Raw genomic sequence first — 133672 nt, 5'->3', positions numbered from 1 at the left:
CAGATCCAATGCTAATCTCTTGTTTAGCAACACATCAATTCGATCCATAAGTAAAATTGGATCTTAGGGATGTTTGCATTAACAACAACATTTATTCCTATCTCAACCACCGTACTTCTTTCATTCAAAATTTCATGAGTTAATAGGATGTTTTGCATACGTGGAAGCAACATTGTGCTCTCTCTCTCTCTCTTAAATTATCCATTCTGCTATATGTACAAGTCAATAAAGGCGAAAGGCATTATTCATAGTTTTCTTTATTTTTGTTGATTAGCATCTTTGGACTTTTTTTTTGTGTGTGACACACCTCTAACCTTTACTCAACATGTATCGTGAATTTTGAGCTAACCCTCATTTCTTCTCCATATTTAATAACCACGCGGTTTTTGTGTCAATTCTTATTTTGATTAACCTTTCCACAAATCAACTTGACAATTATAAATAAATAAATAACTGAAAAGTATAAAAGAGAAAGAACAGTTAAAAAAAAAAAAAATTCACGTTAACACTTAATAGATGCGTTCAGAGTAATTGTTAATAAACTATTAGAGGAAAATTTTAAAACCACTTTCATAAGAAATATAAAAAACTGTCACGGCTGAACAGTGGAGCAAGAAATACGGTCGCCTAAGTCCCCAAGTAAAAAAAAATGGTCCCCAAATTTTAACCAATAAGGTTATTTATAATCAATAAATAAAATAATATTTTTTTTACCAAATGAAAAACAAATAAAAAATAAAGAAAAATGCAACGTTCACAATATTTTTTACAACACTTTTACAATTATGCTAAGTTGTAAGTTGTTACAACCTGTTATTGATGGCAAAAAAAATAATTATAGTGATATTTTCAAAGAGAGAGAGGGAGGAAAAAAAAAAAAAAAAAAAACAACAACAACAACAATAACTTAAAACCTAGGATTTGTTGTAAAAAAAATATTGTGAATGTTGTACTTCTAAAAAAAATAAGAATAATAACAAGAGTTTAATTAGCAAACTTTTACTAGTTCTCATCTAAATCCACCACTAATACCACTTTTTACTTACTATTATCAATCTATCATATCAACAAGTATGAAAAATTTTGTCAAATTTTTTCTATTTATAAAATTTCTAAAAAAAAAAAAATTCTACGTAGTTTTTGTTAATTAGTAGTAATTTTGCATCTAAAATAAGATAATCAATTTTCACCTTAGGCCCCCAAATACATTAAGCTGCCCCTATCAACAACATTTATTATTTCATTATTTTTTCAATAAAATGTTTCTAAAAATAGCTCTGAACTAATGTTCTTAGGTTATTGATTAATATTTTCCAAAAAATAAAAAAATGCTAAAACTATATGCAGCCTGCATTGAAAGAGAAGGGAGTTGAAGATGACTTTTGGTGATTTGGAGCTTAAGTAAGCTCTTTAATAAATCTATAGAGAAATAATATTGCTTCTCTGGCTTCACTTTCATCAATGATCAAACAAAGAATAGGTGACTCTGTTCATCAAAAAACAAAAGAATAGGCGACTCCTGTCTCCCTCATCCAACCATCCATAATTGTTAATAGTAACAGGTAGGACGATAGATAATTATTACGTAGATTATTTATTTAGCATAATTAATATTCGTACACTCCGCGTTTGGGGTTGGAATTTCTTTTCTTTTTTCCTTTCTTTTTCTCCAATTTGTAAAAAAAGATTCTTATTTTGAAAAGGTCTTTGGCCTCCTTGGGAGATCGTGCTGACAGAGTATAAGTGGGACCCATGTCTTTCTGGCAACATTGGAGCAATAAAATATTTAAAAAAAAAAAAAAAACACTTTCTTTCTCTATTTGTACAAGTTTTTAAAATTTTAATTGCATGGGATCAGAAAGTTACTACACGTTAAAACTTAAACAAGGTCCCATGTATCAGATCTCAGGCCCACAGTCTCATCCAACTGTTATAATATATATATTTCTTACCTATCCTTCACCGACTATACCTTCTTCTTAATTATTAACTTCTTTCTTTTGAACCCATGATTAACTTCTAATTCTACCTATGATGTCTATCTTCTTTTTGCTAACAATTCTATGTTTATTATGATGTTGAAAATATACAAATTGTGTAGCTGATTTCATTCTTAAATCTTAATCCTATTAGCAATGTGATTGTGACAGTCTTTGGGTTCCACTTTATTTGTCTATCACATCATTTTATTTTGTTGTTTATCAAATAAAAAAGGTAGAAATTTTCAGAGATTTAAAAATTGTCGGTTGTATATCCAAAGCTTCTAATTAAAATAAAAAAAAAGATATTAAAATTGTGGACATTGATTTAAGAAGTACATTGTTGAACTTTGTTTTTGCTTGTAAATAGTGTCTATGGAGCATGAGTAATAAACTTTCTTTGGTAAAGTTATAATCCACTAGCTACATGGTTTGATGTAAAGGACATTTTGCATAAGGAAACCTATTACTTCCATTCAAAAAAATTTCCCCCTTTGTCAAGTTTTGAAATATATTATCTCTTAAACCATATGAGATACAATCTCATAATTTTTTTTAGACTAAACTATAAATTGCATCCTCTAAATTTATCGTATTCATTTTCTTTTTTGTTGTTTCAATTTTTTTTAATTAAGTTTCTCGAGTTTCATCATTTTTTAATATACACACACAACTTCATATGGTACAACTTGCCTTACCAGTGTGATGATAGTGATATAGAATCACCAACACCATCACGTACCAAGTTGTGTCATATCTCAAATTTATAGTATATTGGATCAAAGTTGTTTTAACCAATAAGGTTTATAGCTTATTGAAGGATTGTAATGGCAAAGATGGGGGTTTTCTGATTGGACTCGGTGGGCATCGATTAGATGAACTTGATTGATTGGGTTTCATATCCATAGCTATCTATGGTGGGCTCTGTGGTGGTTCACAAATTTTGGTTGCTTGATTGGTTCTTGATGGGTTTCATTTTTGCTATAATTTTTTTTTCTAAAATAAGTTATATATATAGGAATTACTTGAAGTAAATTTCATTTAAAATTGAAAAAAATAAAAACAAACTACATTGCTTTGTAAGATCTAACGGCAGCCCACTTGAGAAGAGTAAATGGAAGGACCAAAATTAGAAATAAATTTAAGTTAAAAGGATTGAAATGAAAAAAATCGAAACTATATGGATCAAAATAAAAACTTACCGCACTTAAAACAATGTAATTTATAATTTGACCAAAATTTTAATGTGATATATATATATATATTCACCCTTATAACAAGTAGATGGGAGGACGTTCTCCCCATGTAGAGAAGAGTCATACTAAGGTTCTAATATTTTATATACCTTGTTAAATTTACTTTGTCGGCATATCTTTTTATTTTTAATATCTATCTCTTATGTACTTAAACTCATGAAAGTATAATTATTAATTATAGCTAAAATATTGAAAATTTTAAAAAGTATGCATGAAAAATAAATGAGTAAAATAAAATTTTAAAAAAAGGAAAAAAAAAAAAAAAACCCGTGACCAATTATGCATGATCTACGCGTTACTTCAAAAAAAAATTTGTCTTGGCTTTTTGTGAAGAGAACCTATTAGCTTACCAAAAGTGAAAAGCGATTGTTGTAGATGAAGCCAGCTGAACTTTTGCTGTCCGAGTTGAATGCTGTCTGGCATCGTGCAGAATATACAGGACCAAAATATTTTGCGAGAAATGTTAGGTAATTTTATTTTGTGGTAAGATGTGGGTGATGAAGATAAAATAGTAAATTTATGTGGGTTTATAGGCTGAGTTGGTGTTAAAGTTTTGAATTATTTTGTGGTACTAATATTATTTATAGTCTATTATATTAGAAATGTAGTAAAAATTATATCACAAAAATTGTGTATTGAATTACTCTGCAGTGTGATAAAGACATGTACCCAAAGTCAAAAGACAAGTCCATTCATCTACAATATGCCTATGCCTTCACTTTTTCACTTTGGTATTGAATTGTCCAAGTCTCCCACCTAATTTCATCTGTTTCAAAAATCTCTAAGACGTGCCAGCATGTCATGATTCATTTTCTCATGCATCCACGACAGGGATCAATTGTTTTGCCTCCTAAATCATATCCTATTGACATTACATTTCCTTCATTTTTTTTTTTATTTGTGTTTATAAGAATAAAATTGTTCATATTGCAAAGACCAACAAACAACTGTAATATACACCAAGGTGAAGTTAAGAACTCTACACTAGTAAAGGAAAAAAAGGCAATAGAAAAAGGCCAATTGACCTTTTTATATAAAGAAAAGCTTGGGAAGGTGGGGAGGGCAGGGCACACTATCCAAACAAACTCTCTTAGCATATCTCTCATGACACAAAGGCTTTTCTCCATGTGATTTTCTGCCAGTTGTGCCACACCACCAACACCAATGTCTCATCCTAGCTCCTTGAGCTTCTTCTTGCTTCTTTTCTTACTTGCTTCAACCTTTCTTTGCCAGATCTGTTCAGCTACAGATGAAGATGATGAACAAGGCTTGGCTGTAGCTGTAGATCCAAACCTAAGGTTTGAGAATCCAAGTCTCCGTCAAGCCTACATTGCTCTCCAAGCTTGGAAATCAGCCATCTATTCAGACCCATTAAACTTCACAGCCAACTGGGTAGGCCCAAAAGTTTGTTCCTACAAAGGTGTGTATTGTGCTCCATCTCCCACCAATGATTCACACAGAGTTGTAGCTGGCATTGACCTCAACCATGCTGACATTGCTGGCTATCTGCCTCCTGAGCTTGGCCTCCTCACAGATCTAGCTCTCTTTCACCTCAACTCAAATCGTTTTTGTGGGGTTGTACCCAAGACTTTCAACCGCTTGAAACTCCTCTATGAGCTTGACATCAGTAACAATCGCTTTGTGGGAAAGTTTCCAAATGTTGTCTTGTCTTTGCCAACACTCAAATACCTGGACCTTCGTTTCAATGAGTTTGAAGGTTCTGTCCCTTCCCAACTCTTTGACAAAGATCTTGATGCTATCTTTATCAATGACAACAGGTTCAGATTTGGCATCCCAGAGAATCTTGGTAACTCACCAGTTTCAGTGTTGGTCTTTGCCAACAACAACCTTGGTGGGTGTATACCAGGCAGCATTGGAAAGATGGGAAAAACACTCAATGAGATTATTCTCTTGAATGACAATCTCACTGGGTGTTTGCCTCCAGAGATTGGGCTTCTTAGGAAGCTTACTGTGTTTGATGTGAGCTTCAATCATTTACAAGGCTCATTGCCTTCAAGTATTGGAAACATGAAGAGCTTGGAGCAACTTGATGTAGCTCACAACAGCTTCACTGGTGTTATACCAAAGAGTGTGTGCGAGTTGCCGAAGTTGCAAAACTTCACCTATTCTTTCAATTATTTCACTGGAGAAGCTCCAGCTTGTGCTGCTATATCAGGAAGAGGTATAGCCAATGGTAAAAAGAATTGCATTCCTGGCAAGATTGATCAACGTTCTTCACGAGAATGTTCTTCAGAACCTGCTCACCCTGTTGATTGTAGAAAGCTCAAATGCAGTGGCAGCAGTGGCGGCGGCGGTGGTGGAGGCCATTCACCAAGGCCAGGTGTTAGTCCTAGTCATACACCTCCACCACCAACATCAGAGTCTTCACCTACCTTTAGATCACACCCTCCACCTCCACCATCACACATTTCACCAACACCATCTCCTCCCAAAAAGCCATACCACTCACCACCTTCACCACCACCTCCTACTCATAGGGAATCACCAAGGACATACCTCCCACCACCACCACCACATTCATCAAATGTACCATCATACCCACCAACTGTTCCTGTCTTACCTCCAACCTATCCACCTTTGACACCACCGTCACCTCCACCAACTGTGCCTGCACAACCACCAGCTATTGGTGTCAAACCACCTACCTATCAACCTGTCTCACCACCACCACCACCACCAGTTGCATATGGGCCTAAACATTCGCCTCCACCTCCACCTCCCCAGCATTCAGCTGAAGCTCCACCACCAAGTCATTACTACGGTCACACTTCACCACCACCGCCACCACCAAGTCATTACTACGGTCAAACTTCACCTCCACCACCACCACCAAGCCATGGCTACGGTCAAACTCCACCACCACCACCACCAAGTCATGGCTATGGTCAAACTCCACCACCACCGCCACCGCCACCGCCACCATCACCAAGTCATCACTACCATTACACATCACCGCCGCCACCACCACCACCAAGTCATCAACCTTACACTCCACCACCACCATTGCATCAATATGGAACCCCTCTACCTCCACCAAATGAGCCAATATGGCATAATCCCCCACCACCTCCAACCGGCGGTTGTCCCACTCCAGTGTCAGCACCACCACCACCAACCCATTCAGTGCCAAGTCCTCACCCTTCAAAACCACACCCACCTCCTCACCAAACACCATCATCACCTCCACCGGATAACACGCCACTTCCACCTATTAGAGGAGTATCATATGCATCACCTCCTCCCCCTGTAATTCCTTATTATTAGAATCTTCAATCCAACTATCGCTTTCTATTTTCATTTTCTTTCATCATCAACCAAGAAGAAAAAAAAAAAAAAAAAAAAAACCCAGAGTATTATTCTTTTTGCTGCAAGCCCAACAACCCGGATAGCAGACCAAGCACGATTGGTTCTATTGTATTGTGTGCACCTTTTTTTTTTTTTTTTTTTAAACTCTCTCGAAGCAGTGTAATTTTCTATTAGAGGTTGCTTCCATAGCAATAGTAGTTTCTTCATTGCTGTTTAATTATTTATCTTCCATTTTATTCATATAATTCTTTATGTTATGACATAAAACATATAGAGGGAATTGGGACTCGATCCTATGAAATAATTTGTGATACAAAAAGTGTTGTTGTGTATAATTTGGATTAGGTCAGAACCCAGAGAGACAAATACTTTTATTGGTCTCTTCATTTTCTTGAAGTTGTATTTTAATTTGTAAAACATTTTGTGATATTATTCATGTTCTCTCTTTTAAACTAATGGTAATGGTATATACTCCTGTCTCCTATCACCCGTCAGTATTGTGAAATTCTTGGCTTACAAATACTTTTTTTTTTGAAAAGCAGGCTTACAAATACTTAGGGTAATTAAATTATAAGTTTACGTTACGTAAAATATACGTATATTGTACACTTTTGTAAATATTTATAACATTGTGCATATTTGTTTAGTCTACATGCAAGATTTACATTGATAAGACCAAAAGTAAGAATTTTCCATACTTTAAATACAAGGATAAGCATGCTGCAAGTCCGTTTACCTGCATGGCCGTTTGCCTACTGCAACTTGGTAGCATTGCTGCCTATGATTACCTCTATGGGAAGGGGAATAACAAATACTCACGATTATATTTTAACCAAAAAATAAAGAAAAAAAGATGTTCTTTAACATTTTAAACATATGTTTTTACACAATTACAAAATTTTATTTGCTTAGCATTTTCCAATAGTTGAAAACTAAATAATTAGCAAATGAATTAAGTATTTAATTATATGTTAAATATGTATTTATTTAATTCTTGGGTTTGCTTCAAGTAAAGTAATAAAAAACTATATTATTAATTTTGTTATGTTATTATAACTTAATATAATATAATTTTTAACTTAATAAATCTAATACATAAACTATATCAATACACATCCCCCCCCCCCTCCCCCCACGCACATATGAAATGTGTCAATGTTTGATGTAAATAGTAAAATATTTTTAAAAAAAATATTGTAAATTTTCATAAGATTAATGTTAAGGACATAATTTTTTTATTTTATTTTATTTTCACAATTTGATAAGCTGATGAAATGTGATTTGAGTAAGGTTTGGTTTCACATTTGATTGGCCCACTGATAAGCTATATTTATTATACATTAATCGCAATAAACTGCGGGTAAGCAATTATAAAAGAATTATGAGAAATGTTGTCTCCTTAGATTATAATTTTTATGACAAATGCTCTTGTCAAGCCCATAACTGTTAGGCATGTGTCCCTTCCAAAAAAGAAAAGAGTTAGGCAAGTGGCTTAATAATGGTTTTGGTCTTTGGGACCTTCAAGTTCATGTTATTATTTGCTGCTGGTCCAAAGCAAATACGCATTAGTGCCATTACTTTGCTTTGAATGTGTCTACTGAAAGACAGCATAGCATTAATGGAGATAGTTGATTTTTTCCTGTAAAGAGTAAAGATTAACATGTCACGCTGCCTGACATGATAATAAAGAACAGAGGACAGGAAATACAAATGGCCCATGTGAAGTGGGCCACTTGAAAGTCCCCAATCTATTTATCAAAAAACCAGAAAGTCCCAATCTATTTACCAAGTTTGGCAGTTGCCAACTTCATGACATTACTCACAAGGTATATGCAGGGATCATTAACTCTTGAACCATACCCTTTCTTATACCTGTCCTCACGACTCTCTTATGTTACCGACTGTAAGTGGTGAATAAAAAGTTTTGGATTTATGTGAAAACCAATTAATCACAATCTGTCACTTATAATGTAAACACAGAAATTAATAATTTTAGGAATTAGAATTATGTACTTTCACATACCGGCTCATACAACTATCTTTGACTATAAGTAGTGAATAAAAAATGATTGGTCCATGTGAAAGCCAACCAATTACAGTCTGCCACCCATAAGGTAGACACAAGCATCAATAATTCTAGAATCACACTTTTCTACAACTCTCTTATGTAATTGACAATGAGTGGTGGCTGTATGTCAAATAAAATAGTTATAAGACACCTGTTCTCACAAGTTGGTGATACATGTCGGCATTTCAATGAGATGTTTATGCAAAAATATCTCACTTCAAATAGAAACCGACTTGAGTCCAGTGCTCCTGTGCATTGGACCCATTGAGATGCTGACACGTGTCAACATTCCAACAGGTCCAGTGTAGAGGAGTACTAGGCCCAATCTTTGCCCTAATAGGAATTGGCTTAAGTTTAGTGCTCCTGCAGATTGAATCTTTGAGATGTTGTCACTTGTTAACATTCCAATGGGTCCAGTGCACAAGAGCTTTGAACCCAATCCTTAGCCATGATAATATGACAAATTTATTAATATTTCTTTTTACATAATTGATTTAGATATGGTTTTATTAATTTTAATTTGAAAAACTTCTTTTGAAAGAAGCAACTTTAACCGGTGTTGTCAATAGAATATTAAAGTGATACAATGCTTGAACAAAAATGAAAATTCTAGTCTTTTATATAATTTTTTGTCAATTGAATTTTTCTTTTTCAACTTGTAAGACTTCTTTTAAAATTTTAGTTCCTAAAAATAAATCTAAACCATCATCAGTATCAAATTAAAATACATTTAAAGCGTGTAACTATAGAATTTGCTTTATCAAATACGCTATTGTAATTTCATTCAACAATAGAATCATTAAATAATCCCAACCTTTATAGGCAAAGACTATAGATTCACTTAATATAAAATTTATAATATAATTAGTCGCATCAATCATTTATAATGCATAATATAAAAAACTAATAATAATTTATAGTAAATATGACTCAAGAGAACAATATAAAAGTACGAGAACAAATGAGTTGTTTGATGATGATTGGTTATCAATAAATTCTTTTAGATAAAAGAGAAAGTATATGTGATTTAATGGTCATAATAGAGAAGACTTCCGATGGGAAGATGGAAATAATTTGTTTTGAGAGAGTTTCAATTTATGGTGTCCGCTCCTAATGATAATTTTTTATCATCAGACTATGACACCAATCAGTTTTTGGTGTAGGTGGGGATTGAATTCCAGATATTTTATATAACCATTGGAGACTTTACCAATTGAGCTAACTGGAACTCACAAATAATTTGTTTTGATAAGCAATGAAAGACTTTTTAATTGAGATAGAGAGAAATAATGTATATGGGTTTCTTCAATTTTAGCTTGACATATTCACATAAATACCATTTTCAAAATACAAGTAAATGGGTACAAAATATATTTTTATTTTATTTTGCTATGTAAGTATAATATTATATAGCATTATACTTTTGGATCAAGATTGTGAGGCATTTTTCCATTTAGAGACCCTAGGCAATTGTCTAGGGTTTGAACTTTGAACTGGCCGTGGTTGAGTACCAGGCTACTTAGGGATTACCACTATACCATAAGCTTAATACTGAGTGCATTTAATACCTAAATACCTTATTGAGTGCTTGATACATTGCCATTGAACACCCTAGTGCTATTGGGTGTTTGGGGTTACACCTGGTTTTGCTTAAATAACTTAAGTTACTATAAATTATAAAATGTCATAAATTTCCGACTTATTGTTACCATGCCCTAAGTTCTTCTAACAAATTTGTTGGGGGACTATAATTCGACTCCCTATAACTGCTCTAAAAATAGGCATGCGAGATGTGATGTTAAATGCCATAAAAGATTTGAGTGAGTCTTCCTTATCACCAATTGGTTTTGAGATGGAATGGCACAGCTCATGGTCTCATAAATAGTATCAGAGCCAAGGTCATGGGTTATAGTCATGGGAGTGTCATTGTGAGGAGGGATTGTGGGGGGGACCACAATTCTACTTCCTACAACCACTCTAAAAACAAGCCTGCAAGGCGTAATGTTGAATGCCATAAAACATTTGAATGTGTCTTCCTCATCACTAATTGGTTTTAAGATTGAATGGCATAGTTGACGGTCCAACAAAATTAAATTCCTTTATATATATATATATATATATTTTGGCTTACTTCTAGTACTTTTTTAATTGGAGATTTCTTTTTGTTTTAAATACACAATATAGCAAGTGGTAGTAAGTTTTAATCTCCACATTTTATTTAGTTAGTGGATGATGTAGTAGTTTTTCATTAAAATAAAAGGAGATTCCATTTAAAAAATTACTAGAAGTAAGCCAAACTTTTTTATTATTATTATTTTTTACATACTTTTCACTTAATTATATGCTTTACGTCTAGGAACACACAATGGTAGCTTCCTCGGACAACCTATCATAATGGTAGAAACACATGGTATTTTTTACATGCTTATTCTATACAATTTGTAAACTTAGATTACTCAAAATCCTTCTCCCAAAAAAAAAAAAAAAAAAAAAAAACCCTCAAAATAATGAATTATTTGTCGATTCAGTAAAGTGATATGACTATATTCCTAATTAAATTAATTTTGACATTTTAAATTTACTCATATTAATAACATTTTTTTTAATCTCTTTTGAATGACATTATTATCATTGAAATTAATTTTTCAAATATTATACCATATATGTTAATTTCTTTAAAAAATTAAAAAATAAATCTAAAGCATGTATCGCAGGACATTGCATAAAATGTCAATGGTGGTAAAATCATGACTCTGATTCAATCTCTAAAAGATTAAAAACATTCTATCTTTTAATCCAAAAAAAAAAAATAATAATAAAAAATCAACTATTCATATTAAAAAATAAGTAATAAAATTCTTCTAAAATTAATAATAACTAGTCGCTAATCCGTGCAATGCACGGGATAGTTAAATAAATATTTAATTAATCTACCTCAGATTAAAAGAAAAAGCTAGTTAAATAAATATTTAGTTAATCAACCTCACATTAAAAGAAAAAGCTAAAAGAATCAAGGAAAGGCTGATTTGCCCACCAAGCAAAAGCTAAAAAGGAAAGGGAAAAAAAAAAAAAAAAAGACATTGAAGAATAAAGAAAGGAAAAAAAAAAAATATATATATATATATATATATTTTTTTTTTCAAAATAATGTTGAAAACTAAAGCCCTGTTCACGTGGGTCCCAATGTTGTCCAATTGCTCGCCTTGAGCTTGGACCAACACAGCCATGTCCAAGAACACCTGGTGTAACTCTTTGAGATTTTTCTCTATATCTTTCACAGCATCATGTCTCTCTTGAATCTCTTGTATTGTGTCCAACGCCCTACCCCGACCTTGCTCTTGAATGGCTTTTTGCAAAAATGTCTCACTCTCACCTGTATTCATAAGGTATTTCTCTTAATATTACTATCTAAAGATCTGAAAATAACATGTATACATATAAAATATAAGAGGTTAATACTCACTGATATTTGTCCACAAACCCACATATATATATATATATATATGTATAACAACAACAGCAACAACAACAACAACAACAAAAATACACTTTACAAATTAATGCCAAGTGCATGTTCTTCCCAAATGATCTCTTAGGCAACCCCTTTTATGTTGACCATAGACTAACCCAATTTCCTAAATCAAAACCAATCCACCACAATATCAAAACCTAAGTCATATTTAAAATCCAAATTTTAAAAAGGAAAAACAAAAACCTTACCAGTGGATGTATATAGTGGGTTGTATATAGAAATGGACCCAAATTAGGGTTTCAACCACTATAAAAAACAATTCTAATTCAAAACCAAATCTACCACAATTACATGCAATGCATTTAGTGAGTCATTGTGGTGGAATGTGTGGACTGGTTTGATAAAATATGTCAAAGTATTTGTGTGGGATTGGGGGAAGGAGAAATAAATTGAAAGCAATGGGATAATGTTGCTATATTATTTTCTTGGACACCTGCCATGCTTGGTTAGTTAACAGTCAATAGCATTTTTTTTTTTTTTTGTTTTAATGTAGGATGAGAGCACGGGTGGTGTTTCAATGTGTTGGCAATTCCTATGACAACCAAAACCAAGAGACACAAACCATGAAGTTGACTTAACGCAACGTGTGGCTTTTTGAAAGGCCACACATTTATTAACAACTGTTACTTATCAATACAAAAGGCAGGGAAAGAAACAATTTTATGGTATAAAAATACAAGTCCTCAAGCAAAGCCTAAAGCCTCTTGGCTGGTAATTTCTAACAAAATGGAACAACCTTAACATGCATAAAAAAATTCAACACCTAAAATAATAGAGCAACCATTAGTCAACTCAACAAATCAACCAAGCCTTAATTGTAATTGCAAGCTGACTTCATAGATGTAAAGATTACAAACAAAAAAATAAAATAATTTATGCTAGTACAATTTATGCAATACTAATGTATAATAAATTATGAAAAGGCAACAAACAACAAAATTAAAACTTCCAATGTTCAAAACCTTACATGACATAGAAGCATTAACTCGATTTCTTTTCACTTTGCTGCAAAATATGAAACAGCAAATACCAAACCACATAACTATTTATACCAAAAAAATCACAAACTTGGTCATCCATAAAAATTAAAAATAAATTTGGGCATCCCAAATTCATCAACAACACGAAATTTAAACTCTAATCAACCATCAATCTATCCAAACCTACTGTATCTGAAATTTCAACTGCTACATACAATCCAGAAGAAACCAATACCCAAAAAACTCATTCTTTGCTTCATCTCTATGTAGGGTTGTAGGTGTCTTCAATTGTGCAATTCTTTTCATTTTTCTTCATCATTCAACCTTAATCAAAACCAATAATCCAAATACCTAAATCAAAGAAATCAATCTAAAAAAAAAAAAAAAAAATACTAAAATACTCTTGGTGGTAGACTAAAATAAAAATTTCAGCTTACAGAGATTTACAAACGATGTGAATTTTACATTAGAATCTCTGTTTTCCCCAAAAGAAAATACATCTTTTCTAAGCACAACTCATTTTGGCATAAAAGTAAACCACAATCAAGTGAACAAATCAAAAGTTCTCAAAGCTTTAAATCAAGGGAGTTAAAAACTAAAAACAGAGTTCAGAAAATATCATGTCCCAAATCATTTCATTAAGCAAAACATTGAAGCCAACCACACAAACACAAAAACCTAGTTACAGAATACAAAACTGATAGAACAATATGAAACACATAGCATTAATTTCAGCAAAGCTTAAATACATACATAGTATGTACACATATACACACAAACAGAACACAAATATACATACAGATCAAACGAACTCAAAAGCAAAATCTATTCAACAGATCAAATGAGTAGTGAAGACCAAACGGTTCATCGAAAAAATCCAACAACAAAAAAAAATTATCAAATCAGAATCAAGCTGAATAGTAACCGAACAAAATTTACAAAACCCAATTTAAATTTCTAGTCCACTGAAAATCCATAGAGATTTTACTCAAATCAACAAATAGTTTTACAAATTCGAACACACACACACAAAAAAGTCGAAGTACTCAGCATTAATCGATTGCTAATTAATTGAATCAAACCCTAGGTTTGATAAAGAAAAAAAAAATCAACTTTATGCAATTTTGATCGAAAATCTCAAAAATAAGAAGAAGAAAATGAACCCTAATTTTCTGAAACAAAGTTCTAATTCAACCATCTGATGCAATCTGTATATTTTTTTAATAAAAAAAAGCAGAAAATTTTAGATCCGATGTGAAATCGTATAGATTACTTGAAAATACACCGAAATCGGCGAAGAGCGAGCAAAGCAAGCTGAGAAAAAGCTTTAAATAGAGCAAATGAGCGATTGGGGATGGCTTCTAAGGGAGAGGTTTAAGGAATAAAGAGACAAGCGGAGAGAGAGGAGAAATTATAGAGTCCTCTGGTGGACCATGTCACTTGTCCACCATTCAACTAAAAAATTTCCACTTGTTTAAAATTGCTAAGTCAGTAATTAATTTCTTTTTTAAAAAAATTTCTAACTAACAATTTTAAACAGGTGGAAGTTTTTTAATGGAATTGTGGACCACGTCACTTGTCCACCATGTGGACTTTATAATTTCGAGAGAGAGAGCTCGAAGGTTAGGGTTTTGGGTTTTAAGAATGCGTCAATGCGTATAGGTTAAAGGGAGTGAGTCGCATAAAAGATCGCGGAGAAAAATAAATAAATAAATTCTGACGTGGAAAACTGTGGGAGTTTCAGAGGCTTCGGTATATATATATATATATATATTGATAAAAAAATCAATCCATCTCCTTCTATACTCTTCTGATAAAGTTTAAAATTTGAAATTTAAGAAAATAAGAGTATCCACATCAGTCTCAACAAACTAGTCTGAGATTAAAAATGTAACTAAAAACCCACAAAAAGACTAGACATCAATCTAAAAAGCTACCAAAAAAAATTTAAAATTTAATTTTACATTGCTACAACTAGTGGGACACCATTCTTCACTACGCTACTACTAATGAAATCATTTTTTTTTTAATAATCTTCTCTCTCTCTCTCTCTCTCTCTCTCTCTCTCTCTCTCATATGAACCTATCAACATCAATTGGTAATTGGCGATGATGGATGGGTCCGATTTGGGTTTTGGTTGGGTTTGATAGTGGCTGGGTTTTGGCTAGGTGGTTGGTTGGATCGGTTGCATGAGGTTTTAGGTTTTTGTGTGGTGGTTGCTAGGTTTAGATAAGTATGGATGGGTCAGTTTCATAAGGTTTTTGGGTTTTTGTGGGAGGGGTGCTGGGTTTTGTGGATTGATGCAGCAGTGGTGGTGTTGTGGTGGTTAGGATGGGCAATTGCATGGTGCTTTTGGGTTTTTGTGGAAGTGGTTGCTAGCTGTGGTGTAGTGGTGGTTGGTTGTGGTACAGTGGTGGCTAACTAATTGGTTTGGTGGTGGCTGGTGGTGGTGTGGTGGTGGCTAACTGATTGGTTCGTTGGTGGCTAGTTGTGGTGTGGTGGTGGCTATATATGCTAAGATGAGAGAAATTAGTCAGGAGAGAGGAAAAATAAATATTTAAATGAAGTAAGAGATACTGTATTAAGTCTAATGTGTGTGCCTAGGAAGCACATACACTTCATTTGGGGTGTCAGACCTATGTCGTAACAGTGTCTTATCTACCGTATTATGTTATATTTTTTAATAATTGCTTGTGTCATCATATCGTACCCGTAATTGTATTTGTGTATCTTAGGCGTGTACATAAAAAAGATGGATAGTAAACTAGAAGAATTAGAATTTTTTTTGGTTAATTTAGCTAAAAAATTGAGAAGGCTGATGTGAATACACTGATAAAACTAAACCCAAAGATCAGGACACGTATATCCTTTATTAGAAGATTTTACAATCGGATACAAGTTGTCTCTAGTCCCTATATGATACATCCTTATAATGTCATGGGCAAAGTAAATTTTGAGAACCAAAAATTAAAATAACAAAAGCGATAGTTGATGATCTTTGAATCAAAACAGCGTCGGGCTTAAAAGGGAATCTATAGATTGAGATCCATGCAATAGGCAACAGCGCTTTTGCACTGTGTAATTGTCTTTCAAATGCTGAAATTGAAAATTATATATATATATATATATATTATGTTTAATCTCAAGTGTTAGATCAGTTTTTTTTACTTCTTATTATTTTATTTTATATTCATATCTTTTTAACTTTTCCCTCATACAAATATTCCATTAATCCAATCCAGGCTATAACATAAAGTTATTCTAAGACCACAACCAATTTCACACCCATTTCATAACTATCCTTTGTGACTAATTATGTGTCACTTTCACATGAAACTATCACTCATTGTCAACATCAGATAAATGTGAAAATGGGTGTTAAATTAGTTGTGGTCCTAAAATTTTTCACCTAGGAAATTGAGACTAAACTGATCAGGAGAATAAATAAAGAGAAGTGATATATCCACAAAATTTCGCAATATTTTTACAATAAATCATGGTGCTAAGTTGTTACTGGTTCTAATTGAAAGAATTCACCACTTCAATTATTTTTTTGCCCACCTATGACAACCAATAACAACCTATTACTTAAAATTTGTTGTAAGTATCGTGAAGATGTTGTTTATGTTACATTTCCCATAAGTATAGAATAATAAGAATATAAAATAATAGAAACAACCACCGCATGTAAGAGTTCTCAAACTATCATATTTATGTCCACCAACTATATACACAATCTTCATTTTTTTCTCCTTTTTTTTTCTTCTCCTTCCCACCCCCATTTGACCAAAATAGAGTATTATACCAACCCCAGCAAGCTTACAAACTTCTGTACGTGGTTCATGGATTAAGGAAAACTCTTTCCCAGGTAATATAAAAAATATGCACGACACACCATGTCCACTAGCTCTAACATGAATATCCATACAAAGAAGCCATTGCATGCATAACATAAGATAAATCAAACAGTGCTTCTATTTCAATCTTCCTACTGGAACCAGGACAATACTAACAAAAGAGCTGACTTTGTAGTGGAAAGCAATTTTTTTCTCAGCAGCATCATCCAAAACGGATCACAATGCAAGATATATCATCTTTACTATTTTTCGCCAATGCTTCAGTTGTCAATCGCTTTGCTGCTGCTTGAGGATCTTTTATGTGTTTCACCAAATCAACTGCCTCTTGATTTTTAATAACCTGCCAGCCAGAGCGCTTCAACTATCAAGAGAAAACATTAAGGGACAAACATGGTAACTGAAAAAACAGAATAGTCTCTTTTGTATTATTTATATACATTCTCCCAAATAGATTCAGTATTGATACCACAGTGAAAGTAAAAGCAGTTTAAACATTCAGTGAAACGGATGGGAAATGAAGACATACACTTAAAAGAGAAAGAAAAGGAAATCAAGTTCTACCCTTAAGCTGTTAGTCCTTCTATACTATACGTGCAATATGAAGAAATAGATATAGTAGATACATGGAACATTAGTATAGGCCATTTATTACATCTGGTTGTGAGATAATCCTCAGTGCTACATAATTTAACAATGGCAAGTAAACAGCCATTATTTGCTTAGTCTGCCACAGGTGGGAGGTAAAAAAGAGGAAGCCTCTTTCCCCAACGATTCATGAACTAATACTGTGATCAAGGTATTGCACTAGCCCATGACTCAGTAAGCAGGCTCCTTTGACTACCTGCCTTAGGCTGTAGAGGAATGCAGAAATTTCACAAGTCCTAAAGAAACTTAGTTCCATGTGTTACACTTTCAAGGTGGTGATCGCCTTACAAAGAAGATAAAAAATTACTAGATGAACTAACATCATCCAACTTTTAAAGGTTGCCAATGTCTTGTTTATATACAATCAGAACCCTTCAATGCAATTGAGAGCCTGTGAATAAACTCTTCTTCGAACCATGGTATAAGAATATTGTTCAGGAGGTCATACCATTTCCAAATTTTGATTTTTTACCATCTAGTCTATAGTTTTACATGATGCAGATTGGGGAGTAATCACTTTACAACACCATAGAGGGCACTTCTTCCCACCATGACATTTGCTCTGGACAGATCCTAACAGTAGAATAAGAACTAGGGAGTTCTTGAGGTGGCTAGGAGCCTGTCTAATTGTGCGTTAGCTCTTTTTGAAAGAAGTAAAAAAAGAAGGGTGGGGGGGGGGGGGGGGTTGTTCCTGGAAAACCCACTAGAGAAGCTCTTTAGGGGGTCCTTGAAGCTGAAAAGGTTTAAGGCTAAAAGCAGAAATATGGAGCTTTTAGGGGAAAAAAACCTCTGCAATTCAGTGTTCATGTTTTATAAATCCAGAACTTTAAAGCACTATTCACTATAATTTGCCAAAAACTCAATATACTAAAGAGCTTTTCAATTAAAAAGCTCTACGTCCTACAACAATGCCAAACAGGCACTAGGTCAGCCAATGAGGACGACAACTTTCAAGCCTAAAGAAACACTGTTATTTACAGCTTTGCAGAGTATGCTTTTAACTTGGGGTCTGGAAATGATATATGGGAAGTCCTCTGTATTTGGTTCTATACCTTTAATTTCTTTCAATCCTGGGTCTCAGAAATGATACATGAGGAAGTTTCAATTTTTGATAAGTAAAACTAAGAGAGAAAATGTGCTCCAAAATATTTTCATTTTCTTCATTTAGATGGCCTTAGTAAGGAAACTCTTAAAAAAAAAAAAAGACAAGTGGATTGCATGTCAATAAAGGATTTCTGCGAATTCTATTTGAATAAGTTTACTACAAAATAAATTTATTTGAAAGTGAACACTTTTTCATCATCATTTATTTGAATGTATGAATTCATTATTTACAATACAGTCAATATAAAATCAGTCACCAAAACTTGATATAATATCTTGATATCTTGTTTGGCACAATGTAAATCAAAATCATATTATAGACATTGCAAAAACACACAATTTGGTTTATGTGATGTTAACAAAAGAAAATCATTTCAAATACTATTAAAAATTGAAATTATTTTTTTATGTGTAAAATTGAAAATTGAAATATTAGAAGTGCACACCATTTGGTAAGATTAAACATTTAAACCTAAGCATACCAATGTTTTGACAGATTATGGGATATGATGAGGAAGACGAAGAAAGAGAATACAAAAAATAGAGAATGGCAGAACAATTTGTCATCCATAAACTACCATAATAACTGACCTTCCATAATCCATCGCTTGCCAATATAACAAACTCAATGGTTGAGTTTACGGGCACATGTCTTACATCAGGCTCTGAACTTAAATGAGCTTTGAGGCTTTGATCCCCAAAAGCACGTGCAACTGCAAGTTGGCCATTAACCCTGGGTACATCTCCTGGAAAAAGTTGTAGTTTTTCAGTATTGCAGAATCCTCATAATAAACAACCCTATAATCAAAGCCAAGATCCCCAAAGAAGAAAAGCCTATAATAAAGAGTAATAAGGTTATATTGATTTTATATTGTAGGACAAAATATATCACCAGGCAGAGTAGTCACAAAGCCACCCTGCTTCTCGATCCTTCTTCGTTCACTATGAGGTTCATGATCTACTGTAATTTGATTAGCGGCGCCCCTCTCACACACAACAGCTCTTGAGTCACCAATGTTTGCCACCCATAAGTCTTTGCCATCAATGACTATTGCAGTTACTGCAGTCGAGCCACCGGGCCCTAATTGCAAGGAGTTATCCAATATTAACTTATCTGTGGAGCGGTAAGCATTCCTTATTGCCGCCTCAGGATTGTTCCAGAAAGTTGGCTGCATTATACAGTCAAAGCAGTAACTAAAACAGTTAATTGTATATGTATTGCTTCTACAAAGAATGAGAGCCTAAGTATACAACATACTGAAGTTTTTTAAGTAGTAGTTGAGTGCCATTATTGAATAAATAAGGACACACAAACATCTAAGTTATGCTTTGGTTTAACTTTTAGGATCACACTTGGAACATAAAGACCTCATGATTATCTATCTAGGTTGATGTTTGATGATCAGTCAACTATAAATAACAGGCAAAATTCTAATCTTCCAAACAAATGAAGAATACATAACAAAATGCTTCCGGCAAGAAAAACAAAATTGGAATGGTCAGGAAGGGATACCTCATCAAGTATTCTGTTGAAAAGGTTATCTCTCAAATAACTTGGCACACGATCGCCTAGGTGGCCGTCAAATATGGCAAATAATCCAAGCACGTGATTCTTCTTTTTTCTGTATTCAGCAACATGGTAGTCCTCCATATCATGACCAGATTTACCTTCAACTAAGTGGAATCCATGAGACACTTTATTAGTCGATGACTTGCTTTTCCCCTTCCCAGAATCAGCCGATGAAGATTTAAGGCAAGTAGCATTCTGCAATGCTAATATTAGTTAAAAGAGCCAATTTGCCTAGCTCAACTGGCACCTCTCCCTTGTAAAAGCAAGGTGAAGGTGAGGCCGTAGGTTCAAGACTCACTAGGCCATGTGTGCAAGTACCAATAAAAAATATAAGTTTAAAAAAAAAAAATTCATGAAGACCATCATCATCTCAGAATCCTAAATGATCTCAGATTGATAACTAAGAAGAATTCCAGTCCTCTATTAGCTTTCTACTATTTGGAGTCCAGCATATGAAAATTTAAAAATCCCAAAACGGATTTTTATTTTTATTTTGTTTTAAATTTAACATAATTTGAAATCCAATGGTTCATAAGGATCACAAACAAGGTATTTATAATTGGGGTTTAATCCCAGCCTACACAAAAAAACCACTTAGTGTCTTGATCTGGTAATAAAAAACAGTCATCATGAGGGAACACCTGAAATTATCTCCAAAATAAAAATTAATTGGGGACCCGTTTAAACTTGTAATCCTGCAATTGAAATTAAGCTAAATTACTTTTTTCTTGAGAATCAATTAAGCCAATTACTAGTAATTCATTTGGTTCAAATTTAACAGCCACCAAAAAAAAAAGTCAATACACAACACATCAGAAGAAAATTCAAAGCACGTGTTTTAATTTTTAATCAAAGAAACTGAATTTCCAAAACCAAAAATAGAGTTGAATCCAAGAAATATGAAAAGGAAGAGACAAACCTTGATTTTTTCAAAGAAGCTGGGGGATTTTGCTGTGTTAGAAGCACTTGCAACTGCCTGATTACTCATATCTCAAATTCCTGAATCATGTATCCACTATTACCCACCTTCACAACTTAACCAAAATCCAAACCAACTTCTGTCTATCTATCTATCTGCCTCTTCTTCTTTCTTCTGTATCTGATATATCCAAAAGGGTATATGTATCACCAAAAAAAATCAGTGCTTTTTTTGGTTGCTTACCATATGGGTCTGGCCGTCACCAGAAGATAGACTGGTTGGGGTTGTTGGTCTGAACAAGAACCTATATAATAATAGTCAAAATAAAAACTTTGGGCTGATCTTTTTATTGGTTTGGTACTGTATATTGAAAAATATTACGGGGTAGAATAAATTTGGTATAACAGTGATCACCTGCACTGCATATAGTTTATCAAAGATATTGAATGATAAGAGATGATGGTGGATGTGGATGGAATTTTCTGGTTTTTGACCATCAAAATGACGACCGTACGCGTTTTTGGAATTTTCTATATGGCTTCTCTTGTGGGGTTCATTCATTCATTGAGCTGGAAAGAAAGTAAGAACTAAAGTTTGCTCTTATATTCAATATTAGTACTATCTGTCAGAACTGTACAGCAGTAACAACACCACAATATACTGTGTTTGTGGGTGTGTCTTTGTGGAAGAAAAAAAATATACATATGTATCAGAGAGAAAGTCTTGAGTTTGAAACGTTGAATATCAATAGTGGTCGAAAATGTACTAATGAAGATTTTGGACCAATTTCCGTGTGGGGTCCACCAAAAACAAAAACAAAACCAACACCGGCACAACTCAGACACCCAAACCCAATGTGCTTCTTCTTCCTCGAAGGTTCCGAGGTTCTTGTGGACTTTTGTGGGACCCACCCATTCACGAAATAGTATAAAAACACAGAAACACTGTTCGAAAGTCTAAAAACTAGTACAACAAAAAAAACCCGTAACCAATAACCATTAACCACACGCGTAGGATAGGAATAGGACATGAATATATGAATATGAGAATATCTCTCACCTTCTTTTCTTGTTTCTTTTAAAGTCAATTTTATAAAAAGACAAAGAATTGGACCAAGTCAAATCCATATATACAGCTCTTTCGTTTTTCATATTCTATTATTTGTAGATCCGTGCAATCTAGGTAAGAGTTTAATAAAGCAATATAAGTATAGGACGCATCTAATTGCACACCCCCCATTAATGTGCGAAGTTTTTGATTGGTGTATAATAAGCTGATTGCACGTAATAGATTATATGAAAGCGTTGTTATTCACATCATAGTGTGAAATTGGATGTACCTGTTTGTAGGAGAGTATTGTTAATAAAAATATTGTACATGTGTTACCTGCGTGGTAGATTTTTCTTTTTCCTCTTTTTGCCTAATCCATCATTTTATTTAAAATTACTAACGGTTTAGATGTGTAAAATGTTTTGAAAGTTTTAGTACTTATAAAATATGCAATATGAAGCTAGGTATGTTTAAGATATTTCATTTGACAACATTACCACTTATCTTTTTATTTTATTTCAAAATTGTAGTTTGCAAAATTCTATTTTTTTTCCTTAATTTATATTTTTGGGAAAAATAAATTTCAATTAAATGATAAGGATAATTGAGAAAATAGTGAAAAGTAAACAGTAAAAAATTTTATTCTAATTTTGGGGTCAAAAATACAAACTGAAAGAAGCAAGGCTAGAGCTCTTGATCAACACAATTAATTTCTAAGAAATGGTAAAAGAAATTCACAATGAAAAGATTAAACAAACAATTGAAGGCAAAGATGGAAGATTAAGATAGTTTGATTGAGAAAAACTAATTCCCGAGGTACAATATATAAATCAAAGATGAATACAAATTCTTGCTCTCTAAACGTAAGTTCTTGCACTTTCTTTCTCTTTCTAGCTCCTCTTTTCCAATTTTTTAGGATTCTTCATCTTGTTGGCTATCTCCTCCTTTTATCCTCCCCACATTCTTCCTTTCTAGCTATGTATCTCTTAGTTGAATTTATGGAGATACTTGTCCCATAAGGTAGATGTTTGTGGTGTCTCTACTATTTAGGCAAGTCATTTATCACTTAGTGAGGCTAACATTAGGTAGGAACACCTAATTAATGTGGAGGTGACCATTACATTGGGCTTTGCGTAGTCTTCTTCGCGCTCCTCGAGAATGGAGACTGAAGTTGTGTCCTTGGTGAATCCGTTGATTTCTTCTCGGTTAGGCTATCATATCTCGGGATAAATCTGTTCCTCGACAGCCAGTCCAAATGGTCTATATTTTCTTGGGCTTGAGCTTTTCTATGTTGAGATCTGGGTTGAGTTCTTATTTCAGGAGTGTCTCTTCGGTCTTTCTTCTCCAGCCCTAAGTTGACGAGGCAGCTATATTCCAAAACCCACACTAATTATATATATTTAATTAATAAAACTAAAATCTTTTGCTGAGGTGGTTGGTAATGTGGTTAAAAAACATTGCACCATTTCGACTAAAAGTAAGGCATTTTACTGTTTTAGTATAATTTTGGATTTTAATAAGAACCATATTGGATTAAGGTCTAATTCAAGTTAAAACGATCGAACCAGAATGTCTGATTTGATTTTTATGGCTCGGCCTTACACATAAAAATAAATAATAATAATAATAATAATAAGAAACCATTGTCACTACTCACTGCCACTACTCACTACCCAATAGTGATGATCTTGAACACTCAAGGTCACAGTTTGATTATGTTCAATTTTAATATTTAAACTCAATATGTGTATGCATGTACTATCTTATCCACTCATGGTCCAATTTTGAATTTAAGTTGGTCCATAAATTCATATTTTGTTCAATTCGCCTTTATCCGAACTAGAAACAACTCTTTTAAAGGTTAAAAAGTTAACAACGGTGCACAGAAACATGATGTAAATTGTCACTCTCTTTTGCAAAAGATATAACCAATTCATGTATGAGTGCAGCTACGAAATTGATACCAAATTTTGTAAATGGACCTTGCACAACGATCTCAACGAGTACATTTATAATGGTGTATATAACCATGTTAATAGAGCTAAGGAGAAGAAATATAAGAAAAACAATAGTTTTTGAGCTCCAAACATTATCAGCAAAATACCGACTGCCATACTCTGTTGTCCAACATGCAACAAATACCGCCTGACAGATAAGAGAAATGATGATCCAATAATTTCGTCTCATTATACGTTCTTGTTCTTGAGCTGCTGTGGTATCCTAAAAAAGAATAGAAAAAAAAAAATCATATAATCTTAGATATGTAGTTAGGGAATACATACATATATATATATATATATATATATATCCTAAAATCTTTAACATTCAAAGCATTACTCTTCTTAGGAATTAAAGTAAGAAAAGAAGTATTCATAGACCATTCAAACACAGAGTGACAATGAAAGTGTTCAAAAAAGTTCATAACATCCTTTTCCACAACACTCCAACATTTATGGAAAAAAGCCATAATGAATCAGTTGGGACCAGGGGTTTTATCCCCTTCCATTTCCTTTAAAACCTGGATGACTTCCTCTTTAGAGAACTCCCTCTCTAATGACAGCCTCTCTTCCAAAGAAGGGCACCTCGTTTCAGTCTCCTAATACAAAGCCTAATAGAACTGAACCACTTGAGAACGCACATCCATCTCATCCTCATAAACAACCTCATCCACCTCAATACTATTAACTTGATTAGCTCTTCTATGGGAATTTTCTAATCTATGAAAGAAATGAGTATTATTGTCTCTCTCCTTCACAAACAAGGCACGAGATTTTTGTCTCTAAAAAATCTCCTCCAAAGAAGCTAAATATTCAATATCCCCTCTAATCTGTATATGGTGGGACTGTTCCACATTTGAGAGACCCCGCACCTTTTTGATAGCATCAAGCCCCAACAATTCAAACAGCAAACTTTTTTTTCTAAAGGCCAAGTCTCCAAATTCCTCCCTATTCCACTTCTTGAGATCAACTTTAAGAGCCTTTAGTTTTTGGGCTAAAATAAAACTACGAGAACCCACAAAGCAGTACCCATTCCACCATTGTTGAACTCTCTCAACAAAACCCTTAGCTTTCAACCACGTTTTCTCAGATTTAAAGGCACACCGGCCCTTACAAAAACCACATGCTTCCAACAAGAGTGGACAATGATCAGAAATAACCCAAGGAAGCATCCTTTGAGATACATTCTCAAAATGATCTTCCCAATCCAAAGATACCAAAACCTTGTCAATTCTAAACATAGAAGGTGTCACAGATTCCTTAAACTAGATAAAGGAAGCCTCCTCTAACAGTAAATCAACATGATAATTATTCTTAATAAAATCAAGAAAAAGCAAACATAGATGGGCTAAAAGAATTACAATTAAGTCCCTTGCTCAGATAACTAATGATGTTAAAATCACCTATTAAGCACCATGCCATGGTCCACAAAGCACGCACACGTGCCAGCTCCTCCTATAAGTAGTTCACTGTCTATTGTCATTAGGGCCATAAATCCTTGTACAGGTTCGTACAAAACCATCCACAACCCCCTTCAATAAAACATTAACAAATCCAAATCCATAGCATCCAAATAGACCATAAAGAAACCCAAAATCCCACTTTCCCCTAAACTTTCTCATAATAAACATACTATATAATTTATTACCCTTTTCTTTTTTCCCAAAACCGCTCATTCCAAATGTGAAAGGTCAGAATTTCATCTGGGTTCGAGTCCTACTGAGAGGTCCACTAGAGATCAGAAATTGTTGAATTTCTCCCGCTGTCTTGCATTTCACTGGCTTGAGGTAGAAGATGGGAAAGAGAATGAAATTGGGTAGTTAAAAGAACAACAATCATATTACGAACAAAATATCACAACTTATGGGTGTCAAGTTACAACTAAGACAACATCACTTTCACACGATCCTACTAAAATATATGATTTTGATTTATGCATCAATAACAATAGGTTAGGTAGACTATAATGAAAAACATTATTCATATCATTAATGTATTGATTTTTTACAAAGTAAAATTGTATTGATAATATTAGTTTGTGGCCACTGGATTTTATATGAATATATTTTCTTTTGCTTTCAAGGAATATTTTAATATAGATATAGCTTCATTTTTCTTTTGAATATATTGGTTTTAATTAACTCTTTTTTTTTTCTTTTAAAATATATTTGTTTATTTAAAAAAAAAAAGAGATTGTGTTTTTATATTACTTATATATATTTTAGAATAATTTTAGTAATTCTTTAACATACATTATTAATATTGATGATTTTTCATCTTATTATTTATGGAAAGTAGAATGTTACGATTTCTAATGTGATCCAGTGATAATTTATAGGATTTTAATCTTAAAAACATTAAAAAAAAGGATGGCAGAAGAATAAGATGAAAATAAATATTGGAGAGGTTATTTATTATTAGAAAAAAGAAAAAAAGAAAAAAAGGAAGACATTTAAAAACAATAATAATTCTATGAACAAGGGGGGAAAGAGGATTTCAATCTTGGATCTTCTATTAAGAAGAGTAGGCTATGCTAAATTGCTAATGAACTACAAGAAACTTGCAAATGGAGACTCATTTGAATTCCATTATTCTGGTTAAAAGTTTAACATTTGATTAGCATATATAATTTTTAAATGAGGTAGTAAGGTCAAAACCCTTGATCTTTTTGTAGCCAACAAATGAGAATTTTCTATTTTAATTTGACTAAGGGTTGTCAATGGACTGTGTCGGCTTGGCTCGGCCCATTTTTACTTGGCCCATAGGCACAATGGGTTGGGCATATAGGGCTATTAACTATTTAATGGGCCTAGTCGGGCTGGGCTAAAAAAGAAAATCCCAGCCCATGACTCTGCCCATGGACATTCGCATTTTGTCTTTAGCGGGCTGGGCTACTAGATTGGGCCTAATTAGCTACCTATGGGCTTGCCTTAGGATCTTATTTTATTATTTTTTACATGGAAATAATCAATTTTTAATAAGGGAATAATCAACCTTTTTTTAATGGAAAGGATCAAAAAATTTAATGCTTAATTAAAATTTTTTACTGTCAAATCTATTTAATTATTTTTTTGGTTGATGGAAACCTATTTAATTTATTTTATTTAGTCTTTAAATGGTTTTTTTTTATTTTTATATTTTAATTTAAAAAATGTCAAATGGTTAATTCAGGTTGCTATACTTCTAGAAAACTATATATTTAGTTAACTAAATTTAACACAAATCACTTAATGTATTTTACTGATTGGAAGAGTTTTCTTAAAATATTCATGTATAATGTATTAAGATCAATCATTCGTACTCATCCTATATAACACCAACTCTCGGAGTTGCAGGAGTTGGAAGCTATAGAGTAAATAATAATACGCATAACAAAAGAAAGATAAGAAATAACTTTAATTAATGTACGTACCCAAAAGCAATCATCCCTAGATAGACTCATATGCACGACAAAAAATGTCTCCCTCTCTTACACTCATAATGATGGAATTTTGGAGAATTTACAACACGTCTTTAAAATTCATCGAACACACCATAATGATCAACAAAGGAGTAAGTGGGCTATGGAAAATTGAGATGAAGACTTGATAGCGATCAGGTAGGAAGCCTGATGATGAAGAAACCGATTGGCAAAAATGGCATTTCCAACGGAGGAGAGAGAGAGAGAGAGAGATGGAGACAACCACACAATCAATGTGGACTCCTCTGAAGTTGTCAAAAAACTCATAACTTGTTTTTCTTCCACTAATAGACTAACCTAGACTTTGGTGGCTGAATGCAAGGTCATGCTTCAAGCTTTCCATCAGGTCCGTCTCTAGCACTGCTTTGGGGAGGCCGACAAAGCTGCTGATTCTTTGGTAAAATTTGGTAGCTTGCAACAGGAGGTTTTTGCTTATTATGTAACCCCTCCTCTATCTATTTTGGTTGTTTTAGCTTTTACCTATAATTGACTCTGTATCTGACCTCCATTAATTTTCTCACTCATAAATTAAAAAGAATCTCATGCTTGTATGGTGTCGTATAAAAATCTTATCCATACTCATTTTTATAATCCAAATTAAGAAGTGTTTTGACATAAAAAATTTCACTGATTTTTTCACATCCCATCCTGTCTTAATATGTTGCGATGGACCAAATCAAGACGAGTTTTCTGTCCGAAGCAAAACTGTCCAAGTTAATAGTCGGGCTCAATTTTGTCAAAGTCAAGTGTGTGTATAACTGTATATATATATACACACATTATTAAATAAATAAATAACCGCTCCTATTTGTTCTTTAATTTACTGAGTCATGTTATTTCTTTACTGGAATTATGAAAACGTTAACTTTCTGGCCAATTTTTTTTTTTTTTTAAATAATTACTTCAAGAAGAAATAGAAATGCCATAGCTCGCGCAAAACTTCCACAAATGCTTTGCATTACTTCCAAATTAACACGCAGGGAACAAATCCAGAACCAATTTCTAAGTCAATCATTTTTCCTATTAATTATTTATATATATTAAAAAAAAAAAAGGAATGAATTAAAGATCAGCAACAAAGTACAACTTTGTTAAAACTATATTAAAGATAAAGACAACCACAGACTAATACTAGAGCCGCCATTGAGAGGTCAAATATCGTTTCTTTTCCCTTACTCTCCCACCAAAACAGTACAACAAATTTCTCGCACATCATATTTTCCGCATAGGAAAAAAAAAATCAGCAGAACAATGAGATTATCTGCTTTGGGATGTACCATGAGCCAATGAATTCAAAGAAGAAACTTTGATAAAATGGCTAATAGAAAAACCTATGGCAAGAGAGCTTTTAATTGCGCCTTGAAAAGATCACCAAGAGCTCCTCGAACATCCATCTGAAATGCAAAATAATGGAGATCATCAGTCTATTCAAAATACAACCGATTATCTAATTAGAAATTGACACCAGGTGAGTTGCAAGTTCGTTTAGTAGCAGTAAGAGCATTATTGATTCTGAACTAAATGGAATACAGAAGTCAATTAAATATGGTAATAGAGATGGTGATAATACTTTCTTCAATTTATCCATACAAAAATGATTGCAGCGTAATGGGGGAAACCCAAAAAAAGTTCTGCAATCCTGTGGATTAAGGATGTTTTGGTAGTTTAGCTGAGTCGATAATTTTTTAGAATATCCTAAGCATCTTAGGTTTAATTTTCTCTAACGCTCCTTTTGTTTCAACGATAATTTTTTTTTTTTTTTTTTTTTGGAAAATAACCCATTTTTAAAAATATTTTCTAGAAAACTGTCTCATTTTTCTATATTTGGTAGCAATTTGGAAATAAGCTAGAAAACGTTTTGTGATGAGATAGGGCTGTTTTATGAAAAAATTTAACAAAAAACCTCGTAAAAACAAGTCATATTTTTAATAGGGTTTTTCATTTATTAAAGATAGTTTTTCTTTGACCTATTTTTTCCAATGCTACCAAACACCAAAAAACAAGGAAAACTATCTTCACATAAGATATTCTAATTAAACAAACAAAGCTAAATTAGTCTTTTATTAGGCTTTTTGTTTAGTAGTCAAAGTACTAGTTCTAATACAAGAAGTACAGGAAAAGATATTTATATTCAATATACACCAATAATAGATTGAGTTCATTGGCCTTATTGTTCTTTTTCCTCCACTTCTCCCCTCTTTTCTTTTTCTCTTTCTTGTTCTACTGTTCACAGAATGTGGACAATTTTAATTTCCCTTTTTTCACCTTTGTTCAATCCTAAATCAAATCCTATCTCTTTCCTACAAAACCTTTCTTTAAAAAAGATCTAAACTCTAGATCCACAAATCCTTCAAAACCATAACCCACCACAGCACACATAGTCAAACTGGACATTCTCCAACTTGTCCTACAGTAACTTTGATATTAGGCCAAAATACGACCACAAGTTGTTCGTTTAAATTTTCTCCTCCAATCACTTGACAAAATTTATCATTCAAGATGGTAGCCACCAACACAGAACTAGATTCAAGTTTTCAAAAAATTTCTCAAAATTTTGATGAGACCAAGAAAACCTTTCAACAATTGAATGAGAGTGTGTGTTCAATAGAAGTAAAGCTAGAACATTAGTCTACTATGTGTGGAACTTCGGATACACCGGGAGCAATGGGCAAAATATCTTGCCAGAACAGCAGCTCATCAAGAACTTAGATACCCAAAGTTAGACCCAAGTTTATCCTCACCCTTGTTGGCAGACATTGCATCCGTTACCCCTTCAAAATCTGATGGATGCAACCCTGCCAGTTTGCTGCCACAACAACCTTAAGTGGGTGCTAGTTCAATGCATCAAGCCTTGTTAAAGAGAGAAATCTAGCCTTACAATTTACCAAATGTCCAATTTCAACAAAAGCCAAAAGAAAGCATTATAAGGATAATGGAGACCACAAAGGAGCAAGGTGAACACAAGTCTGATAGCGTAAGGTAAAGGCCAAGGAAGATATTGATGTTCTGCTATGGATCAATTCAAGACTGGATTTTTTAAGATAAATAGCCTTCCAAGCATTGATTTTATCTTCCCAAAAAAATTTAAAGATATGATGGGAAAGATAAATTTGTTATCCTTAATGCTTCCAAAGATGATTGAAGAGTTGGAGTAGGTTTCAAATTCAAAGGTTCTTAGGGGAGAATGATGCCAACCATACAAGATTATTTAAACAATACTTTGGCAATTCATCTATTCAAGAGATATATATATATATATTTTTTTTTTTTTAATATTTGAAAATTGAGGGAGGATTTGAACTTTTGACATCTCCATTGGAAACAGTTGGTGCCAGTTGAGCTACATGGCTCTTGGCGTCTATTCAAGATTTAGTTTATGGGTTCCATTCGTCCATGCGTTAAGTTCAATTAAAATAAAAGTCAAGACTCAGGAGTGGCTTTAAAGGTCTCATTCTAGTTACTTGTGTCCTAAGTTTGAAAGGGATTTTAATGTGGGTTTTTATTTAAAAAATTATAGTCAATTTTGTACTCAAGGAGCAAATTGTAATTTTTGCAATCCCTGCAAATTAACGTTATTTTGGTAATTCAAAATTTTCTATGAGATCCCATGTATCTTAGTTTTATTTTCTTGAGCACAAGTTACTCCATTATTGAGTTTTTAGTTTATAGGTCAAATTAAAAGTCCTAATACTAGTACAAAGAAAATTCTTATATGCTTAATGTACTTGGAAGAACAGATAGATGAACAATAAAATAGAGTATTTTGAATATTAAAACACGTTGACCATATTGTTCCCTTTCCTCCCTTTCTCTTAGTATTGTTCATATAATGTTCAATAGCATTGTTCACAAATTGTGGAGAAATTCAATTTTCATTCCTTCTTCCCTCTTTTCAATCCTAAATCAAATCTTTTCTCTTCTCTATGAAGTCCTTCCTTAAAAAGATTTTCAAACCCTGGAATCACAAATCCTCCTAAATCATAACCCATTACAAGCACAACCAATTCTCCAATTTCCTAAATCTGCTGAGATGTGAAAATACCCCTTTTTTAAGAAAAAGGTTTACTTACTTCCCTAGCATAATAAAATGGCTTGCATTAATAAAGGCTAAGAAATCAACTTTGAACATAGGTTGCAAGATGCTGTTGCAGTGATACCAACCATCTACATTAAAAACCAAGACTAAGTTGCACAATCCTATTCTAGTATTCCAGGTTTCATCAATATAACTTATATAAGGATCCAGCTCTTCTTGTGGCCAACAGAGATCCAAAACAGAGTAATCAGAAATAATATGGCATGATGGCATAATTTCATACCTGTAATCTAGAAATAGATAAAATAATTTATTATATAGAACTTTTTTTTGTAGCTAATGAGGGTGTCATTACAGGGCGAAATCCCATGGAGGTGGCCCCAAAATGCTAGTGAGAGGTTTCAAACCCAAGTCCTCAACGATCTCATGAGACCCTAGGAAGCACCAGGCCAACCCATAGGGGTTTATGTAGACTACAGTAGATATAATTCTGGGAAAGAACTATTGCAACGGCCGGGAAATTAGCATTAAATCACTAGCTGTTTTTATAAAAGAAGAGGTTTCACCCAAAAAAGAAAAGAAAAAAGATCCGTGGAAGATTTACCTGGTCGCAGCATACAAGTTTCGTAAGTAAAGGATAGAAGTCTCGCAGGTTTCTTTTGAATATCTGATTGTTCATAAAGCACATGCTTTTTAGCACCTGAAAGACCGAGTAGAAGAAGAAGATATCTTAGTTATTACAGCAAATTATAAAAGTGATTATGAAAAAGAATCAAGTAAACAGTCCTGTCTGTTCATACAAGAAGAAAAGTATTATGAAGGTATGGCTGCATTAATTATGATCAAATGAGAAAACAAAGCCTGTACATACAATCATAATAATCTAACAAATTAAGCACAGTTGGGTGAATCCACGAATCCAGTCAAATTATAATGGAGAAAGACCACTGGTTAGAGAAAATAAAAGAATTTTCATTATTGCTTGATTAGTCCCAGATACAGAAAGAGGAGTTTTCTAACTATCAAAGCAGGCAGGTGATAAAAGAAGAGAACGGAGCAAAGTAGCATTTCGGCAAGCAAACGACTTGTGATGAGATGCCATAGAAACTGAATAACACATGTTTCTCAAAAAATATGGATGCGCAGAATATTTGAATCCTGGACCATCTAGTGACCCAGAAATGCAACTGGATCACCAAATGGACTGCTGAATCGAACCAGGTTAACTGCTGAGATCAGCATGAAGTAATAAATTTTTAATCATTAATAAATCTAAGGCTATATGCACCCTCTAAGTTGAGGTAGCTTCTAAATTGGTCCCTCGACTTTCAAAAATTGCAATTTACACCCTCGACTATTTCAATGGTACCCATGTGCCCTTTCTGCTGTGGTCCGACACATTTTTTATGTTAACCTGGATAAAAAAAATGTTTTTTTTTTTTCTAGCTCTTCCCTTTGATTTATTTGTATTCATTTCAAGTGCAGTGAGTTTACTATCATAAACACATTGTATTTTTTTTTTATCAATAAAACTTCTATTACCTATCAAATTTTTTTTTCTTTCTATTTTCTGTCTAAATCGTCATTTTGGGATAAAAAAAATGTTTTTTTTTTTCTAGCTCTTCCCTTTGATTTATTTGTATTCACTTCAAGTGCAGTGAGTTTACTATCATAAACACATTGTATTTTTTTTTTATCAATAAAACTTCTATTACCTATCAATTTTTTTTTTCTATTTTCTGTCTAAATCGTCATTTTGGGATAAAAAAAATGTTTTTTTTTTCCTAGCTCTTCCCTTTGATTTATTTGTATTCACTTCAAGTGCAGTGAGTTTACTATCATAAACACATTGTATTTTTTTTTTTATCAATAAAACTTCTATTACCTATCAATTTTTTTTTTCTATTTTCTGTCTAAATCGTCATTTTGGGGGAGGTTAATGGAAAGATTCTAATGGATGTATACAGATGGGACACATTGTATATTGTTGTAATAGTCGAGGGTATATATTGCTAATTTGATAATCAAGGGACTGATTTAGAAGCAAACTAGAGGGTGTAAATAGTATTTCTTGCCTAAATCTAAAAGACATAACAAAAATATCATATAACTGATTACTCATGCAGTCATGCGTGCATATTTGAATAATAAGTGTATCAGTAATCAAGTGGTTAGGGCTCATCCTTATGACTTGAAAATCAAAAGTCTGAATCTCCACTAGTGCATCAATTGATTTTTTAAGAGGAAAACAACCCACCTATAGCATATGCTGCTTTGAGAAAATTTTCAACTAGAGCTATCTATAACACTAAGACGGAAGTAGTGTAGTGGTTGGAGGCACTTTTTATTAGATCATGAGTTCAAGGCCAGCTAAATTTGCAATTTCATTGCCAAGTCAATAACCTAGACTGGGTCACGTGACCTGTGAATTGCATTAAGTTGGCTGGCAGACAACATGGGCCAACCAAATTTTTGCAGTGAAATGGTCTAACAGCTGTAAGCAGACTAGAATGATGTCATGGATGGTTCAACTAGTCCAACTGGCTGACCTGGTTCTGATTTTAGAATGTTGCATATGTAAAGAATAGAACACAGAGTTGTACTCCCTTAAAAGTGAACATAAAGATGTCGCATATCTTATTATAAGAGGACCAAAGAGGCAAAATAGCTTTATAAATCAGGAATGTGGTTTGCATACTTGCAACAAAATTATATATTAATATATAAAGAACAATTCCCTAAATCAGCATCTGCAAAGCAATGTGCACTGAAATATCAGAGAAATTTGAATCACTCCCAACAGGCCTTTCAGTTTTTATATAAATAACAAATTATATACCTTAACAATAATTGGAGAACGTAACTCCAACACTCGATGAATATCCATATTAGTAGTTTCCCCAACACTGGTCTGCAGATCAGATGCCTCCTTAAGTACCTGTTCACATAAAGATACCAATTTCTCCTCAGCTGTTCTTTCAAGTTTCTTTTCTGGTGTAGAATTGTTGCCTGGAGTAGTATCAACATCCTGAGAACTATTGAGATCTCTCTCTTTGTTGGCATCGTATCCTGAAGTTGCCTTCAGTAAGATGTCCAAATATATGCATAATGCTGCTAATTCCTGGCGCAGAAGATTCAAAGGTGGCCTGTCCAGAAATGAGATAATATTGAGCCTCTTCCAGTTCCATAATAAGAAAATTTTAGGCAATGGAGAAGGAGAAGAAAATGAATGCGAGTACAATTTTGTTGCAAACCTTTCATCAGTATTTTGGTGCATGCGCAATCTCAGGTTGGCGTATGAATTATAAGAAGCAGCAAACTCCAACAAAGAAAACAAAATGTCCATTACAGCAATCTTTTGTGGTGCTTTCAACTTGCTCCAGTATTTCTTCTGCAAATTGTCATGGAAAAGAGTTTTCAGACACCTCCCACACAACTAGATGATGCATAAGAAAATCTCTCTCTCTCTCTCTTAGGAAGACTATTTATTTCTAACATCCCCATAGTCCCCCAAAATTCGTGCGGGATAAGAAAAAAAAGGGTATAACCTAGTGCACAAATCTGATTTTTGCAAGATAAAGATGTGGTTTAAACTTAATCCAGAAATCACTCGACCTCCATATCTCCTTTTCGTGTGCAGACCAGAGATATGGAAGAGCTCACCATGTGAGATATTTATTAGTCACATCTGAATTTTCAGATTTTATTTCAAAGGAGACTTTAATTGATTTGTCCTTAGTAGGTGGTAATTACACTTTGGTCAAATAACGAAGATCCATTATCTGTCATGCTAGATTTCTGCTTTCAGCAAAATGAGAAGAATTATGCAATGATACCGTGCAACACCAACTTTCTGGAATGGTTTCAGATCATTATCCTTGGTGTTAGATTGTGGAGGTCTGCATAGGGGGGGAGTGCTTGATGCAGAGAGTGCTAAGGCAATTTTATTTTAATTTAGGTTTGTTTAATTTTGGAAGTCAATTATATTTTTATTGTACTCCTAAGAAGACAAATTTATGATGATTAAAATTTCAATTGGAAAATTTTTCAATGATGTGGTGCAAATTCCAGCTAAACCTAAGTGTTGATTCCTAGATTTTGTTCTCTCTTGCTTGGTGTTGATTTCAAGCAAGCCTAGGTATAATTTCCTATGTTTATCTTATCTTTCTGTTTTATTTTTCCAGCAAATTTTGCACAGCATTGGTTTTGGAATCATGCTTGTTTTGCATCAGTGTTAGTAAAAGTGAGAGGCGCACTTAAGCGCAAAGGCCTCTTAGAGCCTAGGTGCAAAGCACAAGAGCAAGCCTGATTGAAGTGAAGCTCACAATTTTTAAAATAATTTAATTATTAATGAGAAATGCAACAATAAATTGAAATAATTTTTTTTTTTATATAATTCATATAACATTTAGATAAGCCCAACTTTAGCAATTTTAACACAAAAATTGCAAGTCAAACCATTTTATTTTTTGGGTTAGCTCGATATGAGTAATTCCATGTAATATCCATAATGTCCTATGACTAATTAGTAATATTAGTTAATAATTTAATCACTTAATAAGTCTATAAGAACTAGTTTGCTATGTTCAACATCAACCACTAAAGGAACTAAATAATTACCACAAATATATTATATCATACTTCTTTTTTTCATGAATGAGCTAAGAATATGAGGACATAGCAATATGGTAATTGCTACCAAGCAAATATCCAAAAGGGAAAAAATAGAATAAGGAGAAGAAGCTATCCTTATCTTATCCATCTTTCTATCCTTCCTAACAAACACATAGGATGGAAAATTAGTATCTTCTCTGTCCTTATCTTATCCATCTTTCCATATTTCCATCCTTAAGGAGGAAGTGACATTTGAGCTAGAGCTCATTAGCAATTGTCATTGAGAGTGTTGCTTTAATATTTATATTGAGATCTTTTTCTAATTGTGGTGATGATAAGGATCCATCCATTAGTTCTTACTTGGACTCTACTGGAGACAAAAGGTATCCGTGGAATCTTAAGCTCAGTCATACTTTACATGATTGGAAATCAAGCTCCAAAGACTCTCTTGAGTCTACTATATTCTAACTTCCCTACAAGAGATGGCAAGGATAGATTGATATGGAAAATTAATTGAAGTGAAAAGTTCAGTGTTTGTCTTATTTTAAGAGGCATTGAGAGGGTCTAATGAGATTTCGCCCTTGAAGAAAGCACATTGGCATAGAAAAGTCCCTAGAAGAGCTGCTCGTCATTACTTAACTGTGGATAGTCAAATCAAAAGTAATATGATATTTGTAAATTGTTGTTATATGTGCAACTCTAGTGAAGAGTCAGTTGACCATCTATTGAAGTTCCTAGAGAAATAAGATCTTTTTCCTTTTCCTTCTTCGGGGTTTAAAGGGTGATGCCTAAGGAAATGGCAATAGGCCCAATAAAGGTATTTAGAGAACTAGCAAATCTTTCCAAATGTGTCTGCCTTCTGGCTGAAGATAATTGCCTAAGAGATCAATTCAAAAGTTCATTATGTTGAATTATCAAGTAGATCTACACCAATTAAGAGAAAACAATCATGTATTTAAGGTAGTGTGTATGGCAATATGAAAATATACAATAATCACAAACAAACCTGGATACTATCGATGGCACCCAGCAGCAGTAATTGAGTGATGCATTTGCCCCTAACAGTTCCCAATAGTGGACTTTCTACCTCATCTTTGTCATCAGGCTCCACAGCATCAGGAAGCTAGAGTAGCATTGGATCAAGAAAAGAAAAAAGGTATGTGATTTTAGATATATCACCCCAAAAAAAGGGGAAAGATATTATGCATTGACATTTCCCTCAATTATCCGTTAGGAGGAAAACCTTTAAAGAAGGATGCCACAAGAACACCATAGAAAAGTCAGTATCACCGGAAAATGCTTTAAAACCAAGAATAGCTGCTATATGAATGCAAATTGTATAATTAACAGTGTACTTGCGTTGTTGAGATTGCTTCTGATAGCAAGTCCATCTACAAGGTTCAACCTCCACAGAATAAGGTTAAGCTTGTATTACTAAGATTGTTTTCGATATGGTGTCCTTATAAAATTTTATGCTCTCTGCTCCTTCAAAGTTATAAACGACTTAGCTTTAAGAAGTTAGCTTCCCCTTCTTTCTCAGAAGTTAAATTTTCTATTTCCCACTCTCATGTGCTTCAATCTTCTTTTCTTTTTCAAAAAAGAAGAGGAAAAGTATACTGTTATTCCATATGTCTACATGTAGCCATCAAAATTACATAACCAATCATACATTCGCAATACAAGTGCCCAGCAAACTACAAGCACCATATGCATCAAATTATAGGATATTTGAATAGACAAATCATAACTTATAGAACGTAAGCAACCGGGAATTATATATGAGGCGGTGGTTATTTCTAAATTGGCAAGTAATGAAAGAATTGTTAGGCTTTGTAATATCTTTAAAATATATATATTTTTTATGTCATTAGTCAAGAAGGAGAATGAAATTTCCATGCACAAAACAACTGAAAACATGCACTCTTTGCCCTTTGTTTGTTGTACCATGATTATAAGAGAGTTTAAGAGCCTTGGCCATTAATATGCATATAAAAATGATTTAGGCTCCATAAAAACAATATACAACAAAAGAACAGCCTCATCCTCTTACCCCAAAGCTTATAACTAACACAAAATTCATGGATACCCATTCATATGTGCCTAAGACAAATAAATTGCCTAACAAACACAAATCTGCTTCCAGCCTGATATGAAGTTCCACCAAAAACACACCTTAACTTCAAGGAAACTTTTAAACAAAAACTGGCAATCCCAGCATATCCAAAAAGCAGCAATGCTTTAAGTAAAATTATGTTTAGAAGGGGTTTTCCTGTCTCACAAAAGAGTCTCTCTCTTACTTCTTTTTTTCTTTTTCTTTTTTCCTTTTTCTTTTTTCGGGGGTGTGGGCCGGCAGCAACTGTACAGCAGACAATTCCTTAAATCTAAAATTGGTCCCAAAGAAAACATGGAAATTTTGTAATTCAATTGACATATGATGATCACAACATTAGAATTGAAAGTGACAAAAATAGCCATGAACATTGTAAATCTAAAGTAGATATCACATAGACATTACTACATGATTATTTTCAAGCAAGATACCTGGACTGGAGAAGATGGCACATAATCGTCAGACACACGGTTTTTAGATTTAGAAGTAAGATTCCTGAGAAAGAGATTGTCCATAATCCTTTGGCCTATTGTTTGATTCCGTTGGAGGCCTCCAGCATCAGCAGGTTTGTCAGCTCTTCCTGAGGGTGATGGAATCCCTTCAAGAATAAACATTCAATTATACTGAGTTTCCATTAAACACTTTTTGTTTTTTCATTTGTATTCACCCACCCAGTGGGTTTTAATCCACAACCCCACCCTCCACCTTGCTATTACAAGGGGAGGAGAAGCCATTTGAGATAGATCTCATTGGCTTTCCATTAATTACTTTCTTTTTCACTATTTTTACATTTACTTGCATTGTCCCAAAATAGATTAACATCTATTCTTTTCGGGTTTTTGAGTTGCATCAAACTGTGTGAAGCTTTCCTCAATTATGCTCATCTTTAAAAAATAAATATAAATAATAAAAAATAATTTTTTTAAAAAAAAAACCTCTTCTTATTAAAAAATACATATAAAGTGAAAAAAAAAAAAAAAAAAAAGTTTAGGAAGATGGCCACTATAGTTTGACCTTTTTCATTAATAATCATCCCATTTTAAAATTTTGTATATTATGAAGGAGTATTTTTTAAGTTTCACGTTGGCCACTTCAAAGGTAGCAGAATTAACCATTCACTCATAATATGGGAAGGAAATGGAAGAAGTGATTATTAGATTCTTGTTTCAATCTGTTGGAATCCAGATTCTTATTTACCTGAATGTCATTCATGAGCAATGCTATAAACATGTATTTCAATAAATAAAATATTTATAGCTAACCTTCAGATCCTTCCAGATTAATCTGTGAACCTGATTCTCGACTGTGATCCATTGGGACTGCTGAATTAGGGTTCCCTGCAGTACCATCAGGACCAGTATTTGAGAATGGAAATGGAGATACCTTTCCATTGTCCCTGATTTCAAACTGGCCATCCACTTCATCATAATTAAAAGCACTATCAAAACCTAAATCATTGAGCAGCTCAAGTGGTTGTGTTGTATATGAAGCATCTCTGGTGGTCAAAATAAAAGAATGATTAGTTAAAAGAATAATTGCAAACAATTTTCTGGAAATAAGAGATTTGTACCTTATGCTTTTTAACAGCATATCCCAGTCACTCTCACTAAATTGGTGTCCTCCAACTTCTATAAGATGCACCAGTGCACCCAGAGATAAAGAAACCACTGATTGATCTGTCTGTTTGGCGCAATCCAACAGCAAGCTCAGTAATGGTGGAAGCATAAAACACACCTCCTGCACAAAAATAAGTAAAAGAAATTTACTGTCAAAGAAAAGTTTTTGGAAATAATTCAAGTCAGATAATCACATGGCAGAATTTAAATACCAACTGCCCAACACAAAAACAACTTTACTCGATAACATGGTCAGATGTGTCAAATAAGATATCAATAAAATTGATAAGCTCACCAACATTTTGATATAATTATTTATGTAAATGGGAATCCAAGTAATACCACATATGCCCGAAAACAATTCTTAACAAGCAACAAGAAAAACTTCAAATAGAAGTTGAGGCTAGCATTAACAATAAAGATTGTCATTATATCCATTGATAATGTAAATGAGATTAGTGCATCCCTGTCAAACACTCTAGATTACAAATTGTGTTTGTGGTGCATCATAACAATATTCAGCATTTGCTTCAAACAAAACATGAACTTTAGCCAGACTTCATCACATCATTTCGGTTTTAAAATGTTTGCATGAATAGTGCTCTAAAACATAATGCTACAGGACACATATTTTCTTGTCTCTTCAACATCATGTGTTAAATATGCAGAAAACAATATCAAGAGTTAAGACTAATAGAACATTTTTTCTTGACAACCAACACATGAATTTTGGCATGCATCTTTACTAAACAATAGCAACAATAATTTATTTCTCAACAAATTGGAAGTAAAAGGGATAAATTTTAAACAAAAAACATTAAATACCTTGTAAAAAGTGTTGAAAAGGTTGCACAGCAATTGAAGGGAGTGAATGTTTGTTTCACGAAGCAACTCATCATCAGAAGAAATGCCTTCACTTCCAGCATGCCTTACATGATCAAAAATGGGAAACAAGACCCGATGGAAGATGCTTTCCCAAAATGATGATGAGAACTTGCTACCTCTCTCATTCAGTAAATCAAACAAAACTTCCAGTGCACAGCTTCTGACCTCTGGCCTTGGATCTGATGTTAGATCAGATAATCCAGCAAGCATTGGGAACCAATAATGCTCAGTCACATCAAAAGTTGCATCACCATTGGCATCAATTGGTTTCAATGCACCTCCAGGGATGAGGCCCTACAATTAACACACACCAAGACACACAATAACTTGTGATCAAAAAGCCAAGTGACAACCTCTCTGCGGGAGATAAATAAACAAACTTCTACCAAACTAGTTGAAGAAAACAACGAGACCAAATGAGTCTTGCAGGCTACCTTAATATCCGATACAACAACATGCTTTTTTGTGAGACAGGAACACCACAGTAATTAGTGAAATTTCTAGTATATACAGAATATGCACAGAGATACACCCACATAATTTATTAAAAGGTAACATTGAATAAAAATTTGCAATTTGAGGGTCTTTTCCTAATCCTAAAGGTCCCAAGGAATTCCTAATTGGAATTAGACAATCTATTAACACTCTGTTTGTTTAGAAGTAATTTATTTTCAAATGTAAAATATTTTACTTGTAAAACATTTTCAGTAAAACATTTTCAGTAAAACATTTCATTTTATAGTGTTTGAATGCGTACTTGAAAATGCCATGGAAATCATTTTTCAGTGTTTGTTTCTCTGTAAAATTTAAAAAATATATAAATAAATAAAATCCTAGTTCTCAAAACCCACCAAATGCAAGCACAGTTGCACAAACCACCATCCACCACCCAAAATTCCAGATTGGGAAGAAAAAAACAACCACCAAAACCACCACCACCAACCATTCAAAAAACAGCCACCAAAACCATTACCAACCACCCAAAAATCCAGATCAGAAAGCCAAAAATAACCACAAACCCAAATCAAAAATCCAAAAAGAAAACCCACAAACACAGAACCTAATCAGAAAATCTATAGCAAATCCAGCAGTGGCAAGATCAAAGCAGCCACCAAAAACCCAAGACCCGCCACTCATCAGTCAGATTCCAATGGACTTTGCAGGAGAGAAGAGAAGAGGGAGGAGAGGGGTTTGTGCAAGGAAGAAGGTAGGTAGCGCCGATGATGGTGGGTGGCATCGCTGGGTTGTGGGAGAGAAGGATCAGTAGGTGAGGCAGTGGGCTGGGTTGGAGGAGAGAAGAACCGAAAATGAGAGAGGGGGAGAGTGACGAGAGTGAGAAAGTGTAAAATGGTTTGCCCTTATTTCAAGCATAAAATGTTTTCCAAATTTTTTCCCTGTTTCTTTCTTTGACCAAAAATATTTATTATTTGATATGTGAAAATATTTTCCTACAAAACAAACATGATAAAATGTGAAAATATTTTCTTGAAAATATTTTACTTCAAAACAAAAAAAGCATAAATGTCAAAACAAAGCTTCGCATATGTAATAGAATTCAGAAGATACCTATTGATCAAGCATTTTTCATTTCTGACATGCTGCTACTGTATACTAGGAAAAGTAGATACATACAAGTATACATTTTTTTAATCTACAAATATTGTGCATTCAAATATTTGATGCAGTTAAAAGTAATATGACGGACATAGAACAATCTCCTGACAACCTTTCATGTTACACAATTCTTTCATGCTTTTCTTTGACATATATGCTTTACCTTCTCTAGATGTACTCCTTTCCGGTATAAAAAAAAAGGTTATTGCGAAAGAAAATAGCAAGTAAATATAGAAAATCAAGTGAGAAAGGACATAATGATTTTGTTTTTAAAACAAAATGAAAAATATAGCATCCAATGCCTTTAACACTGTATTTACATCAAATAGGTAACACTAAATGCATTCACCAACAAAAAAAAAAAGGTAACATTAAATGCAACTTTAGTCCCATATACTTGGGGTAGGCAACAATAATCCTTTTCACTGTTTCTACCCTTTGTTCCCAAAAATAGCCCTTTTCCTTTAGCTACATTTTCAGAACAAGTGAAATACTAACAGCATAAAGTCTTAATACACCACCGAAAACACCTTCCAACTCTACATTCAACAAAAAAGTTTGATTCTGGCAATAGAATCTCTGTTCTATGAGCATATCCTGAATGTCCCCAATACCCAAACTGAACATCTTATGTTGAAATGGATGATCAAGGATAAAGTGACAAGGTCATGTAACACAACTCAGTAAAATTGCTTTTGTATAACTCAGTAAAAATAAATTAACTTATTTATTTTGAGAAGAAAGATAGAAGTTAATGGTTAAATTTCACCAAGTTCAGCTGTTTGTTAATGGAGTTAATTCTCCAATCATTGGTGGCTGTTATCCAAAAAAAGGTATGAATCATTAAGTACATATCAGTTTCAAGAAATTTATTTCTTTTCCCAGACACTGCCAAAGTTAGACATTATATCAGTTTCATCTCTGTCTCCAATGGATTTACCATCAAACAAATCCATCAAACTCATCTTGTCAACAATTTAAAAGTATAACACCAAGATGGATTTTTGTACTCTATCGAAACATAAGTGATTTGCTCAATGAAACTGAAGGGTAGCTAACAAACCTCTGCCAGGCGATCCTCGCATATACGCAGGAGTGCAATGGCCTTCAAACTTATACGGTGCGAACTTTTATTATTGGCAAACCTTATAAGACAGTTGACGCAATCCATAAAACAGTCACCAACTACTTGATCAAAGTGTTCCAAGATAACTGTAGATGTGCATGTTTGGCGTTAAGTTCAGTAAATACCTAGTATTACTTTCCAACAGAAACATCCAAGGATTGAATCCCCTCTCCCCCATTATAACTAATGAATTATCAAGAAAAGAAAAAAAACCAGTATTACTGCAAGAAGAATGGTTCTTACCCTGCTCAACATTTTCGAATGCACTTTCAACAATTGATTCCAATTCATCATCTGCAGCAGCTGTGAAAATCATAAAAACACTTCGCCATCCAGACTTTATGTTGCCAACTTTAGACTTTATCATCTGCAATACACACCAAGAATTAATGTTTAATAATATTACCCCCTACTGTGTAATATAGACAGTTAAGCTTTCAATTTATAACAGAGTTACAGAAAGCTAATCAAGAAGACATACTTGAACAATGCAGTCAACAATTAAGCCTCTTATTGATTCACTTCGAGTATTTCGCATAAGAACAACAAATGGTTTTAGAATGTCATTCTGGAAAGTGAAATTGGCAAGTTCAGCACGTTCCAAATACTTCATACCAAGCTGCCTTAAAGAATCTATGGCATACATTGCAATTTTCTCATCTTGATGGCTCCCAGCTGAAATAAAGTGATTTGCTAAAACAGACCATATTCTAGCCCAGACCTGGAAGAGAAATCAGCAGAAAATTTTAGGTTGTAATTCAATAATTCACAGTAGTATGCAACATGTTATCACTTCATGGAATGGAATTAAAGATGTTCATATCATTTGAATGTGACTGTTGAAAAGTTGTAAATATGCAGACACTTGAAGGTATGCTTGTCTAGAGCATTCACGCGAAAAGATATATTAACAAGTGACAGAAATCAGGCACAACTAGCTTTCCTATGGACACTAAAGCAGTAAAGCTTGCACAAAATGTAAGCAATTTAGCTAGATTCAATTAATAGAAACCTGTATATCAGAATTTAAAAAGCAAAAGAAAGGGAGGGGAAGAAGAAGATTAAAATAAGAGGAAATACTAGATATAGAGCCAATCAAGATAAATGAGAAAACAGTCAATCAAAATCCTAGAGAATAATCAGCATCCCAACCAGCTGCCATCACAGGGCACAAACTCTCTTCCAGCCAAGGTTTTCCAAAAAGAAAAACTTAAATCGCAACAGTAGAATTTTATACCACAACTAGCCAAAATAAAGCATATCCAAAACAATGTTACAACGAGGGAAAATATGAAAACTGGGAGCTTTTAAAAGAGCATTGAAAAAAAAAACACATTGGGACAAAGACCAAATGGTTGAAAGCATAGAGCATAAGAAAAAACTATGGTAAAAAAAAAATATATATATATATATATTTATGGAAAGGTTGATCTTGATACAGTCCCAACTTTCAGCATTTCAAAAACCTCCTCTCAAATTTGTTCTAGGAATTGAAAGTCGGGCTCTTCAACCAAACCCATCTGACATTCCGAAATGGTCAGCTCCAAAAGCTAGTTTTGTCAGTAGAGGGTTGTGAGAAACCTGGCATGATCAGATCAAGTATTGGGTTTCCATTTCCCCAATACCCAACCGTCCGAAGTATTTATGCCCAGTACCTTGCCTGACCTATCACTGTCATGTCATTCCTCTCCTCATCCCCACTTTGCCTGCCGTCATCCCTCATTCTCCCCACTCCAGCACCATGGCTCTCAATCTTCTTTATGTTCCCTATTCCTGTCAATCTATTGGTGCATTTGTGGGTTTATTAGGTGTGAAAAGCAATGGCTTAGCAAAAAACCTACTAAAGGGCGTAGGTTAATTACTGTATCGTAGCACCATCAAGAATACTCTCAATCAGTTAAGCACTTTTTTTTTTGGTAAGTAATAAAAAATTATATTATGAAAAGAAAAAAGGTGTCACCTGAGTATACAGGAAGTATACATCAGGGACTAAGATACAAATCAAGATCGTAAAGTACAAAGGTCCATAAACCCATGAACTGAAAAAAATTCATGAATAGAAGAGAAAGAATGACAGCCTAACACTGTAACCCAGTCCAGTAGAGTGTTGAAAAAGAAAAGTTTGAGATCTGGAAAAGCAAATTTAGCTGGTTTTTCATTAGATTGAAGATATACCATGCGTATACGAGCCATGTTGTAGTAGCTGATCTCAACAAGTTTTTGCAAGCTGAAAACACGAGCTGGAGTTTGTTTTAGTTCTTCAGCTGATACACCACAGAGAGCAGTAAAGAACTCCACAACAGAATCACTAGGCAGTTTAACACTATTCACAAATACTTGTTCAGCAGGTTTCCCAGCCAATTCTCTCAGGGATTGAAGAAGAGAATCTCTCGAGATCTGATTTGATCCAAGCATGACAGTAGCAGCAATAGAAGGAGTTGATGTGATAAATTCAAGTCGAGAAACACATTCCAAAACTGCATTCCATGTGTCTTGAAGGGAGTCAGTCTCCGAGTTACAAAGAGACAGCAATGTCCTCAATGCTTCCATATTTTTACTGCGCATTTCCTTTGGGGCATGCAAGAAAGTAAATCTGAGATGCAAACCAAAAGGCTCAATTAGCATGTTCAAGAATTTTTGCTCGCGAGATTAATAATTCCATATTGTGCTTCCATTAAAAAAAAGTTTGTCACACTTGCCTAACAGATTACCAATAAGAATATAAAGGGGAAAAAACACATTTATTATGATTGAACAAGCCAAATAAATCAATAAGAGAGAGCGGGAGGGAGTGCAAGAAAAGATTATGTTACCTGACCAGAGATGTTAAAAAAGCATAGCGCATGGTATCCATCCCAAGAACATGAGTAATGTGTATTCCTGCTTTAAATCCCTCCATACAGAGAACAACCCTTGGCTTATTCTCTCCTTCCTCCATGGTAACCGAGAAAGTAGCAAGCAAAGGCCATCCTACAGCTTCAACCATGGGCCTTACAAGTTCAATTTGCTGTGGAGTATAGAAAACTCCTCTTTTTGCACCTTGACTCCGGAAAATAGCCTGTGTTTGCTTTATAATAGCTTCACTCTCAGACTTGGTATCTGTCAATGACTTGCTTCTTGGGAGAGCCAGATTAAGAATACCAACAAGCCGGCCTCTCTCTTCCCCCTCTGGCTTCTGTCTGCTGCTTTTTTCAATACCAACTGAGTCATCTTTCATTTTTATCTCCTCTTTAACAATAGAATCATAAATCTCTTCCAAGAGTTCTGTAGGGGCACATTCTTCAGCATCATTCACGGCATTCATACGAATGAAATCTGACTTTGACATTTTAGGCCACACCATTGGGTTATGTGCATCAGTATTTAGCAATATGACCGCATAAGCAAGAACATATGCAGTGTCTGCATTTTTGAAAAGATCCGGATTATCTGCACAATATCTGCCAGACACGACACATGCAAGACTAGATCGTTAGTTAGCAATAAAAAAGGGCAAATGATATCCGTAAAAGGCGGATACCTAGATGATACTTAGTTCTATGTTTTTCTTTTCATTTTACAAACTAGATGGAACACTTCATTGAAAGAAATTCCAATCTACAATGCCAATCCTACAAAAGAAACAATAACTGCAGCTTCTAGCTCAGATCAAAAGTACCAAACATCATTTTAATAATAACTAACAAGAACCAGAGACTATTGGATATTGTAACTTATGAAACATTACAAACAACATTAGGATGTATATAAAACAAGAGGTCAAAGTCAAACTTTACATGGATGACATACTCATGTACCATGTGTCCACATAGACTTCTTGTAGTTCTTTTCACTTTGACATTAAAACAATTTTGATATAACAAAATCTTCTGAAGAAAACTTACAAAAATAAATGCTAAGATCCATATCATGCACATGAAGTTATTATGCATAGTTTAAAATAACAGAATATCCCATTACATTAACAGCATAGACAAATATTCTCTCTGCACCATTTTATTGGTCATTCTTCAAAAGGCCAACTTCTTTAAAGGACAAAGCATTAAATGCTTTCACATGCAAGATCAGGTTACCACCTTTCCAAATTGCACTTTGCTTTTTATTCTATTTAGTGTATTTATCTTTTTAAATTCGAAGTGTAAGGGTAATCTAGGATAGCAATAAAATGGTACACACTGTTTTTAGGATGTAGACACACAATTTGGGAAATCCAGAAAAGGAATGAGGAAGTACATTTTAACACAGAAATGATTGCATACATGCACACAAACCCACATATGCCTTTACCTTCATGCGCATACATCATGCACATACATAAGCACATACACATAAACAACATGGAGACAACCCCACTACCTTTCTGCAAACTTTTCCATGATGCGATCTATCTTTTGAGCTTCTCCTGGAAGTCGGAATCCTTTAAGAAATTCACGGATTGCAACATCAAACTTCATTCCTGAAAACTTCATTGAATCTACATAAGCATGCATCACAGCAAGGGGGAAATCTTCATGCTGACCCAAATAATCACCAATCATAGCCTGAAAGATCAAAAAGGGATTCAAAATCCTACATCAATGTTGAAATAGAAGGGCTTGGCTTGAAAAGAAAATGAAATACGAACAATCATGTTGTTCATAAGAGATACACTTTCATGCTAGCTCTTGCCACAGCATGAAAATTCCTCGTGTTAGATTAAAGAATCCACCTTGTTCAAGCTGTGAGTGTTTCTCAGAAATTGCGCAACCGAAGCAGGCGTATTCTCCACCAACTTATTTGATATCAGATACTCTATAGCCTTTACTGGTTTCCTGTTAAACTGAAAGATTATTAAAACTATAGGTCATTCCCTGACTGCAGCCCATAGCAAATAAGGACAGGTAAAAAAAATTCAAAAAGTTATAGCATTGTTTTTTTTATTGGTTAGTTATACTGAACCCAGTGACTTGACCTCAACCTCCATTTATTTCCTTACAGAGGGAGGAAATGCTATTTGAGCCAAACCACATAGGCCAAAGTTGCATCATAAAAAGCTTCCAAGCTCCGACCACACATGCTAAGTTTTTATCTAAATATGAACAATTACCTCAGAGATGGCAGCTTCCATTGTAGATTTGTGGGCCTTTGCCTTCTCAAAGTTACTGGTGATGTCTTCCCTACTTTTTATCTCAAGGCCTTCTTTAACAGAAACCTTTTCTTCTGGAGACTGACTGCCTTTGGTCTGCTTTTCTGATTCTCTATGTGACTTCTCCCAATCAACCAGTGACTTAAGTACATTCACAAGGCACTAGAAAGGTCAAGGGAAAAGGGGTCAACCAGAAACACTGTTAATACTTAATAATATGACTAGATAACTAATTTCTAGGAAGCAAGCAATAGATAAACCAACCTGAAGCGATGACCCTTTGATGGAAGTTGTCTGTGATACAGCAACTGAATTTGGATCTGCGTTTTGTGCTCCTTGAGATATTCTAGATAGAGTAGTGACCTATATGATATGTCAGAAGATAACATGGTGTTAAATGAATAACAATGCTTCTTATGTGGAACCAAAGCATTACTAAACATCACAATAGGAATTATATGTAAAATTATACCATGCGTTCAAATAAGTTTGGTGCCTCAAGATCACAGTCATAGTTCACAAAAATGTCAACAAGCATCTGAGGATCCTTACATACTTTCTCAAGCATCCTGCAAAACCACACTTGATTGTAAGACTACAAAGGATAAGAACCAAAATAACATCATGACAACCCAATATAAGCTGAAAACAAACTAATATAGCTAAATGTTTATGTTCATGGTATCATAATATCCAACCAATCAGAAAGAACAATGTACCGAAGAACACTTAGTTTTTGGTTAACTGGACATTCCAAGCCATCCAATGATCTTAGAACTATCAAGGGAAAGAAGACGCCAATTTCACCCTGAAAAGAAAATTTGGTAAGGATTAAAAACAAAGGGAATATGACAAAGCAAATAGTTTCACCATTGCAAGACGTTGCTGTAATAATCTGTCAAGATAATATGCATACTTTAAGACTCTCCCTGAATCGCAATAGAAGCACTGAGAAAATTCCTGTTGCATACTGCCAGGAAAGAATTCCATGATCAGAAACAAATTTCTCATAGCAGATTCAGATAAGATCAAAGGAAAGAAAAAGTTAGATGCAAGTAAACCTGAAATATGACAGGGGATTGTGAAACAGAAGCACGCAGCAAGGCATATGAAAGATATGCTTTTACTGAGTCAATAAAATGGAAGTTCTTCGTAAAAGAATGGCTAACTCCTTCCAACAAACCCTGAAAAACCATATTGCATATTAAAGTAATTAAATAAACACTCAAACCATATTCATCTTTCTATTTTTCTCTTTTGATAAGTACTCAAACTAGATTAAAAAAAGTCCTTAAGGAGGTCAAATGTGTATCAGCTCAATGATTTACATATGACATGTTCTCCTTTCCTCACTGTATTTTAGAAGGATAAAGGCTAGTTAATTGTATTGTATTGAAATACAACCAATATAACAGATATTCAAAAAGAAATACAAATCTAATCGGCTCTGCAATCTAATTTGATGGCCCAAGCAGCCCTGAAAGCTCAAGCCTGCTTATAGCCCATCAATCCCAAATAACCTTAAACTCTAGCTTTACGCGGAAAAGTACAAGCCCAGAATAATGTATGGACTTAACATCACCTGTATAATGTTTTAGCAGGTTTATTTCTTGCAATTTTCCTCCAAAATAAATGTCCTTAATGCTTGGGAGCAAATTTTATATCTTCGACCTATCTGTTTAGTCATACCAACCATTAAAATTTATTCATAAATGCAAAAAAGGAGTAGTAGGCGCATTCCCTTTTAACATGTTTATAGATTAATTAATCTCCATTACATCTATTTTTGCTAGGACTTCCCCTTTGCAATCAAGAATAAGGCTAGGACAAATTGACAAGTTCCCTGCTCAGTGATCCTGAATGATTCCACCTCCCTTGGTAAAAAATCTGAGGGTTAATTTCTGTCAATATTTTAGTAGATATTACCTCTTTTTCTAAACCAACTGTAAAATTGTCACTATGCTGCTTAATTTACAATTCAGCAGGTCCTTAGCCACCCAGATTGCAATTTTTCATTTATAAAATAATATTTACATAGCACCCCAAGTAAAATAACAATCCAATGCATTAGCCCTATCAACCAATCAAAGTATGCGAAGAAAAGCACAGATAAATTCATAAAAATTAACCTGCAGAAGCTCAAGAGACAAGATTCTTGTCTTAGTTGTAACCTCATCATTATCTTCCTTCATGCCCATCTGCAGACATCATACCTCAAGAAATTATAATAAAACCCCAGAAATGTTAAGAACAATTTGCAGAGTATAAACCAGAAAACCAACCTTGCAGAGGGTGCGGAATACCAGTAAAGCATCACGTTGTCCTATGCTCATGCTCTCAAGGTCAATCCCTCTTAAGAAGAGTTTAGAGTAACAATTTTGAGCAACCAAATATATATATATATATATTTTTTTATTAGTAATAATGATATATATTCAAGAACACTACCTTATGCAAAAAATACATAAGGCAGAGAGAAAAATACAAAGGGAAAAGAAAGAGAAGAAAGAGAAAGAGAAAGAAAAAAAAGATACTAATGACACAAAAGAGAGCTAAGAAAACTAGGGAGAGAATCACTAGAGGTGAGTCCCCAAGCCCTAGACCAATCAAACAGAGAGCCACTAAAGGAAGCCAATAGTTGGTCATCCAAACTATCCATGTCCTCAAATGTCCTCCTATTTCCCTCCCTCCAAAGACACCACATTAAGCATAGAGGAGCTAAATTCCAAATGCTAGACGAATGCTTTCCAAGCCAATTCCACCAACCAAAAAGATTACCCGCAACCGATCTTGGCAAGACCCAAGAGATCCCAAAAGATCTAAACACTAAACTCCACAACCGATTAGCCTTACCACAATGAAGAAACAAATGATCCACCATCTCCCCATTACTCTGGCACATGATGCACCAGTCAACAAAATCCATCCTTCTACCCCTCAAATTGTCAACGGTAAGGATCCTATCCCATACAGCAATTCACACAAAGAAGGAAACACACCTAGGAACCTTAACCATCCAAACGCCTTTCCAAGGAAAAACAATGGGCAATGGACTTCTCAACTTATTGTAAAATGATCGGATATCAAAATCCCCATTCTTTGTCAACTTCCATCGCATAGGATCTCCATTCTCAGAGGGAGGTAGATTTGAGTACAAAGTACGGAGAAATTCATCCACCCCATCCATTTCCCAATCATTAGGTCTCTGAATAAAATGAACATCCCAGCTTCTCCGTTCCTCTATCCCCAACCGTTCAAGAGAAGAGGCCACCGATGCCTCTTTATTGGATGCAATCCCATACACACTCGGGAAAGTCAATTGAAGTGGAGAATTCCCACACCAATGATCTGTCCAAAGCTTAACTCTATCTCCCACCCCCACCTCAAAGCGAGTATTTTTGCTAAAGTCCTCCCAATCCATGCGGATACTTCTCCACAAGCCACACCCATGTACCCCTCTACCTAGCTTGGATGACCATTCCCCCATTCTTCCCCAAACTTTAGAGCTACAACCCTTCTCCAAAGCCTTTTCTCCTCAATCCCAAACCACCATAGCCACTTCCCTAATAAGGCTTTATTAAAAGTAGTTAATTTCCTTACTCCTAACCCACCATTGTTCAAAGGTGCACACACCTTGTCCCAACCCACCAAATGAGTCTTGGAGTCCCCCCACAAGAAATCCCTTTGCAACCTCTCAATTTTATTGGCCACATGCGTAGGGATGGTAAAAAGAGATAAATAATAAGTGGGAAGACTAGATAAAGTGCTTTTAAGCAACGTTAGTCTTCCGCCTTTAGACAAATACATCTTCTTCCAACCAGCCAACTTACGCTCAAATTTCTCCAAGATAGGATTTCAAATAGTGGGAGACTTATGGGACACCCCCAATGGTATACCAAGATAGATCATAGGCAAAGACCCAACCCAGCATCCCAAAATCTCTACTAGGACAAAGACATTAGGGACCTCTCCAATGGGAACCATCTCACTCTTCAATGCATTAACCTTTAAACCTGTCACTGCCTGGAAACAAAGAAGCATCCGAACATGTAGAATCTGCTCCACATTTGCATCGCAAAACAGAATCATATCATCCGCAAACAAAAGATGCGACCCCTAGCCCTCCACCCTATCTACTAGCAGCCCTAAACCCATGAAGCAAACCAGCCCCTTCAGCTCTTTTCATCATCTTACTGAAGACCTCTATCATAACCAGAAACAACATGGGAGATAGCGGGTCCCCTTGTCTCAAATCTGAGAATTGGCCACCTTGTGGAAAAATTTGGTATTGTTGTCTCTTCCTTAATGCAAAGCATCCTCGATTTCTGTCTCCACGAGACTTCTTCCAATGAGATAAGGTTCTATATTTGAGATCTCAACAAAACCCTCTCACCTAACTCCACTTCAGAAAGGCCAAACTCCCCGTCCTTAACATCCAATAATTTCAAAGCCTCCAACAATTCTTTTCTCTGACGCTCTACATTTCCAAACTCATTTCGGTTCCACTAAATTAGATCTTCCTTCACTGCCTTCAGCTTCTTGGTAAGAACAAAACTAGGAGTACCTGAGAAGGAATATCAATTCCACCAAGAGTGAACCCTATTCTTGAACCCATCCGTCTTAAGCCACATGTTCTCAAATCTAAAAGGACTTTTCCCCCTTAAAATCCCTCCTGCCTCCACTAAAATGGGGAAGTGGTCTGAAATAGGGTGAGGTAAAACCCGTTGGGTCACATCCGAAAAGTGATCCTCCCAATCATAACAAACCAGAGCCCTATCTATCCTAGACATCGAAAGCTGATCCGAACCACTCAACCATGTATAACTTCCTCCTTCCAATAGCAAATCTATCAAGCTAAGCTTCTCGATGAACTCAAAAAAATTCTCCATAGCCGAGGTAAGACGTGATCCCCCCAACCATTCGCTTGGGAAAGGAACAATGTTGAAATCCCCTATGTAACACCAAGGAACTTCCCAAAGTTGCTGAATTCCAATCAGCTCATCCCACATCTACCCCCTCAAGTTATTATCATTCAGGCCATAAATCCCAGAACATGCCCAAATAAAACCATCCCCCAAACCCTACCACCGAATTGATACAGAAAATTGACCTACCATAACCTCCAACTTTTCTAAAGCCCTCCTATCCCACATCATCAAAACCCCGCCAACTGTCTGATCTGCATCCAAGCTACCCAATCTATATAGGGACAACTCCACAAGCTGCCAATCAACTGTCTATCCATGCCCACAAGCTTAGTTTCTTAAAGGCAAACTACATCACAATTCCATTCCCGTAATAAATTTCTAACTATCAAACATTTCCGTAGATCATTTAATCCTCGAACATTCCATGACACCATTTTTAACTTCATTGAAACTGTAAACTCCCTACTACAACGTCAGAAATGCAGTTAAAGAAAACTATCTTCCATCATAATTAACCGAGGAAATCAAATTCCTCAACTCCCTTTTCCCTTTATCCTTGGAGACAGCTTTTTGGTGGGCAGCATCTTTCCTATGCACCAGATTGGCCGCCTTAAACTTTGTCTCAAGTCTTTGTAATAGCATAGTACACCTCTTCTTATGCCGACACAAAGGGAGCCCCATCATCTTACTGAAACTGGGAAGTCTCTGTTTCACCCAATTAGAGACATTCGATGTGTTATCAAACCTTATCACCTCAAAATTACTATTCAATTCAGCCGTCACAACCAACCCCAGAGGATTAATAGTCATCAAGGGGGAAGAACTAACCACATCACCCAGGCCCTCAGTCAGTGCCAACTCCAACTGGTTAGCCTACTGGGAGGTGTCTAACCCCTAAATATCACTAGCACCCTCAACCCGACCACCTTCATCTCCACCCAACACACCCAAATCCTCAATCCCAACTCTCAGTGAACTCAGAACATAATTGGATAACACGAGACCTTTTAAGGCCCTTTCACCCTTTGTATCTGCCTTACCCATTGTGATCAGAGGCTCATCGGCGCGAGACCCATCAGAAACAATCTCCATTGAAGTCTCCGCAGGGCAACCCAAAGGCTCGATTAGAGGAATAGACATCAAAACTATCCTCGTGGTGTTGAAAAGATCAATATTGGCCCTACCCAGTGTCACCGATGAGTCCCCGCCATGAAACCCATCGGACATAGGACATCGGAACTCCACCGATGTCTTCACAGGACACCAGTTCATCTCGGTTTGACCCACCAAGTTCATCACCATCATCGATGCTAGTTGTCGCGCAGTACCGGCCTTCTCCGATGGTGCCGGTGACACCTCAACATGATATCCAACAGCACCTATGTCATCCTGAGCAACCAAAGCTTTATGAGATGCTTTGAACCTCGCTGGCATGTGGGCTTCCTGAATTAAAGGTCTCTTGACACCCACATTTGGGCTAACACCCACTACCAACCTACTTGGGCTGGTGGGTTCTGGAAAAGGGATCACTAGAAGGCCCACTTGTTAGTTTGAGCCCACCACATGAAGTGTGTGAACCCATGACCCACTAGGACCCACCACGTGCTCCCTCTGACCCCTAGAGACCCATATAGAACTCCTCAAACCTCCTTTCTTCCATGCCACACGCATTTTTCCTTCTCCATTCACCTCTACAATCAAGCCTATTCCTGTCCAATCAGAATTTCTCAGTTCTCCTTTATTACCAGAAACATGATCAAACCAATTTGATTTGAAAATCAACGGGGATCACCTTTTATTTTCTACTGGATTTGTCTTTTCAAAATTAAATTCCTCTGTACTGCACCGAGAGCCCATCAAAACCGGAAAGCTCACCGGCGTTTTGCACGGCAATCTTTGTTTAAGTATTGGGTTCTGCTTCTCTCCCTTATTATCCCCTAAATGCAAGTTCCTTTTACCATGGGCACTTAACAAATATGGCTGAATTCTGTCCCTGACCTGCACCTGATGCCCACGCACCATATCGGTATAAAATTTAAAAGGTTGAACCCCTGAGTTATCCTTACGAAACTAAGCCACAAATTTCAAATGCCTAGACCCACCGTTCACGTAGTTATCAGGTTTCAACAACTTCCTTAGCTCTAACCCAAAAACCCTCCATCCATTCTTTTCTATGCCTACTGGAATGATAATGGACCTCCTAGACCCTCCAACTTTAAGTTCAGTCAAAAGTAGGAACAACCTAAAAGAGTTGGAGCACCGTTGGAGGGTGTATGCTACATCACCATCCCTAAATATATAAAAATACTTCGGACTAAACCCCACGACAATCTGTTCTATACTCTTCATTAGCCAATGTGCCACATTCTTTCCCATGAAGACCGACTTCATGAAGTACCTACTCCGCTCAAAAATTCTTAAGGAAAAATACCGTCCCCCCCCCTCTACTAACAGTTGAAAAAATTTGGGTTCAAACAAAAACAGCGAGAACCACCCATGTCTTGCAGTGTTTTGCATTAAACAACTAAACTGGATGTTCTTTATAGTATATAGAATCAAGTGTTTGCTGTTTTGTTTGGTGTGGTTATATAAACTAGTAGAGAGAGTTACTGATCACCATCAGGATACTTGAGACTAAAATGAAGTAGTAATCACGTTAGCAGTGCCCCAACCAAATATATGCAAATACGTTATCATTCAAAAGAAAGAATGTGGAACCTAAAATACAAATGATATTCATACCGTGTTATCTTTTTACCATCTTCAAGATGCACAGCTTTGTCAAGGACTGCCTCTAAACCCTACACAACACATTATAGTACAATGTTAGGGTCAGTATGAACCACAAAAGAAAACTTGGTCAATCCCAGCATGAGCTACATCCAAAATATTGGGAACTTGTTAAGTGGTGGCAGAACTAATACTTAACTAACTATGTGGAAGATAGAAGAAAATATACTAATTAAGAAACAGAAGCACCTTGATATCAGCACCGCCTGCAAGATTATGAAGTTCCTCAACAGACGCAAGAGAGGAGTCTTTAGCCTGGTTCAGTGCCTCTCCTAAAGTCACTCCTTTCTCATCTGGGTCCCCTGAAGAAGTTTCCTCAACTTCTGTATTTGAATTCTGTGTTGAAGCAGCATCTGATTCTCCAGCAGTATCAGCTATCTGACTTCCCTATTATACGTTAGTAACTTTCTACTATACATTTGAAGTAACTTTTGCTCTCTTCTTTTATAAGAGAATAAATATAAAATTTAGAACTGAGGGACTAATTTCACACCGGATCAGTCTCCATTCTCCTGAATATAATGCTAATCATCTGTGTCAACATTGCCTTTGATGTTGCTTGGTTTACAGGGCTCTTGCTACACATTCAAAGTTTTCAAATTACAAACATGAGCACTGCATCATGTTGATATCAGATACCAATGAAACAAACCCAAAAATTACCTGTTAAGAGCAATATTGTAGCATACTCTGATAACCCCCAGCAGGGGCTCCCCATGTACTGCATTTGAGACAAATTTTACAAAATGGAATTATTTGCCAATTATAAACATAACAAATAAAAGTAAACAATAAAACAGAGGCAAGAAAAAACACAAATATTTACACATGTAATGAACAAAAAACTATGTATTTGCATGCAAGTAAGCAATAGAATCCTAGTCAACTAAACCTTAAACAGAATTCTTTGAGGTAGCCTTAGTAGGACCCAAAGCAGAAGACCCTTTTTTTTGGACAGGTAAAGCAGAAGACCCATGATAAGGGAATAATGAATAACAAACCCTATGGACCATTCTTAATTGTACAACCATAGATGTAAAGAGAAATAAAATCACAATGGTATGATATGATGATTGCAAATATCGATAACATGAAACATTTCATACAACCAAGTTTAAGCAGAAAATCCAATGTTATAATGTGCACGAATATTTATGTAGGAAAAGGGGAGAAAATAAAAAAGGTGGGATTATGGTTCCTCCCTTTTTTTTGGTTAAATCTTCTTCCAAAAATGGTATTGTAAGACATTTTGTCAAAATCCATGGAACTAATCAGCATCCCAGCCTTAGTTATTTAAACATGAACCAGCTGCTGTCATAGGACACAAACTCTTTTTTTTTTTTTTTTTTTTTTTTTAATGAGTAATAAAGTTTTATTGAAAGGGAAAACTTTTTTTTTTTTGATAAGTAAAAGATATATTGATAAAAAAGGGGACACCCTAGTGCACAGGGAGTGTACAAGGGAAAAGAAATCAAATACAAAAATTACAAGAGTCTAGGAAATCAATAAAAGAGGGGAAAGATTTATCTTGCAAAGCAAACAACCAATCCCTTAAAGTTCTAAAAAAGAGAAGCTTGAGGTTAGGAATAGATTTCTCAGTATCTTCAAAACATCTACTATTCCTCTCCCTCCAAAGACACCACAATAAGCAATGAGGAATGATGGACCAAATATAACCATTTCGATGACGACCAAAGCTGCCTTGCCAACACCATAACAGCCCCAGAACAGAGTGCGGCATAACCCAAGAAACTCCAAAAAGACCCAAAACCATAGACCATAGATCCGAAGCAAAAGGACAATGAAGAAATAGATGGTCAACCGATTCACCATTTCTCTTACACATGTAGCACCAATCCAGAATCCACACCTTCCTTTTACGTAAATTATCAATCGTCAAGCATTTCCCTAAAGCAGCAGTCCAAACAAAGAAAGCTACTCTAGAGGGAATCTTTTGCTTCCAAATACTTTTCCAAGGAAACCCAATGGAAGCGGTGCCAGCTAAAATTCTATAATAACCACTAACCAAGAAACCCTTAACTTTGTTAGGAATCCAACACATTTTATCCTCACCTCGCCCCCTTATATGCGAACCATAAATAGATGCCATGCAGTCGGACATAGACTCTAGATCCCGAGCATGCACACTCCTAATGAATCTCACATCCCAAAAGAGGACACCATGAGCGGACATCATAAGCTCAGCCACACTGGCATCCTTATTCCTACAAAATCTGAACAAGTCTGGAAATCTAACAGCAAGAGAAGTCTCTCCACACCACCGGTCTTGCTAAAACTTCACTCTAGATCCATCACCAATATCATATAGAATATGGTGAGAGAAAGAAGGCCATCCCTGACTGATATTTTTCCATAAACCAACACCATAAGGGCCAATCACAGCTCTGGAAAACCAGCCCCCCCACATACAACCATACTTTGTCTCTATCACTTGCCTCCAAAGGGCATCTTCCTCAACCCCAAATCTCCAAAGCCACTTTCCAAGTAAAGCTTCATTGAAAACTACTTCATGTTCACGAAAATGAACACAAAATATCTAACAAATTACAATAAATCAAACAGAAAATAAGTGGCTGTTGGAACTCAAAAATATAATTACAATGTGTAAAACCCCACACATGAGACCAATCAAACAAAGTGCAGATTAACAAGGACTTTAGCTGATCCAGCAGTCCCTCCCTATCCTCAAAAGTGAGACTATTGTGCTCCTTCCACACAAGCCATATCAGACATAGCAGAGTAAGATTCCAAACGTCCAAGAGTGCTTCCAAACCAATTCCTCCACCCAAACAATAAGTAATCCATTTTTGAGGGCACCACCAATAGAACCCCAAACATCCTAAAAACACTCCACAAAACATAAGCAATCTCACATAGGAGCAACAAGTGATCAACATTTCCCCAGTACAGCAACACATACAACACCATCCAACAAAAAGAGAGGCCCCTCTTGGTAAAATTATCATAAGTAAGAATCTTACCCCAAGCTACAGTCCATACAAAGAAGGAGACCCTCTTTAAGAGTTGGTATTGAAAATTTATTCTAGGTGAAATAAAAATTTGTTTAGTTTGGGTTTGTAATGGGTTTTGATTGTTTTTTTTTTTTTTTTTTTTTGTCAGTTTATAGGTATGGTTTGAGAAGTTTGATTGAATTTGTTTGTTATGCATATTACAGATAATATATTTTGGTTGACGTTGGTCATGGATGTAGGCATTGAATTTACCAAATCATGTTAAACTTTGTCTATTGTGTGAATGTTTTTAATTCTTGTATTGTGAATGCACTTCTGCAGTTCTACTTACCCCAAATTCCGATGATTTGTTCCCCATGGGCACTTCTTATACAATGGTGCATACCCTATTTCATGAACTCTCAAGCCTCAACTGTATTATGTCCATTAAGATACAAAGGTTGAGAATTTATTATTAGTGAGATAGAATACAGCATCAAAAGTAGTCAAATCTGTCTACTTGTGAATTTAGCGGGCCTAGGATTAAGAAAATTTATGAATCTAGGGTTTAGAACTTTAGAAAAAAGATGGTAAATTACATATTTAGTCCCTAACTCTTTGGTTGTGTCATTTTGGTCCCTGACCTTTCAAATGTGTCAGTTTAGTTCCTAACCTTTTGGTATTGCGTCAAAAGGGTCCATTTCGTCAAGTGATGGAGGAAAAATGCTGATATGGCTAATAGCCAACATAAAAAATTATTTTTTTGCCACCTAAACTACCACCTAGACTGCCATGTCAGCATAACCTTTAAAAAAGTAATAATAATAATAATAAAACCTGATAAGTCACACAATTTCACTAGGCTGCTTCACAAATGGGTTTGGTATTATCCTTCCGTGTGTTTGGATTTGGAATTTGTTAATTGCAAGGAAATTAACAAATAATGGGATTTATTCTCCCATCATTTTAAATTCCAGAATTTATGAATTTCATAGTTTGGATATCAAACATAGAAAACTAGCCAACTCAAACCACAAGAATATTAACTCCCTTCTTTTTAACCATTTAATTAAATATTAAAAAAATTACGCAAACACCCACAGGTCATTGCTTGTTTATCTAATCTCCATCAATTTGTTCATCTAATAAGTCTCTCTCTTGCCAACGCCAACTATGTCATCTTCTCCACCATCACCGCAAGCCCACTACCACCCACAAATATAAATATTAATCTCCATCAATTTGTTACAAGAAGCTACCAGAGAGATGGATATCATTGATCTCACATAGTGGTGGGGCCCGTTGGGTTTGTTTAAGATGAGGTTTAAATGGGCTAAGCTAGAGCCTAGAGCTGAGGTGGACGACAACATTTGGGGGCTGATCATAGCGTTGAAGTTCATCGCCATGGGTTCAATGCTCTGCCTCTTCATCATCGTCTTCTATGGCAGAGGTCTGGGCTATGTTTCATGGCCGTCAAGGAAAAATAAATCCTAGAAATTATTCATTCTTGTACAGATGTCTATTTTGGGTTTCAAGAACTCTTTTGCAGAAAAAAAAAGGGTAATCTGGCTTTTTGTTTTTTTTTTTGATAGGTAATCAGAAATTTATTAATAAAGAGAAAAAAGAAAAGAAAAGTACAAGTTGTTCATGATGATGAACAAGAAAAAAAAAAAAAAAAAAAAAAAAAAAAAAAAAAAAAAAAAAAAACAAACAAACAAAAACAAACAAACAAACAAACAAACAAACAAGAAATTAGGAAACTAAGCTAAGAGAAAACATAAACTCAGAGAGAGAAGAACATTCAGTAAAACCCCAACACCGAGACCACTCCCAAAGACTACGTTGGCATAAAACTTTTAACTCATCCAAAGTCTTCTCATTATCCTCAAAGGAACGACGATTTCGTTCCAACCACACAATCCACATTAAGCACCCTGGAACCAAATTCCAGATGTCTGAATTATGTTTCCCGAGCCACTGATGCCAACAAGATAACAAACCCGCCACTGATCCTAGCATCACCCAATGAATACCAAAGGCCTGAAGCATAAAAGTCCAAAGGGAATGAGTAATAGGACAGTGAAGGAGAAAATGGTCTACTGACTCCCCATCACAACAACACATACAACACCAAGTAGCCAACGAGCGACCCCTAAGCATTAGATTGTCCAAAGTGAGGATTCGACCATGAGTAGCTGTCCACAAAAAGAACGCCACTCGCCTAGGAATCTTTGGTTTCCAAACACCCTTCCAAGGAAACAAAGAATTCGAAGCACCCCGAATCGCATGGTAATAAGACCGGGTGTCAAAATTTCCATCACCCTTCAACCGCCAACAAAGAGTATCACTCCTATCACCCCGAGGAATGCGAGTTTGGATAAGCTGGAGAAGAGAATAAGATGCAGCTAACTCCCAATCTTCAAAAGCTCTATAGAACCTTAAATCCCATACTCTAACAGTACCCCCATCTGGCATCCACAAAACCTCAGAGATACAAGCATCCTTGACCGCTGAACACATATAGAGATCAGGATAGAGATTTTTTAGAGTATTATCACCAATCCACCTATCATGCCAAAAGCGTATACGAGTGCCTTCACCCACTACGAAAGACAGATGCTTAGAGAAGCTCTCCCACCCTTCATTAATGCTTCTCCATAGGCCACACCCACGAGTCCTCCTGCACACTTTAGAGCACCACCCCCCTTGGCCCTCACCATATTTTGTGGAGATAACTCGCCGCCAAAGATGGGTATCTTCATGCCCATATCTCCACAACCATTTCCCTAATAAAGCTCGATTAAAAGACACCACACTTCTAATCCCCAAACCACCCATCTTGACGGGTAAACACACCTTTTCCCAAGCCACCAAAGGATATTTGAAACTCCCCTCAGAAGATCCCCAAAGAAAATTCCTCTGAATCCTTTCCAATCTAGCAGCCACAGCTTTAGGAATAGTAAAAAGAGATAAGAAGTATGTTGGGAGGCTTGAGAGAGTACTCTTAAGTAACATGAGCCTACCACCCTTAGATAAATAGAGACGCTTCCACCCAGATAGCTTTTTCTCCATTTTCTCCAAAATAAGATTCCATATCGAAGCTGTCTTAAAAGAAGTCCCCAACGGCATCCCCAAATATTTCATAGGCAAACTGCCCACTCTACATTGAAGAATATTAGCCAGAGCGTTTAGGTTATTTACCTCCCCAACAGGGACAATCTCACTTTTCCCAACATTGACCTTCAAACCCGTAAAGGCCTGAAAACAAGACAACACCAACCTAATGGACAGAAGCTGTTCCCTAGAGGCATCACAAAATAAGATAGTGTCATCAGCAAATAGTAGATGGGAGATACGCAACCCAACAGAATTCACAGGGCCCACCTGAAAACCCCGAATAAGATTACACTCCTCTGACTTCTTCAAAAGTCTACTCAAAACCTCCATAATCAAAAGAAACAGAAGCGGGGATAATGGATCCCCTTGTCTCAAACCACGAGAACTACCAAAAAAACCTTCATGGGAACCGTTTACCAGAACAGAAAAACGGACAGAAGTAACACAAGCCTTAATCCATCCCCTCCATTTCACCCCAAAACCCATTTGGCCCAACAAATAAAACAAGGCCTCCCAGTTCACATGGTCATAAGCTTTTTCAATGTCAAGCTTGCAAACCACACCTGGTAATCTGCTCTTCAACCTACTATCCAGACATTCATTTGCAATAAGCACTGAATCCAGAATTTGTCTTCCGCCAACAAACGAATTTTGAGACTCTGAGATAAGATTATCCAAAACCACCCTCAACCTATTAGCCAACACTATGGATAGCAGCTTGTACACACTACCCACCAAACTGATAGGGCGAAAGTCCTTAATGGAAACAGCATTACACTTTTTGGGAATTAGAGTGAGAAACGAAGCATTCAAAGACCGTTCAAACATAGATTGCCGATGAAAATAGTCAAAGAAATCCATGACATCCTTTTCCACAACACTCCAACATTTGTGAAAAAAAGCCATGGTGAAACCATCAGGACCAGGGGCTTTATCACCCTCCATCTCCCTTAACACCTGGATGACTTCCTCCTTCGAGAACTCCTTCTCCAAGGACAACCTCTCTTCCTCTTCAATGCATGCAAAGTCTAACCCATCCATAGTAGGGTAATCTGGCTTTTTGTTTTGCGTGTGTTGGTGCCATTTTTGGTGTAATATGTCTGAAAGATATTGGGCAACAAAGAGAGAACACCGCTTGAAATTCCAAAACTGGGTTTGCTAATCTAATTATTCTTGGATTTGTTGTTGTTCAGTGAGTTTGCTAATCCAATTACTCAAAATCAACGTGAAGCAGCCCAGTGAAATCATGCTGACTGTTAGGGATTTTGATCCCAAATAGAGCAGTTACTCACTTATCAGGTTTCTTTTAAGGTTATGCTGATGTTGCAGTCCAAGTGGCAGTTTATGTGGCATGAAAATAATATTTTATTTTGGCCGTTAGCCACATCAGAATTTTCCATCCATAACTTAACGGCAGAGGCAATTTCGACACAATACAATGAAGTTAGGGACTAAACTGACACATTTGAAAGGTCAGGGATTAAATTGACATACAGCGTAAAGTTGGGGACCAAATACATAATTTACCCAAAAAAAAAATTTAAGTTCAAAGATTGACTAGGATTTTGAAACAATGGTGAAATAAACACAAGAGCACTGTTTCTTGAAGCATACAGATTGTGGGACCATTCTAGACAATTATTGTGATTGGGAAGTTAAGAATGGTTTGATAGGTTATTTGGTAGTTATTGGGTTTTAGCGTTTTAAGATGTAAAGAGAAAGGCTTGATTAAGGGTTATAAAAAAGAAGTTAAGTAGATAAGTATGTTGCAGTTCAAAGACTGAGCGAAAATTGATATGACTATTAACAGTGCACTAAAGAAGAGAGAGACAGAAAAGAACGCTCTATACACCCAAATTCCATTAATCAACTCACCATTTTTATTTTTATTTTTATTTTTTTTGAGAAAACCCTTTTTAATACATTGATTACATAATACAAGAACTCTTTCTTGGGATTCTTAATTTGACAACCAAATTTTCTACTAACTGAAAATAATTTCAAGGCACTTAGAAACTTCAAGAAAGTTCTAGACTGGAGTCAATTACTAATATACCCTTTCTTTTTTGTTTGACAAGTACTAAGATACCATAATGTGCAGGAAATATATACATATTGCCCCTGATTAACTAACTATAACTCATCAAATAAAAACCCAATTTAACCCCAAACTCCTAAAGAGTTGACCTTCAAAACCATATTGCACTTTGAGCCAATATGAAATTTCACAATAGCTACAAAATAAATCTTGGAATCTACAAATTATGAAGTAACAACTATCTTTCATGTTGTATCACTCTCGTGAGGAAATTCACTACCACAGTACCCAACTCAACCATCCATAATAATGAAAAGTCTAAATCCATTAGATCATTTCTTCACAGTTTACACTCATCAACAGGTATGTTGACTTTATTTTTTTTCAACATTTCATGTCCTAAATGTACATCATTTTAATTGTCCATGCGCACCCAATCAATGGCCGTGATTACTCTAGCAAATGGAACAACTAAATGAAACCAGCACGCTGTCCTAGACCAGAACAACTTCTCCGAATATTGGCAGCTACAACACAACTCATCAAGAATTTGAGCTATCTCAGAAACAGTGAAGTATTTTCCGTTCAAGTTAATGTGTTCAAACAATAAACATAACGCACCAATTGAACACCACTTTGCAATCTACAACTCCTAAACCACATTTCCCTTCTTCTTTTTTAAGTGAAAAGTAATTTTATTGAAAAAAGCAGAGACAGATCAAATACGTTTTTTTTAATAAGAGTAGTTTTATTGATAAAAGAAATAGAAAAAACAATGAGTTCATGATGATGAAAAAAAAAAAAAAAAGCAAAGAGATCAAGAGGCTATTCTAAGAGAAACAAGGAATTCTATGCTAAAACCGGAAAGAACAATCCAAGGAACCCCAAGACTGAGACCAAACAAAAAGAGTTCGCTAGCACAAATCTTTTAATTGATCCAATGATTTTTCAATATCCTCAAAAAAGTGACAATTCCACTTCATCAAACAATCCACATCAAATAGCCTGGAACCAAATTCCAAATATTTTATTTATACTTCCCAAGCCAGTTTCTCCAACAAAATAATAAACTTGCAATAGAGCACAGCATGACCCATTGAATCCCAAAAATCTGAAACATATTCACCCACAATGTATGTGCATCACCACAATGAAGAAGGAGATGGTCCATGGATTACCCATTACAACAGAACATACTGCACCGCTTCACCAAAGGGAGACCCCTTCTCATAAGGTCATCCAAAGTGAGAATTCGACATAAAGCTGTTGTCCATATAAAGAGAAAAACACTTTTAGGAACCTTTACTTTCCAAATACCCTTCCAAGGAAAGATGGAGATAGGAGCATCCCAAATCTCTTGGTAAAAAGACCGAGTATCAAACTTACCACTTCCCTTAAGGCACCAACGTAATCTGTCACTCCCCACACCACTAGGAATTCCGAGAGTGAAAACTGCCTCTAGTTCCCAATCGTGAAAATCCCTATAAAATCTCAAGTTCCAAACTCTATCATTCCCAGCCGCCTAGTGACTCAAAACATCAGACATACAAGCTTCCTTATCAAACTCATATAAATCAGGATAATGAATAGTGAGCTATCCAGGTATTCAAATACACAAAATTCATATCAAATACCAATTAAAGAACTAAAATCTCAAATTCAATAAATCCAAATATTCTAATAAAAAGTAGATGAAGGGATGCTGACCAAGACACATCTTTTTAGAGCCTCACTATTCTCAATTCAACCACACTTTAACCAAATTTTAGAAAAATGCCAAATAATCCTGTGCCAAAATCATTCATTTAACACAGACAGTTTGATAACACGATTAGGGTGTTCAACTCCTACACCACATTTCAAAATGCACTATACTCCAGAGCACAATGCTTCCACAAGAATAAAGTATAAAGCCAATGGTACAATAAAAGATCGCGTACCTCTGAACTTGGCGGATGCCACAGCAGTAAGAAGTACCTTCAACACTTGCAAAACGGTACTGCACATCGATCCCAAAAAAAAAAAAAAAAAAAAAAAAATTAAACAACCATAACAACAAACACAATAGCAAAAGGCACAACCAACACGCTACACTCGCGTACCTATCAGGCGATGAATTGTCAACACAATTGCAAATCATGTTCAAAATGTCCGTGAACAGCGGCACATTTTTACCGCCTTCTAATCCAGGATCTCCTTCCAAATGATCATATGCAATCAGTTTCTGCATCAAACAGCAACATTAGCCACCACACATAAACTACCTACAACACTTTAAACAATAACAAACAATCAAACATACATACATGAAGACAATCCAAAGCAGGTTCTATGAGTTTCAAATTCTTAGTTTCGAATGCAAGACGAAGCGGATTCAGCACAAGCTCAGCTTGCGGTCCTTCGAGTGTGTTTCCAGCACTTGACAAAACGGCATTAACAGATCCAGCGCTCTCAATTTCGCCCGAACTACAAAATTCAAAAGGTGTGATCTCAGAATTCAGAATTTTTACAAATTTGAAAATTTTCAATCCATTACCTCTCGTCTTGAGGAGGCGCTGCATCCGGCGTCTTGCAATTATCTGAAAAAAAGAGAAGAACACGTTTGAAAAAAAAGTAGAAAGTGAAACAAAGAAAAAAGGAAATGAAATTTGAAGAGGAGATCTGAGAGGACCTTGAAAGGTTTGAATGGCTTTTTGAAGGTCGGGAGATTTTTTGGTGAAGGAACATTCTTTGAGCATAGACTCGAAGGCTCGACTTAGGAAACCACCAGCTGCTCCGCCTGCCATTTTTGATTTTTTTTTTTTTCCTGTGAAGAAGTGAAGAATGGGGATCTAATGAGTAGATGCCTGATCGCTCTGCGAGGACCAGATCGAGATGGCCGATAGGCCAAGGTGCATCACCAAAATTAGGGAACTAGTAATTCCTTTCTTTCCCTGTTCAGTTCATTTCATTTCCGATTTCCGATCTCAATATTGAGCAATCTTCTTGGGTTTAGTTGTTTTTGTTTATATGGAGTGGACTGGAGCCACTTAATGATCCGGCCCGATAAAATTATGGTCAACAAAAAATAGGGTCGCATGCCTCTTTTCTTTTTCTTTTTCTTTTTTTTTTTTAAATTCAATAAAAGGTAAGAAAGCATGCAATTTGTTGGATTAGATCCAATACCAATACCAATACCAATACCAATACCATACCTAGGCTATTACATCATGTGCAATTACCCATCATTCTTCTACTTTTTTTAATTATTTCTTCACTCTTTTTTTTTTTTTTTAGAGTTTCAACTTATGGGTTTACTTCTAATAATAGCTATTTAGATTCTCAAAAAAAAAAAAAAAAAATAATACCAATTTATCATAATACCAAAACACTAATTGGTTTTTGATGATAACGGAGATTGAACTCCAAATCTCTTATTCAACAATCAAATACTTTACCAGTTGAGTTAACTAGAATCTCAAATCTCATAACTACAAGAAAAACAATGAATTCTACCCATCTATATTTGTGTAGAAAGACGTTACCCATGCATCCTCTCTTGGCTCAGATTCTCACCATCATGCTGCTGCTTTACATCTTTTAGCTGTACTGGTTCAATGGTGAAAGGAATTGAAGATGTTCTAGTAACCTTAAAATGAACACAATCTAGCAACTCATAAATATCTAATTAAAGAAATATAGTATAAAGAAGCAAACTTCATCATTGTTAAGCTCTCTAATGAAAATCTAAAAGAATGCAGTACAATTAAGCAAACCATATAACTTCGTTAAGCTTCCTACTCCAGAAGAATTGAGAGAGATTTGCCTCATCTTAAGTTGTTCAGGAAAATTCAATATCAAACTCAGGAACGGGTACCAACCTTTTGATGTCAAGAATAATGACAATAGTCTCAACGCCATTTTTTAACAGCACCCCTTTTGATGTTAAGCTCTCCAGTTAACAAGTTATACAGTTTGCTTTTCTAAGCTACATTCCCTTTATTAGATTTTCATTGGTTGTTGTATTGTTTTTGTTTTCAGTATATGTGTATATACGTACTATACTTCTCTTTAAGTGTTAGAAAAAACATTCCATGAAAATGAGTTGTATCAATTTTGTTTTCAGTGTGTACTATACTTCCAAAGTAGTACTATACTTATTTTTAAGTGTAAAAACCATTCTATGAAAATGAGTTGTTGTATTGTTTATATTTTCAATATATGCATGTATGTACTATACTTCTAGAATAAAACATTTTATGAAAAATGAGTTGTTGTATTAATTGTTTTAGTTATATATATATATATATATATATATATACTATATTATACTATATTTCCAAAATAGTACTATATTCTTTTTAACTAAAAAAAAAAAAATCTATAAAAATGGGTCTTGCATTTAATGGAAAATCCACAATATTATTGCAATAACATTAGAGTCATTGTAATAGTTGCTACGAGGTGTTGCAATAAAATTTAAGGTAATAAGTTTGATGCAATAAAAAAATTTGTTGCAATAAACTCCAAATATTTTAATAACAATTTTGATGCTATATATATATATATATATATATTGTTGCAATGAATTAACGTTTCGAATATCTTGTAGGTATAGTCTATTACTTCAAGAAATACCATATAAATATATCAAATTATTGTGCCCTATTAGGTGTGTTCGCATTAGGATCGAGCTTGGTATTGCACCTAGTGCAATTACCTTATTCTCCTCTCACAACATCGTTTTAATATAAAGCACAATTCTAAATTTTATAACATATCTAAAAAGTAGAAATTATATTGCAAGAACAAATCATACTGTAAAACATAAAATACTTTAGAAAATATAAAGAATAGAAGAATATAAAGAAAATGAATAAGAGAGAGACATATTTAAACCCACTTATTCAATAAAATCCAACCACTTAGACATAATATAAATTTCAACAGATAATAGTTAGTAAACTAATCAAACAGTAGAACAGTAATTCCACTTCATAGTCAAAAACTCAAATAAACTTGAATAGATAATAGTGCATTATACCAGTCAAGTGGTAGAATAGCAATTGAAAGGGCATTGAAAAAAAAAGGTAGACAAATATTATGGACTCATCATAACTACAAGAAATGTAGTGAATCCTACCCATCCTTATTTGTGTAGAAAAATGGTACCTATGCATCCCCTCTTAACTCAGATTCTCACCATCATGCTATTGTTTCACATCTTTTGGCTGTCCTGGTTCAATGTGAAAGGAGTTGAAGATGTTCCAGTAACCTAAAAATAAACACAATACAACAACTAAATATCTAATTAAAGAAATACAGTATGGAGAAGCAAACTTTACTATTGTTAAGCTCTCTAATCAAAATCTAAAAAAATGCAATATAATGAAACAAACCATATAACTTTGTTAAGCTCCCTACTCCAAAAGAATTGAGAAAGATTTACCTTACCTTTAAAATTTCTATTAACTTAAAAACTAATGGTTAATAACTAAAATTATAGTATTAATAAAATATTTAATGAGACTATCTTAAAAAAATTATTACACGCAACGCGCGGGTATGCGACTAGTGATTGTTAATATTTAATACACATGCACACTTGAGTAAAAGAAAAGAAAAGAAAAACAATAATTCCTAATCTGACAAAACTAAAGAGCGGTGGAAAGGCCTAGCTATATGCCTATATATGAATCTCTCTCCTCCCCAAACAGCCAAAACTAAAATAGTGTTGTGGTGTTGTAAATCCAAAGCTAGCATTTGGAAGCAACTAATTAAGAACACAAAATAGGAGAGGAAAAAAGAAAAAAAAAAGGGTAGTTGTCATTTGTTGCACTTGCAATTAGGGGAGCGCATCACAACATTCAATCTAGAGGATGCCGTGTGCAACCATGGCCTTTTCATGATGGCTCTAAACTCATGGATTCCATCTACTAAAACTCTTCAACGACCATTACGACTTGCAAACTCCACCACCTTTAACGACCATATAACTTCGTTAAGCTCCCTACTCCAGAAGAATTGAGAGAGATTTGTCTCATCTTTAGTTGTTCAAGAAAATTCAATATAAAACTCAGGAACGGGTACCAACCTTTTAATATCAAGAATCATGACAATAGTCTCAACGCCATTTTTTAGCAGCACCCCTTTTGATGTTAAGCTCTCTAGTTAAGAAGTTATATAGTTTGTTTTTCTATGCTATATTCTCTTTATTAGATTTTCATTGGTTGTTGTATTGTTTTTGTTTTCAGTATATGTGTATATATGTACTATACTTCTCTTTAAGTGTTAGAAAAAACATTCCATGAAAATGAGTTGTATCAATTTTGTTTTCAGTGTGTATTATACTTCCAAAGTAGTACTATACTTATTTTTAAGTGTAAAAACCATTCTATGAAAATGAGTTGTTGTATTGTTTATGTTTTCGATATATGCATGTATGTACTATACTTCTAGAATAAAACATTTTATGAAAAATGAGTTGTTGTATTAATTGTTTTAGTTATATATATATATATATATATATATACTATATTTCCAAAATAGTACTATATTCTTTTTAACTAAAAAAAAAAAAAAATCTATAAAAATGGGTCTTGCATTTAATGGAAAATCCACAATATTATTGCAATAAAAAAACCATTGCAATAACATTAGAGTCATTGTAATAGTTGCTACGAGGTGTTGCAATAAAATTTAAGGTAATAAGTTTGATGCAATAAAAAAATTTGTTGTAATAAACTCCAAATATTTTAATAACAATTTTGATGCTATATATATATATATATATATATTGTTGCAATGAATTAACGTTTTGAATATCTTGTAGGTATAGTCCATTACTTCAAGAAATACCATATAAATATATCAAATTATTCTGCCCTATTAGGGGTGTTCGCATTAGGATCGAGCTTGGTATTGCACCTAGTGCAATTACCTTATTCTCCTATCACAACATCGTTTTAATATAAAGCACAATTCTAAAATTTCTAACATATCTAAAAAGTAGAAATTATATTGCAAGAACAAATCATACTGTAAAACATAAGATACTTTAGAACATATAAAGAATAGAAGAATATAAAGAAAATGAATAAGAGAGAGACATATTTAAACCCACTTATTCAATAAAATCCAACCACTTAGACATAATATAAAATTCAACAGATAATAGTTAGTAAACTAATCAAACAGTAGAACAGGAATTCCACTTCATAGTCAAAAACTCAAATAAACTTGAACAGATAATAGTGCATTATACCAATCAAGTGGTAGAATAGCAATTGAAAGGGCATTGAAAAAAAAAAGGTAGACAAATATTATGGACTCTCATAACTGCAAGAAATGTAGTGAATCCTACCCATCCTTATTTGTGTAGAAAAATGGTACCTATGCATCCCCTCTTAGCTCAGATTCTCACAATCATGATATTGCTTCACATCTTTTGGCTGTCCTGCTTCAATGTGAAAGGAGTTGAAGATGTTCCAGTAACCTAAAAACAAACACAATACAACAACTAAATATCTAATTAATGAAATACAGTATGGAGAAGCAAACTTTACTATTGTTAAGCTCTCTAATCAAAATCTAAAAAAATGCAATACAATGAAACAAACCATATAACTTTGTTAAGCTCCCTACTCCAAAAGAATTGAGAAAAATTTAACTTATCTTTAAAGTTTTTATTAACTTAAAAACTAATGGTTAATAACTAAAATTATAGTATTAATAAAATATTTAATGAGACTATCTTAAAAAAATTATTACGCGCAACGCGCGGGTATGCGACTAGTGATTGTTAATATTTAATACACATGCACACCTGAGTAAAAGAAAAGAAAAGAAAAACAATAATTCCTAATCTGACAAAACTAAATAGCGGTGGAAAGGCCTAGCTATATGCCTATATAAGAATCTCTCTCCTCCCCAAACAGCCAAAACTAAAATAGTGTTGTGGTGTTGTAAATCCAAAGCTAGCATTTGGAAGCAACTAATTAAGAACACAAAATAGGAGAGGAAAAAAGAAAAAAAATGGGTAGTTGTCATTTGTTGCACTTGCAATTAGGGGAGTGCATCACAACATTCAATCTAGAGGATGCCGTGTGCAACCATGGCTTTTTCATGATGGCTCTAAACTCATGGATTCCATCTACTAAAACTCTTCAACGACCATTACGACTTGCAAACTCCACCACCTTTAACAACCATATAACTTCGTTAAGCTCCCTACTCCAGAAGAATTGAGAGAGATTTGCCTCATCTTTAGTTGTTCAAGAAAATTCAATATAAAACTCAGGAACGGGTACCAACCTTTTGATGTCAAGAATCATGACAATAGTCTCAACGCCATTTTTTAGCAGCACCCCTTTTGATGTTAAACTCTCTAGTTAAGAAGTTATATAGTTTGTTTTTCGATGCTACATTCCCTTTATTAGATTTTCATTGGTTGTTGTATTGTTTTTGTTTTCAGTATATGTGTATATATGTACTATACTTCTCTTTAAATGTTAGAAAAAACATTTCATGAAAATGAGTTGTATTAATTTTGTTTTCAGTGTGTATTATACTTCCAAAGTAGTACTATACTTATTTTTAAGTGTAAAAACCATTCTATGAAAATGAGTTGTTGTATTGTTTACGTTTTCGATATATGCATGTATGTACTATACTTCTAGAATAAAACATTTTATGAAAAATGAGTTGTTGTATTAATTGTTTTAGTTATATATATATATACTATATTATACTATATTTCCAAAATAGTACTATATTCTTTTTAACTAAAAAAAAAAAATCTATAAAAATGGGTCTTGCATTTAATGGAAAATCCACAATATTATTGCAATAAAAAAACCATTGCAATAACATTAGAGTCATTGTAATAGTTGCTACGAGGTGTTGCAATAAAATTTAAGGTAATAAGTTTGATGCAATAAAAAAATTTGTTGCAATAAACTCTAAATATTTTAATAACAATTTTGATGCTATATATATATATATATATTGTTGCAATGAATTAACGTTTCGAATATCTAGTAGGTATAGTCTATTATTTCAAGAAATACCATATAAATATATCAAATTATTGTGCCCTATTAGGGGTGTTCGCATTAGGATCGAGCTTGGTATTGCACCTAGTGCAATTACCTTATTCTCCTCTCACAACATCGTTTTCATATAAAGCACAATTCTAAAAATTCTAACATATCTAAAAAGTAGAAATTATATTGCAAGAACAAATCATACTGTAAAACATAAAATACTTTAGAACATATAAAGAATAGAAGAATATAAAGAAAATGAATAAGAGAGAGACATATTTAAACCCACTTATTCAATAAAATCCAACCACTTAGACATAATATAAACTTCAACAGATAATAGTTAGTAAACTAATCAAACAGTAGAACAGTAATTCCACTTCATAGTCAAAAACTCAAATAAACTTGAACAAATAGTAGTGCATTATACCAGTCAAGTGGTAGAATAGCAATTGAAAGGGCATTGACAAAAAAAGGTAGACAAATATTATGGACTCTCATAACTGCAAGAAATGTAGTGAATCCTACCCATCCTTATTTGTGTAGAAAAATGGTACCTATGCATCCCCTCTTAGCTCAGATTCTCACCATCATGCTATTGCTTCACATCTTTTGGCTGTCCTGGTTCAATGTGAAAGGAGTTGAAGATGCTCCAATAACCTAAAAACAAACACAATACAACAACTAAATATCTAATTAAAGAAATACAGTATAGAGAAGCAAACTTTACTATTGTTAAGCTCTCTAATCAAAATCTAAAAAAATGCAATACAATGAAACAAACCATATAACTTTGTTAAGCTCCTTACTCCAAAAGAATTGAGAATGATTTACCTTATCTTTAGCTGTTCAGGAAAATTTAGTATCAAACTCAGGAATAGGTACCAACCTTTTGATGTTAAGAACCATGACAACAATCTCAACGCCATTATTCAGCAACGCCCCCTTTTGATGTTAAGCTTTCTAGTTAAGAAAAAATATAATTTGCTTTTCTATGCTACATTCCTTTTATTAGATTTTCATCAGTAGTTGCATTGTTTCTGTTTTCAATATATGTGTGTATATGTACTATACTTCTCTTTAAATGTAAGAAAAAGCATTCCATGAAAATGAATCGTATCAATTCTGTAAAGCCAGAGATTGAGTTCAAGGTAGAGGCTACACAACATGTAGCTTAGCTATGAAACTATGAAACTACATGTAGCATAAGTTTGTTACAGTTTAGAGTGTGGGTTTGGATCCACGTTCACGTCCACGTATGAACAATGCACCAAGGCATATGAGTAGTAAAAAAAGAGTGAACAGTAATTTTTTACATTTAAAAATTATTTTGCTACAATGTTTTCAGTTTTTAGCAAAATAAGTTGTATTCAAACGGACCCAGAGTCCAAGTGTTAGCATCCTATGCTCTTGTCTACGTGTCATCATCTGAGCTATGTTAGTTAGGATATTCCACATTATACGGAAGTGGTTAATCCCTATATATTGGGGTCTGTAACCGATATTGAGGCATTGAATCAGAACTGATATTTTCTCCACAAATTCTCTATCTCTCTTTTCTCTTTTCTCTCTGTGCTTTTCTTCTTTCTTGTATTGTTTTTGGTTTCTCTTTAGATTCTATTTTCAATATATGTGTATGTACTAAACTTCCAAAGTTGTACTATACTTAAGTGTAAAATAAAACATTTTATGAAAATGAGTTGTATTGTTTCTATTTTCATTATATGTGTATGTACTATACTTCTAGAATAGTACTATAATACTCTTTATATGTAAAAAAAAAAGGTTCTATGAAAATGAGTTGCTGTATTGTTTCAGTTTTATATATATAATACACTATACTATATTTCCAAAGTAGTACTAAATTCTCTTTAACTACAAAAGTAGTTTTATACTTAAGTATAGTACACTTAAGTATAACATTCTATGAAAATAAGTAGAAAATGTTAAATTCTCAATGCTACATTCCTTTTATTAGATTTTCATCAGTTGTTGTATTGTTTTTGTTTGCAATATACGTGTGTGTATGTACTATACTTCTCTTTAAGTGTAAGAAAAAACATTTCATGAAAATGAGTTGTATCGATTATATTTTCAATATATGTGTATGTACTAAATTCTCTTTAACTGCAAAAGTAGTTTTATACTTAAATATAGTACACTTAAGTATAACATTCTATGAAAATAAGTATAAAACGTTAATTTTTTTTTTAATATATTTAGAGTTTCGTGTCTTTTCTAACTAAATAAGGGTCCTAGAGTCCTTTCAAGTAGAGTTTCTTTGTGGAGTTATATTGGATAGTGAATAGTGAAAATGAAAAAGAAAACTAGAAAGAAAGGTGGCTCTTTGCAAGCTTTCTCTGATATTTATTTCAATTTTCAACTCTTTTCACTAGTGTTAGGGTTTGTTGTTGTTACGGTTTCAATCCCAAAAAAAACTATATTTAATCTATTAGGTTCCCCTTTTAAGATTCTGTCATGTAGATTTTTTCTCATTGGATAGGAGTGTATTTTTTAGTTAGGTAGCTACATGGCTGAATGTTAACAAGGAAACCTAAGGAAGAGTACCTAAGGTAATTTTTGTCCTTATTTTAATGTGATGTCTGTTGAATGCTGGGCTTGCTTAATGATTAAACATTAATAGTTTTGTGAATTCTGGTGTGCTAATTTGATGCCTTTGCTCATTGTTGGGTGTTTAGTTTGGTATGGGAGTGAATATAATTGCTAAGATAGTTTATTTCTTGTTGTTTGAATTGGTCTTATTAGCTGTTGTTGATTGGTGGGTTGCATGTTGATATAAAATGTTAAATAGTTTGTGACTTGGGGTGTACTAGGTTGATATTGTTGCTCAGTGTTTGGGTGTGGTCTGGAAAGCACGGGTGTGCCTCCAGGGGTGGATCACTTGCGTCCAGCATGCATGGATGCGCCATGTGGCCATCGACGCGGTTGCACATGCATCTATGACGAAACTTTTTTTTTTTTCCTTTTCCGATTCGGTTCGAAACAGGCCTTGATTCAGTTCAATTTGGGGCAAAATAAGTTTTTAAAAAAAAAGTAAAAGTAAAAAAATTCGGCAAAACACACTGTTTTGACTCTAGTTTAAACTTTAAAGAAAAAAAACACTAAAATCTATCTCAAATTGTAAAATCTATCCACAATTGCTCTAAAATCTATCTACAATTGCTCTAAACGTATCCCGCCGCACCTGCACCCGCACTTGCACCCTCACCCTATTTTTTCAAAAATTTTCGATTTGTCGCACCGCACTCGAACCCAAATCCACACCTGTGCTTACTAGGGTGTGGTATATATAGGAGTATAATATGTTTGGTCTAATTTGGGCTTGCCTATTGATATAAAATGTTAAATAGTTTGTGACTTGGGGTGTACTTGGCTAATATTGTTGCTTAGTGTTTGGTATGTTATAGGAGTGTAATATGTTTGGTCTACTTTGTGTCACAGTGCTCTGATTGTGGGAAGTGCACTGGTGTGCTTTCCATTGTAAGCCAAATGGGAATGCCACTAGCAAATGGCATTAAGACAGCCGTCATGGAACTAGACATCAAGGGGATGGTACCCGTTAATGAGTTTGACACTGGGTTCTTTTGGAGAGCTAAAGACAAGGTAAATCTCTTTCAACTCAGCTTAATTCTGCATTCCTTTTATTATTTCTTTTACATGGATTGCTGTATTGATTTTTCTGTTTTGAATATATACATATATATCCACACACATACTCCTCTTTGGGTGAAAAAGGTAAAAAAGAAAAAGAATGAATTCTGTGAAATGGACCTTGGAAGTAACTAGCTATTTTTTGTTTTCTGCCATTTTGTCAATGTTGAGGGTCTAAACCCTTTTTGCTACCTAGACTATCTGTTGTTAAGTTCATTTTTATTACCTAAACTTTATCTGGTTGGATTTACGGTATGACTTGGTTTAAAATTTTAAATATATCTTAACTCTCTTATTCAATTTCTCTATATTCTATTCTAAAGTATTTAATTTTTTACAGTATGATTTTAATCTTGTAATCTAATTTCTACTTTTTAGATATGCTAAAAATTTTAGAATTGTGCTCCATAAAAATCCGCTCATTACCTAGTGAATGGAATTGTTATACAATTCTCGCGAGCAAGTTAATGTTTGTATCTCAATGCTCAAGTGATGTACGGCTGAGTTTTGTATCAATGGATGCAAAGCTGTAGAGTGCAAATCCATTATTATTTAACTCAGCAAAAAAAAAAAAAAACCATTATTATTTAGGATTAGTAAGGTTATGGATTATTTATTTTATTAACAATTTCTTTTATTAAATTATAAATTGTTATATTAGGCAAGTGCTAATATAAAGTTTCAATTCATCACGTACTTATTCTATCTTCCCTTTCTTTCAGCTGACCTAAACTAAATTATTCTTTTCTTAAAGCATAAAAAAAATAAAAAAAAGAAGTAGAAAAGAAATAGGGGGATTCTTCAAGAGGAAAAGTTTTTGCATGTGAACATTTGTAGTGTCTAGAAATATAGTTGATGTAAGAAAAACTTGAGTAACTTCCAAACAAGCAACATTAAAGTAGTGGTGGAGCCAGAAATTTATCTTTAAGAGAGCCATATATAAATTTTTTGTAATTGTTGGAGCACCTGTTTGATGTTCTTAGTAATTGATTAATTAAGAAAAGTGGGTATCATGCAGTAAATGGCTACTTTGTTCACATGAGGTAGATCCATGGGCAACAAGCCTAACTTTGCACACCGATAAAATATGTCTTGTAATGGCTGTAGTGGTGGTGGTGGCTGTGGTAAGTGTATGTCTTGTGGTGGTTGTAGTGATGGTAGTAGCTGTGGTTGTGAAAGAGGAGGAGAGAGAAGTTGAAAGAAGTAATAAAATGAATATTATATTGAAATAAATTTTTAAAATAAATAGTCTGATATGGGTGATTTTAGAAAGTGGTTGTGTAAAATAAAAAAAATAGGTTCTTATACTAAAATAGATAAACAATTTTGCACGAACTAATGTGAATGCTCTAAGTTGATCTTGACTTTATAATTAGCCTTAATTGTTACTAAGCTAGTATGTGTATGTGTTAAAATATTTAGTATTCTAATAAAAAAATAGGTGTAGCACAAATGTAGTTAATACTTTTCCTTAGGTCATTACAATTAAGTTTTTCATTTTTTAGTGACATCATACACACACACATATATATGGATAATTACAGATTATCTCCTGGAGGTTAGAATTGAATTCACTTTGCCCACATGTTTAAAATTTGTCACTTTATCCACTTGAGATTAACTCCATTATGCAGTTGTTACCTACATCATCACTTTCATTTTTTTTTTTTTTTTTTTTTTTTTTTTAATTTATAAATAAAATAAAAAATATAAATCAAGATCTAAAAAGAATATTTGTGAAAATTGTGAAGATTTGGTTCAAGAATAGTCATCGTATTTTTTAATATTTTATCCCCAATTTGGAGAGAGACAAAAATGGTGGGGCCGGTGGAAAATCTAACAAATAATGGAATATCAAATTTTCTTCTCTCCCTTTTCACTTAATCCAAACAATGGAATATCAAATTTCTCTCCCTTTTCCTTCCCCCTTTTCCATTATCTTATTTTTATTCTCAACCAAACATAGTATAAATCTTAACATGCAAAAGGATATTTTGTGAAACTTGTAAGAAAATTTATATCCAAAATATTTATTCTCAAACTTAAAAAAAAAATGATTTTTTTTCTCTCTCCAAAATCTCTAAAAACTCAATAAAGCTTATGTTTAGCTTATTCAAACTCATGTTTAATTTTAAGTTGTCATGCTTTTACCCAATGTTTGAGGTTCGAATTCCCTTCCCCCTCCCCATTATCTACCTATGTTAATTAAAAAAAAAAAAAAACAGAAAAGGTTTTTACCCAAAGTGTAGGTGCAGCTTGAAAATTTTGCAAACTTTGTAAAATCTATGAGAAGAGAGATACCACACCCCACACAATAATGAAGTCTAAAGGCCATTTTTAAAAAAACTATTCATTGGTTTGTTCCTTTAAATAAAACACTAGTCATTTTGATAGCAAGGGTGTTCCCTGGGAGACATCGGCTAGTTGTTTTAGGGTGAGTTTGGTTCAACTTTTTGAAAAAGTGCATAATGAAAAAGTGAAGTTTTCAAAAAGTGCATAATGAAAAAGTGCTTTTTCAAAAAGCTGAGTGTTTGGTAAAAGCTGTTAAAAAGTGATTTTTAAAAAGCTGAGTGTTTGGCTAACACTTATAAAAGTGGTAGTTTGAAAGATAAATTACCAAAAAGGACAATGTATATAAGAGAGTTTATTTCATACTTAAATCAATATTGTGAAATTATTTTTTTTCTCACCAATATTAACTAATAATAACCTACCACTTAAGATTTATTGTGAAAGTATTGTGATAATTTATATTGATTTTAATTTGAATGTACTATTATAATTATTTTTTTCAATTTCTAAACAAATTATTTTTTTCTCACGTTTTAGGGTGAGTTTGGTTCAACTTTTTGAAAAAGTGCATAATGAAAAAGTGAAGTTTTCAAAAAGTGCATAATGAAAAAGTGCTTTTTCAAAAAGCTGAGTGTTTGGTAAAAGCTGTTAAAAAGTGCTTTTTAAAAAAGCTGAGTGTTTGGCTAACACTTATAAAAGTGGTAGTTTGAAAGATAAATTACCAAAAAGGACAATGTATATAAGAGAGTTTATTTCATACTTAAATCAATATTGTGAAATTATTTTTTTTCTCACCAATATTAACTAATAATAACCTACCACTTAAGATTTATTCTGAAAGTATTGTGATAATTTATATTGATTTTAATTTGAATGTACTATTATAATTATTTTTTTCAATTTCTAAACAAATTATTTTTTTCTCACCAATATTAACTAATAATAACATACCACTTAAGATTTATTGTGAAAATATTGTAAAAATATTGTAGCAATATTTCTCAATTTTAATTTCTTATTCTTTATTTTATGTTTCCCTTATTTTATTTTATTTTTTTATCCATATTTTCTTCTTTTTTTTTCCCTTTTTTTTCTCATCCACACACATACCCTTCATTTTTTTTCTTTATTTTCTTTTTTCCTCCCTTTCCCTGCCACTTCCTCCACACACGTGCCCCTACCTTTTTTTATTTTTTTTTTATTTTTTATTTCCTTACTTTTCCTTTCCACTTTACACTCCACACCACTCCAGAATGTTCCACTTTGTTCAAACCCCTCTCTCATTCCTCAAGCTGGCTCAACGTTCTCTGCATCTCTTTTTTTTTTTTTTGACACTTCGAAGCTAATGATGATGATGAAGAAGATGATGATGAAGAAGATGAAGATGATGATGATGATGATGATGAAGTCTCTGCATCTCTGCATCTCTTTTTTCGTCATTTTTCTTTATTTCCTTATTTTGTCTTTCCTTCTTTATTCTTTTTTTTTTTTCACACTCCAGAGAAGAAGAAGATGATGATGATGATGATGAAGATGAAGATGATTGAAACATAAGGATTTTGGGATTTTGGGTTTTTTTTTTCTATGGATTTTGGGTTGATTTTGAGTTGGGTTTGGGATGGGTTTTCCGATGGGATTTGAGTTAATTTTAAGTTGTTTTTGTGTTGATTTTGAGTTATTTTTGGTTTGGTTTTGTTGATTCTGTGTTCGGAATATGAAAGGTTGAAATGGGTTTTGTTGAGTGTGGGGATAGACCGGTGAAGAAGCAGAGGAAGACGAAGAGGAAGAACTAAGTGATGGGTATTTCAGTATTTTTAACATTGCAACGGTAATAATACAAAACGTGCTATGCGCGTTTTGATTTATGGACCCCTGAGGGTCCATAAATCTTCCGCGTTTTCTCTTCAGTTTTTATAAAAGTTCAAAACGCAACTTTTATAAAAAAAACTGCGTTTTGAGCTTACCAAACGCGCAAGTTGGTTAAGCTTTTTTGAAAACGCCCTTTTTGAGCTCAAAAAGTGGAACCAAACGGGCTATTAGTCATTTAATGTATCTAAAGGTCGAATGGTAAGTTTGACCAAAGTTTTTTTTTTTTTTTTTTGGAGAAAGAAGTTTGACCAAAGTTTAGAACACTATAATTAGGCCAAAATATTGTTTTGGTCTTTAAATTTTATCAAAAGTTTTTTTTTTTTTTTTTTTTTTTTTTTTTTTTTGTCTTTTAAGTTTAAAAAATTTGTTTTTGTCCTTGATCTATTGAAAATTTTGTTTTTTCTCTAAATTATTGAAAATGTTTTACTTTGTGTCTTTAAATTTTTTTTTTTTAAATTTTTTTTTATCCCTAAACTTTGAAAAAGGTTCTTTTTAGGTCTCTAATTTTGTCTATAAACTATGACTAAAATAGAACTTTATTTAGAGACAAAAGATAAATTTTAGGCAAAGTTTAAGAATCAAAATAATATTTTATCCTTAACTAAAAAAATTAAACTATTATTTATAAAAATATTGTAAAAAAAAAGAATGAAAAAAACGAAAAGAATAAAAAAGCCAAGACTTCCAACATATTCAATTAATTAATAAGAGAAATACTATTCACTAAGTCCACGATATTTTTATAATAAATATTAAATGATAATGTATAGTTTTTTTATTTGAATTCATTGTTAAAATAACTTTTTTTTGTCTATTAGTAATAGTAATAGCAAGTAACAACCTGTTATACATGTATTATAAAAATATTATAAACTTAGCATTTACCAATTAATAACTACCCAAAAAAAAAAAAAAAACTACCGAGAATGAAAAACTATGAATTAAAAAAAAAAAAAACTTTATTTATTTATTCATTTTTTTAGGCATAAGACTGCGTAGCATCTTTGTTACTCATTTCATTTCAGTAGGTGTTTAGACTTTTACAGAGACATACGATCCTACACAGAGATAGACAGAGACACACAGAGAGCTTACTTCAATGGCGGCCGCGAGAACCACAATATTGTCAATTTTAGTAATAACAACAGCTGCATCTCTCTGGTGTGTTTCATCGTCATCATCATCGTCATCATCAGCTGACGCTGCTGCTGTTGAATTTGTGAAGAAGACCGTTTCTTCCCACAAGATCGCCATCTTTTCCAAGTCCTATTGCCCGTACTCTCTTTTACTCTCTCTCTCCTCCAATTTATTCTTTGTAATTCCAAGATCTTACATATATATATATTTGATTTCATTGTACGTATGTGTCTTTCACTTTTATTATATTCTCTTGCTATTATTACAATACAATTCATTTTGGTTTCATTTTAATGCACTGGAAGAACCAGGATTTATTTCAACTAAGATTAAAAGATATAGGTTGAAAACGTATTTAAAAATGTGGGTTTTAATTAGCTCAACTGCTAAAGTTTCTTAGTTTCAAATAAAAGATTTGGGTTTGGATCCTGTGGAAGAACCAGGATTTATTTCAACTAAGATTAAAAGATAAGGTTGAATACATAATTAAAAATGTGGGTTTTAGTTAACTTAAGTGGTAAATTCTCTTGTTGTCGAATAAAAGATCTAGGTTTGGATCCTGTGTACACAAAAAACTGATTGATGTCTTGGCAAGGTGATTAAGAAAAATTATCATAGAGCAGACGCTATAGCCATAGGTTAGGAATTAAAATTAAATAAATAAGGAATTAAGCAACAATTTCTTAGGCTGACAAACCCACATTATGTAAAAAAAGGGTTTGATTTTGAGTTAAGATTGTTCAGCGAAATCCCGGGGATTTTAATAGCATCCAAGGAGGGAAGAGATTGGTTATTCAAATATTCTGTTTGCTTCTTTTGTGTCAGTTTGGAGATAGAGAAAATCAAAGCAAGAGTTAATCAGGGGGACCTTTTTGACACAAACTTGAAAGAATAAGGACTAAAATGAAACATTGCAAAGGATGAGTACCAATTTGAAACATGGGGCAATGAGGATCAATTAGATCCACTTTTCGATCAAATCCTGTATAATTGGTAGTAGGAAGCATGGTCTCCATGTAATTTTACGTAGAAATTATTATCTTGATTTGTCCATGATAGGGTCTGTTCAATAAAGGATCATATATTATTTTTGGTAAATGTTCTCTTTAGTCTCATTTTTATCTCTTCTAAAATGTAATTCTCGGCCTTTCTATGGGTTATGAAAGGCACTGAAGAATGAACTTTTTACCACAATTAACTGCAAAATATTTTAAAGATAGTTCAGCAGATTCTAAATTACCAACATCTAAACAATTGCAAAGGATATCAAATAGAATCATAAATGCTATGGACTTGCTATGCATGCCTTTTGAATTGTAAAACTAAAGTGAATTGATTCTCTCTACTTTACACCTAGAAGCACGTAAAATTTCCTTCAAATGTTATTTAATAGCTTCTGTCCTAAGACAAATAACTTATGCAGTAATTTTGAGATTAAAATATTGTGTATACATAGTATGATGAATGTATACGTATTTTGTGTATGTTTCCGCCAGTGAGTAAAGTGAATTTAAAGCCAATAAAGGATTTCAACAATATTGCTTGCATGTGCAAGCTAAATAATTTATATTTATTTTTTAGTTGAATATTTCATCTCCTTTTTTTCACTTTTTCTAATTTTCCCCTTTTGGTAATGCAGGTATTGTAGAAAGGCAAAAAATGTTTTCAAATCATTAAACCAAGTCCCACATGTTGTTGAACTAGATGAGAGAGGTATGTGTGCAAATACCTTACTGATCAAAATGGTTGGTAGAAAAAGGAAAATAATGAAGGATCTTGTGTATAAGAAGCTGGTAACAAGTAAAGTAGAACCAAAGGCGTACAATTAGTAGCAATTAGCAAAGGTTATTGAATAGACTAGCAAACTTTTCAAGTTATATTAGTATGAATTGCTCATTCTTGCATATTAAGTTCCAGTTTTGGTTTTTAGGATTAGCATCTCAGCTCTATTGACTGCAAATATAATGTAGAAGCTCAAACTTATTTGGGGTTTTATGCATTGTATTTCCATTTCTGATTTTTTAATTTCTGTTCGTTCTTCTCTTTGATTTACTTGTATCTGTTTCAATGCACTGGGTTTACTATCGGAAACACATTGCACCTTTCCTATCAATATAACTTCTATTACCTATCAAATTTTTTTTTTTTTTTTGGTAGAAGCTCAAACTTGTATTCTGATAAACAAAGTTGAAAATTAGTTGCTCCCATTAAATGAAAACTGTGTAATTGTGTGTGCCTATGTATGCGCATGGTTTGAGTATGTTCACTCTGTATCTTGTAGATGATGGCTCAATCATTCAGGATGCCTTAAGTGAGATTGTTGGGAGGCGCACAGTACCACAAGTGTTCATAAATGGAAAGCACATTGGAGGTTCAGATGGTAAGTTTGTTTTCTTTTAGCAACAAATTTATACTGCCTTTGTTTGTAACAGTTATATTTAATTTAACAAGAAATCACTGGAAAACCTGTGATCTATGGACATTGACAATTGGACATTGAGTGTCATGTTTGTACACAAACACAGGGTTCTGACTTGATAACCCAAAAAAAGCAGGAGGCAGGTAAATTCAAAGTATAGGAGTTGTCTTGTGAAGGAAAGATGGTGGGATGGTTGTATTCTGTGGTAATTGGGATGAGTGGATTAGGTTTGTAACAGCTGTTTTGATTTGTAGGTTCTTTTAATACAGAAAAAGAGGGCAGTTGCACAGAGATTAGAATAGACTAGACATATAGATGGTAAAGAGATAGAAGGAAGGAAAAAGAAAAGGAGACTAGAATAGAGCAGAAATGTGTTGGATTCCTAACAAAGTTAAGGGTTTCTTGGTTAGTGGTTATTATAGAATTTTAGCTGGCACCGCTTCCATTGGGTTTCCTTGGAAAAGTATTTGGAAGCAAAAGATTCCCTCTAGAGTAGCTTTCTTTGTTTGGACTGCTGCTTTAGGGAAATGCTTGACGATTGATAATTTACGTAAAAGGAAGGTGTGGATTCTGGATTGGTGCTACATGTGTAAGAGAAATGGTGAATCGGTTGACCATCTATTTCTTCATTGTCCTTTTGCTTTGGATCTGTGGTCTATGGTTTTGGGCCTTTTTGGAGTTTCTTGGGTTATGCTGCAGTCTGTTCTGGGGCTGTTATAGTGTTGGCAAGGCAGCTTTGGTCGTCATCGAAATGGTTATATTTGGTCCATCATTCCTCATTGCTTATTGTGGTGTCTTTGGAGGGAGAGGAATAGTAGATGTTTTGAAGATACTGAGAAATCTATTCCTGACCTCAAGCTTCTCTTTTTTAGAACTTTAAGGGATTGGTTGTTTGCTTTGCAAGATAAATCTTTCCCCTCTTTTTTTGATTTCCTAGACTCTTGTAGTTTTTGTATTTGATTTCTTTTCCCTTGTACACTCCCTGTGCACTAGGGTGTCCCCTTTTTTATCAATATATCTTTTACTTATCAAAAAAAAAAAAAAAAGAATAGAGCAGAAGAAGAAACTAAGGAACCTGCCATAGAACTCTGAATTTCATAGTTAAGCTCTAAATGTTTTGAGTACAATTGATCATAGTGAAAGGCTCTATTAAACTTGGTTGGCTAGTCATAAACTTCCACTGATAAAGCTTAATTCTTAAATAAAATATAAAATAAAAAAGCTAATAAACTGACACAGGCTACAAGAAGCTTAGGTTCATGTTTCAAGTTTGATGTGGGGCCTCATGGGCATCCCCTTAGGCTACTGTACTCATTACGAGGTCTTTTTTTATTTTCCTTTGTACTAGTTAACTGCTAGATTAACTTAGTGTTCATTAGTTTTAAGAGTCAGTGAGTGTACACCATAATGATCACGATGTTCAGTTCTTTCAATAAAAGTCTTATTATCTATATATATAAAAAAGGAGTCAGTGTTTCGTAATTTTTGAAGTTCTAGCCATGGGCTGTGTATTTTGCCTCAGTCAGGGTCAAGTTCTTTTATAGGTCCCTATCAAAGGTGAGCCAACCCCTTGTCTCAGCACCCCTACAATGGATGCTCAGTGTGAGGCACTTATAGTATGGCACTGGCAATATGTGCCTAGCCAAGTGACTCATGCAAGCTGCCAAGCATTTCTGGTGAGCATCATGTTATAGTACAGTTATGTTTTGAAAAGATACGGTCACCTAGGCTGATAAAGTTCTGCATGAACAGTACGACTACAGTACTCATGAGTAAAAGCTCAATAAACTAGGTTATTTGATGATAAGTCCTTTTATAGAGTGCTTTATGCTGGAGGTATATGTTCTTTTCTGTGGTGGTGGTCTTTCTTCTCCTTTTATTAAAAGAGAAGATTTTTTAATATGGACTTATCTTACTTATCAAAAGAAGAAGTATTTGGAGTGTCAAAGTTCCTACTAAAGTAGCTTTTTTTTCTTCACTTGGACAGCTGCTTTAGGGGAAATTCTTACAACATATAACTTAAGAAAAAGAAATACAGTTGTTGTGGAATGGTGTTTTATGTGCACAAAGGATGGGGAGTCTGTTCATCATTTACTTCTACATTGTGATATTGCTAGAGTTATGGTCTCTAGTGTTATGTTCATTTGGGGTGCAGTGGGTTATGTCTAATAGGGTGGTTGATTTGTTGGTCTATTGGAAGGGGCACTTCGCTAGTCACCACATCGGCGATATTTGGATTACAATCCCTTTATGCATAATGTGCACTATTTGGAAAGAACACAAAAGCAGGAGGTTTAAAGGACTGGAACGTGCTGTGACAGATCTTCAGCTAATGTTCTTACATTCCTTGTATGATTGGATGATTGCTTTAAGTTGTCATTCATTTTCTAATCTCCTTGACTTACTAGATTGTTGTAATTTTAGTTGATTTGTGGTGCCTCTCAAGTACACAACCTGTGTACTTGGAGGTGGTCTTTATTCACTTTTAATAAAATTTCTTACTTATCAAAAGAGCCCAAGAAAGCAAAACGAGGACAACTTCTAGGAAACAGTAGAACTGTAGTTACACAAATTTCAATACTGTCTAGGAATTAGACTAAGTTGCATGTGGCACCACCCGTGCTCTTTTTTGGCAAAACTAAAAATGACATGGAAGAATTTCAACTAAGCCACTCTCAATGGGTGAATCATACGGACTTGGCACTATGTATATGTCTGATTGCGAATTCAATATATTATTAAACATCTATATGTGTTTGGGTAGTTTTTGCATGCATAAGAACCATAAATAGTAGTCACAGTAGAGATGTTGAAACAATTATAACAATAATAATTAATAACTACATATAACCTTCTAAACAAAAATCGTTACACCCTTGCAATTATGTTGCTTAGTGTCCCTAGCAATTCTTTTGTTAGTGTCCATTCAAATGTTGGACATGGCTTTGACACGACTCCATGTTGTTAATTGTCCAGCATTGCCATACTTTCAATAGAAAAGTGCTCTATAACTCAGTATGAAACTCATTGATGTATTGATTTCAGATACTGTTGAAGCATATGAAAGTGGAGAACTGGCTAAGCTTCTCGGCATTGAGGTAGAAGGAAAAGATGATCTCTGAACCAAATCATTGATAATAAGAGACTTATAGACTTATAGTTCATTGTGGAGTAAATGCAGATATGCATTAGTGCTTATATTTTCTCTCTTTGTTTCAAGGGTACAATAATGACTTCGCATTTTAACTTGTAGTCTCTTTTGTTCATCATGTGTTTGTAAGTCAAGCAGGATTGCTACTTTTGTGATTTTATGTTATTGGGATAAATTTAGTTTCAATTTCTCCCATCAAATTTTACTAGGATTGGAGCAACAAGCTTGCAATAGTATGTAATGGTGGAAAATACTAGCTCAATGCTTCAAGTAATCTTTTATAGTTTCTTTGTTCTAGAATGCTGGCATTTCAAATTAGGGGTCAGTTGTGCGCGTTAGGCTTTCAGAATCCTCAAAAAAAAAAAAAAAGGCTTTCAGAATCCTCGTATTTGGTTGATATAGGGACATAAATTATTTGCTAACTATTTTATTCCTACATAGGATTGATGGGCTTACTTTACCATGGTGAAAAGATGTGTAAGCTGGACTTTCTGTGTACCGTAGGTCCTGTCTATTAGCATTTCTAATTCACCGAATTTAGGAAAGCCTATAACGTATGAAAGTTCAAATTGTCTGCTTTTCACCAAAGAAATTATAAAACCCAAAATAAAATTAGCTATAATGATTTGAATTAATTACTTTCTCAAATGTCACCAAGAGCTTTGTGATTTAGTGATACTGTCTGATTCTTTTTATAAGGGGAATTTGTGTTCAAATCTCGTTTCACTTGTTTGTAAGAAAAAGAAAATACTATCTCAGTCCCCACTTTGGACAAGTTAAATCTCAAAACTACGAAAAATTATTATTATTATTATTATTATTTCTGATAAACCAAAAAAGCATCTTATATTTATAATATAATGCATATTACATATGCTCTTTATATAATATTTTCCCCTTACAACAAGTTAGGGTAGGAGCATATGAACGCATTAAACATATACTCCCTAAACTAAGTAGTACCACTGAACCATAAGTCTCTTCTCTATATAATATTATTTGGTCATGAATTTTTTTCAATTCTTTCCATTTTTGTCTTGTATGATTGTATCCGTTTATTTTAAATCTAATGACATCAAAATATTATTTATCACAATTGCTCAACAAAATTATAATACAAAAGTCATTATCAAAGCTTAAAGTTTGCTATTTTTGGAGTTAAAGATAGCCCATCCACTATGAGATGGAATGAACAGAACAAAAAAGAAAAAGAACAAATAGAACAATCTGCTTTTCCATATTACCAAGTCACTTAGCCATAGGAATGCCATGTGAATTACAGCTTCTTGTTGAAATCTGGCTTCTCTCTCGTTCATGGTTGAATTAAGGGAGAGTAAACAGAATCATCAGTCACAATTCCTTTGTTGTCCATGTCATTGTTTTTTGCCCAGAGAATTAGGTACAGGCCAAGTATAACCAAAACAGCTCCGACAATGCTACAACACAACAAGGAATCAACAAGCAAAACAATTTAAACGAAAAAAATGGTCTGCATCTTTTATTTTCTTACTTAAATTGGAAAGTTGTAAGGTTTAATAGAGTAATACCTAAGCACTCTTTCATATGCTAATTAGCTATTAGAATAAACTTGCCACTAGAAATAGGCATCAGGTTGGGGCTATACTAGAGGCATGCTTTGCCCTTTTGCAAAAGTGTGTTAGGAACTAGAGATCACTTGCATTCTCAGTGCTCTTATACAATGTCAATTTGGAATGTAGTGCTAAGAATATGTTTGTTAAGCAGGCAAACTGGTTTTTGGGATGATGAGCTCAATTGGTGCTTCTAGATTATAAAGAGTAAACTTGCTTGGACAAATTCTTAATGTAGATTAAAAGTGAATCTGGTATCTTGTAACCTTGATTCTAGAGTGACATACGTTAGATTAGATTATCTGTTAGGTAGTGTGTCTAATATGTACATAAAGATCTTCACTATTGGACTCTCTGGTATTTATCTCCACAACAAATTGGTGTTGGAGCTTTGTGATTATTATTATGCAATTAGAAAGAATGTTCAAAAAGAGTTCAGATGCGGGCAAGAATCAATAACAATGCTTGTCAAGAAAATCCAGTGAGGCTGTGTTAGCAAGAGCATGCTTCCAATGCTTGCTACTAAGGAGATTTTAACATGGCTAGTATTAGGAATGCATTCTTAGATAGATGAAAAAGGAATGAATCCTCTAACTAGATCCTATTAATAATGAATGCTTATGTTAAGATCTGTGGCTCAGATTATGAAAAAAATAAATCCATGCCAGTCCTTATTTTTCCATTAGCAGTTTGACCATGTTATAGTGGTAGAGATATGGGGGTCACAAAAGAAAGGGGACATACACTTCAGTGCATCACTATAGACATACCTGCCCAAATATGCAGAATTTCCCAGTACAAATGTCTGTAGAAAAAATGAGAAAACCACTAAAAGTGGGTCAAATGCCGATGTGAATACAGGACCCTTCTTCTTAATGGACCAAGTCATCACATAATATGATAATCCTGTCACCACAATTCCCTGAAATTCCACACACATGATCAGTGATTTGTTTTGAAGAATGAAGATGAAAATTATATTTTTCTTGGAATGTAGTACACTTACCTAATCTTAACTGTTCATCTAATATGTATATATATGGCAGTGTCCTATGTTTAACGATGAAAATTAACTAGCTAGCCATGGTACATTTGAAAAAGAGTATAACTCTGTAGGTATGTATATGGCTTACTCCAAGTAGTATGGTAACCAAGACAAGCCCTTTTTCCCACTTTAGATCCCAAGATGACCATGATATCACAAATGCAGAGACTACGGCAGTTTGGATGGTGCCAAATAAGCTCATCATTGCGGTTAAGGATAGTTCTGCTGGGCAAAACTGAATGACATGACCCTGCAATACTACAAGACTACGTCATCCAATAAAACAATGATGAGTTGAGTATGAAAAAGATGCACGCTTTTGCGTGACAATGTTAATCTCATTATATAAAAAGTCCTGTCATCGAGTGCCCTACATGCGATTATTAAGGTAGAATTTCCAATGTAATCAAGTAATTTTTTCTATGCAATTGAGCCACTTTCAATAAAAAAACCCAACTTGTTAACTATTGCTGTTTTCTAACGTTGGGGATTTGTTTTATTCTCCATAACGTTTGCCTTAAGGCCACCCGTTAACATACTCCTTATATAAATACTCAAAGTTCGAAGTTGAAGTAAAATCATTGATCAAATTACAAAGAGTTTTATTCTTTTCTTTTTACCACCAAAATATTGGAAAAGCTTTTTGCAAGTACTCCAACAATTATCATTATGCTGCCAGTGAAAACATCACTGGTTGCTTGAATGTTGAACATAGAGTTTAACACAACTGGCCCCTTCCACAACAGTACAACCAATGCCCCGGCAGCCGTGAGTGCTAAACCCCATATCTTGGCTTGCCCGTTGATGCTCCAACATTTGAGCTTTTCTTGATGGAAAATGAGGGCCATTACAAATACTAGTGAGGGGATCAAGTTCAGCCCAACGCTTTGATAGGTTGATGCTACAAATTGCAGGGACATTGTGAATAGCACTTGGCTAAGAGAAATCCTAGACACCAATTTACAAAAGTTGAAAATAATTAACCATATTGCTCAAAGTAGGACAGGAGTTAGCTTTCAATATGTCGCATCACATTGGTATGTTTCCTATAATGATAATTAAACCAAAAAATGGTGCAATCTTTCATGAAGAGGTGTGCCAAGTGCCAAATGTGGAGCAATTAGGTCTCTTACCATATGTGTAAAATTATCAAGTGATCTGAACTAATCTGATCTGAGAAAAACTTCAAGCTCGTAGAACAAGAAGAAGTGTTATACTTAACTGCAACAACCCCAACAGGAATGCATAGCATAGTATCTTGATGGAGAAAGGAGGCCTATTGTTCCTGCAACCAAGGACAGCTAAAGGCTTAAAATATGGACATAAATCGAATACAAATAATAAATTTTCATGGAAAAAAATAGCACCAAAGGTATGTTTTTTTATTGTGAGAAGTATTTTATTATTTTATCTAATATTATTTCTATTATTACAAGTTACTGATCATAGGCAACGCTTTAAAAACCAGACTGTAGAAAATACTAAAACAGTGAAGTTCCACATTTTGTTGCAACCATGTGGATAACATGTATCATTTAGTTTGTGTATCCGAGTGTCTTTTAATTATCATTAACATCCAATCAAAGTTGTTTTGGTATTGTTAGTAATTGATTGGCCAAGGAACTGTTTCCAATTGTTAGATTTAATGAATTAATTCACCATCTTCCAAGTCCTGGGTTCAATCCCCAGTCACCATCTTTCTTCTCATTTAAATTTTGGAAGAATTGTTGATTTAACACCTATTACATTTACACTCTAGGTGACAAAAATTAACTTTTAAGAATTGTTAGAGATATATTAGACATATTAGTCCAATATAATAGGCCCAAGCCCAGTCTTGCTCGTACTGGTAGTCTAAGGTTTAGTTGCCTATATATACTTATGTTACGGTTCATTGTAACACAGGTTTTTATACAAGGGATTCCTCCGTGGATGTAGGTCGACAAGGCTGAACCACGTAACCCTTATATTCTCAGTGTCCTACTCTATGTTTCCCCTTTCGCATCCACTCTATCATATACAACATGGTATAACATATCGTGTTGTTAATAATATATTTAACATGGTATCAGAGCCAAACTTCATTCTTGGCATCAAACAAATGCTTTAGCAAGTAAAGAAGATTATCACGTGCACACCACCATCTGAAGTCACACATGCTTGCTTGTTGGATCTAGACTCCACAGCATCTCGTAGCCACCATCGCTCAATGCTGTGTCCAAGATCAACAAACTTAAGCAGACCTGTGACATGAATCTCAGATTTGTGCAAAACAAGCCTTCCTTTCGAGAAACCAAATACACAACCATACTCCTCGGCCTCCTGTGTGGAAAACCCAGAACTCCGGTCACCATAAGCCACTGCATTTGCCACACGCGCTACTAGAACATTCGAACACAGTCCCAAGCACCGCTGAAGGTTCTCCACTACTAGATCGGAATTTGGCCACACGTGACCCGACCCAGAAACTCGGAACTGACCCGGACCATGTATCTGTTGACTTTGACCTTGAATCAGTTGACTTTGACTTTTTGCGTTGACCTTTGACCTAAAGCCAAAATTTATGAAATGGCCTATCTTGCTCAGTTTTTCCCATAAATTCCAATTATGGACTCCGTTTCTTCATTTGAAACTCCGAAATTGGTTAATTGGCGTATTCTTCAATGTGGTTTTTTCCAAGGCATTCTTCAAGGCATCTTCTCATGCTTATCCAATCTCAAGTCTTCATCGAGTTTCTGCCATGGGTTTGAGGGATGGTGTTAGAGATATATTAGACATATTAGCCCAATGTAATGGGCCCTAGTCCAATGTAATAGGCCCAAGCCCAGTCCTGCTTGTACTAGTAGTTTAAGGTTTAATCGCTTATATATACTCATGTTAGGGTTTATTGTAACACAGGTTTTTGTACAAGAGATTCTTTTGTGCATGTAGGCTGACAAGGCTGAACCACGTAACCCTCATGTTCTCAGTGTCCTATTCTATGCTTCCCCTTCCGCATCTACTCTATCATATACAATGCTAATAATATATTTAACAAGAACATTGCCTTACTTGATTCTATAGTATTGTGAGATTGTTTATAAACTTTAATTCAAGTTTGTTTTAAAAAATATTTTGGAAGATATATTTTGTGCCTATTGTTAATTTTTCGGATTGAACTTTGTTTTTTTGAAAATGAAAAAAAATCTGTGCATTGTTGGAAAGATATAATCTCCATATACGTGGAGAGATGAAAGCAACACTGACCTTTCAAGGAAGAAAGCGAGAAATGACAAGAGAACGGTGGCGATGACATGCTCGTAGACCACAAGGACGAGGGCACTGACGCCATTGGAGGTTAGTGACTGTACCAATATCATGAATACAGCAAGGAAGAGTTCGTTCAAAGTGAGGAACAAGTATGCCTTGCTTGCCTCAAACCCCAACAACAAACACCTTGTCATCTCCATTTTTGTTGTCTAGCTAGCTACCATTGCTGTGTTTTTTCTTATATATGGAATGTTCTACTATTTTGGTTTCACCATGTATAGAACAGTCCTAGCTACGTTGACATTGGAGAGGGAAGGAGTCGGATGCCTCTTTGAATGGTAGATTGACTGTTAGATTTTAGAAGTACTGGAAGCACGTGTTGAGTTCGGTCAAATGTAGGACAGCAATTAATCTTTATTTATATATATATATATATACACACACACACTACTACTACTATTTAAGGCATTTTTTCTTTTTGGATCGGATTTTTTATATTTCAAAATACCCCTACACTTTAGATTTAAGTAGAGACAAAATTAAAGAATAGTTAGATAAAAATATATGTCTAATTTACACTAAAACATTGCTTACAAAATAGAAATTAATATATATATATATATATATTAACACTGCTCTTATTTCTTGGATAATTATAAAAAAAAAAAAAAAAAAAAAAAAACCTAAAACTACTCTTTGCCTCGACGACATGAAAGTTTCATCTCAAAAAAGTTTGTAACCATAAAACCTCTGCACGTAAAATTCAGTGGAAGAAAAAGAAAATGAAAAAGTAATTTTTATTATTATTTAATTTGAGGTCTAAAAGGAAATGGTTTAGATTATTTTATTTTATTTTAAAATATCACTTAAATAATATTTAGTTTATAAATAATTAATTTAGTCAAATATTTTTTTATATTAAAAATTTTTATTATTTAAAATGTAATATTTTTACTTTTTAAAATGAGTAATTCACATGAAAGATCGATGTTAGGTATATTATAAATTTTTACCATATACAAATTGAGACATCACTAATTAGAAAAAGGTGATTAAAACATTTACTTATTATACTTTTTAAGTAACATTAATAATATTCTTGTTAAGTTTGTAAGTTTTTCATTGTAAAATTTGTAGTAGTTTTGACATTTTTTTAGATAATGCTAAGAGCATTCGGATAAGTTTGTCTAAAATTTACATCTATTTTAGCATAAAAACCTATTTTTTCAATTTTACATATTTACTTTTCCAAAACACTCACATCAAATTATCTATTATGCACTATATTTTATTTAAATAATAATAATAATAATAATATTATTATTATTATTTTATTAATATCTATCTCTTTCATAAGATATCTCTCTCTCTCATCTCAACGACCTCTCTCAATTCCAATTCTCACCTTTGGTCCTCACTCCCTTTACTCTCTTCCTTTCTCATATCCCAAACCCGTGACAACAGCACATTTGGCGGCAATAGTGGTGGCAAATCTAGGCAGTAGCGGCAATAGATCCATTTGTTTTTTCGTTTGGTTTTTCATGTGGGTTTTCTGTTAGGTTTGGTTTTGATTTGATGTTGGTTTGGGTTGATTTGGTTTTATTTTCCATTAATTTTGGGTCAATTTTATGGTGAATTATTAATGGTTGAAATGGGCTGCGGTGGTGGTGGTTGGGTGGTATTGGGTTGGTAGTTGGATGGTTCTATTGTTGTTGCTACTGCTGGGGATGTTGGGGAAGAGAGGGAGTTTGACAAGAGTAGTGGTGAGAGAGACAGAAAAAAAGAATAAACTATTATTATACACAACTATAGTAACAGTGTAAATATACATGATTAGTGTAGCAAATGTGTAAATTTCATGGTTTTAAAAACTGGACCAAGGCAAAAATGGTTTTTGCCTCTAGTTCTTGGTTCAACTCGGTTTTTGACCAGTTTTGGCTAGTTTTTTGATAATTTTTTACCAGTTTTGAGGATTTTTACTGGGCGGGATTGGTGCCTAGTTCCCAGTTGAACTGGTTAGAACAGCCAGTTTAGTTTTTAAAACCATGGTAAATATGCGTTTTTATACACCCACTAATGTGGGTAGTTTTTGGGGATAATTGTTTAAATTATTCCACTTTTTCTATTTTAGAAAAACTAGTGTGGATGCTTTAAAGCTACAATAAATTTTTGTACAAAAATACTTAAAATTGATATGATAATGGATGTGATTGATGACACTACAACAAGATAATAAATTAGTATATAAAATTACTTCTTGTGATTGATGACATGTCAATTTATAAGACCTATGTAATAAAATTGAGTATCACTCCATTTTTTGGACATTTTAAGTGTGGAGAAAAAAATATACCACTTATATATATATATATTTATATATATAAATAAATAATTATTTATTGTCTCAAAATTTAGGGGCCTTTCTTTAGTAGGGGCAGGGACGGAACTAGGTGAGAGCCCAAGGGGGCCAGGACCCTCTAGTCTTAAGAATTATATGTATTTATATATATATATATATATAGGTATTTTTTTTTACAATTTTATATTTGGGCCCCTTCCCATACAATTTTACATTAATTTCATTGTAACATCATTTGCATTTGTTGAAAAATAACATAAGGCCCCAAATTTGTCCAATCAACTCCAAAATACACCCACATCAATCTATGTATCATTGTACAAAAATACATTTGTGCTACAGTAACCATGTAAATTACATAATTACTGTAACACAAATGTTATTTTGCACATTTACACAATTAGTATAGCACAAATGTATTTTTGTATAATAATACATAAACTGATCTGGGTGTATTTTGGAGTTAATTGGACAAATTTACACAATTACTGTAACCATGCAAATGAATGTTTTAGAAATTATTTAGATTGAGGGCAATGGCTTTTAGTTGAGGAAGAGAGAGATGATTTGAGATAATAATAAAAAATGATAAGAAAATAGTATTTTGGTGAAATGTTGTGTAAAATAAATAATTTGATGTGAGGTATTTTGAAAAGTGGGTATATAAATTTTTTTATATTATGCTAAAATAGACATAAATTTTTGCTTGTGTTGACACAAATGCTCTAATGTAGTAAGAAATAATAATTGCATTATAAATTTTTTATGAAACAATGATTTTGTGTATTTGTCTTTATTGATAGTTTGTTAACACTAAATAGATACTTATTTGAAATTTCATGACTTTTTTTTCTTACTTATACTCCGCCCCACTAACTCGAAATCTTGGGTCCATCCCTAGGGGGTTCCTATGATTTGAACTAATAACAACTAACTATCTATGATTTGTTGTGAAAATGTTGTGGACGTATCATTTCTCATAATAATTTCTTATCAAGTATTTCAAAACTTATAGCACACATGCATATGACACGGGACATCACTAGTTTTTAATAAAAATCCTGGGCAACCTCTTAACAAAGTATACATATCGCGTTGCAAATGACTTACCAACATGTAAATTAACTTGTTGGCTGATAAATCTTCAAAATAAAATGTTTCAAGTGTATATCATTTCAACTAATAATTTTGTTTCACCCATTTTATTCCAAGTTTCAATAACTTAAGGTTTTTCCATGTGTTGCATTCATTGAGAAGAAAATAGAATACTCTTCATTTAACCTTCTGCCTAAGAAATCAATTTTAATTGTCGCTTTAATTATATTTAGAATTCTTTTCTATTCAGCAAAAATAATAGATTTTTTTTTTCATTTTTGAAAAAATATTAATTTATTCTCACATGTGTTTAATGAAGTACATGCATTCATTTCTAAGTATTAATTTTTTATAAGTGAGACACTAGTTATTAATATAAAAGGGAATTTATATGATTTTTGTTTTTGCTCAAATAAGTTGGGAGGGAGGAAAATGAGGGATTTTCCAAGGCAATGCCACTAAGAAACTAGAGTGTTGATAATTTATATGGATATTTTTATATTATTTATATTAAAAACAACTCACTTGAAATATGACATTCTTGATCAAGATTTTTTATTATAGCCACAATTGAAAATAATAATAATAATAATAATAATAATAATAATAATAATAATAATAATAATAATAATAATAATAGAATACAAAAGAAAATTAAATAATGTACGCAATAAAAATATAGAAAATAATTATGTGGTTAAGTAATTAAGTTAGTCAAAATAACAAAATATTTGTGAGTTCTTATTCAAACAATATATTCTTTTACGGAATTATATTAATTATAATAATTCATATTATCTTTCCTTTTTAATGACATGTGATATAACTAATTGTCAAATATAATACCACCCAATAAGTATTATGCAACTATTAAAATAACTTTTTATAAAATATTTTTATATAAAACTTATAATGTATTCGCGTATTATGCCGGACATCTGTTGGTTATAAACAAGAGAAAAACACCAAACATTTTATGTGGTTCAGTGATAAATCATGCCAAAGGACAATGAGAATAAATCTACTATATATCAAATAGAAATTACAAAGTATCTATGTAATCAATAAAAACCCTCAATTAATAAGATCTTTTAAGCCTCTCAAACTCTTTAATTTTAAGAGCATTCTCATCAAAGATTGTAAAAATTATAGTATTTAGTGCCCGTTTGGTTCAGCATTTGAAGCCCAAAATGCGCTTTTTCAAAAAGGTCAACCCAGTTTTGCGTTTGGTAAGCTCAAAATGCAACTTTTTTTATAAAAGTTGCGTTTTGAACTTTTAGAAAAAACTGAAGGCAAAACGCGGAAGGAAAATGGTGAGGCAACGGTCCATAAATGAAAACGCGCACTGCACGTTTTGATAGTTACCGTTGCTAATGATGAAATTCCAGAAATACCCATGAACAAACACAGAACAAACACTACAGAACAAACACTACAAATCATAACAATAAACAATCTTTCTCTCAAACATAATCAGATTACCAGAATACAAACTCAAAAACACAGTTTTAAAATTAATCAAATCATAACAATAAAAGCAAAAAAAAAAAAAAAAAAAAAAGACAAAGGACAGAAGCTTGCTGACCCATCTGGACTGGGTTGGGGACGAAGATGAGCAATAGCACGAAGATGAGAGCTCCTTGGAATGTTCTTAAATGACGGAGAAAAGGAAAATTTTCTTATCAGAGAGAGTTTTGGAATCAAGTTAAAAAAGAAAAAAAAAAAAAACAAGAGAGACAGAGCTGGAGAAAGAAGGACCTCCTGGAATGTTCTGATGAATGAGGGAGAAAAGGAGAGTTAAAAAGAGGGGTAGAGATAATGGAGAACGTGTGGAGGAGAAAAAAAAGGAAAAAAAAAAGAAAAAAAATAAAACTAAACGTATGGTTGGTATGGTTGAACGTGAAATAGAAAAAGAAAAAATAATATAAAAAATAAAAAAATCCAAATTGAGAAATACTACAGTAATATTTTCACAATAAATTTTAAGTAGCAGATTGTTATTAGTTAATATTGGTTAGTAAAAAAATAATTTCAGTTGTGGGTTCAAATTAGAACTAGTAACAACTTTTCACATAAATTTTATTGTGAAAATATTGCGAAAAATGTTGTAAACGTAACACTTCTAATAATAAATTTAATACAGTAATTTGTTATTGGTTCTCATTTGAACCTACTAATGACATTATTATTTTTCTTATCTACCATTAACAACTTGTCATATAGACTTTATTGTGAAATTTTTGTAAAAATATTGTGTCTATAATTTGCATTAAGAGAGATAATTAAAACAAAAAATTCACTTATATATATCTTGTCATTTTTGGTAATTTATAACTCAAACCTTCACTTTTATAAGTACTAGCCAAACACTCAGCTTTTTCAAAAAGAACTTTTTAACAGTTTTTACCAAACACTCAGCTTTTTAAAAATGCACTTTTTCATTATGCACTTTTTGAAAACTCCACTTTTTGAACCAAACTCACCCCTAGTATCTAAAAAAACCTACTTTATAACATTTAACATATCACTTTATAATACAACCTACCTCAAAACTTCTATTTTTTTTACCACTTCATTTAAATATTCTTTCTTTATTACTTTTTATTCTTCCTCTCTCTCTCTCCTCTGTCTCTCTCTTTCACAACCCAACTCTTCTCAGCATCGCTGGCCATCGCACTACCAACAGTCACCACAAAACCCACCACCCAACCACCCACCAAAAACCCACCACCCATACCACAACCACCACAAACCTACCACTCATGCCACAACGAAAAAAGAAAAAAAAAAAAAAAAAAAAACCTCCACATCCACATCCACATCCACCACATCCACCCACCACCACAAACCACAGCAAAAAAAAAGAAAAAAGAAATGAAGCCTCCACCACCGCCGCCACCAGCTAGATCCACCTGCAACCACAAACCATAATAGGGGAAAAAAAAAAAAAGCATTTACCTCCACTGTCACTGCCACCAATCAGATCCACGACCATTAGACCTCGTACCCATGACCCAAAATCCATTAAAAATACCACACCATGACCCACGACCCATGACCATCGGACCGTTGGACCTATGATCCACAAGAACCAAAACCATGACCATCAGACTGTCGGACCTACGACCCATGACCCACAAGAACCAAAACCACGATCATTGAACCGTTGGACCCACGACCCATGCCCATCGGACCACAATTGCCGATCATTAGACCATCGCTGCCACCACCCACGACCATCGGACCATCAGACCACGACCTACGACCACGACCATGACCCACAACCCAAAATCAAAACTCACAGTCATTGGACCCATGACCTTGACCATCGGACCACAACCCACAGCGGCCCTCAATCGCTAGGCCACAACCATCGGTGGCCCATAATCGCTAGATCACAACCATTGGCGGACCACAATCGCCGAACCACGGGAGAGAGAAGAGGGAAGAGAGAAGAGAGAAGTGAGAGAGGAAAGTGAGATAGAAATGAGAGAAAAAGAGACATTGGTGAATAAAAAACAATTTTTTTTTTACAATCCAGCTACAGTGAGCTGTTATTGATAACAGCTCACTATAGCTCAATGCTAAAATATTTAAGATTTAGTATATTTGATGTAGGTGTGTTTTTATCATTCGAAGTATTAAAAATGTTAAAAAATAGCATTTAGTATTTTTAGCACATTTGTTAAGAATACTCTAAGCCCTCAAATTGAAACAATAGCTAGCTCCTCTCTCTGTGTTTATATAAAATTTTTTACTGTTCACACAAATATTTATAATCAAATAGGACCAGATAAAAAGACCTTATTTTTCACACAAATTCCTACCAAGTAAAAGAAAAGAAAATTGTTCACACAAAATCCCAAACAGAAATAATTTTGTATCACTTTTTTTTTCTTCATAATTCACTGATAAATTAGGATTATGATAAAAATTGTGTTCACAAAGTTTTTAGATTTTCTTAGCATGCGTTGTGCAAATCACACTAAAAGATTTTTACACTCGTGGGCAAGACCCACATTGTGAAACTAAGAAAAATAAGACTATAGATACAAACATTTTTACAAACACTTTATCATTCTCCAAACAATAAATCGTAAGAAAAAGTATGATGTTAATAATAGGTTTATATTAAAATTATTAATAATTTATCACATCAATAATTTGTAAAAATAATTGTTACCGTAATTGAGAATGGAGCCAACTTTCAAAATACAATATTATTGATGACGTTTCACAAATATCCACACATCATCAGATTGTCTTTTATGCATATTGCAGGGATTGATGCTCTTATGGTGCTCAGCTAAGTACCTTAGTCCAACTGGAGAGATTAACGTGTTCTATGCTGCAGCGGTGATTCTAGTAGTGGGTATGGCTGGTCAGGACCCACCTCAAAGAGCCTTTCTTGCTGATCAATTGAGTGATGAGGTAGAAAATCCAACAGAAGAAAAGCAGGAAGAAATAGATGATCGTACAGATATTTTGTGGCGAGTTGCCAGGTTTTCTGGAGCCACTATTGCTCTCGTTTCCCTTCCAAATTCTACATGGATGGGAAATGGCCTTCGGAGTTTCCGCCTTGCTGATGGTAGCAAATCTTTTGCTATTCTTGTTTGGCTATGGTCTCTCCTGTTACAAACTCCACAAACCAGACGGGAGCTCCTCTGGAATTATTCTTCGAGTTTTAATGGCAGCTAGACATAATTGGAGTCGCAACAAGCCTCGTACAGAAAAAGGGTTTTATTGGAAAAACCATAAACCACAACCAGGACTGATCGAGAAGAGCCATGGTCAAACATATTTGTTGCCTAAAGTTCTATTTCTAAGGTAAAATATCTCTCACACACTATTTTTAAGAGGAATTATACCCTGTTTTAGGTGTATTTTTCCCTATCTTTCGTAAAAAAGAGTTATTCAATATTTATATATATGTTGTATATACGTGCAATGACATCAACCATATTTGTTCACATAGTTGTAGTAATGAACATGATTAGTAAACTTAAACAACCTAATAATGAATATTAAAAAAAAAAAATTTGCACCAAGTTACACTCGATATAACTTCACAAGAATTATAAATTTTTTTGATCATTGATTACTATTAGATCTAAGAGTCAAAAAACACTCATAATAATATTATTATTACTTCCTAGAAATTAGTGATTTAAGCATTAACTCTTCTTATTAAAGTTTAAAAAAAAAAAAAAAAAAAAAACTAAGCATTAACTCTCCACTCTCCTCCATGTCATCATCTTCTTCCTCTCATAAATGACATATGATGGATTTCATTTGAAAATCATAACGGTGCTTGAAGTTGCAGTGGATATACATAAACAAACTTTTTTTGTTTTGTTTTGTTTTGTTTTTGTTTTTGCTTTTGTTTTTTTTTAAATTGTTGTAGTATTATCTATATTGAAAGTGTTTTATTATTTAAGCTTATATGTCATTTTTTTGTCCAGTTTATCCAAATGAACATGTTAGGATAGTAAATCGTGCTAGGGGTCTAAAGGCTGAATAGTGCTTTTTCAGAATATCTAATATAATACATTTTCGCAAAACATATTGGGAGCATGGTCCGAATCATATGGAAAAGTATACAATGTAAAAGGAAATGATTAAAGGGTCATACTAACAAGAGCTCTTAAGATATTGCTTAACAATCTATTTTAGCATTTGTCATCATCTTATTTATTTATTTATTTATTTTTTCCTTTAATAAAAAGAGTTAATGTCTAAATTATTAATTTCTAGGAAGTAATAATGATATTACTATGAGTGTTTTTTGACCCTTAGATCTAATAGTAATCAATGATTCAAAAAATGTGTAATTTTTGTGAAGTTATAATAGGGGCTTAGGATTTTTAGAAAAGCAAGAAAGTAAAATTTTGGTTTGGCAAACTGATTTATGCTGATAGGAAGAAGATAAAACAAAAATTATGCTGAAAAGTAACTTGGTATAACTACGAATGTCTTCGTGATAACTTCCAAAATTTTGTCCTATCTCTCATTAATGGACACCACTGCATAATCGACCAGGCTATGTCTTAAAACCAAACCTGAAGTTCAACAGGGGAAAAAAAAAATGAATATCAATTATCTGTCAAACCCAACAAAGTATATATTGTTTGTCCCCGAAAAGTAAAATTAACATGTTGCCAACCAATAAATCTAGTTTCAGGAATCATTACCTAAAATGAATAGGGGAGCTTTTGAGAGGAAAATATAATGGTGATACCATTCCTTGGCTCCATGGTAGATCTTTGAGAAGCATCTACCACTCATTATCCATTTCAGTAGGGTCAAGACCCAAATTTTGCTCAAAAAAAGAAGTGCTGGGATGCTTAGAAAAGCCAGTAACAGTACTTTTGGTTTGATAAACGGAATTATACTGATAGGAAGAAGAAAAAAAAGTAAAAATAATGCTTAAAAGAAACTTTATATGATTGCTCCTTTGTTCGTGATAACTTTCGAATTTCAGTCTTACCTCTAATTATTGGACTTGCTTATCAACAACCGCTGGAATATCTATATAAAAAATATTATTATTTTTCCAATGTTTAAAGTAGAATTTCTAGTATTATAAAATTTGTTTTATTTAGTTAATAATTTATGTTCATAGTACTCACAAGTTTAATATTTACGAGGAAAAGTATGCGACAATAATTGAATGGTATCAAAAAATTCTAGGGCCTATTTGGTATTGTTATTTAAACAACAATTTTTAGTATTTAAACAGCACAACATGTATTTCTACTACACTTAAACAACATTATTAAAAATTTCTTACCAAACAGCCCTAAAATCCTAAATTACACTATGAAGGTTCAATTGTACGTGAACTTGACCATAACGCACGTTCAAACACTTTATTTGTGGATGGGATGATTCGAACTAGCTAGACATCTCGTGGACTATTTATTGCCACCCATTCCATGCACAGCTGCAGATTGGACGTGACGCTATCAATAAAATTTGTTTGCTAATTGATGTGAATATAATATCGTTTGCTTTTGTTGAGTCATTTGGGAACGTGACAAAACAGTTAAAAGAAAAAAACAGAAAAAATTAAGGAAAGCGGAGGAGGTTGCGATCAGGGGGTACAATGGAGGGGGTGTTGAAATTAAAGAAGGGAATAAAAGAGCTACCGGTGAAAGAAGAAAAGATGTGGAAGCAGAGGTCTAGAGCCCTTTGGTTGCATGAAGGAGATAAAAACACACAGTACTTTCATAGTCGGGCGACACAAAGATATAGGCGGAATAAAATATGTGAGCTGATGGATTCAGAGGGGCAGCGCTGCATGGAAGAGGAGGATATTGCACAGGTCCTAATTGGGTACTATCAAGGATTATTTGAGTCGGCTAACCCATGCAGTATAGATCAGGCCGTGGCTGACATCCCACCCTTTATTACACCCGAGATGAATGATATGCTCCAAGAGGAATACACAAGGGTTGAAGTGGATAAAGCTTTGCACCAGATGGAAGCTCTTAAGGTGCCGGGCCCCAATGGCATGCCTCCAATGTTCTTCCAACATTATTGGCAAACCGTTGGGGATGATGTATCAGCGGTGGTGTTAAGTTGCTTAAATACAGGTTCTATTCCTCCGTCTATAAATAAAACTTTTATCACCTTAATTCCTAAGGTAAAAAGCCCTACTCTTGTATTTGAATATCGCCCTATATCTTTGTGTAATATTCTTTACAAACTTGTATCCAAGGTTATTGCAAACAGGTTAAAAAGAATTTTACCAAATCTGATCTCGGACTCGCAAAGTTCTTTCTAGTAAAAAAAAAAAAAGCAATTTCTGACAACATTTTGGTGGCATTTGAAACTCTTCATCATATGAAAATTCAGAAAGCAAAGAGTTTAGGGTTTATGGCGTTGAAGCTTGATATGAGTAAGGCGTATGACCTAGTTGAGTGGAGTTTCCTTAAAAAAATTGTGGAGAAAATGGGCTTTGGTGCAAGTTGGGTGAAGTTAGTTATGGAGTGTATTAGTATGGTGTCTTTCTCAATTTTGGTGAATAGGGAACCAAAGGGTGAGATAAAACCATCTAGAGGAATAAGACAAGGTGACCCCCTCTCACCTTATCTCTTCCTATTGTGTTCTGAAGGGTTAAATCGGTTGATTCAGGGAGTAGTAAGGGAGGACAAGATAAGGGGTTTCTCGTTGTGTAGGAATGGACCACGAACTAGCCATCTCTTTTTTGCAGATGATACTTTGATCTTTTGTAGAGCGGTGATGGGTGATCTCCTTGCACTTCAAGACATTCTGAACTTGTATGAGAAAGCTTCTGGCCAACAAATAAATAGAGGGAAGACGACAATTTTCTTTAGCAAAGCTGTTTCGGTGGAAAGGAAAGTGGAATTATCAAACTTTTTAGGGGTCCTGGAGGTTAAGGAGTATGAGAAATATTTGGGGTTGCTTGCGGTGGTTGGGAGAAATAAAAGAGTGAGCCTAAATTATATCAAGGAATGCGTGTGGAACAAGTTACAGGGTTGGAAAGAGCAACTATTATCCTAAGCGGGTAGAGAGGTTCTTTTGAAGGCGGTGGTCCAAGCCATTCCAACCTTTGCAATGTCTTGCTTTAAACTTCCGGTGGGTCTATGCCATGATATTGAGATGTTGATAAGGAAATTTTGGTGGGGGTAGCGTGGAGAGCAAAGGAAAATTCATTGGAGAAGTTGGGAGGTCATGTGTCAGCCAAATGAGCTTGGAGGTTTAGGTTTTAAAGACTTGGTCAAATTTAATGAGGCCATGCTTGCAAAACAGGTGTGGAGGTTATTACATGATCAAAATTCTCTGTTTTATCGAGTGTTTATAGCCAAATACTTTCCTTTTGGAACGGTGTTTGATGCCAAAAAGTCTTTCGGATCATATGCATGGTAGAGTGTATTGAAGGCTAGATCAGTCATAACTGATGGTATGTTATGGAGAGTGGAAGATGGCTTAACAATCCGGGTTTATTGGGACAAGTGGCTACCTGGGAAATTCCCTTCCAGGATCGGTGCACCACAGCTTGCTACCCCAGGTGATGTGCGTATATCTTCCTTGATAGACTAAGATACCAAGACTTGGGACTGTGCATGGATTGATCATCTTTTCCTACCTTTCGAAGCAGAGAAAATTAAGGCAATACCTTTGTGTTTCACTCACCAAGTTGATTGTTTGATTTGGCCAAGAAGTAGGGACGGTGAATACTCTGTTAAAACTGGATATGAATTGCTGTGTGAAAGGGAGCAAATGGAGAAGGCTTCGGTATCAGATACGACAAATAAAAAGCTCTTCTGGAAGCGGCTTTGGAAGATGAATGTACCAAATAAAATAAAAAATTTTCTCTGGCGAGCGTGTTCCGAAGCACTACCAACACAGTCCAACGTAGCCAAGCGAAAGTCCTAGACGATCCAACTTGCCAGCTTTGTGGAAATGAGCACGAAAATATGATGCATGCTCTATGGTATTGCAAAAACATTCTTACAGTCTGGGAATCGGGGTTTGGGTGGTTGAGGAAAGATTTCCCAACGGTGGTGTCATTCTCGGACTTGGTATCGCTGGTTGGGGAGCACTCGAAGTGGTTGGAGCTCTTTGCTTTTGTTGCTTGGTCAATCTGGTGCAGGCGGAACAAAATGATGCAATGAATCATGTTTGCCTCTTGGGAAGATCATGGACTCTACTGCCTCACTTCTAACCTGTTGGGTTCTAAGACTTTAGGTTTAAATGTATTAGAACTTCAATTTGTAATGTTGGCAAACCATGATCAAAACGTTTTAGTTTTTGTTTTAGACTTGCTTAAAGTGTGTTTATATGTAAAGTTGGAATCGAGTGTTCTGCAGGATTTACTATGTAAATCTGCCTGGCTCGATCGATCAAGAATTAGACTCGATCGATCGAAAGTCGTGCAGATTGTTTTTTCTGCAGAATTTCCAACTTAGCCCAAGTCCGTTTGACGTGTAGGGTTTTATGTTATGTCTTAAATATAAAAGGGAAAACCCTAGCCACGTTTTTAGGTTGCTCCTTATGCTGTGTATGTGAATCTTTTGTGAGATCAAGAGATGGTTGCCTTCACACATACTTAGGGTTTCCAAGATTTAAGATTATGTCAAGAACTTGGTGATCGATTCAATTGCTGCTTTAAGAGCTTAAAGATACACAAGCGGATGTGCTTGTGCTTGCTGGGAATTCAAGAAAGAAATAGTTCGTGGACTCGGAGCTGTCACGTGGTTGTGGTAGTAAGTTTCCTACTCGAGATAGCAATAGGATCTTAGTGGTCTAAGTCGCTATTGTGTAAATTTCAATTCTTTCATAGTGAATTCAGTTTTACCTTGAGGATAATTAGGTTAAATCCTCAACAGGTTTTTTACCAGTTTGGTTTTCCTGAGTTATCATATTGTTGTGTTCTTTATTTTCTGCACTTTACAATAATATGATATTTGTGTTAACCTAGACTTGATAATTTGACTAAGTAATTACTTGGCTAATTACCTAAGTTAATTTGGTTGTGTTTTAAGAGGTTTAAAAACAAACATGACTGATTTTCAGAAACACTACAGTCAGGCCATTTGTGCTCCAAGGCCACGAGATGTAAAATGGAAACCATCTACAGAAGCTATGATGTGGAAAACTAATTTTGACGGGGCGATGTTTCTAGAATCTGATTAGGTCGGGATGGGGGTGGTGGTTAGAAATCAGGCAGGTCAGGTCATGGCAGCGTTATTGGAAAGAATACAAAAACCCAATTCAGTTGAAATATTGGAGGCGTTGGCAGCGCGGAGGGCAGTCCAATTTACTTTGGAGTTGGGATTTAAGCAGTCAATGTTCGAAGGAGATTCGAAAGTTATCATTAAGGCTCTTGATAATGAAGTTTTTTCGTCGCCTAGTGTTGGTCATATTGTAAAAGACATTTGGTCTATGTTAGGTTTATTACAAACCAAGTCCTTCTCTTATGTAAGGAGATAGGACAATTCTGTGGCCCATGCCTTAGCCCAAAGGGCAAGGTTTTTTTTTCTTGTATTAGTCTGGATGGAGGATGTTCCACCAGATATTTTGTGTTTTGTTTCTTCTGATTTCCCAAGCTTTTAATAAAATTTTGCCACGGTGTGTGGCTTCTCAAAAAAAAAAGAAAAAAGATTTAATATACATATATACATATATATATATATATATATAGATGATTTATGAATTTCTCAGAAAATGGATTGGAGGTGATTCCTCCAAATTATCAATTTAGAGAAAAATGTTGTTCAATTTTGCAACACTTATTCAAATTAGGGAAAAATATCATCTTGGGGTCATTATCAATTTAGTTCTTATATTTTGATAGCAGTTAAGTTTTGTTAGTGGGTTAATGTTAAAGACCAAATTACTGAAAATTGAAAATAATAAAGATCAAATTGGCAATTACTAAATTGAAAGTAACCCCAAAATATAAGAACCAAAATAGTATTTTTGCTTTCAAATTAAACCTTGGTTGTACTTAATTTGAACCTGCCAATTATACTTGAAGATCCAATTTACATGGTGAGAATAGAAATTCACATAGGATACTTACTTTTTCATTTTTATTTATTTATTTATTTATTTATTTATTATTATTATTATTATTATTTTAAGAATAGAAAAACCATATTGATACCCAATTAATGTACCAAAATACACAAGAGGGTGCATGCACTTACACAGACTGGCCGGCCTCCTTCAAAATTCCATTTACAAAAGCAGCAATATCATATGCTCTTGTAAACATGCAGGTTTTTAATTATATTTACAAAAGCAGCAGTATCATTGGCTAGACAGCTACGGGTGCATGGAATTGATGCTTGAATTGATCATATTCAGCTCCATCCATCCAAATTTAGTCATGGGGGCTCTCTGACTTATCATTAGGCGGAAGTCCCTCTTCAGCTTCAGTCGATGTGTGGGTCTACATTTGTGTCTGATTCCCCAACCTTTTTATCCGTTAAGCACAAAGAGATGCTCTTTAAGGGGAAAGAGACGCACTTAGTTGGCTGGGATTCAGTGGCAGTGGCTATATGGAAGAAATCGTCATTTTCAGGGGGTACCTATTTGTTGAAGGGTAGATCAATTTGCAAGTGAATCTGTCTCACAAATAGGCATGGAGCCAAGCAACCCATATAGAGCCTAGTGTTTCAAATAGACTCCATATGAACCACATAATGGCAGCCAGCATGTTCCACTCAACCAGATTATTAGCCTCAATAGAATCTTTGTTACCAACCTTGTTTATATGAGGTTTTTTATATTATGGTTATTTTTTAACCAGCTCTTGGATCCAATAATGAATGTCACAGATCCAGGTATAAATGCAGTTTGTCAAGGGCTCACAAAATCATTCAAACATAACATCATTCTCTTAGCTAAAATCTTAGTAATATATTGTATTGCAACAGGCTATATTCAGAAAGCCAGTCAATTTTGAGGGGCTTAAAACTAGAGTTAAAAATAGTAGCATTGGCCTCTCTTATGAGCTTACAAGATAAAAAATGAACCTTGGACAGCTTCAATTACTTCTCCAATAATAGGCTAGGCAGATATGAAAAGATGAGTATAAAAACCATCGGGGTCAGGGCACTTCTAACCACTAAGAGAACACAAAGCAGATTTTATTTCCTCAGTTGAAACATCCTTCTGTAAATCACTCTCGGAGACTCAGGGAGCTGGTAATTAAGGATTTGTGATAACTTTCCCTCCACAGTTGTTACGATTTCTGCTGGAATGCCCAAGAAAATTTTGATGGAAATTCACAGCCATACCGCTAATCTGTTACATGTTATTAGACATATTATGGCCCAAAAGGCCCATGTACTTATAAAACAAGCAAACTAACCATGTGTTAGTCTACGCTTAGCTTAAGGTTTTGAAGTAAATAATCCCTACATTAGGTTCATTGTGAAATAAAGTGCTTAGTAGCAAAGATGTAGCCATTAAAGGCTTTTTGCTGTCTCTCTTTCAATCTCTCAATCATTCAAAAACTTCAACACATCTTCAATCTTGTTTACATCATCTCCTAACAAACACTGAATTGAATTCTGAATGCCTCTAATCCTCATCACTCTGTGAATCTGAGCTGTTTTGATCACCTAAATTAAGCCACCTAACTCTTGCTTTCTGTCTCAAGTGGCCTTAGCATTTCTCAAAGTCACAGCAATGATATTTTTCCGCTTTTATGGCAGTGTTCTGCTTTTGACCAGGATAATTAAACAGCCCCAATTGCACCTCGTCACGTTCTCTTTTTGCCTCTTTAACATTTTCAGTTAAACCCCCAACCTGTTGCGTATTAAACTTGTCAAATAAATTTTAAGCCACTTCAACTCTAAAAGCTATATTCATGGTCACACCATAGACTTCTCTGTTCTTAGTAATTCTAACTATATCCCACACCCAGTTCCCAAAAGTTGTAACACATTATTTCAGTACTATATGTATTCAGTATTAGGGATTATTTCTCTTTGTTTTATGAAGGTAATATAAATTCAGAACTTTCTTTCAAAAGCCATTAATTTTGCTATAGCAGAACAAAAGACACTCACAGCCTGGCTGCAAAGAAAAAGAAAGCAAAGCAAAAGCTCTGATACAAGTTAACAGCAGGTTTTTTTGGCAAGTACTAACAACATATTAGCCTAGCTGGATCAATGATGAAGCATATATATGGACACTGGATATCCAAATTCAACAAAGGCATCTATTTTGAATAGTGTAACTGATCTTCATAGGCAATCCTCCTGGCATTTAAGTCTTGTTCTTCACAACATCCACTTCAGTTCTAATATTGTTTCCGTAAACTCTAGTATATTTCTTTACAACCAAATATTATATATAGCAGCTGACCAAGCTAGCACCATTAAATATTTTTAGAACTTTTGCGCTCAATCTTTCAGAATGTTTATGTTAAATCATCCTCCAATTTCCAATCCGCTGATTTGATCTAAAAGTTCTCATGCTCCTCTTTCAACTCCTTCTCTAAATGAACATTGACAAACAATTGCAGGCTAACCTTTCAATGATGCTCCACAGTTGACTCTTACATTATAATTATTTGTTTTTCATTCTAGATTGGGTTAAGTGGATGTCATGAAACACTTTGTGGGCAAGGATTTGGAGCAACAGAATAAAGAATGTTGGGATTCATTTACAAGCCTCTTATATCATATCTATCCCTTTCGCTATCATCACAACCATCATCTGGTTCTATACAGAACCCATACTGATCTTACTTCATCAAGATACTGACATTGCAAAGATGGCCGCTCTCTATATAAGGTTTCTCGTTCCTGGGTTATTTGCATATGGCTTCCTGCAAAACATCTTGAGGTTTCTTCAGTCACAATCTATTGTGTGGCCCCTGGTCATAGTCACAGGACTACCATTGGTTATTCATGTTGAAATTGCATATGCTTTAGTACACTGGACATCTCTCAGTTTTGTGGGAGCAGCAGTGGCAGCTTTGGTTTCATTATGACTGTCAGTCCTTATGTTGGCCATCTATTTGACTTGTTCAGAGAAATTTGAGCGTACATGGGAGGGATTTTCATTGGAATCATTCCAATACATTCCTACAGACTTGAAACTAGCCCTACCCTCTGCAGCAATGGCATGGTAAGTGTGATTTTAATCCTATTGTGTCCACTATTCTTAATAATTTTTTTTTCAAACCTAAAATTTGACATAGCCTTATTTTCTATATTGGAATATATTTTAGAATGACAAGATATGAGGAAGTTTTGATAAGATAGAAATATGAACAAACACTCACCAATGCTTGATGAAGAGGTTTAAATTTAGAAATTATTCTTTATATTAGTGATACACCATGAATAAAGGAAATTCTAAACTGATCTGAAATTAGACGGGCTAAAAGAACCTGGTCCATATTGAAATTAGCATTGTGACTAAAATCACCACAAGAGATAAATTGAACACTAAGACATGGTATCAACCAAGGGGTTCTGGCATCAAGTCATTTAAGCATGATAATATTTTGATCTACCAGGTTATCATAAGCACAGACATGACCTTATAAATATTACAAGTCCCGTAATTAAGAATTTTTGCTAGTTTGGAGCAATGGGCTTTCGAGATTCTGGTTTTCTTAGCGGGACTGTTGAAAAACTCAAAAACAACCACTTCATTGATTTCTATTTGGTAAGTTTCACTGTCCTTTTCCCTGGCTATACCAGTTACAGACCTGATCTTTTTGCTTTAATAATTCTTTTCTGGATTAAAACTTCAGCGTGAATACAGAAGCTATTGCTTACATGTTCTCATATGGTCTCAATGCTGCAGTAAGGTTAGTTGGAATAATACCTTTTCTTAAGTTGTCTTATTCTTTTTAAGGTCTGCATTTTTATTTTTATTTGCAGTGGGCAGAACTTGAAGGAAAATTCCTCCAACCCAATATAAATGTGGCCTTTGAAATCACCATCAACATGTACCTAGTCACAAATTTTTTTACCAGTTATATGACTTGTTCAAATGATTTAATGAAGCAATTTAGCATATGTGGATGGTCATCTAAATGCCACATAACTTGTGGGAAGATATTCTTCAAAACTGTTTATAGGAAAACTTTGTCCTTTCTCCAGTATGTTCCAAATATTGAAAAAATATTACACTTATTGGGACAGCACAAGGGTGTCAAATGAGTTGGGAGCAGGCCTTCCCATTCGGGCTAAGAATGCCATGGGTGTGAGTCTTAAGCTCTCTCTCCTTGTTGCGGTCATACTTGTTTTGAGTATTGGATTTGGTCACAATACAATGTAAAAGCCTATCATCATAGAATATTGTCTTATAATACGTCTTCTACTTACAACATGGCATTGCGCTTGCATGTCAATGGTTCTCATACCGAGATGTTTTAAATGAGAGTAGGATTGCGAACTATCACTTTTGTTGGGGATATCCTTCTTCCTCAACCATCCACATGAACTTTGAAAAGAAAGTTCTTGGGTTGGGTAGAAGCATAAATTTAAATAAATGATTCAAAAGAAATATTTATTCAATTCTGCATAGTCCAACATGCCCTATCGTGGGGCAGACCATTAAATGAGCGTTCGAATGGACCATCCTGAGCACAAGATGGGCTTGATATCAGCGCATCAATTACAACTTTGGCATCACCTTCAAGGAGAATGGATTTCATCCTTGATTTGCAGCAATGGAGGCCAAGAGTAAGGCAGCCCTTAGCGTTGGCTTGAGCAGGGGAAGATGCAAAAATCTTTTCAATGACTCTTTTATTTTAGGGATCCAGATGATGAAACTTCATATGGGGTTGATGGAATATGGATTTTTTGTACGTGGATGGCTGTATTGGAGTCAAAAATAAATAAATAAATAAATTTGCAAAGAAGTCATTGTTCCATTGCAATGAAGCAGGGAAGATGAGATCTGCTAGATGGTTGATTTCTGGGATTATATGGACCCATGGATCAGTCCATATATATATATTGGTATTTGAGGCTTATCCAATGCGGTGGTACAGACAGACCCTTGTTATTGTTAAGCAATGGAATTGAGTTGTGAATTCCTTTCTAGTTGGGAGCAGTTGATTTCTTCAGTCTTGAAGATATTTGAATTTGGGGAGATGAACCCACGTCTTGTCTGCATTAGAAGCTACTGATCAACCAAACTTAGAGGCCAAGGCTTTATTTAGATCATCAGTTCTTCTGAGGCCAAGACCTTCAACTACTTGGGTATAGGTGCCTATCTAAATGGCTAAAACCCCATAAATGGCTAAAACCACCCCAGAAAAGTATGCTGTCTATTTTGTGGCAGATGCTCTTTCAAATTAATAAGAATGTTCATTTGTTATTGGTAGGTGCTGAGAAATTGCTATTGATACTCTTAGCAAATAATTAAACCCCAGCTAACCAATTTTAAGTCAATCACTTTTACCCTAAATTAACAATTAATGCTTAATATAAGTGATTAACCAATTTTCATTGCATTGCATGCATATTCAAATAGCAATAAATGAATATAAAGCAATATAAAGTGCAGAATAAAAGAAGGGAAGCAAGCCAAAAATAACACCTGATGTGTTATTGAAAAGAAAATCAGAGTTCCTGATGACAAACCTCTTCTAAGCACCACCATTGAATCTCCACTAGTGAATAGTTGCAATGCTGGTTTCCTAAAGACCATCCAAGCCTAAAGTTCCCCTAGTACTTGAGCCCTCCTAGCTCCAGCTATAACCCAACTTATTCAAGTCCTTTCTTCACCTTGTATTGGAGTCCATGCATTGAGCAGCAACAGTAAGCCACCAAGATCTCTTGGATATGTGCTGTAGATTCTCTATTAATTTCCAGCACCAATCACTCAAGGAATATCACTCAAAGGTAACATGGAGTGTTTGGAAAATCACTTCTGAAGATATGGAAATGGTGAGAGGGAAAGAGATGAAAAAAGGCTATGGATTCACTCAAGGAATATGGGTTCTCTCTCTCTCAAAGGATGATCACAATAAACTCTCACAAAGGTTCACAATCTGCTCTATAGAGTTTTCTCTCTAGCTCTCTTGCGTTGTTTTTTTGGATAAGAATGAGATGGTTGCGGATAAGAATGTAGTGCTGGAAGTTTGTCCTCGAGCAGGTTGCGACTTCATAAATACGAATGCTTCCTTTCTCTGCCACATGTCCACCTTACAACCTAGGATGCAGCTCGCAAGGGCAACTTGAACTACTCAACAGCAGTAGCATGGGCTCACCCGCTCAAGTAAATCTGCCCCAATATATTGCAATCAACCGCTCAAGTAAATCTACCCCAATAAATTGCAATCTCCAATCAAAATTAAGAAGATTTACAAATAAAATTGGTATGAAATAAAGTCAACAAAACATGGTCTTTATAGGTGCCATAAAATTAGCATTTTAAGAGTACCAAGAAGAGAATATGGTTTAATGGTATTTTTCTTCTTAGATTGGACTAACAAGTGGACATTGAAAAGGTAATAGAGAAGGCAGTATTTACACCATATGAGATTCTTGGGAAAGTGTTCAAAATGAATATGAAATCCCAAGATGATGATGTCAATAACAAATGCTGCCTATCGACCTTGAATCATTGTAATTGTAACATTGTTAACTGAGCATTTTCTTTGGCTAAGTTTAGGGGACTATGTATTTAACCCAATCTGCCTTTCAGTAAATGCTGGTTTCTTTGGACAGGGAAGATCAGCAATCTCACTTTTAAGCATGGAATTTACAGTAGATGTAGTTGGCCTATCTTTGGCAAATTCTTGCACACACAACAGTCCAACATGTATGCATCTCAAAATCTCCATTTCATAGCATGGTTCAGATATCATTGGGTCTATTAAGGCCACAATGTTGTCTACTTTCCACAATTTCCATGCCTGAAAACATAAATAGAGTATTGAAATTCTTAGCATCAATAATAAAACTTAAAAGAAATAAGCATTGGAGGTTGTAAAAGGTAAGGGAATGAGATAAGGATGACTTGCATGTTCTAAAAGACTCATGGATTGCTCATCATGATAAAAGCTAGAGTTTCTTCTTCCACTAAGTATCTCTAGTAACAACACTCCAAAGCTGAAGATGTCGGATTTTTCTGAAAATCGTCCTTCCATTGCATATTCAAGAGACATATAGCCACTAAATTTCAACAAAACACAACCAAATCTTGTCATCTCTAACAGTATTAGTATCTAATTGAATTGGCTAATTTGAAAGGTACTTACTAAGTTCCAACCACCCTATTAGTATTGGCTTGGTCTTCATTACTTCTAAAAATTCGGGCCATACCAAAATCTGATATTTTTGGATTTATATCTTTATCCAACAAGATGTTACTTGCCTTTAGATCTCTATGAATAATTCTTAGTCTAGAATCTCTATGAAGATATAGCAGGCCTCGACCAATTCCTTCTATAATGTGAAAGCGTTTTCTCCAATCTAGCAATATTTCTTTGGGTGAATCTATTGAATTTAAATAGAAGAAACAAGAGAAAGAAAATAAGGGTTAATAAACTTACTAGGTGAACGAACATGAAGAAGAAGTTCATTTGGTTGAAGTCATCAAAAAACTATTTCATGTGAAGTACCATAACAATGAATATTGTTTGATTGTATCAAAATACACTACTTTTGTCCACAATTTTTTGTCAAAAAATAATGTAAAATATTTTTGTAATAAGAAATGATAACAAAATTAACTAACCGAAGAGAAATGCATCTAGACTTTTGTTTGGCATGTATTCATAGATTAGCATCCTCTCTTCTCCTTCGACACAACAGCCAAGGAGCCTAACAAGATTCCAATGTTGGAGTTTAGAAATTACTACCACCTCATTCATAAACTCTTCCAACCCTTGTCCAGAAGTTTTGGAAAGTCTTTTTATTGCAATTTCTTGTGCATTTGACAATTTTCCCTACAAACAAACATCAAATCGTTAAGTCCATATTCACATTATCAGACAAGAAACTCTAAAAGAGCAACCATTACTCTGTATACGGGACCAAATCCACCCTGCCCAAGCTTGTTACATTCATGGAAGTTGTTTGTTGCACTTGCTAGCTTCACAAAATCGAATAATGGTAGCTCCTGGACTTTAACTTGGTTCAGATTGTCTCCAATTGTGTCTTCACCTGGAAATTTTTTACGTACTTCTCTGTTTAACATTAACATCCCCCTCGCTTTCTTTCTCCTAGCTGATTTCCATTACATTTGTGAGTATACTCTAATTTATAGTAACATTTCCTAGTACATTGTTTTAGTTCTAGTCTGAATATTACCTTTGTGTTTAGCCATCCACCTCCACAATAAGTACGCGAAGATTGAAATAAAAATCGTTCCTATAATCACTGTAATAGTGACAATTTTCCTCACATCTCCCTTCGTATCTGTAAATCAGAAAATCATAATTATGTTTTTTTTGAATGTTTAAAATTCCATTTGGAGGTCAAATAAATTTTATTTTACAATGATTTCATTAGCTTAGGGGTGGGGGGAAGGGGGTGTTATGGGTGCATGATTTGAAGCATAAGATAAAATTTTGACAGAAAGCAAAAAACTCACCGAGTTCCGAATGAGCAACACGAATATAAAGATCAAATCCACTGCCGTTAGAGATTTTCTGTGTGTCCATTAAGCTTTGAGTCCATGTCATACAACCTGAGCTTGAATCAAATGCATAAGCTATACAAGAACAATTCTGTAAACACTGCTGCCTGCAATCATCTTCCTGAGCAACTGACCATTCTGCAAAGTCTGGCACCTTCATCATGTTCAGTTTCAAAAACTCATCCATTTTGTCGGCTTCACTCCTGGTAGTCACCGTCCCACACTGCAACGGTGTCCTCCTCTCACATCCACTAGTCCAATTTTCTCTATTCCACTCTTCGGTGTTCTTTGGCTCAAACCCCTCTAAACAACTGCAAATTGGCGAACTCATTGAATTACAGCTTCCAAATGCACCACACGTACCATAAACATCACACGCACTGAGCATAGCTTTCCACTCAACCTCCCAAACCTTCTTCTCACTATCCCAATATCTTGCCTCTGTATTTCCTTGCGTAGTCAGGACAATGTGTGAAGAATGAAAGGCAAGAAATTGAATTAAATAAGAACCATCTTGGTTTTGTACGACACCATATTTGTCATGAAATTGAGGATATCTTGGTGATCCAATAAACTTCCGACCATTCCATGGACCACTGCGGAAATGTGGTCTACCATCTTTCCAAGTGAATGCCTGAGTAAGACTTTGACCAGAAACTCCGGCAGAGAAGCTTCCAATGGATGGATCAGAAGGGCCTTTCCATGATGTCAACTTCACTTTCTCACCTGTTCTTTCATTAGTACTAAGTTTCATCTCGGGTAACATTATATGAGAAGGATTGTTAAAACTTTCCCATAGGATTGTCCCTGTAGTGTTTTCTTTTAAGACAAGGTTCCCCGAATCTAAAAGCTGGGCGCTTGAATTGGCTACAGAGTTGTTAACATTTGATGACCAAAGAATCTCCTTTTGTCCATTTAATACTACAAGGTTGCCGTCCTCAGATATAGTAAGAACTCCAGAAGAATCCTTGAGGGGTTTCTGCCTGTTTGCTACCCATACAACTGTGAATGCAGAAATGTTGCTATACCATATCCCTAGGTAGCGGTTGGTAGAATTTACTGGGCTGAAGAATCCCAGCTTGAAAACACTTCCATTGGAGATCATGTAGTCAGAGTCTTTGATGGATTGAGAAGATCTGATTGTGTCTACAGCGACAACGCCTATGTTTAAACAAAGGCAACAAAGGACAGACAAGAAGTTACTCTTGCTAGGACGTCCCATAACTTCGTTTGAACCTACTTTGGGTGAGAATTCAGTAAAGGGATGTGGGATGCCCTGTTTATCTAACTATTTATGGTGAATCTGCCTTCATTTCTTCTCTGCATCACAAAGTTGGAAATCATGATTTGAATGCAAAAGTGACTTATGCCAGACATGCTGCTCCAGACTTTCGTGAGTCTAACATCGCAAAAAATAAGTAAAGTCTTTGTCCCTAGTGTAGACTACAACTACAAGTTGCTTATATCTCACTGTCTTCTCTTGCCCAAAAAAGCGGTTGGAATAGACTTAAGGAGTAAGTACTACGGTTGAAATTTGGGAGAAATTTTAATTTTAATTTTCCTAACATGTGGAGGAGAAATATTTACTTTTATTTTCCTAATAAAATAGTTATATTAAACTACAAAGCTCTTGACTAAACTGAAGAAAGAATACTGCTCACAATTTAAACTAGTTAAGATGCTAGAATAGAATCACTTTTGTTTTAAATTTCACTTGACAAAAAAAAAATGTCAAGTCTTTGTTCTTTAGTGTAGACTAGAAATTGTTTATAATTCTCATCATCTTCTGTTAGTTGAAAAAGGCAGTTGATAAAAGATTGAGTAAGGACTATAGCAGAAATTATGAGAGATTTTTATTTTCTATTTTTTCTTTTTCTAACAACAAATAAGGGAGGAGGATTTTAATCTTTTTATTTATTTATTTACTTTTTTGAGAAGAAGGATTTGAATCTAGTTAATGTATCTTATTCCTTTTTTTTTTTTTTTTTTTAAAGGCTAAAATGTAGAGTGCACCCATTAAGTTCATTAACTTTACCTTTTTCATTTAATTAAGTCCTTTAAGTTTCAAAATTATTCAATTAAGGCATTTTGTCCAATTTCCTTTAACAAATTGTCATTAAGGAAGTGTTGGGATTCTTAGAAAAGCCAGTAACACTATTGCTTTGATAGGAAGAAGACAAAAGGTAAAATTAATTCTTAAGAGAAACTTTTTATGACTACTCCTTTCTTCTTTATTACTCAACCCAAAATAGGGAAAATACAAAAAGTTTTGGTCTTAAAACTATCTCTATCTAAAGCTTTCATCACAAATAAAAGCAGCATAAGCTTTCATCACAAATAAAAGCAGCATAATTGCTCCTTTCTTTGAGGTAACTTCCTAATTTTTGTCTTACCTCTAAATATATTAGAAATGACAAAACAGGTTAGAATTTTTTGACCCGACCTGACCTGAAAAATACCTGACTCGAACCTGATTTTTTTGACTTGAAACAAGAACGGGTTGACCCGTGACCCAACCTGTGTTTTTTGCAAGTCAACCCGACCTGACTCGCGACTCGACTTGAACCCGAACCATTTTTTTTTTTTAATTTGGTAAAAAAAATAATGAAATTAAGATAATATTGGTTTAATTGTTTGTTGTAAGCTTTAAGGAAACAATTGAGACATTTACATAATTGCATGCAAATTAATTGAAAGATGAATGATTGAGCATTCTATAATGAGTAAAGATTTTTAGATATCAAATAGCAAAATACATGCCAAGATAATCTGGTTACAATACAGTTAAAAATATAGATTTAAAATTGTAGACATGTGTGAGAAACATTCACAAGTATGAAAATAGTGAAGCCAAAGTATCAAATTAACATAAATTATGAATGCTTAGACCTATTTTTTAACAATTTATGTCCAAAATAAATTGCTTTTCAAAGTAAATTATAATATTTCCTAGAGTGTGTGTTGCTTAACAATGATATGATATTCATGAAAGAGACCATGTATAAATAAGTAAACAATCAAACTTTAATGTATATCTTAAATTGAAATAGAGTGCCAACCACAATTGATAATAGATTATAAAATTAATTTTCAAGATTGTAAATTTCTTATATGTTTTTATTCTTTGTCAAATGAATTATCCAATAAGTCGTTTGTGATTTGTTCTATATTTTGGGGTGTTGATATTGTGTAGAAATAAAACTTGTGTATTTGTTTTACTTATCTTTGTGTTATTTTGTTTTAGATAGCAATGTTAGGATTTGTATAATTTTAAAATTATTGAATAAGTATTAATAAGTGTAATTCATTCTTGATATAAGTGGTGAATTCAAAGTAATGCATTTTATATCAACTAATTTGTTACATGACTTTCCAAATGGCAAATACATGTTGTTTTCTTTATATATATATATATATATATATATATAAAATCATGTGAAAAATACGGGTCAACCCGACCCGACCTGCAACCTGATTGGCACGAACTTGTTTTTAACTTGTTTAAAATGACCCCTTTTTTGACCTGCAACCCAATCCGACCCGCCCATTTTGCCATATCTAATATATATATCAGACTTGCTTAGAAACAACTGCTGAAATATTTATTTATATGAATATATAAATATTACAATTTTATCCAATGTTTAAAGTATAATTTCTAGTAATATAAAATTTATTTTATTTATTTGATAATTTATGTTTTTTCGCTAAACTTATTTAATAATTTATGTTCATAGTACTCACAGCAACTTTAATATTTAGGAGGAAAAGTATGCGACAATTTATTTAATGGTATCAATAATTTAAAGATCTGAAAGAGATGTGAAGGTTCCATTGGGAAATGTGAACTTGACTTGGTTGGCAAAATGGGGCAATGTTATGAAGGAAGATTTTGTTGTTTTTGAGTTTCCTTTTATTGCTGAACTGGAAACTTTAGTTGCTAAGGACAATAATGGTTTGTATTATGCTAGACTAGTTGCTGCTAGTATGGCAGCTGTATCTGTGTAGACTTCTTTTGTTGGTTTTATATGAATGGCCTTTTAACCCCTAAAAAAAAAAAATGTGAACTTGACTAGTGTGCACTAGACTCGCTTTGTTCCAGAGTAACGTCACCTTATAAAAACTTGACCATGACAATGCACATTTAACTATTTTTAATCAGTTATAAAAAAAAGGGGGTAAATTTCACTAACTATTCTTGAGATTTGGGCTAATGTGAACGGGTCCAAAAAAATTCATAACTAACCATTTCAGTCCTTTAAGTCCAAACGGACTATAACGTTGTTAACTCACCTCTCATCCCTCTCTCTAACTCTCTCTCTCCTTCTGTTTCTCTGACTTAGAACAAGAACTTTCTCAGTAAAGAAACAAGAAAAAAAAATGCTTAAATGAAACCAACAATCAAAATGCTTGAATCACCACTTACCCACACCACGGCATTTTGTGGTGACCACATGACAAACCACGTGATCATCTACCGCACTTTCCCATCTTGAAAACTCAACAACATAGCCATAGCCATAGTTAGCTCCAACCAACATTGACAACATCGTCAACTCAACTCTGGCAATCCAATCATGTCAAATCTTCGAGTAGATCTTTTACCAGAAAGAGTTAATGAAACATCGAAAGCTTGCTATAAAGTGCATCCACAGAAGAGAAAAAAGAAGCCGAGCAAGGAGACCAAAGCAACGGACTCAAAGGCCATGACGAGGCTCCAAATGACATTGTCCATAATGTTCCACGACAACAAGTTTCTGATGCCGACACTGCTATGTGGGGCCCACCTTCTCGGAGTGAGGTATGAGGAGAACAGGCCTGACTACCTTAGGATTGACGAGCGGCCGAGGGATAAGTACTCCATGTCTAACCACTGAAATGCTGATGTGGCCCACAACATCTCTCTCTCTCTCTCTCTCTCTCTCTCTCTCTCTCTCTCTCTTAAAGTGTATCTGTCTGTATGTATGTCTCTCTCTCTCTCTCTCTCTCTCTCTAGAACTAGAAATGTTCTAGGAGCATGTTGTGAAATGTGAGTGGGGAGGGATCTGACTTGGAACAAGAACCTTCTCAATAAACAAACATGAAAAAAAAAATGCTTGAATGAAACCAACAATCAATTACTCATTTTCAAAAATACTCATTGAAAATGAGTTTTGATTGTTGGTTTCATTCAAGCATTTTTTTTTTCTTGTTTGTTTACTGAGAAGGTTCTTGTTCCAAGTTAAACAAACAGAAGGAGAGAGGCAATTAGAGAGAGGGATGAGAGGTGAGATAGCAGCGTTATAGTTCATTTGGACTTAAGGACTAAAATGGTTAGTTTTGAATTGTTTTGGACCTGATTGGCATTAGCCCAAATTTCAAGGGTAGTTAGTGAAATTTACCCAAAAAAAAACTACTTTTTTTTTTTTTTTTTTTTTTTTTTTTTTTTGTGACCTTGATACAAGATAGACATTCCACTCTTAACTACTTTATTTGTAGACATGGGTAACACAAACATTTTTTTTTTTTTTTTTCATTTAAATGGGTAACCCAAACTTGTAACCAAGTATGGGTGTTGAAACTAAGAAAGAAAAATCAAAGGAATAGCAAACGGCAGCGTTTTGTACAAAAGCACTAAAGGCTAAAGACAATAGCATTTTATGTAAAATAAGAAAAAAGTTAAGTCAAGCAAAGCAACGTCGTTACACTTAGGGTTTGTTTGCTGAATAAAGTACTTGCGGGTCCCATGAATTGTACATGAGACCCAATGGAAAACACACAAGCGCCAGCTGTGGAAAAATGGAACACTATCCAAACGAAGGCTTAAAGCTAGACACAAGCTTCACGCGTGATATTTTAGTTTGTTATGGGGTTTGGTTTGACCTCTTTTCATCACTCAATTTCATAACTCATGATCATCACTTAATTTTCATGGGGCCCACACCAGTTGTAGCTATTTGATTTGATTATCATTCTCAATTTCCGTAATTCATAATTCAAAAACTGAGTTAGAGTTATTAAAAATGAAAACAAGTTTTTATTGTTTTCAGAATATCAAAACTAAGTTACAATGGCAATTTCAAAATTTTGCTCATCTTCATGGACCTCACCTATATGTATTGTCAAAATCAAAAATAGAGGTCCACATGCACTCCAACGGTTCAATCATTGTGCACACACCAGACTTATGTTTTTTCCTTCACTTTTCCTTAGTTTTATTTTACTTTAGTTTCACTTTCCTTAACTCATTTATTTTGGTTTGGAGCTTCATCTCTTTTGAAAACCTGAAGAAATCTCCTTCCCTCTTGCATCCTTAGAAGTGAAGAACAACTTCGTTAAATGAAGAACTTGTATGGGTCTTGCAAATGATGAAGCTTTCAATTTGTCCTCTTCTGTGTTTATGTGTGTTGTGAAATTTGAAGTGGGTCTTGAATCTTCGTTGGTTGCAAGAAGTCATGGGTCTCTCATTTGAAACCAAATCTTCGTCTTGATCCTCAACTACAAATTGTTCTTGGGTCTCGGTGTCCAAAATCAAGTAGAACCTCTCCATTTTTCATCTTTGGGTCTCACATCTCACGGTAAACCTAATTGTGTAAGCACTTCTGTAGTGGATCGGGGGAAATAACGTGAACTCAAAAATTGAACCCATGAGTTTGAGCATGCAATGGATCAATGGGATAACAAAAATCACCAGACCTATAATTACAAAACCCATTATCGTATAATGAACGGTGCAAAACTGCAAGTGCACAGTATCGTAGTTTTATAGTAAAGTGATAAGAAGAGTATCGTCCTCATGGATTGGTAGCTTACTTTTGACAAATACCAAAATTATGCTAATCTCGATTTTATCTAAAGAAGTCACTAAGGTTTTTGTAATCGGAATTCAAAATAAAATCAATTTAAATAAAAGATACGCAGAGGAAAAGGAAGATGTTGCTTGAAAATCAACTTAATGAGAAAGAAACTTCTAGGAAATTGATTTCACCGAATACTTCACTATGCTTTAATCATCTAGCTAATTGAATTTAATTCTCTCTGTTTGTTAGCAATCTTCAAACTCATCCAAAAGCCTCTTTCGATAGTCAATTGGAAACAATCTTGTTCATTATTTTACACAAGAGTATGCAATTTAATAAAGCAAGAAAGCATTAAGACCAACGATTTTAATACTACATAGGTTCATACAAGTCTTTCCATCTCTATATTTACTTATGCTGAAATATTCAAGATCTATCCTACAATTCCCTCTTTCGACAGCAAATCACAAGATTAAAATCATCTAATTAATGGCCAATTAATTAGAAGCAATAAGCTTAGAATAAATCAGACAAACATGAAGAGAAATTGTTCAAATTAACATAGAAAAGCAAGCATAGTTCGGAACTAGATTACATCGTTTTCCTAGAATAAAGAAAGTTTAGTTCATGCTAAAAATTAAATCCAACAAAAACGAGTTCACCGTAATTTTTTCTGAGAAGATTGGAAAGAAAATAAATGCTGAAAAATTCTTTGTTCCAGCCCTCTCTTTCTTTCAGCTTCAGTGCCGCACCTTTCTTCTTCTTTCTGCTTCAGCGCCCGTTCTTTTTTTCTTCCTTTCTGGTCAGCGCGCCGTCTCTTTTCTGTTCAGCCCTCTTTCTTTCTTTTCTGTTTCAGCACTTCTTTTCTTGTTTCTTTAGACGTGTTGCCCTATTTTTTCAGCCCAAAAACATTTTTTTCAGCCCAAAACGTTTTTGCTTCAGCCCAAAACCTTTTTCAGTTCAGCCCACACCACTGTTTCAGCTTCTTTTTCTTTTTGTTGGTTCTGTTTTCAGCGCCTCCTTTTCTTCTTTCTTTTTCAGCGCCTCATTCTCTTTTTCTTGCCAACTTCCAAGGCCAAAAATATTCTCTTTAGATGCTTCACATTTCTTTTATTTGAATAAATCTTTATTTTCTTCAAATCTGGAATAAATTTTAAATAACAAAAATCAAGTCTAAAATCAACAAAATAAATAAAATTAGACTAAAGTTTAAAGTTGAGAAGTGATAAATTACACTCAATTATATAACTAAATTTCATCCATGTAGCCAGACAATAGCTTTGAGAGAGAGAGAGAGATACTTGCTTTGCATCCTAGGTTTTATTTGGACTTGAGCTTGACGAACTAAGGGTTTGGCCTCCCAATTTCAAACATGAAGAGAAAGGGAAAATGGAGGAGAACTCATTTATTGCACTACCTAATAACTGAAGAAAAATAATAAGAGAAAGAGGAGAGACAAAGGCAGAGCGAGAGGGATAGAAGAGAGGGGCAAAGAAAGAGGGACAAAGATTTTAAAGTGAAATAATAGGTTTTGTGAAAACAAATGAAGAGCAAGTGAAAAGGTTATGAAGAAGAGAGAGAAGCTCTATGTGGGCACTTAAGAGAGCCGTTCCGTGCATTCTACAAAGCACTAATTTTTGTGGGTCTCATAACTTTGCTTAAATTTGAGTTTGTGAAATGACAACCCACTTAGTTGGGTTTAATAAAGGAAACTTTAAAAAGGAAAAGCACATTTAATAATTGATGTTGGATTTAATAAAGGAAAGACATTCCACGTAATGAAGATTCCACTCTAATTAAGTGTTACTCCTTCATAAGACTTAATCGTTAATTCTCATTAAGTATTCAACCCTTTGTTTGACATCCACACACATGTGCACACATTTGAATGATGATATGTCTATATGCTTGGATGCTTAAGGGTTTGTTTAATAGGAGAATTTTTGTTTTTGTTTTGAAAACAATATGAAAACAACTTTCAAAAAGTTGAAATTGAAACTAGTTTCATATAATAATTTTTACATTATATTTGTTTGGCTTCCACTTTTTTTTTTTTTTTTTTTTTAAATTCAATAATAAAAACACAAAATGATGTTTGGGAGACCATTTCTATTTTTGATATTTAAAAAAAAAAAAAGTTTACAAAAAGTAACATGTAGAATCTGTAGATTACCTCTTTTTTTTTTTTTTTTTCTCCGGATAATGATAAGTTTCAAATTTGGAGCATAAGATTTTTTTTTTTTTTTTGGTGATAAAGATAAGCTCCTTAATTTAAGAAATAGAAGAATTTGGATAAATCTGTGAGGTCCACTATTTTCATTTTATTTACTACTATGTCATTAAAAATGTATTCTATATCTTGAAAATACCCTCTCAGCTATTTTCAAAATCCTGGTCTGAATAAGGAAAATATGATACAATTTTCTAAAAACTATATTTAGAAAACATCAGCCAAACAATATATTCAAATGTGGGACCCACCATTTTATGGTTTGCAAATCAAAAAACTATATTTAAATCCTTTTACCAAATAGGCCCTAAGTGATCATGTAGTTGGACGTTCATGCACTCACATATTTTAATGATTGTGCTGGAGTGTTGAGGTGATCGAGAGGTAAGAGGTATGTATACTAAAATAGTCTTATGCTTACATGCTTGAATGCTCATATGCTCATATGTTCACATGCTTTTATATTCCCATGTTCACATGTTTTGATGATCACATGCTTGGATGCTCACATGCTTGGATGCTTAAGTGATCATGCAGTTAGATGTTCATATGCTCACATGATTTGATGATTGTGCTTAAGTGTTGAGGTGATCGAGAGGTAAGAGGTATATGTATACTTGGATACTCTCATGCTTACATGCTCGAATGTTTATACGCTCATATGTTCACACACTCGCATGCTTGTATATTCCCATGTTCATATGCTTTAATTTGATGATAACATGCTTGGATGCTCACATGTTTAGATGCTCACATGTTCACATGCTTGGATACTCTCATGTTCACATGTTCACATATTCTCATTAGATGGACACCATTTATCTACTATCCAGTAACGATATATGAAGGCCAACTATGGCTATGTAGGCTTGGGGTACCTAACCTTTTGCCATCTTATACTCTAATTCTGGACCTTGTTTGGTAGGAAGACCTTTATGGAGTCATTTTTTTGGCTCCTAGACCTAAAACCAAGTGGTGAATCTTTTTGCCTCTTTTTTAGAGGCATTGCATACTCCCAGGCTCATACTTGCTTTGAGTTTAAACTGTTTTCTAGGAGATTAAGTGTCACATACCATGCCTTTGTGAGAAGGAATTGACACACTAATATGTCATCTAAAGGGGGTAAGAATCATGGAACTTACACCCCCCCAAATTGTCATGAGGCTCATTATGTGGAATTACCGGGCTGCAGGTAAAGCCTTAGTAGTAAGGACCCTATAGGGTCTTGTTTGAGGTCTCAAATTGGATATTTTGTTCTTATCAGAAACAAAGATCTAAACTCCAAGATTAGAAAAAAAAAACTACAAAAATAAAGATAGATTTTGAAAATTTATTTTGTGTAGACCCTGTTAGAAAAGTAGGAGGGCTGACCCTAATGTGGAGGAATGAAGTGGATTTGGAGGTAGTTTTCTCCAATAAAAATATTATGGATAAATACATTTTATCACTTTAAACTTTTAGAATGCACAGTTAGCATCCTAAACTCACTACAACAAAGTTGATTTTTTCCGAGGGCCTCAAAAAGCCCTCAAAATATATTATTTTGAGGGTTTAACTGGCCCTTGATGACCTTTGAAACAAATTCCCTCGAAATGGAAATTTCTACGGCCTTCGTGCCCATTGAAATTGAAATTTCAACAGCCTACATAACCCTCGAAACAAATGTTTTATCTTTATCAAGGATTAGCAACCTTTGAAAAATTTAAAAGGGATAAAAGAACAATAACCTTTTTTTGAGAGTCTCCCAACCCTCAAAATAAGGTTTTTCTCTTTTTTTTTTTTTTAAAAAAAAAAAAAAAAAACCCACAGCCATGCAAATAAACTTTAAAGAACCACATATTAAAAAATCAATATTATACCAAAACACAAATATCAAAACAAAATTCAATTAGCTTTCCAAGTTACTAAATTCTTCATTATTGAAGTTTATGTAGACTTTTTCATATTAACATAAAGGAACTTAGTATTTTAACTAAAAAAAAAAAAAAAGAAGAAGAAGAGAAATGAATTAGTACAAGAACCATGCATGATCAAAATCCTAATCTTAATATTATTCTATTTCAATGCAAAACAACTTGATGTACTAATGTTTAAAAGGTCTCACATAAAGGAATCTACCTTCTCTTGGTACTTCTCAAATACTGATGCATAGCCACTAACTTTCCCTTGCATTAAGAACTGCAAGGAAATAGACAATCCAATTAATCATGCACTTATTAAATGGTTGAGGTGTTTGATTGAAAAATTGTCATATAATGAAGTCCATATTGACAAGAACAAGAAGATGTAAGTTCAATAATCAAATCTCTGCACCCAGGTAAATATCCTGACCCAAAATGTACTGCCAACATTATCTATATGGTATTTATCAATAAAAATCTTATTCAAAGTTGAAAAAAAAATGAAGCTTTCCTTTCTAACTATTCTTGGGTTTCATCCCTTCCTATGAAATCTGTTTCCAGGTTTTTCAATTATTAGCCACACAATTTCAATCCAAATCAAAACAAATAATTGACTCACTCCCAATTCTTAAAGGCATCATGCAAATAGGTCAAGTTCTCTCTTATAAAATGCATAATACTAACAGTTAAGTACATTTGAAATAAGATTAGACAAGTATGAACATGCACATACCTATTTCCTCATAAACAAAATGCACAAGACATTAACAAGTATTCAGCAGGATGTAAAAATGGTAAGGAATTATCAAATGATGATGCTCTTAGAAAACTAAACTGTGAATCCCTTGACTAGAACTTACATGAATGCAACCTTTGACAGCAGCACGACGGCAAAAAGCCTGTGGTAGTTCCCCATCCCCATGGCCATAAATTGGATACATAAAAGCCCCAAGTGCATTTGGAAACCTGAGAGGGACAAGAACAATAAAAGCACATACTTGTGGTACCTTGCTTCTTAAAATAAAAACCAACCAACATTCTTGATTCAAGGATGCAAACAAGAAACATAATGCTCTAGTGATACAGTCAAGACAGTAAAGCCCCAAAACCATCCATTATCCAGACAAAGATTACATTCACCTGATGAACCTATTCACACCATTTTAACAAAAAACATATATGTAACGGTTTTTTTCATATGCAGGCTACTATTGATTGATGAAATTAATGTCCATATAAACTCACACATACAAAGAGGCAGTCCAATCAAGTTTTATACCTTGGGCTTATTTGTAGCGAAAAGACATACCACTATTGTTTCTTGGGTTTTAGCTGAAGGATAGGGCCCCTTAAAAAGAAGCAAGTTGTTAGGGAAACCAATCCACATCTGAAATAACAAACCAGTATACCTCAATGACAGAACTGCTATAATCATCTTTGTGCACAAAATGAGAAGAAAAATATGGGTAGAACACAGGTACTCATATGATCAGAGAGGTTAAACATTGTCACATATAAAGCAATTTGATAAATGTAATACATAGAAAAATAATTCATCTTTTCCCGGTTGTTAACCAACTAGACCAGACCAATTTTTAATGATAAGCTTAGATCCTATCCTCATCTTTTTAAAATTTACCAAAAATATATGGTGCATACCATATCAAATATGAAAGTACTTAGTTCAGATAGTGCATTATAATTTGGATCTTTCTAGCAGCACTGATAGCAGTTGACCTATCGGAGTGCCAGTCCATCAGAAACTTACACTTTTTTAGTTATAATGAATGAAGTGAACCCCAGGACAAAGACATGTTACCCCTCCTTTTACTAAACCATTTTAAGTGGGCTGCTGGGTTCTTAAGGCATTCATTATAACAATTCATTATAAAAATTCTATAGTAATTTTTAACTATAGAATTTTGAAACCAATAAACTATTTTACCCAACACCTTTAACAGCATGCATCATAATTTATTAGGATTATTTTGAGTTTCCTTCAAGTGGAATACCTCCAAAACTTATCTTACACTGTTTGGCAAGCTTGAACCATTCAGTATGGAAAGATCCCTCCGCATCAATCCTTTCATATATCTCACTGTCTTCTCTTGTCCAAAAAAAGTCGTTGAAATAGACTTAAGGAGTAAGGGCTACGGTTGAAATTTAGGAAAAATTTTAATTTTAATTTTCCTAACATGTGGAGGTGAAATATTTACTTTTATTTTCCTAAAAAAGTGGTTATATTGAACTACAAAGCTCTTGACTAAATTGAAGAAAGAATACTGCTCACAATTTAAACTAGTTAGGATGCTGGAATAGAATCACTTTTATTTTAAATTTCACTTGACAAAAAAAATATGTCAAGTCTTTGTTCTTTAGTGTAGACTAGAAATTGTTTATAATTCTCATCATCTTCTGTTAGTTGAAAAAGACAGTTGATAAAAGACTGAGTAAGGACTATAGCAGAAATTATGAGAGATTTTTATTTTCTATTTTTCCTTTTTCTAACAACAAATAAGGGAGGAGGATTTTAATTTTTTTTTTTTTTATAAGGCTAAAATGTAAAGTGCACCCATTAAGTTCATTAACTTTACTTTCATTCAATTGAGTCATTTAAGTTTCTAAGTTATTTAATTCAGGCATTTTGTCCAATTTCCTTTAACAAATTGTCATTAAGGAAGTGCTGGGAATCTTAGAAAAGGCGGTAACACTTTGATAGGAAGAAGACAAAAGGTAAAAATAATTCTCAAGAGAAACTTTTTATGATTGCTCCTTTCTTCTTTATTACTCAACCCAAAATACAGAAAATACAAAAAGGTTTGCTCTTAAAAGTATCTCTATCTAAAGCTTTCATCACAAATAAAAACAGCATGATTGCTCCTTTTTTCGAGGTTACTTCCTAATTTTTGTCTTATATCTAAATTTAATAGACATGACAAAACGGGTTAGAATTTTCTGACCCGACCCGACCTGAAAAATATCTAATCCGAACTTGATTTTTTTAATCTGAAGCAAAAACGGGTTTACTCGTTACCTAACCCGTGTTTTTTTGTGGGTCAACACGACCTGACCCACAACCCGACCTGAACCCGAATCCGAACCATTTTTTAAAACTTCTTTTTTTGGTAAAAATAATAATAATAATTAAATTAAGACAATATTAGTTTAATTGTTTGTTGTGAGCTTTAAGGAAACAATTGAGACATTTACATAACTGCATGCAAATTAATTGAAAGATGAATGATTGAGTATTCTGTAATGAATAAAGATTTTTTAGATATCAAATAGCAAAATGCATGCCAAGATAATCTGGTTACAATATAGTTAAAAACATAGATTTAAATTGTAGATATGTGTGAGAAACATTCACAAGTGTGAAAATAGTAAAGCCAAAGTATCAAATTAACATAAATTATGAATGCTTAGACTTATTTTTTAACAATTTATGTCCAAAATAAACGGTTTTTCAAAGTAAGTTATGATATTTCCTAGAGTATGTGTTGCTTAATAATGATATGATATTCATGAAAGAAACCATATATAAATAAGTAAACAATCAAACTTTAATGTATATCTCAACTTGAAATAAAGTGCCAACCACAATTGACAATAGATTATAAAATTAATTTTCAAGATTGTAAATTTTTTATATGTTTTTATTTGATAGGCCACAAACTGAATGACCCCTTGTGATAGAAATTAATTAATTAATTAGCCAAGTTATTAATTAATCAATTTATCATACAAATGCGTGGTAGCACAAAAAAATCACCAACAAATTAAATATGCAGCGGAAAAATAAATAACACGGTGATTTGTTTACGAATGGGGAAAATCTAACGGCAAAAATCCCACCGGGTGATTTTTAGGTCACTACTCCCGAAACTCCACTATTATCACAACAAGCGGTTACAAGTAAAGGAATCCAAGTACCTTACCAACCTACAGTTGAACCCTTACCCTAGTACCTAATTGGACTTATTCTGTAGTGACAGTTCCCCTTTCTGATGCACAACTCCTAGTACGTGACTAACCAATTGCGCGGATCTCAGTACGCGACTTCAATCACCAACTAAGAAGGTTGTTCGTTGCAAAGTTTTTCAGTTCATCCAAACTAATAGGCCAAGAAGATGCTTGGTCACAAAACCCTACGGTGCACATACACAGCAACTTCTTCAAGAGCAATAGATGAACTAGGGCAAGAACTTCGTCTCCAGTCACAATTTGCTTGAACAAAGTTTGTTCAATGCTTGTGCAACTTGTGAACACTTTGACGGCCCTTAAAACAATCCTTTTATATGTCTAGGGTTAAGAGAAAAGAAGGCCTAAAGACACATTCACGGATCCCAAGAAAATCATATTGAAATTCTGAAAATCTTAAACCTCGACAGATAGCAAGTGTTGAGTAGTTGTCGAGAAGGTGTCGAGCACACTGAATGAATAACAGCTTCCTTAAGCTCGATAGATGCAGTTATCGACCAGCTGTCGAGCTTTAATAATTTTGCACTCTGAACTTGTTTTCTTGAACAGACTTAAAAGCTTCAATACGTGATCTTGAAATAAGGTTTCTTGAAGTATTTAAAACATCCTAAATCTACCCAAATACAAGTAAAGTGCATTTTGTCAAAGAATAAACCAATTACATAAAATCAAGATATATGTTCTTAACATGTGAAACACATATGTCCTAACAATCTCCCCCTTTGGCAATCCGTGACAAAACCACAACAAACAAATGACATATGAGAGAAGTCATAAATCACTCAACTCATATTCACTTGTTGAATACAATAAGATCTATCCTAACACAAACTCTTGAAAAACTTTGCAAGAAGAGAGTTTATGGCAAGTAGACTTTGACAACCTGTATTTCTAAAACACTTTAAACAAAACTTATCAAAGCATCCTTGTGTGAAACAGAAATAATAGATTGCATACAAATATAAGAAACATGTGTATAAAGAGCGAAAAGAAACAACACATGAAGGGGTAGGTGAAAGAAAAACATACATCAATATAAATAAGGAAATAAGTACAATGTATATCTAGA

The 133672-nt window shown here is 34.1% G+C and overlaps 7 protein-coding genes and 1 pseudogene across 8 annotated transcripts; 4 read left to right on the top strand and 4 right to left on the bottom strand.

Annotated features, from left to right (window-relative positions):
* The first annotated feature begins 4052 nt into the window (after positions 1–4052).
* Positions 4053–6779, top strand: LOC115969386 (leucine-rich repeat extensin-like protein 2). The gene has a single exon (XM_031089018.1). The coding sequence runs from the start codon at positions 4400–4402 to the stop codon at positions 6518–6520; it is 2121 nt and encodes a 706-aa protein (XP_030944878.1). The 5' UTR covers positions 4053–4399; the 3' UTR covers positions 6521–6779.
* A 10008-nt stretch (positions 6780–16787) lies between these two features.
* Positions 16788–21969, bottom strand: LOC115968360 (probable protein phosphatase 2C 44). The gene is made up of 5 exons (XM_031087742.1): positions 21238–21969; positions 20262–20513; positions 19641–19917; positions 19340–19494; positions 16788–17339 (listed from the first exon to the last, which is right to left on the bottom strand). The coding sequence occupies exons 1-5, from the start codon at positions 21304–21306 to the stop codon at positions 17202–17204; spliced, it is 891 nt and encodes a 296-aa protein (XP_030943602.1). The 5' UTR covers positions 21307–21969; the 3' UTR covers positions 16788–17201.
* Positions 21970–28747: 6778 nt separating this feature from the next.
* Positions 28748–67730, bottom strand: LOC115968198 (brefeldin A-inhibited guanine nucleotide-exchange protein 5). Its single transcript, XM_031087511.1, has 33 exons — positions 67387–67730; positions 67252–67294; positions 67022–67181; positions 66818–66939; positions 66656–66714; positions 57252–57309; positions 57082–57166; positions 56778–56966; positions 56541–56599; positions 51153–51222; positions 51000–51068; positions 49932–50054; positions 49787–49840; positions 49590–49678; positions 49343–49439; positions 49135–49233; positions 48832–49032; positions 48454–48564; positions 48102–48286; positions 46559–47185; positions 45921–46338; positions 44227–44466; positions 43989–44112; positions 43683–43831; positions 40946–41299; positions 40075–40241; positions 39767–39999; positions 38936–39102; positions 37401–37517; positions 35035–35171; positions 34620–34926; positions 32385–32480; positions 28748–29138 (listed from the first exon to the last, which is right to left on the bottom strand). The coding sequence occupies exons 1-33, from the start codon at positions 67499–67501 to the stop codon at positions 29076–29078; spliced, it is 5187 nt and encodes a 1728-aa protein (XP_030943371.1). The 5' UTR covers positions 67502–67730; the 3' UTR covers positions 28748–29075.
* A 14841-nt stretch (positions 67731–82571) lies between these two features.
* On the top strand, positions 82572–88564 carry LOC115966217 (glutaredoxin-C4). The gene is made up of 4 exons (XM_031085463.1): positions 82572–82846; positions 84348–84421; positions 84990–85088; positions 88173–88564. Exons 1-4 carry the CDS (start codon positions 82671–82673, stop codon positions 88247–88249), a joined length of 426 nt encoding a protein of 141 aa, XP_030941323.1. The 5' UTR covers positions 82572–82670; the 3' UTR covers positions 88250–88564.
* A 784-nt stretch (positions 88565–89348) lies between these two features.
* LOC115967371 (WAT1-related protein At5g07050-like) lies at positions 89349–94479 on the bottom strand. 2 transcript variants are annotated; one of them, XM_031086451.1, is made up of 6 exons: positions 94159–94479; positions 92135–92197; positions 91533–91860; positions 91001–91162; positions 90638–90789; positions 89349–89714 (listed from the first exon to the last, which is right to left on the bottom strand). In XM_031086451.1, exons 1-6 carry the CDS (start codon positions 94359–94361, stop codon positions 89591–89593), a joined length of 1032 nt encoding a protein of 343 aa, XP_030942311.1. In that variant the 5' UTR covers positions 94362–94479; the 3' UTR covers positions 89349–89590. The 2 variants fall into 2 exon arrangements, with proteins under 2 accessions (XP_030942311.1, XP_030942312.1); XM_031086452.1 differs by having other exon boundaries at positions 92046–92197; positions 94159–94195.
* A 10241-nt stretch (positions 94480–104720) lies between these two features.
* On the top strand, positions 104721–107256 carry LOC115966320. Its single transcript, XM_031085571.1, has 5 exons — positions 104721–105260; positions 105473–106069; positions 106271–106390; positions 106508–106649; positions 107099–107256. The coding sequence occupies exons 1-5, from the start codon at positions 104721–104723 to the stop codon at positions 107254–107256; spliced, it is 1557 nt and encodes a 518-aa protein (XP_030941431.1).
* Positions 107257–108283: 1027 nt separating this feature from the next.
* Positions 108284–113132, top strand: LOC115966319 (annotated as a pseudogene).
* A 2331-nt stretch (positions 113133–115463) lies between these two features.
* LOC115967891 (G-type lectin S-receptor-like serine/threonine-protein kinase SD1-13) lies at positions 115464–119068 on the bottom strand. The gene is made up of 7 exons (XM_031087038.1): positions 117668–119068; positions 117385–117492; positions 117095–117300; positions 116810–117020; positions 116331–116568; positions 116094–116244; positions 115464–115985 (listed from the first exon to the last, which is right to left on the bottom strand). Exons 1-7 carry the CDS (start codon positions 118932–118934, stop codon positions 115746–115748), a joined length of 2421 nt encoding a protein of 806 aa, XP_030942898.1. The 5' UTR covers positions 118935–119068; the 3' UTR covers positions 115464–115745.
* Positions 119069–133672: the final 14604 nt, after the last annotated feature.

The sequence above is a fragment of the Quercus lobata genome, chromosome 11 (assembly GCF_001633185.2).
Source record: "Quercus lobata isolate SW786 chromosome 11, ValleyOak3.0 Primary Assembly, whole genome shotgun sequence".
In the NCBI taxonomy this organism is placed as follows: domain Eukaryota; kingdom Viridiplantae; phylum Streptophyta; class Magnoliopsida; order Fagales; family Fagaceae; genus Quercus; species Quercus lobata.
This window is presented reverse-complemented; position numbering and strand designations above follow the sequence as displayed.

Coding starts and splice junctions, on each gene's coding strand:
- LOC115967371 (XM_031086451.1), bottom strand. CDS start 94,361: ATGGAGATGACAAGGTGTTTGTTGTTGGGGTTTGAGGCAAGCAAGGCA. Junction 92,198..94,158: donor CTCGCTTTCTTCCTTGAAAG/GTCAGTGTTGCT, acceptor CCTTGGTTGCAG/GAACAATAGGCCTCCTTTCT. Junction 90,790..91,000: donor TGGTTACCATACTACTTGGA/GTAAGCCATATA, acceptor GTGGAATTTCAG/GGAATTGTGGTGACAGGATT.
- LOC115967891 (XM_031087038.1), bottom strand. CDS start 118,934: ATGGGACGTCCTAGCAAGAGTAACTTCTTGTCTGTCCTTTGTTGCCTT. Junction 117,493..117,667: donor TGTTGCTCATTCGGAACTCG/GTGAGTTTTTTG, acceptor TCTGATTTACAG/ATACGAAGGGAGATGTGAGG. Junction 115,986..116,093: donor CCATGAGTCTTTTAGAACAT/GCAAGTCATCCT, acceptor TTATGTTTTCAG/GCATGGAAATTGTGGAAAGT.
- LOC115968360 (XM_031087742.1), bottom strand. CDS start 21,306: ATGAGTAATCAGGCAGTTGCAAGTGCTTCTAACACAGCAAAATCCCCC. Junction 20,514..21,237: donor GCTTCTTTGAAAAAATCAAG/GTTTGTCTCTTC, acceptor TTAGCATTGCAG/AATGCTACTTGCCTTAAATC. Junction 19,918..20,261: donor TCAACAGAATACTTGATGAG/GTATCCCTTCCT, acceptor TGTATAATGCAG/CCAACTTTCTGGAACAATCC.
- LOC115966217 (XM_031085463.1), top strand. CDS start 82,671: ATGGCGGCCGCGAGAACCACAATATTGTCAATTTTAGTAATAACAACA. Junction 82,847..84,347: donor TTTTCCAAGTCCTATTGCCC/GTACTCTCTTTT, acceptor TTGGTAATGCAG/GTATTGTAGAAAGGCAAAAA. Junction 84,422..84,989: donor TGTTGAACTAGATGAGAGAG/GTATGTGTGCAA, acceptor TGTATCTTGTAG/ATGATGGCTCAATCATTCAG.
- LOC115969386 (XM_031089018.1), top strand. CDS start 4,400: ATGTCTCATCCTAGCTCCTTGAGCTTCTTCTTGCTTCTTTTCTTACTT.
- LOC115968198 (XM_031087511.1), bottom strand. CDS start 67,501: ATGGCAGGCGGAGCAGCTGGTGGTTTCCTAAGTCGAGCCTTCGAGTCT. Junction 49,679..49,786: donor GATTCAGGGAGAGTCTTAAA/GTATGCATATTA, acceptor TTTTCTTTTCAG/GGTGAAATTGGCGTCTTCTT. Junction 49,033..49,134: donor TCAAAGGGTCATCGCTTCAG/GTTGGTTTATCT, acceptor TGACCTTTCTAG/TGCCTTGTGAATGTACTTAA.
- LOC115966320 (XM_031085571.1), top strand. CDS start 104,721: ATGGAGGGGGTGTTGAAATTAAAGAAGGGAATAAAAGAGCTACCGGTG. Junction 105,261..105,472: donor TTATCACCTTAATTCCTAAG/GTAAAAAGCCCT, acceptor ATGAAAATTCAG/AAAGCAAAGAGTTTAGGGTT. Junction 106,650..107,098: donor ACCACAGCTTGCTACCCCAG/GTGATGTGCGTA, acceptor ACATTCTTACAG/TCTGGGAATCGGGGTTTGGG.